The sequence below is a fragment of the Xyrauchen texanus genome, chromosome 23, assembly GCF_025860055.1.
Source record: "Xyrauchen texanus isolate HMW12.3.18 chromosome 23, RBS_HiC_50CHRs, whole genome shotgun sequence".
Classification (NCBI taxonomy): domain Eukaryota; kingdom Metazoa; phylum Chordata; class Actinopteri; order Cypriniformes; family Catostomidae; genus Xyrauchen; species Xyrauchen texanus.
Genome location: NC_068298.1, coordinates 14,788,190 through 14,932,368, shown reverse-complemented (window position 1 = coordinate 14,932,368; position 144,179 = coordinate 14,788,190). Strand labels below are relative to the sequence as shown.

Below are 144,179 nucleotides of genomic sequence, written 5' to 3'. Positions count from 1 at the left end.
TAAAAACTTAGTTTAAAACAATGCATGCTTTTCATTCCATTTTCACTAAATGAATAGACATACTGTATAATAGGAAAGACATTTAATAAACTTTATTTAAATTGATCAATATAACAAAAGTTATTAACAGTAATATTTTTCTATATATATTTTTACTTAAGCATTTTATGAAAAATCTCACAAGGTGACTTCTGTAAACTTTGAGTGATTATACAAACAAATCCTTGAATATAAGTTTTAAATTGATTCACTAAAAAGGACAGTTTCAGCTAAATTAAACTTGCCAACTCTAACACTGTTTCATGTAACGATGCACCGCTGTATGGGCCAATCATCTGTATTGTCCAATAAAAGCAATTTTCTGCGCAATCGGACATCAGCATACTGATTAAAAACAGCCAATAATCAGGGCAAATAATGTCCTATGAATCAAAAGGGGCGAAAAACACGTCAGATATTTAGCCTACAACTCTACAGCAGCTGTACTGTATGTAAAACAATGTCTACTGTTTGGAATTACTTTGAATTGGGTCACAATGAAGGCAGAGTTGCGATTTGTATGCTTTGCACTGCATTAATCACCTTAAAGCTCGACATGCAAGGAATATGATGAGTCTGTTAAAGCTAAAGCATAGTAAAGAACATACAAAAAATAAAGAAATCTTAACAGTTAAATGTGAGCCAGAAAGGAGGCTATTTAGAATTCAGTTAATGTGTTGAAAATGTTAATGCAAGTTATATATAATGTGCTTTTTGTTATAGTGTTTTTTTTTATAAATGAGACTCGTTACATGGAAAACATGTAGCAACAGAGAAAAGCAAGTTTTTACATTTCTTTTGAAGTTTTTTACCATTGATTTGAAATAAGGTATAGCATAAAAAAGCAGAACCACGAAACTATTGATATCGGCAGATGTTGTTCTAGATATCAGTATTGGCACACAAATTATGTATCAATGCATTCCTAGTTTGTGAAGTTTACAGGAATATTCCAGGTTCAATACAAGCAAAGCTCAATCAACAGCATTTGAGGCACAATACAGATTAACACAAACATTTATTTTTTGATTAAAATCGCTTACTAACCTTTTCTGTGTGAAGTTATAGCCAATTTTACAACTTCATTGCCATGACAAAGTAAAATCTGCAAACCCTAAAACCTTAATTTTTTTATAAAAAATATATATATTATTGTCATGTATTACCCTGTCGGTTTTTAGGATCGTCTGGGATCCGATCCTTTGAGGGGGGGCTATGTCATGTATTACCCTGTCGTGTTTCACCTTGCTCCTTAGTTTTCACTTTTGTCCATTATTTAACTCCATAGTCTCCTTGTTAGCGTTCGCGTTCACTGTCATTGTTCTCACCTGTGTCTTGTTTGTAATCATCCTGCCTTGTGTGTATATAACCCTGCCCGTTCCTCCATTACCTTGTCGTTTGTTGAATGTTGTTGATGTTCGCTTTCATGCCCGTGTTCCTAGTTCCAGTGTTCCAGCATTCTTGTGTTTTGCTTTCATTTTACCCATCGTGGTTGTTTTGTTTGCTCCTGTTTTGCCTGTTTATCAATAAACCTGCTTTTGGATCCTCAACCTTTGTCTGCCTCCGTCCGCATTCGTAACAGAACAAACGAACAAACATGGATCCAGCGGTTTTACAGGCCAACTGTAGTCTTCTCAGCCTGATGCAGGGAGATCGTCCGGTCGAGGAGCACATCCGCGATTTTCTCGCAATTGCGAGTGCCTCCGACTTCCCTGATTCCTCCCTGGTCGATTTTTCTGGGCTAACCTGAACAGTGCGCTCGCTGCTGGACGCTCCGCGCGTTCGTGGAGGAGACCCCACTGGCCTGCGGTTCCTCGTTCACCGTGGACATCGTCGAGGAGAACCCCGTAGCTCCTCCCAAAGTGGTAACCCTCCATTCGCCTGTGGTTCGTCCCTTCACATCTGCCAGCGAACCAACCTTCATGCCTGCCGTGATCAAGGAGCCAATGCTGCCAGCTTCGTCCGCCCGGAGGAGGAGGAGAAGAAAGGCTTCCGCTCCCCAGTTCACGCCTTCTACGGTCTGCGAGCCAGAGCCCACGCATGTCACTGTGAGTGAGCCAGAGCCCACGCATACCACGGTGAGCGAGCCTGAGCCCTTGACCATCCCCGAGCCAGCGCCTGTAGCCTCCGACAGCAGTGAACCTACGCCTGTAGCCTCCGATGTCCCTGAGCCAGCGCCAGCAGCCATGACCATCCAAGAGCCAACGCCTCCCGAGCCTCCCAGGGCTCCGCCCCTCAAGTCTCCCGAGCCACCCAGGGCTCCTCCTCCCAAGCCTCCTAGGGCTCCGCCTCCCAGGGCTCCGCCTCCCGAGCTTCCCAGGGCTCCGCCTCTCGAGCCTCCCAGGGCTCCGCCTCTCGAGCCTCCCAGGGCTCCGCCCCTCGAGCCTCCCAAGACTCCGCCCCTCAAGTCTCCCGAGCCTCCCAGGGCTCCTCCTCCCAAGATTCCCAGGGCTCCGCCTCTCGAGCCTCCCTCTGCTCTGCCTCCTGAGCCTCCCACGGCTCCGCCCCTGAGCCTCCCACGCTTTCCATGGTTCCTCCTCCCTCGGCTCTGCCTCCTGAGCCTCCCACGGCTTCGCCCCCTGAGGCCTCTGAGCTTCCAGAGCCTCCTACGGCTCCGCCTCCAGAGCCTTCCAGGTCTCCGCCTCTAGAGCCTCCTATGGCGCCACCTCCATCGGCTCCGCCTCTAGAGCCTCCTACGGTGCCACCTCCATCGGCTCCGCCTCCAGAGCCTTCCAGGTCTCCGCCTCTAGAGCCTCCTACGGTACCACCTCCATCGGCTCCGCCTCCAGAGCCTTCCAGGTCTCCGCCTCTAGAGCCTCCTACGGTACCACCTCCATCGGCTCCGCCTCCAGAGCCTTCCAGGTCTCCGCCTCTAGAGCCTCCTACGGTACCACCTCCATCGGCTCCGCCTCCAGAGCCTTCCAGGTCTCCGCCTCTAGAGCCTCCTACGGTACCACCTCCATCGGCTCCGCCTCCAGAGCCTTCCAGGTCTCTGCCTCCAGAGCCTTCCAGGTCTCCGCCTCCAGAGCCTTCCAGGTCTCCGCCTCCAGAGCCTTCCAGGTCTCCGCCTCCAGAGCCTCCTACGGTACCACCTCCATCGGCTCCGCCTCCAGAGCCTTCCAGGTCTCTGCCTCCAGAGCCTCCTACAGTACCACCTCCATCGGCTCCGCCTCCAGAGCCTTCCAGGTCTCTGCCTCCAGAGCCTTCCAGGTCTCTGCCTCCAGAGCCTCCTACGGTACCACCTCCATCGGCTCCGCCTCCAGAGCCTTCCAGGTCTCCGCCTCTAGAGCCTCCTACGGTACCACCTCCATCGGCTCCGCCTCCAGAGCCTTCCAGGTCTCTGCCTCCAGAGCCTTCCAGGTCTCTGCCTCCAGAGCCTTCCAGGTCTCTGCCTCCAGAGCCTTCCAGGTCTCCGCCTCCAGAGCCTTCCAGGTCTCCGCCTCCTGAGCCTCCCACGGCTCCGCCCCTGAGCCTCCCACACTTTCCATGGTTCCTCCTCCCTCGGCTCTGCCTCCTGAGCCTCCCACGGCTTCGCCCCCTGAGGCCTCTGAGCTTCCAGAGCCTCCTACGGCTCCGCCTCCAGAGCCTTCCAGGTCTCCGCCTCTAGAGCCTCCTATGGCGCCACCTCCATCGGCTCCGCCTCTAGAGCCTCCTACGGTGCCACCTCCATCGGCTCCGCCTCCAGAGCCTTCCAGGTCTCCGCCTCTAGAGCCTCCTACGGTACCACCTCCATCGGCTCCGCCTCCAGAGCCTTCCAGGTCTCCGCCTCTAGAGCCTCCTACGGTACCACCTCCATCGGCTCCGCCTCCAGAGCCTTCCAGGTCTCTGCCTCTAGAGCCTCCTACGGTACCACCTCCATCGGCTCCGCCTCCAGAGCCTTCCAGGTCTCCGCCTCTAGAGCCTCCTACGGTACCACCTCCATCGGCTCCGCCTCCAGAGCCTTCCAGGTCTCTGCCTCCAGAGCCTTCCAGGTCTCTGCCTCCAGAGCCTTCCAGGTCTCTGCCTCCAGAGCCTTCCAGGTCTCCGCCTCCAGAGCCTTCCAGGTCTCCGCCTCCAGAGCCTTCCAGGTCTCCGCCTCCAGAGCCTTCCAGGTCTCTGCCTCCAGAGCCTCCCAGGCCTCCGCCGCTAGAGCCTCCTATGGCGCCTCCTCCCCGGTCCCCCAGACCTGTCCTTGCCCTGTGGCCAGCTCCCAGGCCTCCTGAACCTGTCCCTGTCCTTTGGCCGCCTCCCAGACCCCCTGAACCTGTCCCTGTCCTGTGGCCAGCTCCCAGGCCACTTGACCCAGTCCCCGTCTTGTACTCCCCTTGGACTGTCTGTCTGCCCCTTGTGCCCCCGTGGACTGCTCGCCTGCCCTCTGTGCCCCCTTGGACTGCCTATCTGCCCCTTGTCCCCCCCTGGATTGTCTGGTGTCCCCTTGTGCTCTCCGTGGTCTGCCAGTCCCCCCCCCTCATTCCTTGGACGATTCTGTTTTGTTTGTTTTTAGGATCGTCTGGGATCCGATCCTTTGAGGGGGGGCTATGTCATGTATTACCCTGTCGTGTTTCACCTTGCTCCTTAGTTTTCACTTTTGTCCATTATTTAACTCCATAGTCTCCTTGTTAGCGTTCGTGTTCACTGTCATTGTTCTCACCTGTGTCTTGTTTGTAATCATCCTGCCTTGTGTGTATATAACCCTGCCCGTTCCTCCATTACCTTGTCGTTTGTTGAATGTTGTTGATGTTCGCTTCCATGCCCGTGTTCCTAGTTCCAGTGTTCCAGCGTTTTTGTGTTTTGCTTTCATTTTACCCATCGTGGTTGTTTTGTTTGCTCCTGTTTATCAATAAACCTGCTTTTGGATCCTCAACCTTTGTCTGCCTCCGTCCGCATTCGTAACTATAATATATATATTTTTATTAAAAATGTAGCCATATTCACTTCCATTGTACGTGCTTCACTGTAACTCGATTTTTGTCTAAATACATTTGTGCTAATCAATATTATGCCACAAAAGATGTCAATTAAGCTTATCTTGTATTGAACCAGGGATATTCCTTTAAATCAGAAACTCTTAAGGCAATAACATCTTAAGTCTTAAGAGTTGCTAGACAAGGAAGGATTTGCCAAAGTAGTACACACAAAGAAACTTCTAAAACACAGCAAGATGCTGGCTGAGGGTGCTGTACTTTTGAGTGATTAGTATCCCCCTGCAGGGGGACACAAGTTCAAACAGAAATTTGTCAGAGTAAATGAAGGAGAATTATGGATCCACAGGTGGTGGCCATGGACTCCCGACTGAGTGATGTAAGAGTGTGGCCACAGGCGACATATCACAGTCTTGCAGAGACATCCATTACATCTAACACACTTGCATCTCATTTAACTTCCGTGTTAAAATATGAAGACAAATAATCTACAGCCAGATGCTAATAAACCTACTCAAAAACACTTCTCAGTGTAACACAAAACAAAGTTAAAGCAGAAGTTGAAAAGCATCACAACTGCACATAATGAGCCAGCACACAGCTGCTATGCGTTAGTAATGTTTGGAAAAGATGATCCCAGTGCTCATAAATGCATCCTAGTGGCATGACTCAGGAATTGCAATCTCTCAGTATCCTACCAGATTGTATAGAAGTCATCTCAGAGACATTTGGCAGAGTGAAGCTTATTTACCTGTGTGTGTGTGTATGTCTCTCTCTCTCCAATTGTGCAGTGAGAGGCAGTCTAGCCCAGCCCACTGCAAGAAGAGACTTCTGTTTTGCTTAGTTCAGTGTGGGATTGTTCAGATCAGAGCAGTGGGAGAGTTTGGCCCTGTCCCATTTCTCCCCCCTTAAAACTTCCACTTGGTTTTGAGTGCCCTCGAAAGTAAAGTCCCCTCAACGAGGGAAGTGGAGTTGAAGATCTTTCCCTATGAAATGGGACACCACTATATGCAAATTAGCGCGCAAACCTCACTACGTCACGCGCAACGTCGACGTGTCTACTACTACTATTTTCATTCAGAAAATGCCGGTTCCAGCTGTTGTGTGGGCTGTGTTCGTGTATCTACGTCTGATGAATCAACAGAGAAGGCATGTGGAATATAGAAGACGCATTCGCCGTCTTCTTTGCCTTGAGGATTTATTTCAGGTATGACCGATTTGTTTAAATATTTTGACGTTATATGTTTAATCATTAGCAGGTTTATTAGATGCTGCCACTTTAAGACCGAATGCAGATCTAATAATACACATATTTTCTCCCAAATGTTAACTCCCATTTAAGACATCAACTGTGTTTAAGTGAATCTCTAAACCGGTTATTTTGCCATATATTTGTGTGTATTTGGTCGTTTAGAAGCGCACACAAAACCCAAAGTATAGTTTGCTTGTCTAGTTGCAATCTGTTTCCGAGCACGGCCTCCATGGGAACCGGGCAACGTCTCTTGCGCTGGATCATTGTGCTTTTAGTAGCTGTTTTTACCACCAACAACGTCCCGCAATTTAGAAACAGCAGACACTGCACTTTACAACAATCACCGATTGTGCTCAGTGCTGATTCTGACGTCAAGTTTGGGTTTAGAGAGAAATGACAGCGCTGTGAAGGGACAGATGATGCGCGGCTAGTTTTTAATAATTTTACCTCACATATCTTCTTTTTATAATCCTTAGAAGCCAAAATCGAAAATAAAATTAGATTAACTACCCAGATCAGATGCATATTTGATTGGCAGACTCTTTTGAAGCACTCGGCAGATTTCATATGAACATCGTCAGATAGCTTCGTGAAATATTTTCTAACATTAGTGTTCAAAACTCAACAGTCCATTGGATGTTCATCAAACTAACATATTCCAACATATTTCGAATTTTTAACATGCTTATTTTGCGAAAATATACTTACGATTCAGTTGCTCCTTTCCAGCGGTGTCCGCCATCTTAGTTGAAAAATTTGGCCGGCTCGCTGAGTTCGCAAGGTATCCTGGGTAATTTCATCTTCCACTTCGTTTTAAGCCTGCATCGGACCGCACTATGTTTTGAGGGTTGATTTTAAGGGGAGAATATCACTCCCCCTTGCTCTTTAGAGTATTGGGACACCCTACCCCTACACGAGAACGCGCAAAAACAAGGGTTAGGGCAGAAATCTAGGGTAAGGGGAGGTATTGGGACGGGGCCAGTTTGACCAGTTCCATCCACACCTCACCTGTGGGCAGGTTTAAGTGGTTTATGAGGACCTTTTTTTAGGTTACAAACTGGTAATTACAAGGGTATTATGCTATAAATGTGGTTTATGAGGACATTTCTAGTGTCCCCATTAATAAAATTGCTTAAAAAACATACTAAACAATGTTTTATTGAAAATTTAAAAATGCAGAAAGTTTTTGTGAAGGTTACATTTAGGCGTAGAGTTAGGGGATAAAATCTATAGTTTGTACAGTATAAAAACCATTATGTCTATGAAGAGTCCTCATAATGATAGATGCACCAACGTGTGTGTGTGTGTGTGTGTGTGTGTGTGTGTGTGTGTGTGTCAGAATGCTAACTAAAAGACAATTGTCATGAAAGGACACTTAATTTTCACCTAAAAATGAAAACTGTCATAATTTACTCACCCTCACGTTGCTCCTATTGTTTTGGCTTTCTTCTGTGCAGCACAAAAGGAGATATTCTGAACTCCTCTCCATAATATAAGTGAATGCAGATGTATGCTGACGAGCTAAAAAAATAAAAAGGACCATAAATGTAATCCATACAACTTGTGTGCTATATTCCAAGTCTTTGTTGCATTTCCACATATTCAAAATTGGAGCATTGTGATGGGAAACGTAAATAAATCCACATCTCTGAGTATATAATCCAAAAGTCATTTTGGAAGTGCTCTGGTGGCAATGGAGAGTTGTGAAAATTGGAGGATTGTGTAACATTCATTTTTTTTATAATTCACAATAATAAAATGACACGCTGCTCCACCACAGTGAGTGGGAACTCTTAAGTAGAAGGGAAAGAAAAACGAGAGGCAGATCATGTAAACTTCTGAAATTATCCATTATTATGGCTGCAATGTAATAAAATTGTAATGATGAATTGGATTGATGAATTCTCCATTTAACAAGCACAACTGTGTGATAGACAAATAGTCTCGTTCATCCCCCGTGATTTAATAGTCATCTAAACGCATGAGTTTTATCTCAGAGGAGCCAAGAAAATGTACTTTTACAGACATCACCCTGAGAAACAACTGTCATCTGAATAGGGCTTTAGACGCAAAACATGGCGGAACATGTCTTGATGCGCCACATTTGAATATATGTGATCGTTAATGAGATTTGAGAGCTGCAATGGTGAGGAACATTTTGATCTGTTGATCACACAAACATATCATATGACTTTAGACGACTTGGAATATAGCACACACGTTGTATAGACCAGTGTTTATTGTCAAAAGATTGTCAGGTGTGCCGTGGAAAATTATCAAATTCTACAAAATAAATAAATACATTACATTTTTTTTTTTTATAATTTCAGGGATCCAAACTCCTCACCTTTCGCTGTTTTTAAACCATAATCGGTCACTTTTGTGAATGTGAAGAGCAATGATTAATGTGCAAAAGTGACACGTTAAGGGTTTGTCACATGACTCGCGTAAGCACTGCAGAATACATTGAAGTCTTTGAAGTGACGTCACACAACAAGAAATATTTAAAAACTGTCCAACTCTGTGAAGAGATATTGAATGTCTCATCGTTTCATATAATTAAATATTACCTTATCGTATACGAATATCAGAGACCCCAGTTATTGAACTAATTTAAATTTACCAAGAAAATGCTTAAACCTAAACATAAACGAGTCCTTTTATTACTTTTTGCTATCAAAGCAACTGCAAGCTTTTTTTTTTATCTCTTCCAAATACATGATTTCAATGTTGATTGTGCACACCTCCTGCCTTTTTACGTGGCAAAATCGTAAAATCACCCCTCTGTGATTCTTTCTGCAACTCTTGTCATGTGGAGGGCAGTGCAGCACTTGACACTGGGTTTAGTCACCAGAACCAAATTAAAACTGCCACGAGAAGTCGTCTGTCCGAGGCAAAGATGCAAAATCGAATGACAAATGCCTCAGCATCAGCATCAGTCTCCCTTGATGCGTTTGATTATGCACAGGCGAGAACATAGTTTAAGTCAACGTGGACCAGGAGGAAGATTTGAGTTGTCGATTGAGTTGTGTTCAGTTAATTTGTGACGTGTTTTTTTCATATTTTAATCGTATTTGTTTATTTTAGATTTGCATTGTTCATATTTTAGTGGCCTCCGCTGTCACTGTGGGGGAAAAAACATTCATCTGCTTCGTATGGTGTGTCTGTTGTTCATTTTTTGTCTTCATAAAATGGATAATCTGCTATATGCTCGTCCTGTAAATTCATGATTAAAATGTGAACGAATATAAAAGCTAGTAAATGTCTTATTATCATTCAATTATGAAAATTGAAATGACAGGTAATAATAGATTATGACAGAATTTTTACAACCCTGTCCGTCAAAATGACGGATGATGATAAAGTCTAACGCAAGCACTGTATGTGATTTATTTTTTTTTCACAGCCGAATTTCAAACATTACAAGTAAACACGCTACTAAGACGCACAGAAAACATGGACAAGTTATTGAAAAGGAAAAATATTGATGACGGTAGGCCTATGTGGGATAGTGGTGTGCTTTTTGGTCCTTTTAGGAGCTATACTGGATCCCGATTCATAAGCATTGTACAAAGAGTACAATTTTAACGGCCTCTTTACCATCTAAAAGTTCTCAATCTAATAATTCCACATATTCCTCTGAAGGCCTCTTTTCACTGTAATAACCATCCAAAAGTAAAGACTTTTTTGTGATCCACTGAGGAAAGTCATATGAATTTAGAATGATTGAGGTTGAGTAAATGACATAATTAATTTTTTTTGCAGAATTAACTCTTACATAAGAGGCATCTGTATTTAGAGTTGCATCTGAATCTGAACAGAAAATTAGAAGGGTAGATTTTAAAACACAGAATGAGAGAGAGAGAGAGAGAGAGAGAGAGAGAGAGGAGGGAGGAGAGACATCATTATAGTGATAGGTGCAATGCCTTCCCAACTCCCCCATTGAGACTTATTGGCAGCCACATGTCGTCTCTTTCCTCTCTCAATATTTTTTCTCCTCATTCCCTGTGATTTCTCGCTCTGTCTCCCTCTCTCAAGGAGGGAAGTGATTCAGATTAAGTTGCTCTCATCCTCACAAGCAAAGCCCTCTCCACTCACATCTTCACTTACATGTACACCTACTGTGAGGATGAGCTTCCATTACCCCTCCATCTCATCTCTTAGGAATTTCCGATGTACCCAGGTGTTACTTCCACACAGGTATGCTAATCTTCAGCAATTTTCCTCTAATTCATTGCATTTCATATTACTCCAGAGACTTCCAAAGCTAAAAGAGGACACTTCTCTTGAAGCGATGAAAAAAATATTGTAAATGCAGTTTCTGTATCGAAATGGCCTTGTGTTGTAAAGAGGGTGATAGAGCCAATCATCCATACCCATTCTGCTGTAGAGGTCTAGGTCAGATTGGGACTGGACTCTTTTACAAGAAGCTGAATTTCAAGGGCTTGGTGAAATGTCAGCTGGGCCCTGGACCTTTAGTGGCTATGATATCTTTAGGGAGGCTCTGGTCTAAAGGTAACAGGGGTTGGAAAGTGTGATAAAAAATACTGGAGACATTTTTTTTCTCTTTTGTAAGCTCCCCTTTGTGGAGATCCACCTTGAACCACATCTTTAACATTAGAGTGAAAGAAAAGGTTAGACACAAGGGTTTCCTATAAGGAAACAAAAACAGGAGACCTTAAAACCTTCTCAAAATGTGAGTCTATCTGACAATGACTTTAGAGCTGTGGAAGACATGTAGGCTGTAGACTTAGGATAGCTACCTAGATTCTCTCTATCATGCAGCGACTAGATGATAGAGATTCCTTTTTTTATACAGAGAATGTAGAGAGGGGAGGTGAAGGTCAACTAGTCATAGAGACTAGTAAGTTTATCTTGTTTTTTAATTGCTTTTTACATTAAGATTTTTAGCAGTATTGCTTTCAAGAAGATAAATTAAGAACAAGTTGTAAGCACACTAAAACCCTCTCTGAGAAGTTGCATCTCTAAATTAATCCTCTTTACAGCAGAGTTTTTAACACATTCTCAGCTTTTGACATTACATTTCAAGAAAGTTTCGATGATATCTTAATTAACCTAATATAAGCAATTTTACCAGTATGTGTAATCCATAGGTCTTAAATGTTTTTTTTTGTTTTGTTTTTTTTTGAGGATGATGATAATTTGGTGCAATAAAAGTTTATATTTAGTTAGCTTGAGTATTTGTTAAATATATGTCAGTTACTCTTCTGAATAGCATACAAACTGATCTCTACGCACCAAACGTAACACTAATAATCTCCATCCCTGAATTGTCTGCATCACTCTACTCTCTTCTCCACCAATAGCTAGTGTGTGGTGGGCGTTCTGGCGCACTATGGCTGCCGTCGCATCATCCAGGTGGTTGCTGCACACTGGTGGTGGTTGAGGAGATTCCCCCTATACTATGTAAAGTGCTAAGAGTGCCTAGAAAAGTGTTATATAAATGTAAGGAATTATTATTATTATATACTTCTATTTATATGCATCTGAATGGGAGAGTCTGGAAATGCAAGCTCATGGGAGGAAATTTAGCATTAAGTACAAGCTTGGTGAACTCAGACCTGCAAATTTGTATGACGAATAACCAAAAAAAGATTAAAATGTCACACTGACCTTTTGGCTCTAAACAAAGAATAAGCTTTTCAAAGCTGTATCTTTCTGCATTATTTTTGGATAAACATGAGTAGATGGTATATGTTAACATTTTGAATATATTATTTGTTATTTATGATTTAATATTTGTTAAAACAAGAAACCCTTGAGTGTGGCACCATTTCATGCCTGTTGCAGTGTCCAAAAACACTGTGTATGCTCAAGTCATGACCACGGCTTAAGAGAGTGGCAATAGATCAGGACTCAACACAGGATGGATTCAGACTTGCATCTCCACTATTGAGTGGAAACATATCTGGAGCAAATGTGCTACCCTCTAGGTCACAGCTCCAATAAGACTACCACTGGACAGGAATGCAAGTATTTGGCCCATACCACAGAAATAGTCAGATGTACTTGACACTGTGGATTAAAGAGAACAATTGCAATTCTTGCCAGCCTGGAATGAGTTGGCAACATGTAGGTGCAGAATAATATAATATACAGAGAAAAGGAAGAAGAGAGATACATAAACATGTGCATCCAAACATCCAGAGAAATGGCCAGTGTCTGAAGTCGGGGACGAGCTGTCAGGCTGTGACCCTTTGTATTCGAGCTACAAGAAGTGCATATCTCAGAAGAAACCCCCCTGCCACCGGCTACACCATCTGCTGAGTCAGCACAACTTGCAGACCAGTATACTTAAAACTTCCAGCTCTATGTTTTAAAGCCTCTAAATCACTCCACCGTCTAAACAGATAATGTGAGACTGTGAAGAGAATTACAGAGTACTATTTGCTGTAATATATCCCAGCACCAAATGCCAAACAACAGTGCAAACTCACTCTTCTAATGCCAATGTAAATATGCAAATAAAGAAGAGTCACCCTGTACTTTTAATTAAGCCCTGAATAAAACTCTGTAGTACAACGCTCAAATGTTTTACTGCTTTTTCAGTCATCTGCCTACTCATGTATCCAGAGTCTATGTATTCACATTAACGGAAATGTACCTTGGTGCACAAAATACGCCAAGCTAGCAACTGTTCCAGTCCTAAATTAACATCTTGAAATAAGCAAGTCAGAAGCTATCCCAAAGGATTACAGGAATGGATGGGTAATTTAAGATGGTACCTCCAGAGGAGAGTTATCTAGCATTATCACATCTCTTGAAATGAAGAGGACCAAAGGGCTGATATCATACCCTGAGATCTCATTCGAAGTTCCATGAATATGCTGAGATAATGCTTTAAAAGCCATGTGGGATTGTTGAGCCACAGAATTAACTTGAGTTTATTTGGCCTCTTTGCCATCTAAAAGTTCTCAATCTAATAATTCCACATATTTCTCTGAAGGCCTCTTTCCACTGTAATAACCATCCAGAACCTCATCTTGCAGACCAGGAGACTGAGGCTTTTGTTTACTGGAACACGTCACGATGTCATGAAGTGGAAAATGTTAAATCATACACTGAACCTGCTCATTAAATAAATACCTGCAGGTACACTATAAAAGCAGTGTTGTGAAGCATAAATCGTTTAGGTATAATAATAGTTGTTTACAACAGAAACACCAGTCCCTTGCCGAGTCACTGGTTTGAGAGACAGGACATGCAAAGTGTGCAAATTTAGTTTTACCCTTCTCTTTGAACTGTATTTCTAGAAGTTGTGATGCATTTCTGTGGACACCACTTTGTAAGCTCAAGCAAAGTATAACACAAAAAACAATGGCAAAAACTTTAATTGTTTAAGTAGCAAAAGTCTATAGGGTCAATAGAGACACTAGGCATGTAAGAGTGTTGTTGTAAGTTTACCATCACAGGATATCTATTTCTTTGTTTATTACAAGATAAATGGGTACTATATTCATACTAATAAATACCTGTACTATATCACGTTGATTTTCTGTGCAACAATGAATTAACAATAATGGTGAATTATGGTGAAATCAGTATTTTCTATGGGTATAAACATTCATATTATACTATGTTGTAACGGGGTAAGGGATGGGCAAGGAGGAGGCGGGAAACAGCTAATCAGTCAATGTACAGTCAAATGATAAATCTCAACATAAACAAACACAGACACACATGCAACATGGCCGCGTGCGGCTCTCTCTCTCGAACTGGTGCCTCCGGCTCATCTTTGTCCCTCTCTCGGATGATTAGCCCGATCCAGGTCCGGCCCCACCCTCCTCCTCACCACATGTGTCTTACTCAAGGTATCGCTGATGTTTCAGTGACATTGCTATTTGATGAACAAACAACATAAATGTAAACTATAGCAAGTACAACACATGAACAGTATGATTATTTTGGTGTACTTTTGAAAATATGCAAGTTGTGCATCTATTTAGACTCACTAAGTGCCTGAGAAAATAAATATGTATTATGTGTAGCTCAATGTGTATTTGACAACCAGTTGTTTCATGTGAAATTTCAATGTGAAAGTAATGAATACTGTTTTAGATTTGTTCTGATCTGTTGCATTGTCTCTTTGATTTCTAAAAAAAATGATATATATATATATATATATATATATATATATATATATATATATATATATATATATATATATATATATATACACACACATATACATTTCAGTTTATTATTTTCTAATTACCTTGAAAATATTTTGAAAGTTTTACATTATCTGGGCATTTTGTAGATCCATTTGTTATAGATATAAGTGTATTAAAGGTGGAATGGTAAATGGGAACATGAGATTTATTGGGAATAAAGGGAATTAATTTATTTTCTAATATATCTCTATGACTTAGGTCTTGTACATTATAAAGCAGAGATAAAGACCCTCTGCTGGTTAATACAGCCGCATGACCATATATGTACATTTTAATGAGAGTTTCTAGTGACAGGGGGCTCTATTTATGAGTAAAGCAATTACAGCAATTATGGCGGCAAGATCATTAGCACATGACTGGCAAATGTCCATTCATACATTATAGCACACAGAAGGCTATAACAAAAGATATAATAGAAAAATGCATAATCTGAGCTTAAGTCCTGCCTGTGTCTCTCTCCATATATGTGTGGTAATACTATGAAAAGAAAAGACTGTGCTTCATCAAAGATATCATTGGTCAGCAGTTATTATTTTATTGCGTGTTATATTTCTGCCTCCAAATTTTCCTCAACAGATGCGCTTGACTAATCGTAGAAAGATAAGGCAGTCAGACAGCTTTATGTTTGAGCCCGTCTGCCCTTGTTTTTGGTGAAAGGATGACATCATTAGCTTTATTTAGATACATTTCACACAGTCAGTCTGATTAATAGTGATAGCAAGGTCTAATCCAACTAAATCCAACGACACATTTCCAAAGGATAGCTGGAGTAGAGAGGGTTTAACTCAAAGTAACACACATCATACTTGCTACTAGAGTTGCTTTAGTCCACAGGAACCCAAATAAATTTAAATGAAGCATGTGTAAAATGTAAACGTAACATTTTTATAAAAACATGCTTCAATGTCCTTGAGCAATACAATGGACAGAATCAAAATGCATGATAAGAGTTCTCATAATCTACTTCAATTCCAAAATCTTAAAACTTAAGCAATACAAGACTCAGTGTGTCATAACAACATTTGTTAAATGGAATTACAGCTCTGTTGAGGCATTTAGACCACATAATAAACTGCCCTGGTACTTTAAACTGTCTTGCTAATTACATGATGATTGCTGCAGTGCCAAGTGAATAATGCATTAGAAATTATATTGCTCTCTAAAAAGCCAATTTTGGCAAGTTAGAAATGTACAAACTTTGACTGAGAATAAGGATTCATTCACATGCTTTAAGTCGGGCACAGAATAGCCAACAACACTGACATAGATGCTGCTTTAATCTTTTAATTGCTTCATCCTCAGTTCTTTAGTGTCATTTTGTGTTAACCCTCTATTTTTGTACCAAGCGATAAGTGAATAATTATGTACACAAGAAAAAATATAAACATAAAATGTAGCTAACATTCTTTAGTCTATGTACAGTTTACAATGGATTTGCGAAGTAGTTAATTGCCTTCAAATACATCAGATATTATAATACATTATAATACTTAACTTTTTTATTTACATTGCATGCCCAATTATTAGGCAAGTGAATTTCAATTCTGAGTCATTATTTTCATGCACATTTTCCAACTCCAAACCATATAAACTTCAATCATTTTAATGTGATATGTATTTGTGTAATGAGTGCGGGTGTATATCTCAGTTATATCAAGGTGTGCATAATTATTAGGCAGCTTCATTACCTCAGGTGAAATGGGCCAAAAAGAGAATTAGCTGATATTGAAAAGTCAAATATTGTAAAATGCCTTTCAGACGGTTGCAACACTCTTGAAATAGCTAAATTATTGAGGCGTGACCACCGGACAATCAAACGTTTTGTTGCAAATGGTCAACTGGGGTGCAAAAAACGCATGAAGAAGAAAAGGTGCAAATTAACTACAAAAGACTTGAGAATAATTAAACATGAAGCTACCAGGAACCCGGAACCATATTCCAGAACGGCAATCTATCTGGAGGGTTCAGAAGTACAAGGTGCCCTGTGCTCAAATGGCCATGGTCAAGAAGGCTGAAACACGACCACCACTGAATCACAAGTTGAAGCGTAAAGATTGGGCAAAGAAATACATGAAGACAGATTTTTCAAAGGTTTTATGGACAGATGAAATGAGAGTGACTCTTGATGGACCAGATGGATGGGCCCGTGGCTGGATCACTAATGGACACAGGGCACCACTTTGAGTCAGGTGCCAGAAAGGTGGAGGAGGGGTACTGGTATGGGCTGCTATCATTAAGGATGAGGTAGTTGGACCATTTCGAGTTGAAGATGATCTGAAACTCAACTTTCAAACCCACTGCCTACTTTGTGTGAAGTACTTTCTTCAAGCAGTGGTACAGGAAAAGTCCTCAGCATTCAAGAAGGCCATGATCTTTATGCAGAACAATGCTCCATCACATGCATCCAAGTACTCCACTGCTTGGCTATCCAGCAAGGGCCTCAAAGATACCCAAATAATGACATGGCACCTTCTTCACCTGACAGAAATCCTACTGAGAACTTGTGGGCCCTTCTCAATTGTGAGATTTACAGTAAGGAAAGACAATACACCACTTTGAACAGCATTTGGGAGGCTGTGGTTGCTGCTTCAGCGAAAGTTGATCGTGAACTTGATCCATGGATGGAAGGCTCAAGGCAGTTATTGAAAAAAAGGGTGGCTATATTGGTCACTGAATTCCCAACAATTGAGTTGGGAGAAATTAGTTGGGAGAAATTATTTTTGTAATTTAGTTGCCTAACAATTGTGCACACTTACATATTCCCCTGAGAAAGACAAAACTCACTTTTTCTTTGTTAATCATTCAGGTTTGAGGTTCAATAACATTTTGGATTGACTGAGAGCATTGTGTTTGTTCAACAATAAAATTAATCCTGAGGAATACAATTTGCCTAATAATTGGGCACGATTATTCATAAAAATATTAAATGGATTACAATCACAAAATTATAAGGCATTACAAATACCTTTAGAATACACTAAGAAGAATGTGTGTATGCTTCACAGACAACATTTTTATTCAGTTAATGGCAAACAGGTTTATACAATGGATACTATGTTAATGGATACATAAGATATATGATCATTGTGTTTGTTCCCTTTTAACCACAGTCTCAGGAGAGAGTTTTATATGTACACACAAGTCCCACTGTTCTGTTACAGAATCAAAGATCACAGAGAGCATTTGTTCAACCCAGGAATACAGTAATCTCTCAATTGTTCTACCTGCCTTCCTGTCCTTTCTCACATTTGATCAGCTCCTCATGGAGTGCTTTACCTCACAAATGAAGCTGTCTGCAATGCTCAGCCACAGTCATCTTGCACAAAAATTACCCACATCTACCCATCTTTCCACAAATCACACCCTATGCAACAGTTTCTCTTTTTTCCAGACATCCCTTCATTTCAATGCACTTTTGGCAATTTATTTTCACTAAACTGGCAGGTCTGAATGGCTCAAGGAGCAGCATGAGGTGGACAGATCTGTGGGAGGGGGTCTTCCACACAAACATTATTGTCATCCTTTTTCATTTTTCTTTCAGCGTGCCATTGTGAGGAAGCAAAAAAGATATCATTCTCCCCCGCCTCCTGACGTGTGACCGCAGAAAGGCAGGGAATGAAGCTAAAAACAAATAAAAGACCAACATGTGAGCTAAGTGCAGTCTAATCCTAACACATGGTATTGTTCCTTGTTCCTTCGAGTCATATATCGTTGAGTCAACCAATCAGTACACCGGCCCCATGTATTCAGACCACCTCAGCAGTGTATGGCAGTGAATGCAGCCCAACAAAGCATGTTGTCAGAAGATAACTACATTACCCAAACTTTCATTTCCCTCACACCAGGAGCTCCATCATACCCAGATGTCTTGCTCTACCTTACATACTTCACATTGGCCATTTCGAATTCTATATCCATCCGACCTCCAACGTTGCCATCAGAAATCATAAATAAAAAGAAATTCAAAAAAAAAATCTTCAGGGTGTAATCTAGATTGCCACCAGAGGAACGATCTGTTCATCTCTAATATACAGTTCTTTCAAGGTAAATTCGGTCCACATGAATGGCACAAACTGTGCTCTGTTATGTGCATAGTTTTACTCCCAATATAAACTCCCAGCATCATGGGTTAAATGCGAGAAGAGGTTGTCTCCCTGCTATGGAATTCATAAAGTCGTGCCAAGTTTTAATAAGCCTACCAATTGTAAATTCGTTTGTGGTGAACAATAGCAGCAATTACAAAGAAAGCAATCCAATCTGGTGCCCAATTATAAAGAGATTGTAAAGAATTAGGGTTGTCACATTCACAGAATTTCAGTAGTCAACATCAATACAGTGAATTGTCAAGATTTTTGAAAAAAGAAATATACCAAATAATAATTATACCACAGCAAAAATTGAAGTATTAAATAAATAAATAAAAGCACTGCAAGTCATGAACACGTGTATTTATTAGATATTTATCATAATTTACCTCAGTCTACAGTTTTGGCCTATGAAAAGCTCAACAACATAATTAATCAGAGAATGTCATTGTTCAGTCTCTATTGGTTGCATTCTGTTAATATACTTCTTTATAGTTTATAGTCTACAAGACTGAAGTACGTTTCTATTTAATGCAGTGGCGTAGCCAAGGGTGGGCAAATTAAACCCTGGCCCACCTAGAATATAAGAGATAATTCTTTGACTTAAATATATATATTTATAAAATAGCTTTAAAAAAAAAATCTGATTTCTAAAAGTGTGAAAGAAATTTTGATTGCACCTCTTATGCTGTTAAGGAAAATGTGGTTAAAAAACTTGGCCCACCCAAAAGTAATTTCCTTGCTATGCCCTTGGTTTAATGGCTTCAGTTAAGTATATTTAATACAAGGACTGATACAGACACTCTCTTTCACTCTCTTTATCTTTTGGTCTGACATGAATACAACCTCTACACAATAGGCTGACAATGAAACTGTGTTCTGATGTGAGATGAACTGAGTAATGTAGATGACCTTTCAGAATATGTAAGAAAGCATCTAGTTAAATACAAGGCCAGCATGCCAAGTTGCTCAGCTGAACAATTAGCGATTTGTTAAATTTACAGCAGTACAGGACCTTCAACAAAAGTCAACAAGGGCAGACAGAAAATCCCTCTCAGTTTAAATGACAGAGAGGAAGTCTGATTGAAATCAGATTGAACCTTTATGCTCTCCTTTTCACTTAAAAAATCTGTAGGCCGAAACTGAAAAGCAAGCGAGAAATGTCATAATACATTTCAGCTTTTGAACCAACTCTCTTTCGCCTTTTTCTACGAACCAGCACTGGTATTTGAATTAGGAACATCATGTATCATTCAGTCTGAAGCTCTTTGTCCTATTAGAGCCTCTTTTCACAGACTAATCTTTTTCTGATATAATCTAGGCATGGTCCCACTGTAGTTAGGCCAGCTTGTGAGAAAACAAAGCCTTGCACACCATGGAGTGCACCCCATTTAAACAGAAATCTGTCTGAGCTCTGTTGGACTAGTGAATAGGTAATTTCCAAATGATTGTGGGAGAGTCACAAAGGAGCCATGCTGAAGAGTCCATCTGTTCTGTGCATGTTCAGCCACCAGGAGCCCAACTGAGCTGGGTGGCAATTACCAACAAGGAGTTGAAAGTGTGTGTGAAGTGTCCAATTTGGCTATGTATTTTGGAGAATGACAGATGATGGCATCGAGGCATCACTGGAAGTTTAGAACCAAGTACTAAAATGGGGAGCCAACACACTCTACTGTCCCATCAATAGATAAAAAGCTAGAGTGGTTTAACAGCTCAAACATATCAAGCTTATTTTAGAAAATACACACAAATGCATTGACTCAGACAGTTATAACAGGCTTCCTGAAACAGGCTGGTTTTAACTCTGAAATCAAAAAATCTACACAATTTTTGTAAAGAGGATAAACAGATGCCATTTAATATTTTTCTTACATGTGAGATCTAATCCAGATGGTACAAATGATGTGTCTGTGTGCAGCAAATGCACTTCAGACAGATAATACAGCTTCCCGGTATTTCCATTCTCCAGATCTGTCAGTGTGTGTCTCACAAGGCAGACACATACACACTCTGAGACAGACACGTACTTGCACAACCAAGCTGCATTCATCTCTCTAACTTACCCGCAGGGGTTACATCAGAGCTAACCCTGCTCATTACTTTGGAACAAGCATTGTTAACGAAAGCATGTTCGTCTGCATTCATCAGAGAGCCTCACCTCAGCTTGTTAAGAATATTAAATGTCCAGCAGCAAGGGCTCATTTAGTCCACTCTGGGGTAAATCACCAATCAGAGGGATACTTCCATAACTCCACACACATACACTCTCATGCCGCAGATCTATGGTCCCTTTAAAAAGGCCAGGTGAGAGCGATGGACTGCTGGGGTCACTGACGGGATGTTCTCGGCACTGTGCTCCTTCATGTTGATGAGCTGCCCTGCAGAAAGCACATCTGTCTTTCCAGCAGTAATGCATTGACTCTGGGCCAAAGAGGAAAGTGGCGCCATCCTTCTGTCCAGCCAAGGAGCTCATTTACTACAGCCTCCCTCATTCACATGTTTACTCTTTCAGCTTAAAGTCGGCCCTGGCTCCAATAGAACAGGGGTTTTCAAACACCTTTATAGGGCTTTTATGAGGGCCACCAATGATCACAAATGTCTTTGAAAGGTAGCTATATTTTCTGTAAAAGAACAGGAACATGATATTATAAAAAAAAAACATTCAAAACTGGCTTTTATTTGACAGTGACTTAAAGACAAACCAAAAAAGCTTTCCCCAAAACTATTTGTGGAGAAAGGATTCTATTACTTACCATTTTAAAAGCCTATATTTTGTAAAAAAAAAAAAAAAAATCAAATAAAAAAAATACAATAAATAAATAAAACACTTAAAAATATTTCTGCAGACACCAAGGGGCCCCCTGCTATCCCTGTGTCTTCCCAGGACCCCTGTTTAAAAGCTTACTAGGATCTAACCAAATAAGACATCCTCATTGGTTCAATCCTATCAATTAATCAGATTTTAGAGTTAGGTTTAGGGTTTTTGTTGAAGTTTAAACAACATTATCAACCTATCATTTCCCTCTGATTTTAGAAGTGGTTAAATGTTAGGGTTAGGGTTTTCCCAAAACATGTTGATCCAGGAACACATCCTAACTGGCAAAAATCATGATCATCTAGTTTGAAAACTTCTGCAATACAACAAAAAGGCTACAAGACAAGGCACAAGTTAAAGTATAAAGTATTCGTGCCTAAAACGTTAAAACATAAATGTAGCTAAAAGTAAACTAGCCTAAACCAGCAACAATGTCCTACAGTTTTAAATGTTAACTTCATATAACAAGGCAGAGACAGGAAACCTGTCTGCCACCAATTCATAAAATAGGGCTCACTGATTGAGGTGGAAGCTTCATTCAATTATATTTTCTTATCTGGTATTTTCCAGAGCTTGCTCAGAGCCTGAAGTCTAATGTTGTCCTTGCCAAGCATATGCTGGCTGGAGGGGAGAGTCTACACTGAAAAAACTTGGTGGTGTGGCAGACATCCGTGCTGCTTCTGAAAACTGAGCATGGAAATCTGCCAAAGGTAAACACGCCTCAGGCGTTGTTTGATTTAAATCCAAGCACTTGGACCCACAATCCAATTATTTAAGTGACAGTTCAGATGAATAATTCTGCTTTAAAAAGTGGAAAATATTTTTAGGCTTAGAGGCAAGAAACAATGTTACAAAAGCAACAAAAATACAAAAGCCCTATTAGTCATCACAGGCCTTTCTGTCCCACTTCTGTCAGGGAAATGTATGCTGAACTAATTTAAGAACGGCATGGGCTCTGTGACAGAGAGAGTGTACTGCAAATGAAAGCTAATCAAATCAATGGTTAACCAGAAATGTGCATAAGAAGTTGAGAAGTCGAAAATACAGAGATCAAAGGATTCAGATAAGCAACGATCATTTGGATTATTATTCTACAGTGTGATGGCCATTGCAGATACAGAATCCAGATTATTCAGTACAATAAGAATTTGAGATCATAATTCATCACATTCCCTTCTGATCTAACTGAACTGCATGTTATACCTAATTGGCTTAAACCTTTTGTTACATTTTGAATTGAAGAGTACAGCAAGCATGTATAACATTTCAAGTGCAGTGATTCAAACTAAAATCTGTAGAATGAAGTGAGAGCATCAGCACTTTGCCTGAATATAACAAATTATGAGTCAGATCTGGTGTGTTCATGTAATGTGCTGCATGATAGAGGGGAAGAGTTTTATTGTCTTCACCAGGAGATTAAACCAAAGTGGGCAGTTTCTCTGCTCTCTCCCTCTCATCAAGCAAGCCGTTATTTCAGGGAACATGATCAATTGTACAGTCATATATGATTTAAGGTAGCAATCATCTCTGTGTTCTCCATTACCTGCTTTGTTCTTGTTTTATTCCCAGTTCACTGAGATCAGATGAACAGTGCTTTATTCTTGTATACTCTAAAACAGAGTTGGAGCCATGGTATAGTTTTAAGCACAAGAGATGCAACATGTTGTGCCGTGGAACTCAAATGGCTAACATAAGTTCATATTTGCCCAAACTTATGGTTCTTGCCCAATCATCTTCTGCCTGCCATATAAACCATCAACCACATCAACCATAACTATGAATAAACATGACAAATGTCATCATTCTAACATTATGACTATCAAAAAATTTAAAGGCCATGATTTAAAGGCAAATATCACATCACGTGTATCAGAGAATGCATCAGTGATACAACATATAGGTGGAGATGGGTTACTTGTAGAAAAATTAAGCTGAGAAATTTCAATACTCAATATGGCAGGTATATGAAAGGAATTCTCACCTTTCCAAAAGCAAATAGTCTTATTGGCAAAGGCATTACCAGGTCTGTTAGCTCTAGAACACACGCATATGCTTTAGGTGGATCAACCTGAAAAATAATTGTTTAGCCTGATTTAAACTAAAAAGGGAAATCAATGTTACCTTTGTTGTCAGATTTTATTCGTCATTTAAAATATCAACACGTTCTCACTCCCAAGGCGTCAAATACTGCCACTCGTGCAAGAGGCTCACACGTCAATACATATACACCAAAAGCAGCCTTATGTGTCAGTTTCTGAATCATCCAGGAAGCACATTGCTTTTAATGAGAAACCTTTGCCGTTGGACTGATGCGAACGTTTTAAGAAAACAAAACTGCAACACTCCCGTTAGCTTAGCATGGGTTTGACTCTCATTAGAGATGTCTCTTGGCAACCAAACTGATAAACAATGCTGCAGCACTAGCATTTGTGCTTCAGATGTACAATTATCAAAAGAGAGGCGTTTCCTTTGAGGCGTTTGTTAAACAAGCTTTAATATCATGTAATGTGGAAACTAACTAATTTGTCAATATTACTTAATAAAGTGAATGTTTATCACTTTGTATATCTTGAGTGAGTGTCAACATGTTTGTGTAACATCATGCACCTGCAACTCGTTTAAATCAGAGTTGAGAATTTCTGCATTAGCCTACAAGTTGTAATTCTGACTTCAAGATGCATTCCATTGCACTTTTCCAAGTAGGAAGTTGTCAAATCTTACTTTCCGAGTTGAATGGAAAGCAGCACTACTTTTCAAAACTTGATCCGACACTGAATGCTCAAGCAACCTAATTTACACTTAGAATTTTTAACAATGCAAAAAGCACTTTCTAATTGCTTGAAGTGAAAATCAGTCCTCCTTTCCTGATTAATAAATCAAGCAATCACACAGTCATGCAGAACATCTAGTGTTTTTAAGTCCATAAGGATCTCTTTCTCAACAGCAATACCAGCAGTGATGACAGCTGATTCATCAGTCAGTTTGATCTTACGCTTTCACTCTTGAATTACGTACATCACTTAAAGCTTGATTGCATCACTCAAGGCCAGCTAGAAGGCCTCGACTGGGACCAAGAATAAATCAATCAATCTGATTGGCTGATGAATCTGTCATCTGACCCATTCATTTGCACTGTTGAGGGGTTCTAAAAAAAATTCTGTAGGCCTGATGGGGTGGAGCTCAAACTCACGCGCTACTTCGGATTCGGGCTTGGGGCATGTGATTTGTGATATCTGTCGGTTGTGATTTTGCTTGATAAATTCTGCTTGATAAACTTTTTATTTTTCTCTATTTGTTTGTAGATTCATTAAGTGTGGAAAGTGGTTAAAAATACATAGGCAAAAAGGTGATTGAGAATGAAATGATGACAAATATTTATTTATTTGGCATGTTAGGCCAGGCCAGAGAATTCGCCACTGCTCGGAAGTGAAAACGGGTTGAAAATATGTAATTCACATGCACTATTGCCAAGATTTCACTCGCTTTCTCCATAGATACTAGTTGTACTTGAATGACCAGCCCTCTCCATGGGGTGTTACAATGATGGCCATCACTTGAACCCACTTTCTCCAATAAGGACACCAGGGAAAGAGTAAACAGGAAATTGCATTGTAATGCTGACCACACCTCTGTGTTACATGCCAATTCCACCAGGTTCAGCTGTGGCATCTTGAGGTCAAGGGGGCAAGTTGTGTGGGGTTGTGTAATCATCTATGGATATCTGCCAAACAGAAATGAGCCAACAGTGGCCCTCCATTTCTCTATATTAGCTGTATTGTACAGAATGCCCCATATTGCTCTGTCATAATACCGACAGACGGCTCATAATTTACAGCCCATTTAGTTTCACGCTACACGCCGCAGTGTTTGCCACAGAGAGGGAAAGGAACTAGGCTGGGCTAGGATGTCGATGCTCTGAGAAGCAAGAGGCAGTTTACACATGTCATTAACACAAATAACCCTGCATGGTGTGAATGCCGGATTCCTGATTAGCCAGCCTTGTCCTATACTGTAGCATACGCATTAGCAAGCAGTGACAGAATACCAAAGCCCAGTTTGCTGTCAGTGGGCCTGCTTTAGATCAATGAGACATATACTTAGTCATCACAATTGGAGTGAGAACCTTGTCTGAGTCAGCATGGATAACAAGTGGAGATTTGAATGTTATATTTAAGGTGAGTTTTCGAGAAGGACGCAAGGTCAAATATTACTATTAAGGTAAAAAGGGAACTGGATTTGAGCAAATGCGATGGCTGTGGTCTGATATTCATAAGTCTCTTTAATTAAGAGCAAATGGTCACTTTTTTCAGCATTATGCATATTTATTCTATTAAAGATGGGCAGTTTGTTGATGAGAAATACTTTTGGGGAATTGTCCTGCGGTGTGACATGCTAAACCCCATCTAAAACTATTTTAAACACCATTTTACTAATTATTTTATAATTATCCATGCAGATTTTATTACCTCATATAAATTGAGAGACTAAATTAAGTACTTGTACTTTTAAAAATGTATTTGTCACACTGCAGGACCATTTCAAATTAACTAGTGGAGGCAAAATGTGACTAAAATGGATGAAAAAAAATTACAGTTAAATAATAAATCGGTTACCAGTCTCTATGGCTGCACAATTAATCGAAATAAAATTGAAATGGCGATATGACCTTGTGCAATTATTAAACTGCAAAGGGCTGAGATTTAATTCAATTATAAATAGTCTGCTCACTTCAAAATTTATGCGAGCTGCAATGCCCTGTCTGTATTGTGTTTGCAATGTTTTCAGAGTGGTTCTGTACATCTTGAGTAACAGATGTGCTTGAGTTTGGTCCGTCTGCGCGGAGCGCGTCATATTTGAAGCGCTTCAGATTCACTTTCATGTCAATTTTACGCTATTCGATATAGGATTGGGTGCTACAAGTTAATATACAAATAGTCTACAAATATTACACCCCAAGACACCGGGTATTTGTGCGCAGAGGAGTAGAAGATGTTAAAATGAGGAGCACATTATTCAGCTGTTTTGAATTAATCTCCACACAAACTCTATTGTTTCATTGTATCATCTGCGTGAAGTTATATTTTTGTCTGTTCTCACTCAAAATTTATTAGATCGCTTCAGAAGACATGGATTAAAATAAAAGTTGAACTGGACCGCATAGCAATGCCTCATGCAAGTTAAGAATTTATTACAGAAATATAGTACTATTGTATATTAATTATAAAAACATTGGGGCCAGGGTAGCTCATCGAGTATTGACACTGACTAGCACCCCTGGAGTTGCAAGTTCGAATCCAGGGCATGCTGAGTGACTCCAGCCAGGTCTCCTAAGCAACCAAATTGGCATAGTTGCTAGGGAGGGTAGAGTCACATGGGGTAACCTCCTCGTGGTCATGATTATGGGTTCTCGCTTTCGATGTGGCGCGTGGTAAGTTGGGTGTGGATTGCGGAGAGTAGCATGAGCCTCCACATTCTGTGAGTCTCCGTGGTGTCATGCACAGTGAGCCTCTTGGTAAGATGTGCGGATTGAATGTCTCAGAAGTGGAGGCAACTGAGACTTGTCCTCCACCACCCAGATTGAGGTGAGTAACCGCCCCACCACGAGGACCTACTAAGTAGTGGGATTTGGGCATTCCAAATTGGGAGAAAAAGAGGATAAAATAAAAAAAACAATAATAATCTATATTTTTTTTTTTTTACCAACTTTTATTTGACAGGGACAGCGCACAATTTAAACAATTGCACCAGAGTTAGCTAACAGCTAATTTGCATCTGTTGTCCCTGGACAGGTAGACAAAACCATAACAAAAGACACAAAGCAACCACTAAACAACAAATACACTACATACATTTACAAAATACATATTATCCATCAGTTCAAATTTGGTAAAAAAACAGTTTGATGTATACACCAAATACATTATACAGAAAATACAATACAATCATTAATGGTGACACTCTTGCGCTGATTTTAGCCAAATTTTAAGGCTGGCTTTAAATACTGCGAAACCTGAGTTTCTAATGTTTGTGGGTATTGAATTCCACTTCCCCACTACTTTAACAGAGAATGCGGATTGACCAAAGGATGTCTTTCTAAAATGCGGTACCAAATCACCCTAGTTGATGCTCTAGTTCTACTGGCACTGCCACTGCCAGAGAATACTATGCATCCTCTAAGAGGAGGAGGTGCAAGATCATGAATAACTTTAAACATTAGACATGCGTCCGAATAAAATAAGAAATTATCAAAATTTAGAAGATTATATTTTTTCAGGATGTTACAATGATGATAATCCTTAGGTTTTTTGTCTAGTACTTTTAAAATTTGTTTGTAAAGTGAATACATAGGCTTGAGCGTAGTCACTCCTGCCTGTGACCAGGTTGTTATACAGTAAGAGAAATGGGGAAAAATCATTGTGTGTACAAAAGTTTTGCTGCAGATAGTGTTAAATTATGTCTAATACGCTTAAAAATTTTTAGATTAAATTTAACAGTCTTGATGACCTTACTAACTTGTTTTTTGAAGGTTAAATGTGTGTCAATTATGATGCCTAAATATTTAACATGTGTCACAGATGTAATTACTTCACCGTTAATTAAAATATCAGGATTAACTGAATTATTAGTCCTCGCTGTAAAATACCTGCAAACTGTTTTACTTAGATTAAGGGTCAAACATGAATTTGCCAGCCAATCCGACACCTTACTCATCGAAGCTGTCAGTTTGGCTGCAGCGTGTTCTTTAGATCTTGCGTGGGTAAAAATCACAGTGTCATCAGCATACATTTGGATGTTAACATCTGGACATGCTTGAGGGAGATTATTTATATATATACAGAATAAAAGAGGTCCTAAAGTAGACCCTTGAGGGACCCCTGAAATACAGTTTGCAAATGAGGAACACTTATCACCCACTCTTGTACACTGTTTTCTGTTTTTCAAATAGGATTCCATCCAGGTCATGGTATTAATGGATAAATTAAATTTAGAAAGTTTCGATAGTAAAACGTTGTGATTAACGGTATCAAATGCCTTCTTAAAATCTAAAAACACAGCTCGGACGACACCGCCTTTATCAATTTGACTTTTGATTTGTTCCACAAAAAAACAATTAGCTGTTTCTGTCGAGTGATGCTTTCGGAAGCCAAACTGCATTGGGTGCAAAGTAAATTCACCTTCATTTAGATAAGAGACTAGCTGATCACAAACAACCTTTTCTGTAATTTTAGAAATTATTGGAAGTATACTAATGGGTCTATAATTTTATTTGATTGTTCTATCACCTGTTTTTAAAATTGGGGTCACTACTGCAGCCTTCGAGGATGAGGGAAAATCGGAGTTTGTTATTGACAAGTTTATCAAATGAGTTAAAGGCTTACATAGTATTAATTTGTAATTTTTTAAGAATTTTGCATCAAAATCAAAAACATCCTTAGACTTGGACCCTTTCAAACAATCAAGTGTTTTCATTACTGTATATTCTGAGACATTTTTGATTGTGAAAACAGGGAAGTCATCATTTGCCGATTCAAGTACTTTTGGTCTTAGACCAAAATTATTGGCCATACACTGTACTGAATCTACAAAGAATGAATTAAAGATCGTAGCTATTTTTCCTTTATCTTCTATCACTTTTGATTGTTCGTTTATTACCCAATTTTGAACTAATTTACGCTCCTTCTTTACAATGTTATTAATATTTTCCCAAATTAATTTACTATTTCCCTTAGAGTCATTGATTAATTTAATAAAGTAATCAGCTTTAGCCTGCCTTAGTTCTTTTACTACTTTATTTTGCAATTCTTGGAATTTTCTCCGGTCATGTGATAGTCCGGATTTAAGAGTTGCCTTCAGTGCTAAGTCTCTTTGCTTCATTAACTTCCAAAGATTCTCATTTAACCATGGCAGATTCTATTTTTTACGTGAATGTAAGATTTTTTTGAAAAACGAATTTTTAGTCTCACTAACGCTGGCCATCATAATATTAGATGCCTTTTCTATATCATCAGACTGCAGAACATCATTCCAGTCCATGTGCTTTAATTTATCCTCAAATGGACCGACTAAGGTTTTGGGTATAACATTAAAATAACTTTTTCCCTCTTGTCTGTATAAGAATCTTTGTTTTGTCAATTCTAACGATTAAGGTCAGATTATGATCTGACATGCCAGTTATCAAATTGAAATATTTTGTAATTCTCTCAGGCTTATTACTAAAAATAAGATCTATGTGTGTTTGTGATGATTGAGTAACCCTAGTTGGGCCTTGAATCATTTGGGCGAGATTAAACTGATCTGATATACTTTTGAGTTTTTTCCTGCTTACTTTCTCAGCCCAGTTTATGTTAAAATCACCTAATACTAGTAGTTCAGTCTTAGTACCAATTTCCTTTAATAAGGATTTTAATTTGTCATAAAAAATATTATTAGAATTTGGGGGTCGGTATATACCTGTAACAGTAAAAGACATATGTGGGGACAATACAATAGAGACAGTAATGCTTTCAAGTTCTTGTGAGGAATTAAGATGCACTTCTACAAATTTTAAGTGATTTCGAACATACAAAAGAACTCCTCCTCCTCTAATTTTCTGTCTTTCCTAAAAACTTGATTCCCAGGTATAGCAAAAATAGTGCTTGGTGATGATTCAGTTAACCACGACTCTGAAATAAAAAGAAAGACTAAATTGGAGTCTATCAGCAAACCTTCAAGTTGCTCAGTTTTTGACACAATGCTTCTGATATTCAAATGTCCGCCAAGCAGTCCTTTAGGTTTGAGTCGTTTGTCCCACATGGCTTTAGTCTGATTTACTGGTTGAAAGAGTTCAAACTTCCTTTTAACCGCCATTCTATTTAAATGTTCTTTATGTGTACAGTCACTCGGATTAAATATTGCATTTTGCAGGGATGCGTTTAAACTTACAGATAGATTGTTGCTTCCTTGATGTAATTCAGCAACGTTTGCAAACTCAGGTATATCCGACAACAGCGGCTTTCCTTCGATGTTGCAAACAGGTCCCGGATTAGAATGAACATCACCTGCCAGTAGAAGCGTAATCATCATGTAGCCGATCAGCCTGTGGTATGGACGGTAAGATCTCAATGTTGAACGCGCCCGAGCAGGAGTTGGTATATTGGCCTCTCCGTTGTTCAGTATTTTGAAATATACTGCTTGATGACTCCATTGAGTGAACGTAAGACAGTCAACTTGCCGCCGGGCACCGTCAGTTTGGCAGGACCAGCAGCAACGCAACGAGATCAGCAAGAGAGCAAATGCGTTTATGAACAAACATCATATTAAAGTGGACAAAAACAGGTACGCAGTAGACAGGTACAGTGTGAATACTGACTCTCTTTGTTTTATGTTTTTATTTATTTGTTTGTTTGTTTGTTTGTGGCAGAAGTGAAAAAGGTCAGGTTTGGTTATTCACGTGTGAACCATCAAAGAGTGGCCTATGTCAAAAACATGGGCAAAACATTACCACATTTTAGTCAAAAGAAAACCCTTAAAATTGTTTTGTTGTTGTTTTCAACAACAACTGTGTTTAAAAGTAACTGTGTTACTTTTTCAAAATAATTGCAATTTGACTTTTTGTCCAACAAGTCACATAAAATAAACATTTTGACCTAAAATCTTGTTGTTCAACTTCAAATAAAGATACCATAGCACACAAACATAAAGCCCCACTGAATATCATCCAATTTTATACAGACCCGTTGAGTCACCTTAACGATGGATCGAAAACACCACATTTTGCCTCAATCACTGTCAGACCGGACATGATCATTTGTCTCGTTTTGGCGAAGTTGTTGCAAAACAAATCCTTTGTAATGGTGGGAGTGTTTTCAATAAAGCTGATTTACGCCTAGCCTGTTAATTTATCACCTCTCATTAACCCGGGCCGCTGCTGGCTGTGCTTTCTGCACTAATCAGATGCTACTCCCACAGGCTGTGTCCACAAAATCCCCAACATCCAGCATTGCAGAGCCCAGCTCAAAAGAGCCCTTACAATGCATCATTCCATAGGCTGACTGTGATCCTCACACTCTAATTAACCAGATGAAATATTCTGCAATTACAGCAGCAGAGCAAACAAAAACATTGAAGATTATATCATAACCTCAGCAAAACTAAGGAATTGCTCCATTGTTGTTTTGTTGAGTAGCAGTGTATTCTTCTGTGCCGGTATAATTCAACCTATTATCTCATGTAAATGTAATTGCATGAATTTATGTGATAATGTGTACAGAATGTGGGTAGATGACAAAAAATATGTTTGGCAAATTGACATATCTTGTGGCGTAACAATATTTCATCTAAAACTATTTTATCATCATTTTGCTAATTGTTTTAGAATTATGATGCAGTTTTTAATGACATCATTAACTGAAAGGCAACATTGAACATTTGTAGTTTTAAAAATGCATCTGTCACACCACAGGACCATTAAAATAGAATGATTAAAATGGTGAAAAGCTTAAAAGAAATTGTGACCAGTTACAGCATTTTAACTATACTATTACCCATTACTAACATTTTTATGTTGAGAAATAAAAAGCTCATGGACATGTTATGCATCAACTACCCATGTGCACTGATGATCCAAAACATTATGACCACTCATAGGTGAAGCAAATAACTTTGAACATCTCCTAAGAAGGCCACATGTCAAGGTCTGGGTAGATTAAATGGTAAGTGAAAATCAGTTTTCAATGTCAACTTGTTGAATGCAGTAGAAATGGGCAGGAGTAAAGACCTGAGTGACTTTGACAAGGGCCACCTTGTTATGGCCAGACGACTGGGTCAGAGCATCTCTGAAACAGCAAGGCTTGTGGGGTGCTCCTGGTCAGCAGTGGTGAGTACCTACCGAAAATGGTCAGAGGATGGACAAACAACAAACCGGTGACAGGGTGTTGGGCGGCCAAGGTTCATCGATGCATGAGGGCAATGAAGGCTATTCCATCTATTCCGAACCGACAGAAGATTTTAATATTGGTTACGGGAGGAAGGTGTCACAACACAACAGTGCACCGCACCCTGCTGCGTATCGGTCTGCGTAGCCGCAGATCAGTCAGAGTGCCCATGATGACCCCTGTCCACCGTCGAAAGCGACTACAATGGGCATGCAATCATCGTAACTGGACCTTGGAGCAGTGGGAAAAGGTTGCCTGGTCCGATGAGTCCCGTTTTTTTTTACATCATGAGGACAGCCATGTACATGTGCACCATTTACCCGGGGAAGTGACGGCACTAGAATGCACTGTGGGAAGACAAAAAGCCAGTGGAGGGAGTGTGATGCTCTGGGCAATGTTCTGCTGGGAAACCCTGGGTCCACCATTCATATGGACATCAATTTGACACGTGCCACCTACCTAAACATCGTGCAGACCAGGTACACACCTTCATGGCAATGGTGTACCCTGATAAAACTGGCCTCTTTCAGCAGGATAATGTGCCCTGACACACTGCACACATTGTACGGGAATGGTTGATGAAGAGTTTAAGGTGTTGCCCTGGCCTCCAAATTCCACAGATCCGATTGAGTATCTGGGATGTGCTAGACAAACAAGTTGATCCACACCTGCTCCACCTCGCAACATACAGGACTTGAAGGATCTGCTGCTAATGTCTTGGTGTCAGATACCACAGGACACCTTCAGGGGTCTTGTTGAGTCCATGCCTCGGCGGGTTGGCGCTGTATTGGCGGCACGTGGAGGACCAACAGCATATTAGGCAGGTGGTCATAATGTTTTGACTCATCAGTGTACGTTTGCAGTTCTATATGCAAGTGTGAAGGTTATCTTCCTTGTCTGTCCTATTGGGGAGATCTCTTGCAGCTTGTAGATTCTGATGCTAATTGGGCAGATAATGTCTCCATAAATATAATAATAGATAAATTCCTCAATCTAAACAGATTTCAATACTTCATGCTCTCCACACTTCAAGCACACTTTTCTGAGCAACCACGGTGAAATGGTCACTGGAGATTTTAACCCAAAATTATGGTCACATATGAGATTAAATGTAGCAATTCTGTGTGTGAAAGTTTGAGACACAAACGAAGAAAGCGATAAATGAAAGAAAGAGTTGTGAAGAGGACAGTCACATGTCGGCTGAGCTTAAAGCGGCAAATACTTCGTGCCACAGTGCCAAGCCATAAAGCAGCGTTCACCAATTAGTGAACCGGGGTCCACTCGGACCACAGCTTGGTTCCATCAGGACTGCAAGATAATACAACGGTTGTCCTATCTTAACATTTCTACAGTTTTAATACGGAGCTATACACACCACAAGCACTCAGGGGCGATCAGCGTGGGAGGACAAGCAAGGGAGACTGGCATGTTTCACTAAAACACAGTGCAGAAAATGAGAATAAAGCAAAATTCAACTATTTTCATCTGTCTGATAAATGAATCGGATGGTTCAGCTAAAGCAGGTTTGTGACAGGACAAGTTCATCTGTCACCTTTTTAGACTAATGTCTTTTTCCATCTAAATGTAGCTTTATTAATCAGCATGTTACGTGCCTTTCATGACATTTAAAATGATGCAACAATGAAAGAGCCTTTGATGTTCAGGCTTTCAAACTTCCAACACTGGTTCTTGTCAATTTTGTATTTTATTTACTAACCAAGTGCACCAATAGTGGTCTTTTTATATAGTTGGCATGCAATAATCTTAACCGTTTATGATTTGAGATCCACTAAGATAAGTTAAATGACATCCACAAATGTAGATAACATTTAAACAATGTCCATTGATAACATTAAATAATGCTTGTCAGTAGAAAACAATTCAAAAACCATTTAAATGTCTGCAACATGATGCATTTTCAAGAGAAATGAACAGTTGGCAAAACTATCCACATCAGTAGCCTAGAAAACTGCCTAAAGCTATTAGGCCATTGGTTTACATTATTTTCCTGCCTGCAGCCAACATGATCACACAGCAGAACAGCAAGTTGCTTCCGAACATTCAACCCCACAATCAACCCCATTCTGACGAATTACTGACAAGTGCCATCCTCCATCAGACATCAATTAATTTCAATTCATTGCGCACCAATTTAAATGTGTTCAATATTTCTTGTAGCACTACTAACAGCATTTTACACAAGCAACCTCAGAGACACTGGTTCCCCTTCTGTCACTCACTCGACATTGTGTCAATGTAGTGACACTAGGGGTCGCTCCTGGGAGCCCCAGACATCTCTGATCTTTGAGCAAAGGCCAATGAAAATTGGCGATTGAAATTTGCATGCCACTCCCCCGGATGTACGGGTATATAAGGAGCTGGAATGCAACCACTCATTCAGACTTCTTCGGAGCTGAGTGGTTGTATTTACTGAGCTGAATTACTCTGCCGATCCATTCATCTCTGAGTTCAGTGAAGCTGTTGGATTTACGGCGCATTACAGCGGCTTCTCCCCATCTTGCACCAGTTGAGTGCAGAGAACGCCCCTGGGCACTTCACCAGCCTAAAAGAGTATATTCATCCTCTTAAAGAGTATATTTCCCTTCTAAAAGTGTGGCACTCACAGAGAGCATCATTTTAAAAATGCCTTTTCCGTTTGTGCCTGGTTGCGATCGTTACCTATTCGCTCACCGGGAAACCCCCCGCGGACCTCCCATTCCCTAGCACGCTCGTTTGCCCCAGCGAATTCTGCGATGGGACCGGCGGCTCATCTCAGGGCAAGTCCGCGATATCGTTTGCGGCTCGCAAAGTGGATGAGCCACTCGGACGTCATTCGCAGCTGATGGCCATGCTTGCCCTGGCAGCTGTGAGCGTCAGGCTGGAGCGGAATCCTCTGCTCCCACCTGAACCCTCGCGGCTTAATGATTGTCTCAGGGCCCCGAGTGCCGCTCACCACCATGCCCCGCCCCTGTACATTTCTTCCCGGAAGTGCATGATGAGCTCACGTGATCGCATGCGACCAGGGGCCGGTTGCACCAGCTATACGTACGTTACAACTTAGCCTAGTGTTAGCCCAATGAGCTCATGTTTTGCGTGACAGGCATAAACTCTTTTGAAAAGCAGTGTGATGTTGAAATTTCCACTCGTTAACATTTACTGGAGAGAAAAATAAAACTTAAAAAAAATGTATCCTGACTTCAACAGTTTCCTTGGCGATCATGATTTCAGGTTCTATTACACTTCATAGCCTCATCTGCGCATGTGTCATTCACTAGGAATTGTAATCGAGCTTGAAATCATGATGGTGCCTAGAGACTTTAATGGTCAGATACAGTGAAAAAGGAGTAATATTTTGGTCTGTTCTCAACAAAAATCTAATAGATCGCTTCAGAGGACATGGAATTAACCACTGGAGACATATGTATTACTTTTATGCTGCCTTTATGTCCGTTTTGGAGCTATACATTTTTTGGTTACCACTCTCTTGTATTGACATACAGAAATGAAATATTCTTCTAAAAATCTTCATTTGTGTTCTACAAAAGAAAGGCAGTCATAGATATCTGGGATGGTATGAGGGTGAGTAAATTATAAGTTAACTTTTGGAAGAACTATTCCTTTAAGCACAGAGCGATTTCAGAAGCAGAAATTTTAACCAACTGTCGACGAATTCACAGTGCAATCAGTCTGGTGCGGCCTAGGTGATGTCAGCCAAAAAGAAAAGACATTTCAAAGGCAGAACAAGTTATAAATCATGTGCAATAAGACCAGAAGCATGTACTAAGAAAGTAAACAGTGAATTTTTATGTAATTTCAAATTGCTAGAAATGTTTAATACAATTTGATTTATATATAGTATTTTCATTTATATTCATATTTTAATTTACATGAGCTACTGATCTTTTAAGCATTACACTGCTTTATAATGATTTATTAATTAAATTTAATACTGAAAGGTAACAAAAAAAAAATAATAGCTAATTTCTCTCTTTATTTTATAAGGGTTGTTTCACAGAACGGGAGGTAACAGCGCTCAAAGATTTCACTTCCTTCAAAAACCTCCAGAATTGTGCCATCTGAGAGTTGACTAATGATTTAGAATGATTCGCAATGACAACCGGAGTGTAAACAGCTGCCACGGCTGCTGGGGTGATGACACAGAGAAAGAGAGTGCCCTTGGACACTATACACAGCTGTAAGTCAGTACACGCCCTTCTTACAAAATTATGCTGTCCACCCTTCCCTTCAGACTCCATCCACTTTACCTAAAAGATACTTACCTTGTCTGGGTTAAAGGGATTACGACCCTGTAAAGGGGTTTAATGGAAAGGAGGAGGCGAGAACTGGCTTAACAACATAAAAAATATTTAATAATAAACTGAACCAAAAAGCCACAAACACACACAGGTGTCGAACAGCTCTCTGTCACACTGTTGTCTTCGGTCTGCCTTTATCCCTCTCGAGGGCTAATTAGCCTGATTAGGGGCCGGGTGTGCGGAATCACGACCTGGCCCCACCCTCCACCCTGCCACATTCCTCCCTCGTTCTCTCAGGCCCTGTCACATTTAGCGGCTGGTAGGAGTCTCCCCCCACCCGTAGCAGCAGCCCTAACCGGCGGTCAGGGCCACTGCTGGGGGCGGGGGGAGACTCCAGGCGGTTAGCTAGAATCCCCTTCTCCCTTCGTAGTCGGCAGCCGTTCGTCCGCTCTCAGGCAGCCGGCAGATAGCTGCGGCTGCTCCGTTGGGGTGGACGGTAGTGGCGAGGACTCTACTACGGTTCATCCCTCCTCCTTCCCGGGTTTCGGCACTAGTGTAAAGGAGTTAATGGAAAGGTGGAGTTGAGAACCTGCTTAACAATATAAACAATATTTAATAATAAACTGAACCAAAAAGACACAAACAAACACAGGTGTCGAACAGCTGTCCTAAATCTCTCTCTCTGTCGCACTGCCATCTTCGGTCGGCCTTTATCCTTCTCGAGGTTTAATTAGCCTGATTAGTGGCCGGGTGTGCGGAATCACTACCAGGGGCGTGTCTAGGGGAGGCTGGGGGAGGCAGTGCCTCCCCTAGTATAAACTCTGCCTCCCCTGAGAATTTGAGAAATAATCTGTCCATCTGATGATAAATTACAATTTAAAAGTGGATTGTTTTGTGCATATTTTCCATCGCTAGCAGATGAGTGAGGTCTGACACAACAAAAATCCAGTTTAAGCCCTATAGTCTAATAGGGGCCCTGTGCCTATCTCTGGGTTCCTGGCTTAGAAAAAGATATGCACTAAAACAGATTGTGTTGATAGCTTAATTTTTTGTTTATGTTGCCCCCCCAAACAAGCCAAATGCCCCCCCAAACATGATATCCTGGTAACCCCTCTGATCACTACCCGGCCCTGCCCTCGCCCTGCCACAGACCCCTATAAATTTAAATTATGGCATATCTTACTCATACCCATGCTGTTCCAAACCTGTATGACTTTCTTTCTTCTGTAGAATGCAAAATGAGATGTTACATAACATGTTGGTCTCAGTCACCATTCACTTTTATTGCATCTTTTTCCCATACAATAAAAGTAAATGGTGACTGAGGCTAACATTCTGGCATATACTTTCGTGTTCCCCAGAAGAAAAAAGTCATACAGGTTTGGAACAAGATGAGGGTGTAAAGATGACAGAATTTTCATTTTTGGGTACACTAAGGAAGGGCAGATGGAGCAAGAGGGAGAAACAGAAAAATTTGAAGAGAGAAAGAGATATTCTATGTTGCCTGACCACTTCAAAAAGTGCAACCAATAAATGCACTGCTTTGAATTTGGGCTTTGTATGTTGCTGTGTGTCCATAGACATAATCCTTTACAGCTCCACACTCATGAACCAATGAACCGGCTCCAGATACACAAGTCAGCCATTCATTAGGAGAGCCTCTAAGAATGTGACTGCTTTCCTTCATCCTAGAGCTAAGACTGTCCTCTCCCCTCCGTAATGAGTTTGGTCCTGTTCCAGGGCCCAGCACAAGCTTTACTGTATAATGTGTCTTCAATGGTCTGCTAGTGACAAGCTCAGTAATTCATTCCACATGATTGCAGAACTATTCCCATTAAATGTTAGGGAAGAATTGCTGATGAGACAGTTAGTAGGAATGTCAGATGAAAAAGAGAAGAATTCCCCAATGTCTGCCCTCCATAGCTCAGCAAGCCATATCTCTTCTTTATTCATCCCTCCTCTCTTTTTTCATGACTGAAATAATGAAATAATTGATTAATTTCTTCACAAATCCAGTTTCGTCTGATTATTACAATCCAACCTACATCAAATGTAATGTGTGTACTCATGAACATAGTATGTGTTACTCTCTCAAGGATAATGTATTCTACCTACACATCACTCTGTGAATTCAGTGAAGCCAAAATGCATGTATTATATAAACATAATCATTTATGTATGACAGACTCTCACAATGGAACAGCACTCTACCGACATTTATCTGCACACCAAAACATTCCTTTGGTAAAGTTTTTACTCCTTTTCAGAGTATAAACATGTGTGACAAGACTCCAGCAAGGGAACATCACTGTTACTTATTTGTGCACCACCAAAATGTCACTCTGGTAACATGGACAGTGGATTCTGTGAAGCCTGTTATCCTTGTTCATTTTCTCTGAAAATGTAAAGCTTCGGTTATCTTCTGGCACTTTTCATGTTGTATGTGGTCATGTTTCTTGTCTTTTTCATGTTGGCTGTAATTTTCAAGAGGGATTAACAGTAAAGTTACTGTTGGTCATCATCCTGTTACAATTAACATATTACTTTTGTCATGTGCTATTTATTACCTGTGATACATTTCTGTATGAATGCATGCTATATATAACCTTGTGTTGTACAAAACAAATTACACAAACTTCTGTAATTCATACAGACATAATGAAAAATCCCATATTGTTATTGTGAATTCTGTCAATATTTAGCTGCTGAAAATGCAGTAAATACTTTTCCACAGCCAAATGTTTGAGTAAAATAAATAAAATTATTGAATAAATAGTATACTATAACTACCATCATAATCACAACCATAGTAAAATGATCAACATTTATGATTGTCTTAATGTTTATGTACAAAGGCAAAATTAGAATTATGGAATGTTCAGTAAAATGCTCTATTTAAGGGGAAAGTTCACCCAAAAATTCTAATTCTTGTATGGTTTACTCACTCTCATGCCATCCAGATGTGTATGACTTTATTTCTTCTGCAGAAAACAAATTAAAATATTTAGAAGAATATTTCAGCTCTGTAGGTCCTCACAATGCAAGTAAATGGGTGCCAAAATTTTGAAACTCCATAATCCATATAAAGGGAGCATAAACGTAATCCATGAGACACCGGTGGTTAAATCCATGTGTTTAGAGAGGACATGATCGGTGTGGATGAGAAACAGAACAATATTTAAGTAATTTTTTGTCATAAATTCTCCTCCCTGCCCATTAGAGTGCGATATACACGAAGGATGTGAATCACCAAAAACAGCAGGAGAATTTCAAGAAATTGAAAGTAAAGTGGAAATTGACTGAGCAGGGAGGAGAATTTATAGTAAAAACAAAAAGTTAAAAGACTTAAAAGTTGATCTGTTTTTCACCCATACCTATCATATATGGATTTAACCACCAGAGTTGTCTGGAGTACTTTTCGAGCTTCAACATTTTGGCACCCATTCAATTACATTGTATGGACCTACGGAGCTGAGAAATTCTTCTAAAAATCTTTGATTGTGTTCAGCAGAAGAAAGTAATGTACATCTGAGAAGGCATTAGGGTGAGTAAATGATGAGAGACATTTTGGGGTTAATTAACCTTGGTAAATTCTTGGCTGTACATCAAAGTTAAAACTATTTTATTACTGGTTTAAATTGTATTATTTAATTTCAAACCTGTGCTTGATTTCCATTGAAATTCTGTTTAGACAACTTATTGTCTTCACCTGACTGGGCATCTTCATATTTCTGCCAGCTGCAATATGCAATATTTAGGAGCATAATTTATTTATTTTCTCCAACACAATTGGTTCATTAAAATGGGACACTGCCTCTTATCTTTTCCTCAAAGATTCAATAATTTTCTGTTCTATTTCTGGCCTATAAACAGGGTCCTACTGAAAGGGACAATCAAGAGCTATTCAATTATCAAGTCGAAATGGCTCCCTAACATTTGGAGTTCACTAACCTTACACTATTTAATTGAGTGAAGAATAATTTTCTTTCAAATAACTGCTCTACCTAATGGACCACAATAATTGTACCTGGCTTCAATGTTTGAAAAAAAGGTAAGAATGGTACGAGACTCTTAGTATTTATTGACAGATCTATTCATCTGTCCAATAGTCTTTACATGTAGCATCCATATCATCATAGTCTATGTAAACCAGCAACTGAGCCAATTTAATCAGCCAGTAAAAAGGGTCACTTAAACCACCTAAATGGTTCTCTAAAGCTATCCTACACAGGCATCATTTCACATATTGAAAAAGAAATCCCAATCTCAATTCAGAGACTATTGCAGCACTATAAATATTGATCTTCTCACTATCTCTCATTGGAAACCTCATCACAGGTCCATATATCTATTTGTGTGGGACTGTTTGTAAGCCTAGGCATACTGCAGCCAATACACTAAAGTCCATTCAACATTCTATAAACAAATACATCAGGGCACTTTAAGCAAGCAGATCATCACAGAGGCACTACTGCAGTGCCATACTGCCACCTACTGCTAAAAAGGTTGACCATGCATCATTACAACTCGAGATCAAAGCTGAGGGCAGTGTTGCTTTGCCTCCCAAGTGATGATACATTATTTATTTAGGTATGAAATTAAATGGGGGACATGCTGATGAGGTTAAGCTATTCAATTAGATGTAATTGTATAATGATACTTCGGGGTGATCATCTTTTGGCTCCATTCAACAGGCTTTTAAAGGATCATTATGCATTATCTTCCCTTTCTTTCTCGCATATCAACAATTTACACAGGAAGCCAAAAGTTTGGAATAATGTACTTTGTTCTTATGGGAAGAAATTGATGAATTTATTAACCAAAGTGGCATTTAACTGATCACAATGTATAGTCAGGACATTACTGATGTAGAACTCAGTGCCATCACTATTTGAAAATAGTAATTCTTGATCAAATCTAGACAGGCCCCATTTCCAGCAGCCATCACTCCAACACCTTATATTTGAATAATCATGCAAAATTGCTAACTTGGTCCTACAAAATCACTTTCCATTATGTCAAACACAGTCGAAAGCTATTTGGTTTATTAAATGAAGCTTAATATTGTTTTTGTGTTGCCACAGTATGCAACAGACTGTTATGTCAAAAATGACAAAAAATAAACAGCTTTCTCTAGAAACGTGTCAGTCATTCATTGTTTTGAGGAATGAAGGCTATACGATGCTTGAAATTGCCAAAAAGATTATATACAAAGGTGTACACTACAGTCTTCAAAGACAAAGGACAACTGGCTCCAAAAATGACAGAAAGAGATGTGAAAGGCCAGATGCACAATTAAACAAGAGTATAATTATATCAGAGTCACTAGTTTGAGAAATAGATGCCTCACATGTCCTCAGCTGACAGCTTCATTGAATTCTACACGCTCAAAACCAGTTTCATGTACAACAGTATATAGAAGACTCAGGCGTGCAGGCCTTATGGGAAGAATTGCAAAGAAGAAGCCACTTTTGAAACAGAAAAACAAAAAGAAAAGGTTACAGTGGGCAAAGAAACACAGACATTGGACAACAGATAATTGGAAAAGAGTGTTATGGATCTTAACTGCATTGAGCTTTTGTGGGATCAGCTAGACTGTAAGGTGCGTGAGAAGTGCCTGACAAGACAGCCACATCTATGGCAAGTGCTACAGGAAGTGTGGGGTGAAATTTCACCTGAGTATCTGGACAAACTGACAGCAAGATTGCCTAGGATCTGCAAAGCTGTCATTACTGCACGTGGAGGATTTTTGGAAAACTCTTTGAAGTAGTTTAAGGGGGCGTTCACACTGGGTACGTTTGCTGCGGGGATGTGCACTTCATGGTGTAACTCATCAGATGTCTAGGGGAAGGCGGCTTACTGCTGCTCGCAAACTGTGTTTTTTGAGAAGACAGCTGATTGCAAGGAATGAATTTGCATCTTCGTTTACACTGTATACTTACGCTCGTGTCCAAGGTGAAGTTATCGCCACTGTCATCTCCTATTATACCCTATATTTATAACCTATAATAGTATTAATATATAGTATTTATATGATAGATAGACAGACATATTTATAGTGTTGATTGTACTTGTATGTCATTGTAGTGTCATTACTTTTTTGGGACTTTCAGGAATGAAAAACGAATGCGCAGGTTACTTTACTTCCTGAATGAGTGCGCACCCAAGTCCGAGTTGCTTTCACATTCATGCGAATCACACTATGGTTCTATTGCAACCGAAAAAAGACCACCTACTACAGGTAGTCGGGTTTGGTACCGCGGTGCGCACCCCAGTCCGCATGACAGCTTTCACATTACCAATTTTTCATGCGAACCATGCTCTGTTTCGAACTAAACTGCCAGTGTGAAAGCACCCTAAAAATTCAAATTGTCATTTTTCATGTTATTAATGTCCTGACTATACATTGTCATCAGTTCAATGTCACTTTGGTGAATAAAAGTACCAATTTCTTTTTCTGTACAAAAAGTCTGTACATTATTCCAAACTTTGGCTGCCAGTGTATGTAATGTATGTTGTTAATAGATTATAGCAATACTAATGCTACTCTTGTTTTATTCTCTTTCAAACACTGCTTATTATGCCAAATCTGGGCATAATAAAACAGATCACCCAAAAATAAAGATTCTGTCATCATGTATTCATCCATATGTCATTTCAAGCCTGTATGACTTTATTATTTGGAACAGAAAAGGAGCTAATGATTGCAACATCTCCAATGAAAGTGAATGGTGACTGCAGCTGTCAGGCAATTTTTTTCAGAGAATGAGTTTATATATTTTATTCTGTTCCTCACACAAAGCTATCATATGAATTCAGAAGAAATTGAATATATCTCATGGGTGATATGGACTACTTTTATGATGCTTATATGGCTTTTCTGACAGCCTCTGTTCTTTATCCACTTGTATTGAATGTAAGTGAACAGCTCAGAAATTCTGTTGAATTATTATTTGGTGTTCCACAGAAGAAAGACATGAAGTCATTGAAATGACATGAGGTGAATGACGACTGAATTATTATCTTTATGTGATCCATCCCATTAAGTAGAGGAGGTTAAAAATTGAATCATTAACCGGTGCAATACAAGAATTTTACTGGTATCTGTCATTGCATTTTTCAATGACAGATAACTGTAATTTTTTATCTTTGTGATTTCTACTCACATTTTCATTCAGATCATATTCATGCAATCTGGATATTCTACTTTTACCACTTTGGAAATAATAGGTAGGTGTACAATTTCCAATTTGAAATTCAGACACATCACATGCCATTCTCTGCATCTCTCCCATAGAACGCTGTCTGTGGAAGCTGTGATTAGGCTTTTCCCCGGTGGGTCAGGTGAAAGCGACGGTTTGGAGCCGAGATTGACATGGAGCAGCGAGACTTTCGGTTTTGCTCTTTGCTCTAAGATAATTAATCAGACAGTGTTTATTGGCATTCGGAGCAGCAAACTGGGACACAGGGAATTTATATTCACATATAACATCATTTTATTAAAATCATTTTATGTCAAGGCAATGGTGGTATATCTCCAGACCTGTCTACATTGCTGTCTTCTTCTTATAGATGTTTTGACACTTATAATGCCATGGTCAGATTGATGTCTCCCAGGATCTCCCTTGGTGGAGTTGTAACCTACAGACTAATAAATATCTGACCCCATGTGACAGGATGGAGAGTGGAGAGAACCAACAGAGCAAAGCACAATGTATCATGAAGAGGGGAAAGACAGAGGGTCCTAATTGTTTGATCCAGAAAAACAAAAAAACAAACAGGTTTTGATAATGTGGCCCTAAAAAAGTAGTTGGACACTTAAGCCACACTTAAATGCATGAATGCCACCATTCTCGCATTCCAGTGAGGGGCGGCGGGAGTATTTAAGGAGAGAAGACAGCAGCAGATGAGAGAAAGAGAAAGAGAGACGTGCTACGGTGTGTGTGTGTGTGTGTGTGTGTGTGTGTGTGTGTGTGTGTGTGTGTGTGTGTGTGTGTGTGTGTGTTAGGTAGGTAGGGTTAAAAGCTGAGTGTGTGTTGGGGACTACTGGAAAGCAAACCCTTTGTGTGTGACATGAAAAGTGTTTTATAGTTATTAAATGTCTACGTGTTGTCAAGCCGTTCCCAGTTTCCTATTTTCACATCCTTGAATTGTTACAATACTATATTAAACCAAGTATCATTTATAAAAAAAAATACAAATTTAAAAAGATAGCACAAGCACACTTTTAGCAAAGGAATTAATAAACAGATATAGTCTTAAAAATTAAGACTATATATTTGGTCCTTTTATCGGGAACTGACTACAGACATCCACAGAAAATGACCTTGAGACCAGTAGGTTAAAAGTAGAAAACTGGCTAAGAAAAGTACTTTTGAGAAAATGTCTAAAAATCATTTGATTGCGAATGCCACTTGGTTTGCTGGTTTGCATCTAATGCAATGTACTTTGAATGTGTGACTTAGGCTCAAAAACTGTCCAAATACTTAAGCAGATGGTCTTGGTTTTTAGGTTTAGGAACCAAATGGGTGTAAGATCAATTCACTTTTAATAGCATTTATGTCCCTAAGGCTCCAAACCCTTCAAATGATAACCAACAGGAAGTGTGCACGTCCTCTTTGAAGACCAAGATGCATTCTGTATATTGTGCAGTCTGTGTGAGAGTTAGCTGCTGTTGTTGAAGTCCATCCATCCATTCATCCATCCAGGAAAACAGACATACTGAATTGAGAATGCTGGATAAAGAGGTATGATCAGACTCTGATACATTACCTATAACTGAAATGACACCCAGTAATAAATGATCTTTCTCAGAGAGGCTGCAGAGCTCACCAAAAAGCTCTCATACACATGCACAACCTTAAAATACAATGACATGTTTTCACAGGCTGCTTCGACAAAGGACCTTACCAATAAACATTTTGCTTTGCAGTCAATCTTACAAAAACCTGCCAAGAATCCTGAATGTGCAGCATTACAGTCTTGGCAGGGTAGTAGGGTAATTATAGTAGGTAATAATATTGCCACAGATCTTTATGTCTCATGTTTAGTGTTTTCATATTGTAATTATATGCATCACTGTAGCAGTGTTTTAAAACAAAACAGATTTAAAATGATCACATACCCTAACTGCAGGGCTATTCACAGGACTGGTGATTAAACACTATATAGGAAGGTAATTCTAGCCATTTGCAAGGACCAAACATTATCATTAAAAGAAATACAATTGTAACTGGTTAGACAGCAATTGAAAACAAGACATTTAAACACACCTTACTAATTAGCTGTGTGTAAAGTACTTTTCACAATTTCACACAGTGCCTGAATTCTGCCTCCGGCGACCATTTCTGCAAAAGCTGTTTCTCAGATTATTAACACCAAAGTTTTTGCATGATATTTACGCTGAGGGGTAAAAAGGAAACTCCAAGACAATTTGTAGGGACACATTAATTGCACCACAATTATCACGCAAGATCTACTCTTCTGCTTTATATTTATGTGGTGTCCACTTTTCATTATGGTGTTCATTACTGGGTATAAATAATGTACGTAAATGTGCCTGCACCTTTCGACACACTCCATAATATTGCCAAGCAATATTCATCTTGTCCATGGTTATCAGACATTACCTTACTGAATTATGTCTATTAGTTGCTTCCCGGTTTGCCTTGCCATCAGCCTCTTCCTGCAGCTATGAAAGCATTAACTTTTAGCTTTATTGCATCTTCTTTACCCAACATAGACCATTAATCTGCTTAATGAATACCATGACCCCTTTCATCCAATTTCATAACATAAAACATATTAATAAAATGCATTAAAGCACCTATTGTACAGAATCTTCTAATAAATCAGAGAGCACTTTAAAAGGAAATAGCTGCAAGTAACTGGGGGGCTGCTGGTCATCTTGTTTATTTAATGGTAAGAGTATTTTCGCACACAGATTAAATCAGAGCATATTAGATATTTTTACATTGAAAGCAATTACTTCAAAGATCAACAGAAGTCTTTGCACCTTGAACATGTCTGCGCATATGGATAGTTTTGTTTTACTTTGAGTATAGGTTATAATAAAACACATTCATTTTCACCAATGTTATTTTAGAAAGGTAAAAGTGAGAATAACGTAAAAAACTTTGATTTGGGTAAGTACTATATTTTTAAACACAATCTCTGTAGTTCCTTGTGGACTTGGAGTGTGCATAATTAGGCAATTGTATTAATAAGAACATGAGAGCATGGAAGCCTGCCATATGCAAGCTCTAAACTATACTTCATGATCTGCAAACCTGGCAAGCTCTGAAATCTGGAGTTATGGTGCTCATTGCCCTGGCTCTCAGTCCTCTGAAATCAGTTATAGACTGGGAACACTAATCTCTTTGATCAGGGCCTGCCAGACATCTTGTCATAAATTGGTCTAGTGGTCCGAAGTGCTGGGCAAAGGCATAATTAGACTAACATCATACACCATGCATTCATAAACCCATAATTTCCAATGACAACAAAATATCTTACAAAGAAAAATCCAAACTACTGTATTAAATAAATATACTGCTATCTTAAGAAATATTGAAAAAAAAAACACAACAATATATAATTATGGCATATTTCATATTTAGTAGGCATAACATTATAAATATGCACTTTCGCTTTTTTAATCAGTGAAAAAATCTTCAGCTTGCCATATAGTTTGGGGGCAAAATAAAACACTTACCAAACTGCTCTGACGAGGGTCAATGTGAGAGAATTTTAACTGGGGTCAAGCCAAGGGTGCATGGCTTTGGGAATGGGGAGGTACAGTGTCAGCAATATCTCTTGCACAGGCAATGAATCTAAGTACTTAATTACCAACTATAAAACAGACACCTCTGGCCAAAAACACCATGACAAAACATCACTCATTTTTCAATATAAAGCTTACCAACAAAATATCAAATGAATATACAGTATATTGATAACGTTCTTAAAAGTATTGCAGTCAAACAAGAAAGTCTACTGGACAGAGCTCTTGTTGAACTATCCAAAAACTGACAGTTGCCCTTGTTGTTTTCTACTCTAAACTCTCCACTAAAAATACCCTGTATTTCAGGACAAGCTAAATCAACCCAAACACATCAACAACAACTCAATTGGCCTATCTAAAAATTAAACAGACTTTAATAACACCAATCAATTAAAATACCATTCAAATTCAAACAGTACTACCACCCACTCTATATTCAATATATCTATATTCAATGAGGTGCGAATCCATTTTAATATTTTACCAGGGATCAGAGGAATTAAATCGCTATGCATTGCATCCAGTTCCAGGCACGTTAGCTGGTGTTGATTTTAATATCAAAGCCTCTCCCTCATTACAAGCAGTCCTCGAGATCTCATTACCTTGGACGTGTACGAGGAGAGGCAGAGCACACCTGCCACATGCATCACTCATTCATTTAACCACACAAACCCGGTTAGCTGAACAGACAGGGAGTCAGAGGTGCTGACAGAACTGGACATACGTAGCTTTGATCTTACTCTCCAGGTTGGAATAAGGTTCCTTTAATGAGAGTAACAAGTTTTTCTTAGAATCATGCATCCATCCATCCATCCATCCATCCATCCATCCATCCATCGTCAACCGCTTATCCTGTGTACAGGGTCGCGGGGGGCTGGAGCCTATCCCAGCTAACATTGGGCGAAAGGCGGGGGACACCCTGGACAGGTCGCCAGTCCATCAGAATCATGCATATGCTTTTATATTACATCTCACAATTTTGCATAGACCAACGATGTCTATGGCACATGTGGTCACTGCTAATGATGCTTGAAAAACAAGAGAGATAAGAGGGAGATAGAAATCAAGATAAAAAAAATAAATTTACAATCATAAAGTAAAAGCATTCCAGCCCTCCTTTAACCTTGACATTGCCTCAGTCAGATGCAAGATGAGTTGCAAACGGATTTAATTTGAGAAATTTCAAAACAGCAGGGCTCTGGATCCCCATAGGTAGCACAGACGATTTCTCTCCCATGCCAATTTTAAACATAGATGTTATACACAGAGGGTGTGAAGCTTGGAGGGATAATACAGTCTTGCACTATGCCTGCAATGGGATTTGGTTCACGGTTCTATTTGGCCTCCTGTGGAGGGGTTTCGAATAGAAGGGCACCTCCATATGCCTTTGCAAAATCAGAGTCTTATTTCACACATAGTGGCCCTCATCAGCACATCAAAGACTCCTTACCACATTAGCATTCGACAGAAGTTTCCTTGGACTTCTGCCGCACTATATGGACGCAAACAAATGATCACTAGTTAATGGCCCCAGCTAGACAGCCAAAGACATGAGACTGTGCCAAAAGCCTCAAGCCAATAGTTCATAAAACGATTTAGTTTATTGGCCATTCTGATATAAATCTGTGTCACGAACCCCGCTCCTCTGCCCCATCCCCGCTTCGTCGCACACACACTCACTCCTCAAGCTCGCACGCTCGTTCCGCCCCCTCGAGCTCGCACGCTCGTTCCGCCCCCCTCGAGCTCACGCTCGTTTTGCTCCCTCGAGCTCTCACGCTCGTTTTGCTCCCTCGAGATCTCCTGCTCGTTAGCAGGTCTCTCTCCTCGGGCTCACATGCCCGCTCCCAATGGCCAGAACATTATGACCACCTGCACTCGTCTCAATCACCCCTTTAATCGTTTCACCTGCACTCGTCTCATCACCTTTCATTGTTTACACCTGCACCTTCCCCTATAAATACCACAGCACATCCGTTTCACGGGTGTTGGTTATTATATTTAGTTTCCCGTGTCTTTGCCCCCGCTAGTCTCGTCTAGTTTTGATCTCCTCTTGAACTCCTCTTGATTACCCCCTTAGCTTGCCAGCTCCTCATTCCCCTAGTACCCCTGTCTACTCCCTTTGTTAGTTTACCCGCCTCTCGATCCTGTTTACCCCGGCTTTGACCCTCGCTCCCCTCGACTACTCTCCCGGATTTGCCCCCTTTACTCTCTTTGATTCCCCGGCTTTTGACCCTACGCTTCCCTCGACAACTCTTCACTGGATTTGCCCGTTTGTACTTTTGCCTGCTTTTATTGTTAACAATAAAAGCAGTTTTTGACTTACATTGTGACTGTTTCATCTTGTGTGTGTGTGTGTCCGGGTTACAGAATAACCAACCTCACCGAAGACAGTCACAATGCATCACGCGGAGAATTCGCGCGGCTCACTAGAGCGGATGTTTTCAGCGCACTCTGCCCCAGGATCTACCGGTGGGAGTCATGATCGCGCGCTCACAGCCCAGGGCCAGCAGGTACGTGCGATTTTTGATTTTTGTCACCCTGCTTCACCTGTGTCTGCCCCTGAGCCCGTTTATGCTTCCCATGCATATTTGAGCGCCGTGAACTCTCCACCCCCGGAGAGGTTTTTTGGCTCTTCGGACGCTGACCAAGGGGTTTTGATGCGAGGCAGCGGTTGTGTAACTCATAACCCCCCCTCGACATTAAGGAGCCAGCGGCCCGACTCTTGGGGTTGCATCAGGGGAGTCAACCCTTGGAGGTTTTTGTTATGGATTTTTGTGCCCTGGCGTACCAGGTGAATTTTGATGAGGTGGCTCTGAAAGACATTTTTCAATGTGGACTGAATGAGCCAACCTCATCATTCATGCCAGGTGGTCGCTGCTCTCTCAACCTGGCTCAGTTTATTGACCTCGCCCTACTGTACGCTGATTCCTCGTTTACTGTGGGGGAGGCAGAAACTGAACCAGCGTTCCATACCACGGCCCCCGTCGTGAAGCCTACCACGGCCCCCGTCGTGAAGCCTACCACGGCCCCCGTCTTGAAGTCTACCACGGCCCCAGTCCCGAAGCCTGACACGGCCCCAGTCCCGAAGCCTGTCATGGCCCCAGTCCCGAAGCCTGTCATGGCCCCAGTCCCGAAGCCTGTCACGGCCCCAGCCCCGAAGCCTGTCACGGCCCTAGCCCCGAAGCCTGACACGGCCCCAGTCCGAGGCCTGACGGCCCCAGTCCCGAAGCCTGTCACGGCCCCAGTCCCGAGGCCTGTCACGGCCCTGTTCAGCCTGACCGCCCCAGCCCTGAAGCCTGACACGGCCCCAGCCCGAGCCTGACACGGCCCCAGCCCGAGCCTGTCACGGCCCCAGTCCGAAGCCTGTCACGCCCCAGTCTCGGCCTGCACGGCCAGCGAGTCAACGCCCATGCCTGCCACGGCCAGAGAGTCAGCGCCCATGCTCGCCACGGCCAACGAGCCAGCGCCATGCGCGCCACGGCCAATGAGCCAGCGCCCCTGCCCGCCACGGCCAACGAGCCAGCGCCCATGCCCGCCACGGCCAACGAGCCTGTGCCCATGCCCGCCACGGTCGGCGAGCCAGCGCCTGTAGCCTCGACTGTCCCCATGGCCACGTCCCCTGTTGGCCGAGGACGCAAGAGAAGGAAGAGGGCCCCTTCTCCCCAGTCTCGTCTTGTGCTCAAGACCGCAGAGGTTCCCTCAGAGTCTTCCACAGCTCTACCGACTTCTGCTCCGCCCCCAGAGTCTTCCACGGCTCTGCCGGGTTCTGCTCCACCCCCAGAGTCTTCCACGGCTCTGCCGGGTTCTGCTCCGCCCCCAGGGTCTTCCACGGCTCTGCCGGGTTCTGCTCCGCCCCCAGGGTCTTCCACGGCTCTGCCGGGTTCTGCTCCACCCCCAGGGTCTTCCACGGCTCTGCCAGGTTCTGCTCCGCCCCCAGAGTCTTCCACGGCTCTGCCGGGTTCTGCTCCGCCCCCAGAGTCTTCCACGGCTCTGCCGGGTTCTGCTCCGCCCCCAGAGTCTTCCACGGCTCTGCCAGCCTCTGCTTGCCCCTCAGAGCCCTCGCGGCCTCCGCCTCTCGAGTCTCCCAAGGCTCCTCCTCCCAAGCCTCCCAGGGCTCCTCTCAAGCCTCCCAGGGCTCTTCCTCTCGAGCCTCCCAAGGCTCCTCCTCTCGAGCCTCCCAGAGCTCTACCTCCCAAGCCCCCCAGGGTTCTGCCTTTCAAGTCTCTCGAGCCTCCCAGAGCGCCGCCTCTCAGGGCTTCTCCTCCCGAGTCTTTCAAGGCTCCTCCTCCCAAGCCTCCCAGGGCTCCTCTTTTCGAGCCTCCCAGGGCTCCTCCTCCCAAGCCTCCCAGGGCTCCTCCTCTCGAGCCTCTCAGGGCTTCTCCTCTCGAGTCTTTCAGGGCTCCCCCTCCCAAGCCTCTCAGGGCTTCTCCTCTCGAGTCTTTCATGGCTCCACCCCTCAAGCCTCTCACAGCTTCGCCTCTCGAGTCTCTCAGGGCTCCTCCCCCTCTCAAGCCTCTCAGGGCTTCCCCTCTCGAGTCTCTCAGGGCTCCTCCTCCCCTCAAGCCTCTCAGGGCTTCCCCTCTCGAGACTTTCAGGGCTCCTCCTCCCCTCGAGCCTCTCAGGGCTCCGTCCCTCGAGTCTTTCATGGCTCCACCCCTCAAGCCTCTCACGGCTTCACCTCTCGAGTCTCTCAGGGCTCCTCCTCCCCTCGAGCCTCTCAGGGCTCTGTCCCTCGAGTCTTTCATGGCTCCACCCCTCAAGCCTCTCACGGCTTCGCCTCTCGAGTCTCTCAGGGCTCCTCCCCCTCTCAAGCCTCTCAGGGCTTCCCCTCTCGAGTCTCTCAGGGCTCCTCCTCCCCTCAAGCCTCTCAGGGCTTCTCCTCTCGAGTCTTTCAGGGCTCCACCCCCTTCCAAGCCTCTCAGGGCTTCGTCTCTCGAGTCTTCCAGGGCTCCTCCTCCTCCCGAGCCTCTCGGGGCTCCGTCTCTCAAGTCTTTCATGGCTCCCCCCCTTGAGCCTCTCGAGCCTTCCAGGGCCCCACCTCTAGAGCCTCTCGAGTCTTCCACGACCTTTTTCCCCGAGCCTCTCACGGCTCTACTCCCAGAGACTCCAGAGCTTCCTAGGGCTCTGCCTCCCGAGCCTCCTACGGCTCCGCCTCCCGAGCCTCCTACGGCTTTGACCCTCGCTCCCCTCGACTACTCTCCCGGATTTGCCCCCTTTACTCTCTTTGATTCCCCGGCTTTTGACCCTACGCTTCCCTCGACAACTCTTCACTGGATTTGCCCGTTTTTACTTTTGCCTGCTTTTATTGTTAACAATAAAAGCAGTTTTTGACTTACATTGTGACTGTCTCATCTTGTGTGTGTGTTACAATCTGATAATCCATCAGCTGCTTAGACCATCTTGTTTATGAATTCAAAGGAATATATCTATTGTAATCTATACACCTCAAAGAAAAGCATTTCCATCATATAAAGAGTGACATTAAAGCACGAGAATATTTTTTTTAACTGTTAAAAACTTTATCGTATCCTAGTTTAAAGAGGGAGTTCACCAAAAAAATTTAATAGTCTCATAATTTACTCACCCTCATGCCATCTCAGATGTTTATGACTTATTTTTTCTGCTGAATGAAAACAAAAAATGTATAGAAGAATATACATGATGTATAGAAGAATATATAAGCTCTGTAGGTTCTCACAATGCAAGTAAATGGTGACAGAAAAAAGAAAGTGCAACAAGGACATAAAGAGAGCATACAAGTAATCCATATGACTCCAGAGGTTAAATCTATATCTTCAAAAGCATTATGATAGGCATCCAAAAAATCTCCACCTTCGACCAGTAGATAGCTGAATGTGAAAGTGAAAGTCACTTCCACACCAATACCTGGAAGAGAAAGTGTAGATGTATAGTAAAAAGGACTTAAATATTGATCTTTTCCCGACCACATCTGACATATCGCTTCAGAGGATATGGATTTAACTAGAGTCGTATGGGTTACTTTAATGCTGCCTTTGTGCTTTTTTGATCTTTTGAGTTCTGGTCACCATTCACTTGTATTGTATGGACCTATAGAGCTGAAGTATTCTAAAAATCTTCATTTGTGTTCTGCAGAAGAACGAGAGTCATACACATCTGGTGTGGCATGAGGGTGAGTAAATGATGAGAGAATTTCATTTTTGGGTGAACTATCCCTTATTGTGCAGAAGCAACTGTAAATAAGCCATATATAAGACACCCCGAAATGTAAACACTGTGGTCCAAAGTGTCAACTCCTGGAATCCTAATAATGTTAGGAGCTTTAAAAAAGAGTGTCTCAGACGGTCCCATGATGATCTGGCTTGATGTTAAGGTATGTGTGGCGTCTTGGCCTGGTGATTTTAGATACAGTGTACAAATACGTTAATTTTGCTTTCTCAATGGGGACGCCATCAGTACCGCCGTTCCCTATACGCATACTACGCAGTCTGCGTAGGGCACCAACTCCATAAGGGGGCACCATCTTACCATAGGAAAGCACCAGAAATCCACCACTGGCTGCCCTTACTCGCACGTTAAACGTTATTCAAGAAATTATTAAATTATTTCATTATAAAACGAAAATTTTATTTGAGAAAAAAAAAAAATAATACTAATATGATGATGACTTGGACCAAATAATAAAGAAAAGCAGCCAATAAGTGCCCAAAATAGATGGGATTTCCTTCATCCATCCATCCATCCATCGTCAACCGCTTATCCTGTGTACAGGGTCGCGGGGGCTGGAGCCTATCCCAGCTAACATTGGGCGAAAGGCGGGGGACACCCTGGACAGGTCGCCAGTCCATCGCAGGGATTTCCTTCAATACTGTTTAAAATACTGTTTAAAGCATCCCAGGGTGATATACCTCAAGAAGTTGTTTGAGAAAATGTCGAAAGTCTGCAAATTCTAGGCAAAGGGTGAATAATTTGAAGATTCTAAAATATAACACAGTTTTGATTTATTTTGGATTTTGTTTAGTCACAACATAATTCCCATAGTTCCATTTATGTTATTCCATAGTTTTGATGACTTTACTATTATTCTAAAATGTGAAGAACATTTTTTTATAATAAAGAATGTGTTTCAAAACTTTTGACCGGTAGTGAATTTAATAGACCAAATCGCGTTGACAAAATAAAATGATGAGATTAATTGCGTTCATTATTTGCCTATTAGATATAAATAAATATTAGTCATTTAAAAAAAAATACAATAGGCTATAATTTAATATCAATGTAATAATATTGCGTTTAAGTTATTATTATTATTATTATTAGGGTATTACATTGTTGTTGACTTTGACTGTGAATTTACACTCAATGCACTCTGATTGTAATGCGCGTATAAACTTGTTGGCCTGTTAAACTGTTAATGGACAGCTCCGAGCACGACAGACCCCTGGAGGCCGATCCTCGCGCATCGATTAACCCGTGCGCGAGCAGTGGATGCGGAGGAGACCACTCACGCACGAGATAAACATTCGCGGTCACATTACAGTCTGCTTTCTGCATTGATAATACCAAAATCCTGCTCTCTGCCCCATTCCACAACGCCGAGCCAAGAAATGTATCCCATATTTTCCAGCAAAGGCTAATCGATACACTGCATATCTCACAGCGCAGACTCCAGCAAGTTCTCATTCTGCAGAGGCCTGGCAAAACATTTCAGTTCTGCCCAGCATACTGCAAACACATCTCCCAGTAAGGGTGGTTCATAGAGGGCCAATGGTGAAGAGACTGCAAATAGGTTATCATGTTCTGAATAAATCTCACTGCTGGGTATGTTTGGCACGGAATGCTCCTGAAAATATTCCTTGATGGCAAAAAAGAATGATCGTGAATAGCTCAGAGGAGGAATGTTGAAAGCAATCTCCAGGGAGAAAATATGCCCACTAACATCAGCATCGATCACATTGAAGATGACACAGCAGTAAGAAAATGAGACAAAACTCAATTCCAGCAGTTCATATTCCATTTTCTCTCTTGCAGCTTAGGAGTAAAAGGGCAATTACCTACCATGCCTCTTTTCTTACACAGAGATAAAAGAGAGACTTAGCCCGGGCTCGTTGTTATATTCTGTAGGGATTTGTCATATCTGAGGCATTTAGCCATTTTCTCAACTGTCAACTCATCCACTCACTCAGCTCCATCATTTTGTGGCAACATTCAACATATCCCTACATAGCAGTAGGACAAATAACTGGTCTGGTGTGTTTAAAAGTGGGAGTGGAATGGCAGGGTGAGGGGTAGGTCACAACAGAGGTTCATTCGGAATTACAGACTGTCATTGCTTGGACAGGGTGAGCGGACACCAGGGGACCCTGTCATTGCTTAGAGGCCATCAGACCTAGTGCTCAGATAAAGCACAAGCCTGAATTATATTGGACACTCTTTCTATAAAATACTATTTAGCTTAAGCTTTCCTCCTGTCACTGCATAAGGCACAAGTTGCTCTAAATAAAACTTGCTTGTCACAGAGTTTAGTGCAACAATATTTAAACAGAGAGATTTTTAATTCCTTCTCTCCACTTTGAGACAGGGACAGGATTTTCAATTTGAATTCAAATACTGCAGAGTTGGAATGCACAATATATCAGTGACCATATCAGTCAATATCATTGGCCAATTTCTTTTAATAATCTCATGGGTCTTACTCTGATTAGTGAATATTGGAAGCTAATAATAGCAGAGCTTATTTTAATTTATGCTCTTTTTCTCTGCCATGCCAGGTTTCAAAAGTGCAGAACATTCTTTCAGTTTTTCTGCCATGCATTGTAAAGTTTTTAAGAGAATAAGTCATGTAAAATTCTAGATAAGGATATTATCCACCCCAACAGCCAGTTACTTAAAAGTGCACTCAGTAAGTTTTTGTTAGAGTTGATCAATCATGATTATTTTAATCCAAGAGTGAAAGTGTCCAATAAAAAAGAAGATTAAGCGAGTAGTATTCAGCTGTTCATGTGATTCTAAAATGGCAGCCCCCATGAGGGTGCCCCTGCCCCATGTAGAATAAAGCAGCTTTTATAAGGTTACTGAAATGACCAGTCCTGATCTCATGTGAGTGGTCATTACAACATTTTAATTACAAAATGCATTTCTGTTGCAGTACAATTATGTTAATGGGGAAAATTGTTGAGTGCACCTTTAAATAAAAATGGAAATCAGATTATTTACTGATTACTTTACATTTAAGTTATTTATTTATTTATTTTGCTCAACAAATTAAAAATAATGTCTGTTGGGTCAAAATTTTGGGATTCCCCAAATGCATCACCTGCTCTGTTCTATTTTTGGGAGTAGCATACACCCCCCTATAGTGGCAGATACTCTGGGAGTGGTGATTATTGCTTTTGGAAATGGTCATGAGGCATCCGTGTATTACTCCCTGTCTGGGGGATGGAGTTTTGTCTTCTCTCAAGAGATTATGCGAGAAAGATTTAAACTTGGTATTGGAGGAGGGAGTGTGGGCTGGGATTCTAAAAAATATCAAGTCTGCATCTAGAGATGCATGGGTGTGCCTTATGCAATTTAAGATTTTACATAGATTCTATTGGACCCCCTCTAGATTGTAAAGGCTTGGTCTTAAAGACACACCCACCTGCTGGTGATGCCAATCAGAAGACGGGGACACAACCCATGTTTTTTGGTGGTGTGTTAAGATCCAAGAAATTTGGTTGAGGGTTCAGAGTTTTATGTGTGACGTATTGGGCACTCAAATTTCATTTTGCCCCAGACTCTGTATTTAGGCAATGGGGCGGTCATTAATATAGGGGATAAGTACATAAAGAATTGGGTCCTGGCCAGTGTCATGATCGGAAGAAAGGTTATTCTCAGGGGATGGAAGTCGGCTAGAGCACCCTCATTTCGAGAGTGATGCAAGGAGATGGGAAGGGTAGCGGCACTTAAGGAGATGTGGTATAGAAGGCTGAGCCATCTGGGGTTATTTGATAGGAAATGGGGCAGATATTTGGCCTTTTTGAAATGCTCTCGGGGAGGGATCTCTCATTTTAAATGTGTGTGTGCAGATTTTTTGCTTTTTGAAAGTACACTTTCTGTTTTTTTTATGTGTTATGTTTTTATTTGTATATTTATAAATATTTATGACCACTGGGGTGTGTGTTTGTGTCAGATGGGGGGGGTGTTTGGGGAAAGGGTTTAATTTGATGAAATTTGATTCCGCATTTTCTGTTATGTCTGTCTAATTTGTTGAATGGAATCAATAAAAAGTATTCATAATAAAAAAAATATTTTTTTAATTGTTCATAAATTATACTATTTTTAAAATGTGTAAAAAGTAATGCACTTAAAAGTACTTAATGAAAGGCATTAACTGTAATCTAATTACTGATAGTAATGAGTAATTTGATTACTTTTTCAATGAAGCAGTCAGTAAAGTAATTTGATTACAATTTTACAGAAGTAATAAGTGATTTGTTGTGTAGGCCATTCCTTTTTAGAGTAACTTACTCAACATTGCTGACCAATAAGAATAAAGCTACCATACACTACTTATTTAAATGTAATTAGAATATAGTAACTAATTACTTTGCAATCCTAATACACCAAACATTGTTGGTAAACATTCTGCGGTCAGATGTGTTTTTATTATAATTTGTATTCTTGACTGTCGGGATTGGTGCCATATGACATATTGTTGCATCCCTACTGGATGTCCATGTAAATTCAGATTTGTGGGTGCTTTCCTTTATGGTAAATTCCTCTCATTTTAAGAACCACTGTAGGGCTATTAGAATATTCCTTGAACTTATATATTCATTTTAATGGCATCTGCGTTGCTGGTGTAAAATGGCAATTCATTTAAGGTCTGATTAAAGCTCTATTCATAGTCCCCTGATAACAGCCCAGTGACGTACAGACACCACTCTGAAAAAGGCAAAACTGAAGGAAAGCATCACATTACCTCAGGGGTTCACTTAGAACAGTCCTCTGTGTGTGCTTTGGTGATAACATATGAAGAAACTTAAAAAGTGAAGATGATGTTGTTCCTCCACTGCAAATTCACTTTCCCCTCAGGAGTCTCTTTTTCAGAAGCCCCTGTGCTGTTTTAGACACCTCCAGACCACTCGCCTGTCTCTCTCCTTTCACAAATCCCACTCTCATCATAGTTCCTCATAAATCTAACACTTCTGAAAACTACTCCCTGCTCTCATTGGTCTACAAGGATCAGTATCCTGTTGGCTGATTTAGTTAGTAACCACTTTTTATCAAAACACTCATGAATAAATAATTCAGCAAGATAAATTATACTTTTGAACTGAGATACACTCCTGACCTGTACTTTTAATCTGAACCGTATAAAACCCATTACAATTATCTAATGGCCTAATACTTCTTAGCAAGATGACATACATAAGGAGTCATATTACATGGGAACTTTTGTTATTCCGCTGATGCCATCAAGAGCAAGGGCCCTGGCAAACAGGAGGATATATAAGGGGTCGAATTCTGTCCCAATCCAGACCACTCCTAATTAATTGTGCTCTATCAGGGAAATTAAGTGCGAAACCAAACATACCTTAGTTCCTCTTCAGGCTTGCCAAAATGGTCCAAACAACCAAATCTTTACATGTTTTACAACTTGACATTAATCTAACTTAACTAAAATGCATTTATGTACAGAGCAGGCTATAATTAAACAGATTATCAAATATTCACTCTTCTCATACATATAATTTATTTGCCTCTACACTTCTGCAGTATTTCGGGTAGTTTGTACAAGCCTGTGTCCAGAGCTTCTGCACATCATGATCCTGTAACTACAGGCAGCAGCAATGATCCTGCTGCTGGCCTCCCTGCCTGGATCACTCACAACCCCATCATGGCAACTGTGTGGCTCCAACCTGATGCATACAGTTTACCTAATCTGCAGGCCTAGAGGCTTCTTTTACTCCAACAGAAGCTAGAGAGACCTGGAGGCATTGCTGGGTGAGGATTATCTGTTCATACTGTATGTACACACACACATATCAGTCAAAACTTTAGACACTTGTTCTTTATTATTACCGTTTTCCATACCTTAGAATGAATGATAACTCAAAACTATGAAAACAAATCGGAGTACGGGAATTATGTAATGCCCAATATGTTCAGTCAAATAAAAAAACGAACATATATTTAGCTTGATCATGTTGGGAGTTATCCAGCTGGGATGGTTATAAACAGAATTGAAAGAGTTCCCATGATTTGCCTTTACAATCCAGTCTAACATATTTTCTGCCAAAACTGATTTGAAGCATTAAAGCTTAAGCCTTTAGATTAAAATGTAAGAAAATTTCATGGTGGTCCAACATTTATCTGGTAGTGTAATAAGAGCATCAAATCTGATCATGATTTATTATACATCCCCTCCCAGTTTTGCTCTCAAATCTAGCGTAATATGATGTTGTGGAGGCTGAGCCATTAATAGAGAAGGTGATGAAGATGGAGAGGGATTGTGGAACGGTGTTGTCACAGGCTCTGCACAATCTACCACCTGGAGGACTACTGTAGCTGAAGCTCGCTTTATGAACAAGCATCATCGCTACGTGGATGGTAAAGATTTGACTAATAAAGAATTATTAAGTGCAAGAAAATAGTGTTCTTTCTTGCTTGTATTTTATAAGATCTTACAAAAGGAGGATTCAATTGAAAAAAAAAACACTCGGGTTTCTTGTGTGGTGTTCTAGCACCCTCTGCTGGAAAAGTCTTGGTTTATACCTCTCACACTAAAAAGAAATGGATAACAATAATGCTAAAATGAAATGCCTTAAGTGTTAAATGGTGGCATGAAATCAAAATGACAAAAAATGAGAACCAAACTGGTTTTAAAGTTGCAATCAAATATTCAAGTTTATTTTTTTGTTTTTGAAAAATGTATAAAATGCAAGCGGTTTAATTTTTTTTTCTGTTGTGGTCCCTAATGACAGAAAAAAAAAGGAAAATTAATCAAATTTACAACAACAACAACAACAACATGCTGTCATTACACCCACAAATAGATTTTCAGACCAAGATTAATAAATTCAACTGAACAGTTCTTTAAACATGGACTAAGGTTTGTTGGACCACAGATATTTTATTTCTTAATTAAGAGTGTAATAACTTCAAGTCACATAATATCAATGGCAAGAAAGCACGTGTGCACTGGTTTAGCCTTACGGTCACTGTATTATATCCACAAACGCATAAATAAAACATACATAAATAAGAGCCACATTCTAAGACACAGTCAAGACATGTGTGTGCTGGACTTTACCGTCAGTGTTCATGATAAGCTTAAAATAAAAACCCTTGAACAGTCTTCCATAGACCAGCGTCACTCCCCAAACGAAGTTTAATGCAATTTCTTGTTGCCTTTGAACAAAAAAAAAAAGAAGGGTAAATTAGATGTCAATTAAATGCAATTTAAAGAGAGCATTCAAGAAAAATGATGCAGTATGTTCTAAAGTGATTTGAAACAAGCAACAGGACATTGGTCGCACCGGTTATTTCTGCTCGCCATTAAATCTCATTGGTCCAAAATCCCACTTCTACATTAAACAAAGCATGTTATGATTAGCTGCGAGTGTGTCGTGACGCACAGCGTTTTCGTGTTCAGTGTGGACAGACAAAGCTTGTTGCTGGAATCCTATTACATTGTGTCTGGTAAGGACATGGTGTTATAGTGTTTGAGTAACTCACTCTGTGTAAGAGCTGAGGTGGGCTGCTGGTTTTCTTTGTGTTCATGTTTAAAAGCCTTGCTGGGGTCGAATCTACGTGGCACCTGGCTGGGCTTGAGCCGATCCAGCTCTTGCTTTTGTTTCCCAACCTGAGCTCTGAGCTTGGACATCTCCTGCAGAAACAAACATTTACAAACATGGACATGGTGGTCAGCTATGCAGCAACAACAACAAACTGAAAACTGGGAATGTGAATTTGGGTTATTTGGAGGATGGGGAGCCATGAGGCATGTTCCGACAAATATTTTTAATTTTAATTACTTTCACGTGCATCAGATGGTCATTTTTGGGTATTGCATCAAGTCTACGTTTTTTTTCAGTGTTTTGCACCATGAGCAGCGGACATCATCTGAAATTAATAATAGTTACAATAAATATGACTCAAGATAACCGCATTCTAGGGTTCTCAGGAAGGGACGGGTTTGGTTAAATTAGTTTTGTTATGGCCACATCATATTAACTTGTGGTGATATGACATATCTAGATATTATGTTGAGGAAAAAATATCCTTATCTCATGGTCACGACTTTGTGACTTGTATGTTCTTTTCATACCGTTTTCTAAACATTTTGAGTATCCAGCGTTATCCGTGGAGGCGTCCGGGACCGTTTAACTGATCAATGATCAATCTGACAGTTTCAATCAAACTTGCAAATTTTCTTCTGCAAAGCCCATTAACTTTCAGTAAGTGTTTTTGATGCCTTTCACTTATAATGCAACCATGTCTTAATGCCAGCCACCACACTGTCTTTGTATGTCATTCCTAATTCAAAATAAAATGTTATTTTATTAGTCACTGCCATTTTTGCTGTTTGTTCCTGACGCAGTCATATATGTCTTTTTTAAAAACCTTTACATCAGCATAAAGTCATGAAAAGGATGTCATTCCCATAACATACAAAGTCGTGGCCATGAGTAAAGGATGCCGTTACCCCTTAATTAAAAGTCATGGCTATGAGAGCAGGATGTCAATTGCTCAACATAATATCTAGTGGCCACAACATATCAAGTTCCCATGAGTTAATATGACGTGGCCATGAAAAAAGAAATTAACCAAACCTGTACTTTGCCGGGCACTGTGGCATTCTGTTCCATTCCATCAGTTGCATGTGTCGAAGATCACACAGTTATTGTTTTTCCTTGATCAAACATTGTGGTCATGTCTATGCACTTGGGTACTTCTGTCTAACACTACTGAATATTCTAAAGGATGAATAAAGACAACATTGAGTTACAGTACACTACAATGCGGACTTGCACAGATATACAAGCCTTACTTGTTTGAGCTCCAAGTTCTCCTCTTTGAGTTTGACCAGATGTCTTATCTTCTGTCGCTGGTTTTGATGGCCCATCAGATTGGCATATGCATCGGCTAACTTGTTCAACTCAGCCTGCGTGGCACCCTTCTCATTCAGCAAGGCGTTCCTCTCTGCTGCAAAGCTGTTTAGCTGTTCCTGAGTTCCAAAGTAAACAGATAAATTAGAGAAACACCTGTACTTCTAGCACTTTTCAACCTCCAAAATATCTGCCAAGACTCCACTCTTGTAAAAATATAGAAAGGTTGGCAGCAGTAACAAAAAGAACTGTTAAATAAGGTTGGATGATAAGAAATCTAATTTTCCTTGATATTTTAAACAGTTATTTAAGCAGTTTATTTAGAAGTTTCTGGAGCACTTCAGTCTGGCATTAACAGTCTGTGTGGCTCATCTCAGTGTGGACGGTTTTGTGAACATGTCACAAATGTAATGCAGGCTTTGCAAAGAGAATGCTATTGAAGGATTGCCAAACACAAAATATACCTGCAGAGCGCTTACCCTTTTCACACGCAAAGAGTGCATTTACATAGATTTATACACTGTTTTTGCTACTGAACCTTTATGATTTTTAAGTGACAGTTTTTGGTGCAAAAATAGAAATGGACCGCGGGGGGAGCATGGAAACAAAACTTATAACTCTATAAATGAAAGCTTTGCATACCTGAAATGGTTTAACTTTAGCATAGAGCTCTTCATACAAGTTTCTCCAGTGCTCCAGTGTCTCAGTGTTACATGTGCTGTGAGTGAAAACATAGATGACAAGGCTTATTAAATACAACAAAAAACACATATGCTGATATGAACGTGCTTAATGCATTTCAGACTTAATGAGGGCACACCAGGACACCATCTCAGACTAGAGACAGTCTAGTTGACTTTCTCACCTCTGCAGCTGTGCCTCTAAAAGTTGTTTCTGTAAGTCCTGTCTCTCTTTCTCCATCTGTCTGCATAGCTGTTGTCTCTCCTGCTTCCAATCTGCAGCGTGACATTGAGCAGTAGCTCTTTCCTCGCCCACCTGCTTGTGCAGCTCCGAAACCTCCGCCTGCAGATCATCAACGAGGCCCCGCAGCCTGCTGGCTTCCACAGAATGGCCTTCCACTGACTCACTCCTCTTCTGTTCTCTCTGCAGTTGGGTTTGAGCACACTCCCTCTCTCTCCTCTCCTGCTCCACCTCGGCCTGCAGGCGACTCAGCTCCTCACTTTGAGTCTCTGCTGATTGCTTCAACTCTTCCTCTCTCTGAGCCAGTTTAGTCTGAACTTCTAAAAGCATCCTTTAACACAATACAATGTGATACATACTTCTTCAAACTGACTAGTGCCATAGGCAAAATGATGTGGCGACCCTGCCTATATGCTTACACAGTGATCAATGAATAAGGATTTTTTTTTAATTATTCCATTTTAAAAAGACATCTCAAACCAGGAATTCTTTTTCTTGTTTCAGGCACCAGCATTTCCTTCAGGATATATAAATCTGTTTATTAACAGAACACAACTGCACAAGGCTCTCTTAAATACTTGATTCTGCTTAGACAGTAGCAGCATTCTGCAGTCAAATATTGTCACATAAGAAGCACTACACTAACTGTGCTGGTCTCTCGCATCACGTGAAGTATTGATTGATTTGAATTTTTTAATGTCTATTTATTTGTACAGTAGCCATATAAGTGGGAAATTGTCCAGTTAGTACAGGATGATACACTGGCTGGGTTTATTTCAAGATAACGACTGGCTGACTGTAAATTATCCCTTTAATTATCTTTAACTCAATTGTCATCGAAGTGAAAGTCATTTGTGAAGGATAGCTGAATAGTCTTTTTTGCAAAAAGAAAGACGAGATATACTTTTGGTATTTGGAAGTATAGAGCTGTGAAGAAGGATACTTACCTAGTATACTCCTCTCGCGGTTTCTCCTGGATTTGCTGGTAGTTTATGAGCTTCTGCTGATCCTCTTGCAACTGTAGGTTGAGTTTGTTTACTTTTTCCTCCAGCTGAAGAGTTTGAGCCTCGGCCTGATCTTTCTGCTTTCCCAAAGCCTGTCTGGTGCTGTTGGAATTTAAAAGTAAAAGATTCAATGAGAAATCTGAAGGCCACATTAATGGTTTGTTGTAGTTATAGAAACATTCAGGGTTACTCAACACTTTGTCTATGGACAGTAGGGCTAGGTATCAGCACTGATATTTCTTAATTAGATTTTAATTAGATTCAATTTAGATTAATTTGATATTATTTCAGTAAGCTGTATGGCAGTGCACTTGATATGAGACTTGGATGACTCGTGCTCTTTTATTGACTATTTTAAGGTTAGTTGTTCCTCTAACGAACGAATTGTTTGCATTTTCGGACGACGCATAGGTTCGACAGTAAGTACAGTGCATGGACTGTTCGACGGGAAGGTAGGCTAACCATTCCCTCGTTTTCCCTTCGTCATCAATGCGCCACTTGTTCGAAAAGTACCTTCACTTCGCCCTCAACAGTTTGTACAGCTACTGCTGACTCCGCGGCGGGCCTCTTAACACCGGGTATATGTCGCCACATTTTTTTAATTTTCCTTTCGTCTGTACTGTATTTAGGCCTACCTCAGCTCAGCTATATGTGTCACGGTCCGTTCAGCGCCGTGTCCGTGCGCTATGTCCGTGACGCACAGCGCTGAAAACCAATCAAATTAGTTACTCGACAAAAGTGCATTATTGTTACTTAGCAACAGCATTCTTTGACAAAAGCTGTCCAATCCATTACAAGGAATGTTTTAAGTAGTAACCAATAAAAATATGTTTTACAATCTACCCGCCACTGTGGCTGGTATACAAGGCAAAGTCACGCACCACTTTGAAAAAGTACCCGCCATTGGCTGGTGGCGGGTGCTAATTTCCCACCCTGGCCGCGAGGATAGGAGCCGATAGCCTACCGTGGGTGCCCCGGAGCTCGATTGCGTGTCAGTTAAACTTTTCATCTCCAACCCTATCTGTATTTGCTTTATTATCGAGCTTTATTATCGAGTTAACCCTCGTCGGCAAACGCGCTGGCGCGTTTTGCTGGATTTTTTTCAAATAGCAGCAAAATACACTTAAATACTCCATTTATGGTCATACAGACTTAACTAATATTAAAAAATAAACTGTAAAATAACCATGCATAAAATTCTCTCAAAAATACAAACATGTACAATTAATCGGTTATCTGCCTTTTCCACCACCTTAGTTATCGGTAGCTGCAAAAAACACTATTGATCAACCTCTAATCTAAAATGCCTTAATATCAGCAAAAGGATATTGATGGTCTCATCCAAGTCCTCCAAGTGGCTAGTAAAAAATATAAGTGGCTGGTAAAATTGGGTATCCACCAGCCACTGTGGCTGGTGGGCAAAAATGTTAATTTCCCACCCTGTTTCAGTTATTATAACTCAACAGAACTATATCAATTACATACTCGCCTAGGGGTGTATTACAGAAAACATCCTTGATTTAGGATTATTATCTTATAAACTTGTATCTTATCTCTAGTTAAGAGCTTTCTGTAATATGCCCCATAGTGCATAACATGGACTTTCACTGCAACAAGCTCCAGGTTCTGTTTTTCCCACAACTTTTGCATATTATCAAATTATTATGGCCATGACAGGTTAACATAATACAACGTGAGAGATGACAGCATTTCTGCATATTTAGAATGAGCACACACACACACACACACAAAAAATAGAATCATTAATTTCATTAGCGGTGCTGTGGTGCACATGTACAGTATACAAGCCTGCAAATTCAGACCCGTATTTACGCATGTTGGTGTAGAATCATTATAAATGGGTTGTTCATGTTTGCCTTTCATGTCTGTTTATTTACTAGGAGCTTTGGCACTTGAAGGGCTCTAGAAAATTTAAGACTTTCGATGCGTCAACAGCGCTTTACACTAGAAATCTCACTAGAATTCAAATGGGTCACATCAGTTTTGTGGTCTGCACCACAATATTGAGGGAAGACTGCATGAATTTTGGTGCAATCCAGAGATACAGAGCAGGTAATTAAAGCAAGTGGATCAATGATTGCAAACTTGCGTGAAAACCTTAAGTCGCACAATGATAAATCAGGTTTCAGATAGCTGCTGCTGAATGTAAAAAGGTGAAAGGTTGTTACCTCTCAAGGTCTGTGGACAAGTCTCCCAGCCTGGCAAGACAGCGGTTATGATCCTCTTCTAGTTTATTCATTGCAGTCACATGAGTTTCTTCCAAGGCTTGCATCTCAACACACTTCCTGTTGAAGGAGACACTGATAATGGTCAGTTTCCAACAAAGCCATGATACCGCTCCGCTCAGTTAGGGGATTGTGTGGTTCTCACCCCTCCAGCTCAGCACAGGTCTTCTTTAGTTCTTGCTCCAGTGTGTAGTTCTCCTGCGTGAGCTTCACGATGGCCTCCTCGCTGTACTGCTCCTGCTTCTCCAGCTCCGACAGCTCCTCAAGTGCACCCTCCAGTTCCTCACCCAGCTGTCTCCTTTCTGCCTCAGTCTCATCTTTCAGGCGCTCAAGCATGCTGGCCAGGGAGCTGCTATGAGCCTACAGCAATACACATTAGAGGAGCTTAAGAGACATTAGGCTAATCCATATAAAGTCGATCAGGGTGACTATGACTTACTGATTGAGAGACTACAGAGTTCTGACAGACACCTTAAGTGTCCCACTCTTGCAGTTATAAATCAAGAGATGCGGATTGTGTTTTATGGATATTCATTAATCATTCTTTTTCTGAAGATAAAAGGCATCAATTCAAAAGTGGCATGCTTAAAGTCTATGTAAAGGCACCTTTTCATGGTACACATTTGCATAGTATAGGAAAATAAAACCGCATAATTATATAAACTAAATGACAAATGATTCACAAGTGATTTTTGTGTTGGGATCTGTACTATAGTCAGTGAAAAACTTTTTTTTTTTTCCCTTTTACTTTGGCCCAGTTAATATTTGGCTCTATTAACATTAAGTATTGCAATCTGATCAGAAGTCATAAGTGACTGCATTTGAGATGAATATTTATACCAGGTATACATGGCACCTTTATCTGACATTCTTCTCTACATACCATCTCTTCCTCCAGTTGTTTGGTCAGCGCAGAATGTTCCTCCTTCAGTTTTTCATGTGCCTCCTCCTCAGTCTTCCTGCTCTCCTCCAACAAGTTGATCTCTGCCTTGAGCTCTTGTACCCTTTGCAGACCCTCCTCCTGTGTCCTGGCTGCACAATCAAAAAGGTTGTGCCCAAATAAGTAATATACACAAAATATAATAATTAATTATGTGCGACGCCATGCGAGTATCGGACATGGACATCGCTTGCTGTACACTTCATAAAGTCAATGGATTGAGTAACTAATCTTGTTGAACTCACATTGCAGCCGAGTGGAGTTTTGTGGAGAACTTCTTGCAAAGACATTGGAGTGATTAAGTCATTTGTTTGCACTCATGTTGCAGCCGAGTGGACCAGCTCACTGAACATTCGTTTGACTGTTTGAGAAATCTGCGCAATTCTTTTGTGCTGTTTCCACCTAGCGGCTGGAATTTGTTTTGTGGAGTATTTTTTGCTATGTCAATGAAGTCATCTTGTTATACACACGTTGCAGCAAAGTGGACCTGCTCACTGAACATTTGTTTCACACCTTCAGGTCAGGTTTATGGATGAGGCTACACACTCTTTGTGCTTATTCTATCTATTGGCAGGTGATTGTTTTAGAATTACACGGCAAAATATAATCTATATCTCGCAAAATTTGTATAGAAACACCAGACTTCAGCAATCCGACTGCAAAGTAGTCACGGGTTCACGTAGGCGTGAATGGACCGTTTGAGTCTGGAGGGACGGACGCCAGTTGACATTGTTGTGCGCAGGGTTAATGCACACAATTTTCTTTGTTTGGTTCTGGGGGATGTTCGGGTTTTGATTGTCACACTAATGTTGGAATGAGGTCTTTATAATCTTGTTTTTTATACTCAATCTATTTTTTCTTATATGTCAAAAGTTAATGAGTGGAATGTCTGGGTTGGGGCACCTCATAAAAAGAAGGCTATTTCTCTTAAGCATAAGAAATATGATAGCGTTTCTTAAAAAATAAAAATAAAATGCATCTTTCTCCGCAGAAAGCTGAAAAATTTGGGATGATATGGGGTGGGCATGTTTTCTTTAGTGCTGGCTCTAGTAAGAGCAGGGGAGTCATTACATTGATAAATAAACATCTACAATTCAAATGTCTCAAACAGATTAAAGATAAATTAGGAACAGTCATTATAGTTTTAGCTGAAATTCAGGGGCAGTCTTATTTTGGCTAATATTTATGAACTTAACATTGATGATCAGGGCTTTTTAAGATCTTATATTTGCAAGCCGCTTGCACCCCTCATGATATAATATTGGGAGGAGACTTCAATCTTTTGATGCATAAAAATCTTGGGTCTTACAGATATTTGGAGACTTTTGAAACCATCTGGTAGGGACTATACATTTTTCATAATTTATTCTGTTGTTGATTGCTCTATTGGAAACATTTTAGTCTCAGATCACCACCTTTGTGTTTAGAGATGTTGCCATATATGAAAAGGAAATCATATAGTTGGGGCTTTAAATGTATCCCTTTTGAAAAATCCTGAATTCCAACAAATGTTAAAGGCTGAAATCAATGTCTATATGGAAACCAACTGGCTCTCAGTATCCTCTGTGGGCGTGGCTTGGGAGGCACTTAAGGCAGTTCAGCAGCATACAGTATGCCGCATTCACCAAAAGATTCAAAGCACAAGAATTTGTGGAATTGGAGGGAATATTAAAAGTGCCAAAGCAGAGCTGAAACACAGAATGTTTCTAATTCCTCTAGAATTGACATGACTGAAATACAGATATAATACTATTTTGTCGTACAAGGTGGAGTTTTGGCTATTTGGGACAAAACAGTCATACTTTGAGTCAGGGGACAAAGCAGGGAAGCTTTTGGCTATATATAAAACTAAATTTTCTAAAATTCCCTCAGTGAAATATGCTGGTGGAGAAATATTTACTTTGGCCACTGATATTAATAATGCTTTTAAAGAATTCGATCTTGATCTTTATAGTTCAACATCTTAGTCTACAGAAGAGGATATTAGAAACTTTGTGGAACCATTAGAACTTCCTAAACTGTCATCGGAGTAAAATAAATTATCTTGATTCTAAGATGGTGAGGTAATTAAGGCCTTCCCTACAGACAAGGCTACGGGGCCAGATGGCTTTGCCACTGAATTATTTAGATTGTATGCTACAGAACTGGCTCCACTTTTGCTAGAAGTTTATACAGAATCAATAAAAGCAAAGATTCCGCCAACCATGACACAAGCCTGGATCAGTTTGATTCTTAAAAAGTGAGTGAGAGTTAGTTAAATTTCCCTGACCCAGATAAACGTTAAAATATTTTCAAACATTTTGGCAACCCGATTGAGTAAAGTTATGATATCTCTTACGACATCTAGATCAGGTTGGTTTTATTCGGGGCTGTAACTCTTCTGATAACATTTGGCATTTCATTAATGTCATGTGGGCAGTGGCAAACGATCAGACTCTGGTCACTGCCATCTCGCTTGACGCCGAAAAAGCATTTGATATGGTCGAATGGGATTATCTTTTTAAGATTTTGGAAATGTACAGGTTCTGAAATACTTTTATTGGGTGGATTAAGATACTTTATAGACAACCGGTAGAGGCAGTTAAAAAAATTTATTAATTTCAGATCATTTTACTCTGGAAAGGAGCACCTGGCAGGGTTGCCCTCTTTCCCCCTTATTGTTCTGTCTTGCCCTGGAACCATTAGCAGCCACAATAAGAAAGGAGAATGATTTTCCAGGGGTGGTAGCGGGTGGTGTGGTGCATAAGCTTTTATATTATGCAGACAATGTATTATTATTTGTCTCCGACCCTACTAGATTTATGCCTTGCCTCCACAGATTTATTCATTCCTTTTCTAAATTCTCAGGTTAGAGTGAATTGGTCAAAATCCAAAGCTTTGGCTCTGACAGCATCTGTCCAGTAACAGCTTATCAGCTGGGCGCCTTCCAGTGGCCCAAACATATTTGGGTATTTTATTCCCAGCAAATTTGTGTGATTTAGAGTTAATTTTGTTAAAAAAAGGTTTGAGCAATGTGGGCAGGTGGGCTTATTACATTTATCTATGACTGGGAAAGTTAATGATATTAAAATGATTTGTATTCCAAAATTCAACTACCTACAATCACTCCCTATAGATGTCCCCCTCTCTTATTTCAAGCAATTTAATAGCATAGCTAAGTCCTTCATTTGGAATGGTAAACATCCAAGATTACACTTCAGTAAGTTACATAGGCTGATTGACAAAGGTGGGCTAGGCCTACCCAAGATTTTATGCATTCCGTCTCAGACATTTGCCTCATTGGTCGCTTCCACCCGAGAGAGCCCCTCCCTGGTTTTGTATTGAACAGGAAGTTCTTACCCAATCACACCATTGCAAAGCCTTTCTATCAAACTAACCGGAGAAGTTACACCCTGTTATCTCGCATTTGAATACGGTATGGACAAAAGTGTCCAGAATGTTTAATTCTGACATTTATTTAAACGTTGCTTCAAGCATATGGCTAAACCCAAAATTATGTATCGATAAGGCCCCTTTCAGCTGGACAGAGTGAATTATGAGGAAGATTAATAAGATCGGTAACCTATATGAGTGGAGTGTTGAGATCCTTTGAAAATATGGTTCAACATTTTGGGATTCCCAGGTCTCAGTTCTTTAGGTATTTACAACTGTGCCACATGCTCTGTACTAGGGTTGCAACGGTATTTGATTTTCACGGTATGATAACAGTCTCAGAAAATATCACGGTATTACCCAATTACTAGTATTAGAGAAAACAGAAAGGTTATTTTATTTATTTTTTACCAAACACTATTATAATTGAAACTTGAAACCATTTATTTTATTGACGTATGTGTTACACTTAAGAATGATGCGGCATCCACTCTTGTACATGTGTAAAAAGTCTCTCTTTTGCAAAAATAAATAAAAAATAAGAAAAAGCAAACCGAATTATAATAAACATAATTATAACATGATAAAAAAAATATCATGCAACTATAACATGTTATACAAATTAAGCATGTTAGTTTACATGTCATCATAGCATGTTAAATTAACTAAATGAAAAATAACATCAGCTGCGTGAGCTTTTGAAGTAATATCCTATGATTATAAACAGTTAACATGTACTGCTCCTCTGTAACTTTAACTCTGTGGTTCTCAACTGGTTTTGCTTCAGGAAAGATTTTACATTGGACATCAAGTGTCGACCTGCCATAGATTAAACATAACCTGTATTTAATGTATCCTGGGTTGCATTTCATTTTATGTTGCATAGTTTTGTTCATGGTTTTCCAGTACAAGTACATGCATCAAGTGACATTATTTTTGTTGATGTCAAAATCTACAGGAGTTTTCTCTCCCCCTTTTAAAAATCGAAGAGCATATTTACTTATAGGAGCCCATTATTATACTGTTTGTTACCTAATATTACATATTTATACACATATTACACAGAAGGAAAGGCTCCTCATTACCATGGTTAGGTCAGTGTGCTAGTCTTAAATAATAGTAATAATAAGTTAATCAAGCTGAAACACATCTTGAAACTTTACTCGTTTACATGCTAAGAGTCATGATGCGGGTATCCTCGATGGATGAATTTTCAGCACACAACTGAATAACACAACTGCATGACTATGATAAATGATTACTGCAAAAGAGTTATATTAACATACAGGCGCGAAGGGACTTCAATGTTTCTAAATTGCACAAATAACAAAATACATTTACATGTTCGTCTCTGGCTTGCTTTTGCTTGCATGTCAATGATGCTGAGATCTACTTTTATATTTAATTTAATCACTGAGAAGGTTTACCTGCAAATTAGTAGCATCAAACATCACAAGCAGCCTCAAGAATGGACACAGAGTAGCCGTATAACACTTTTCCTTGAGCAGAATATTGCACTACAGATCGCTAAGTTTGTTCAAAAGGGGAAAATCGAGACGTGCATGGTTGCCAGATTGCACAAAATAAGTAAAACATTAGGCGGAATATTTCCAATTTATGCAAGTATAAATCTCAAACTGGATGCGTTTCATCTCTTATCTGGCAACCTTGAGCATGTTATACGCTTGTGGAGACGCGTTACGTCCCAATGCAAGTTAACTGAAATATTCAATGAAAAATAAAAACACTTTTACGATAAATGAGCCTATTCCAGCCCGCGGGCCGTATGTTGCCCATGTCTGCTTTAGCTCTTTGCGAGATTATCATTAAATCTACGTCGGCAGTCCTAAATTGTCTATACCATGGGCGGCCGTAGACATATCTTCAATGGGAGAACCATGCCATTGCTCTTTCCCTGCTGTCCGTGACCCAGTCCAAATAGACCAGTTGAGAAACACTGCTTTAACACACACTCATGTCAGACCCCCTCTCAGACATTTTCTCAGATGCGCTCGCGTGCAGATTTGTCGCAAGTTGACAGGCAGACAAGGAATAAAGTAGAAGCGCACACGCATAGGATATTCTCCGTCTGGTTGCATTTTTTTCTCAATACCGTAGATAAGCAAATGTACATGGTATGATGTCAATTTTCAAACCGTGGTATACCGTGAAACCGGTATACCACTGCAACCCTACTCTCTACTATTATTTGGGAGTAGCATACACCCCACTAAAGCGGCAGACACTCTGGGAGTGGTGATTACTGACTTTGGAAAGGTCATAAGGCATCAGTGTATTACTCCCTGCTAATTCAGAGTCTGGGGGAAAATTGAGCTTTAACTTCTCTTAAGAGATTATGGGAGAAAGATTTAAACTTGGTTTTGGAGGAAGGAGTGTGGGCTAGGATTCTAAAAAACATAAAGTCTGCATCTAGAGGTGCAAGGGTGCACCTTATGCAATTCAAGAATTTACATCAATTCTATTGGACACAACTGGACAAAAGACACACCCACCTGCTGGCAATGCCAATCAGAAGATGGGGAAACAATCCATGTTTTTTGGTGGTGTGTAAAGATCCAAGAATTTTGGTTGAGGGTTCAGTTTTATTGGGCACTCAAATTTAATTTTACCCCAGACTCTATTTTAGGGGATACATACCTAAGAAATTTGGTTCTAGTCAGTGTTAAGATCAGCAGACAGATCATTCTTTTTTGGATGGAGGTAGGCTGGAGCGCCCTAATTTCAGGAGATGGTCAGGGTGGCGGCATTTGAAGAAATGTCAGATAAAAGGCTAGGCATCCAGGGGGTAAAAAAAAAACAGGAAATGGGGCAGCTATTTGACATTTTTGGAAGGCTCTCGGGAGGGGCAATAGAGGGATTTATATTTTGAAATGCGTTTATTTCTAACATATACAGGTGCAGCTCAAAAAATGTGAATATCGTAGAAAAAGTTGATTCAGGAAGAAAAGGAGCCCCGACCAAGTATTGAGTGCATAAATGAACATACTTTTCAGAAGGTCGGAATTTCTGTATTATAAATTCTTTATTCTAATATTTTGAGATACTGGATTTTGATTATTACAGCTGTAAGCCATAATAATCAAGATTAAAACAAAAAAAGGCTCAAAATATTTTCAATTGATGTGTAATGAATGTAGAATATATGAAAGTTCCACTTTTTGAACTTTTCCACGATATTCAAATTTTTTGAGATGCACCTGTGTGTGTGTGTGTTTGTGTGTATATATAGGATCTTTGTGTGTGTACTTTAGCTTTAACCACAGGGAGTTAAAGGGAATAATGGGGTAAAAAGTTATATATATTTTGTTTTTCTGTTACATTTGCTGGAATCAATAGTGTTAATCGAAAGTAGACAAAAAAAATGTTAATTATGTGCATCTCATCTGCCTTCATTTTAATCAAATTCTAAAGTAAAACCTGAAGTCATGCAGCTTTTTTTTTTACCAAATCTTCTTCACCTCTTTCATCCTCCAGCACCAAGCAGCGTTCGCCCAGCAGTGCCACACGCTGATCCAGCTCCTCCTCGGTTCTCCTCAGGATCTCCTTCACACGTGCCAGCTCTTGCTCTTGCTGCCGTACTAAGCTCTGTGAATCCTTGAGATCCTGAGCTCCCTGCTGTAGCTGCTCTTCCAGCTCTTTCAATGTGGACTGAGAGGAATGCAACTCATTCACATGGCACTCCATCTCTCTCTCCTTCTCCTCAAGAGCCTTCTGGGAGTCCTGCAGTTCTTGCTGACACTTCTGGAGCTCCTCTTCCTTTACCTTCAGCACCTCCTGACAGTCGTTCAGTTCCCCAGTACATTTCTCTAACTTCTGCTCAACATCACTAAACAGATCAGGTACAAACATAAGAACAAGAACACTGATGCTGCTACAGTGACATTGATATGAAAATGCACAGTTCTAACCTGAGGTTCTCTTGAGCATCAGAGACACGACGCTCCATAGTGGATTTGTCCTGTAGCTTAATCCGCAAATCCTATGACATTGGAGAGTGAAACAGACAGCTTATCTCCAACCAAGCAGCACTTCAAAAACTGATGATTCCGCCCAAGCGGTGAGTAAATGTCAAATGGCTTAAGAAAGTTAAATCCTGTTAATCAAAACCCATACCTGAAGCTCTTCATTTGCAGAGTCCAGGTAACTCTGCAGTGCCTTGATCTCCTCTCTCAACTCCTGGATTATGGCTTAATACATAGAAGACAGATAAAAGTGAGATGTAGCCAATCAAAATGGCATCATATAACAAACACAGATGTTACCATACAAACAAACCATGCAATTTATCCATTTCATTTTCAAGTTGTTCGTTCTGGGTTTTTGTCTCTTGATGAAGCTCCTCTGAAAAACAATGTTAAAAAAAACAAATCAGCAAAACTGTTGGGCGGTGGGACAATATATTGCAACTGAAAATGTATCAATGGGTAGAGATTTTGCTATAGCTTAGTAGATATATCAGTGTGGATTTTAGTGAACAAGACTGCTTTAGGTCATTCACATGAGAACATCAAAACAAGGAGTAATTCAAAAATACAGGGTGGAACATGTACCACACTGGTCAAGACAAGAAAGGACTCTAAGGTGTATTGTTAGGCACAACAAGCAGAGTTTAGCCGTTTATGGCTGTCGGTTCTTCTTAATAATTCAGTCAAACCAATTAAAATGTCTGTAAACCACAAGGGAGAATCTCTCCTATATAACAATCAAAAACATTTATTACACCACAAAAATAGAACACTAAAATGCCATACATTGTCTTTTGAGTGACCCAATGAATTCCTGAATAGTTTTTTTTCTGCTTCATTGAAACAAACCTCCTGAACACCTCTACACTAGGTTTGCAACGGTATGAGATTTTCATGGTATGATAACAGACTCAAAAAAATATCACAGTTTCATGGTAATACACGATTATTATTAGCAGTTACACTAACCCTTAAAGGAGTGAAAACAGAAGGGATTTTTTATTTTTTTTGGTTGAACAACACTATTATACTTGAAACGGAATTTAAATGGAAGTATGTGTAAAAAAAAAAAAAAAAAAAGTCTCCCTTTTGAAAATAAAGTAAAATAATTATAATAAACCAAATTATAAAAATAGCATATAACTAATAACACGTTATATAACTAACTTATGTTAGTTTACATATTAAAGTAACTACTAAATGAAAAATAAAATCCACTGTGTGAGCTTTAAAGTAATGTCCTATGATTATTAACAGTTAACATATATTGTAGGTGCGCGACAGCGCAGCCAGACTGCTCCTGTCTGTATCTTGAACTCAGTGGTTCTCAACTGGTTTTGCTTCAGGACCAGATTTAACATTGAAACTCAAGTGGCGACCCACCATAGTAAAGACTTAAAAAAAATATTTAAATGTATCTTGGGTCACATTACCATAGTTTTGTTCATGGTTTAAGTACAAGGATATGCATCGTGACATTTTTGTTGTTGACGTCAACAATAAAAGCGACAGGAAGTTCTCTCCAGCTTTTAAAAATTGAAGAGCATATTTACATATATGAGCCAATTATTATCCCGTTTGTTTCCTAATTTCAAACAGAACACACATATTACACAGGAGGAAAGGCTCATCATTACTATTGTTAGGTCAGTGTCGCTATCTTGAATAATAGTAATAACAAATTATAGTATTTATGAAAAAATACAAGCTGAAACTGCCACTGTTGATATAAAATGAGGTCTAATAGATTCTACCTTTAAATGATTTCATATGAAACTATAACACTTACTTTTACTCATGTAAAATCGTGAAACAATTTTGTAAAGGTGATGTATAATGAAATTAAATTAAATTAAAACCGCATAGAAGTGTTTCTCTGGCATGTCAGGGCGGTTTCAACTTGATTTCCTCCGTAACACTTTAAACTAGAAAAGTCTCACTAGAATTGAAATTGGTAACATCAGTTTTGAGGTCTGTGCACCGCAATATCGAGGGAAGCCCGGTCGTTGCACGCGCAAAAAGCGCAGATCATGATCGTGAGCTGGTTCCATTACAGTTTATCTGCAAAAGTGCAGATGAGAAGCCTTTAGCTGATTGCAACTGTCATTAAATCTGCCTCGTCAATCCTAAATAGGCGATCACTTGGGCAGTCCATGGCATTGTTCTTTCCCTGCTCTCCGTGACAGTCCGAATAGACCTGCGACCCACCAGTTGAGAAACACTGCTCACACACACACTTATGTCAGACCCCCCTTGCATTGCTTCTCTCTGACATTTTCTCCGCTGCATGTGTGTGGCGCAAGTTGACGAGTCAGACAGGCAGTCGAGGAAAGGAGATGCAAACACGCAGGTGAGATTCTCCGTCCTGTTGCATTTTTTTTCTCAATACCATAGATAAGCAAATTACATGGTATGATAACAGTCCATTTTCATACCGTGAAATCGGCATACCACTGCAACCCTACTCTACACCTTATGCGATTATCTATTCAGCCAAATGTGTGGCAGCAGTTCAGTGCATAAAATCATGCAGATACGTTAACCCAGATAACCCCTCTGTACAACTGTAGTAACAATAGTATCGTCGAACCCTGAGGCGGATGGACTTTTTACAGCAGAAGGCCACATCGGGCAGGTTATTAGGACCATAGTGTTCCTAATAAAAGAGCTTTTTGAGTGTATATTTATGGTTCATCAAGGGACACTTACCAAGATCCTTGTTCCTCTCCTGGAGAACCTTAAAAGTGGTTCTGGCAGTCTCCAGATCAGTTTCCAAGACCTTCACTTTACCATCTGAGCTGATCTGTAGGAAGCTCAGCTCCTTGAAAAAGACACAAAAGGTGATTACATTTACAAACACAAAGAGATCCACAAATTCACCTCATGCAAGTCTAAGGTAATTGAGATGACTTGCCTTGTCTTTGGTATCCAATTTATTTTTAGCCTCAATGAGCTCCATGGTAATAGCATTGATTTTCTTCTTGGTGGTATCAGCAGAGACCTATCAAAAAAAGAAAAAACGGCAGCAAATATGACAAGACGTTCTTCTGTAAACCACTCAATGTGCCATAAAACAGTAGCCTACACTAAACACATCACTGATGAAACACAGTGTAAAAATCACCACGATACAAAATGTCCGCTCACCTTGGTCTTAAAGAACTCATTAGCCTTCTTTAACTCTGCCAGCTGCCTCTCAAGAGAAGCCACATTGGCAGCAATGCCAGTCTTCTCTCTGACAGCTGCTAGTAATTTAGACTCCAGCTTCTTCAGCTCTTCCTCCAGGGTCTGCAGCATACGGTCCTGTTCTCCTCTCTGCTGCACCAAAGAACAGATCTATGGCCGAGCATTAGCTGTTACAGTCTAAGTTAAAGAAATTGATCAAGCCAAAAATGACCAGAGGATGTGTTACATTCTACCTTAACACTTTTACCCACAGAGACAAGAGTCAACTAAAGTAAAACTGTAGGTAATATACTTGAAGATATACCTTCAGAACTTGCATGAAATCAAAAAATACCTCTTTCTCTAGTAGTCTCTGATGTTTCATCTCAAGTTTGAGTGCACTTTTATCCTTTTTGGAACTAAATCCATCAGCCTGTGAAAGGAAAGGATAAATCAGGTTCTGCACCAAGTGGCCATCTATAAACCAATACACTAACAGTCAAAAGTTTAAATTTAATTAATTTGTGTTTCTCATGATCTCCAAATCCTTTTGATCTAAAGAGCTTTGAAATTAATTTTGTAGGCACAAATAAAAGTAATTAATCCAATGCATAAGTATGTATCTTTTTGAGCAAATTTTTTTTTTTTATAATCAATTTCACTTTTCACTGAAATGTATGCATTGGATTGGATAGTGAACAAAAGGCAGCCAACAAGAGCCCATTACACATGGTAACTCCAATACAGTTTAAAAAGCATCCCTGGAAGTGGACACTTCGTGAAGTTGGTTGAGAGAATACCCAAAGTGTGCAGAGTTATAATCTAGGGAAATGGTGGCTACTTTGAAAAAGTTGGAAGGTATCTCTGATTTTATGGTCACTACATAATACCAATTCTTCCATGCATGTTATTTCATAGCTTTAATATGTAGCTTTAGGGGTGTTCACAACTCTTACCAAACCATCAACAGACATAGTCCTGCGTACTGGAGACATTGGTACTTCTTTTGATGGGGATTGTGCAGGTAACCCTGCTGATGAGCATTCAAAAGAAAAACAACTTAAGACAGCAGTCAGTTAAGACTATTCTTAGATGCAAAGCATCTACCCAATCATTTACCCAAAGATTTAAAAAAAAAATAAAAAATTTTATATATATATATATATATAATTCTTTCTTTTTAAATATATATAATCTCACCTTTGGTAGCTGCTCTGAAGCGCTCAGCTTTGTGAAATGAAACAGCTCCCTTCAGTTCTCCAGACTTCACATCATAAGTACCAGGCGGAGGGGCACAACCTGAAGATAAAATCAATGATCAATCAGTATTCTCAATATGATCAGAGACAGATGAACAGTGATAGATGATCTGAAATGTAGTTGATGCGGACATGCAAATTCCTTCAGATCAAGTCTAAATTGAAACATATGTCTTATTTCCATTAATTGTTATGACTATATGGAGAAAAAAAGGTGTTTTTGAGAGTCAGATATAACAAAAAGCCTGACATTAAGATGACTTTAATCGTTAGTTTTACCCATTAATCTGTGCATAAAGAACATAACATTTGTATTCATACACGCTACAGCTTTTAAAAGCGTGAAACTTACCAACTTGCTCGTTGAACCTCTTTAATGGTGCTCTTGAGAAAGACATTACTGGTAAGATGTCGTAAGTCCTAGCGTGAAAAAAGTTATACAAAAATTTTAAAAACTACACTGCACTCGAGCGTCGACAACTCCTTCACAGCCGCTGAAATTTTAAAAATAGTAGCCCCGCCCAATCACAGCAATGAAATTGTTTTGGCCAATAAAATTGCAAGAAATGCGTCAAACAGAAATTTCAACCAACCAGAATCGATATGTCATTGTACGTCATGACTGTTAACGAATTCTTTCCCTGATTTTGTTTGTGCTCAAAATATTACAAAAGTACATAGTCGGGGTATACACACACACACACACACACACACACACACACACACACACATATATATATATATATATATATATACACACAGAGAAAACAGGCTTCTGGTTAAACCTGAACTAATATAACGATAAGGTTAAAATGTATTCCATATTTTCAATACTCTTATCATTATAAAATAATATATTTTCATAACACAAATTACAGCCATATTATTAAATATTTTTTCTTATATATAAAAATGTGATAATTTGTGTCATCACTTTTGTAAAAAACTAATTTCTATAGGTTTTTGTGCAATAACAGGATTTTTCCCGACAATTTGTTCATACAAGAGGTTTGACACTATTCAACTTAACCTTATGTGCCCTGACAAAATATATAATGGCAACCAATATTCCACTACAATATTAGTTATTCTAACTATTGCCAATACTGTAAACATATAATATGTAAATCTGAAATACCCTTCAGAGCAATATCTTTGGCTCTTTTTTTTTTCTTCCATTTCTTGTATTTTTATTTTTGATGTCAGCCGTGGCTAATACAGTTATCAGCTTAATTGTGGTAACAATAGTAACTATACTATTACACCAAGTTTTTATAAAAGTGGTAATGATTCTACAGTCAAATTTGGGTAAATGTATTTTTAAATATGATTCTGGAAAGCAGTCATACATTTTGTAACATGTTATCAGCATAACAAAATTTAAATAAAAAGGAAACACTAATTTCAAATTACACCCTGCAGATCAAATCACACAAACACCAAAAAGATTTGTTTACTTTTATTCAAAAACGTACTGTCTCCAGACAGATACAAACCAGAAACATTACAGTGGATAACAGAGGACAAGGAAACGGTTATGTATGGGTTTATACCTCTGAACAGGGTAAAGTGATAAGTTTTAAATGTTAACAGAAAAAAGCACTAGAAAATTACGCTTTACGTTTAAATGCATGTATATTTACACAATCTATTCAGCAGTTTTATTAAATGTAGTGGTGAGGAACAGAAGACAGTTTTAGCTCAACAGAATTTACTTAAAATTCAAAATCTGTCTGCACACCATCTTTTAAATAATCACACTCATGCCACTTCAGAAATATATCATCCCTTTTCTGATGAAAAGGAAATCCACATGTAACACATACATAAAAAAAAGGAAGATTTGTGTTTTGACAACCACCTTTTTTAAAACAAGGATGTCTTAAGGCCAAGGCATGGAATGATTAAAAAGTATAACCCAGACAAAATGTACGTCTTTAATATAAGTTAACGTAATAATGTATTAGTCAAGCTTCATAGAGCTGCCGAAAGCAATGCCGTAACATTTATGAACTCATAGGATGTTATGTTACATTTCAAATATTTCATACGGGGGGAGGGGGAAAAGAGCTGAATGTATAGCTGAAACTCATTTACAATAAAGAAAAAAGGTGAAAATCTAAAAACTCTTTAAGACTGACAAAGAAACAATAAAAATCAAAACACACACGCAAAAAAAAAAAAAAAAAAAAATATCTCAAAACATTGCTTGCTGCATGGCTACACACATTCATGTTTAGACATGTTCTTATACATTTCCATAACCTTTGAACTCTAAATTGAGGTTTTAAAAATAAGGGGGAAACAAAACTAAAAGCACAGTTATAAAATCAGCACCAATTTATATATTTATATATAACTTTATTTAAATGTAGATGTCTACATAGCTCTAATTAAGGAGAAGAAAATCTCCAGACAAACTACACTAATTCTGTTTCAGTTAGAGACAACACAATGGCACTACTGGAGAGATTTCCTCTTCTTTGCTTGATCTTAGATTTTAGAGGGACAAGTGAGCACATCTAATCTTTGGATACGCCTTGTGACTCAGCGGAAAAATAATTATCCATTACTTCTTTCAGTGCATCTCCAGAGAGAGACTGGGAGTCTAAACGCCTAATTTAATAGGGCAGTTGGCACATCAAAACTGTTGTTTTACTGGCGCAAAAAGAGTAACAGGGCCATTGAGTGGTTGAGGTATTTAGCATTAACCAATCACAGAGCATGCCACTGAAATTGCTCCAAAATTTACACATGCACCAAAGGCAGTAATAAATCGGACTCAGAGTGTTTCAATTTAAGCTTTGTATTGTATTTTATGATCTTTACAGTAGGAGGAAAAGAAAATGAAAAATACTAGATATAAAGACCTGGAGATTTTCATCCAATTTACATCTCATGAGATAACAATAAAATATATCAATACTCATTATGATGAGCAAAAAAACTGCTTATAAATTACTACTTTACACCAGATTACTCACTATTACAAAAGGGCTATACATAAAGTTGTCTTTAAGTTAAAAAAAGATGCATTCACCCCCGGTTTCAAGAAATAACACAACTCTAAGAGATCTTACATATGTTTCAAACATGATGATGTTCAACATTGTATGGCTGAAAACAGTCTGAGATTCCACTTCGTTCAGTATCTACCTTCACTTTTTGCATGATCAGGGAAAGCCCACAAAATGCTTTTTAAGACAAGACTTTAAAATTGCTCCTTTTTCCTTTCCGTTTTAAGTGTCAATAGTACGAGCCGATTTGGATGCCAATCACTCCATTAAATTTAATTCTCTTTAGAGAATCAATCTGAATTCACACAAAAGGTCTCTTTTCTTCACACTCCTCCAATTATAATCTTAAAACATAGGCACTCCCAGGACCTACAAGAGAAAATGTTCAAATTCTGTTCAATGTTTAGTGTTACCAAACAAGCGTTTAATTTAATCATCAGTCCAGATGAGTCTGATTAGTATTTATTACAGTGAGATGCTCTCCCTCTCTCCTGCTTTTTTTTTTTTTTTTTTGCAGAAGGGCAATTCAACAACACTGAAATCACTCCTGATAGTGCCATCTAGTGGTGATCTCTCTTTCACGTCCTTAGAGGTGGAGTGAACCAGTCCCCATTACCGCTGAAAAGCATCATAACCCAGGAAATGAGTGCTTCTTACAGACTCATCCATGATGGAGGCAGGGTCGAAAAAGTCAGGCTTCAGTTCTGATCGCTCTCGTCGATTCTTTGATGGGGGCTACAATGTTCAAAAGAGCAGACAAAAATTAGATTTTCAATAAGGTGAATTTAATCTATGAAAACAGCCACTTTATAGTTTTTCTGAAGAGATTGGTCAGAAAATAGTAGTAGATATGGATCATGCCCAATTGAAAATAAAAATGGCATAATTGGAATTTTCATTTAAACAAAAGCAAAGCCCTGAAGACCAAAATATGAGTTATATGTTGCATACCTATACAGACAACAGACACTGAATAACTTTTTTTGTGAAAGTCAAATTATTTTAGCTTAAGCTTCTTACCAGATCAATATCCATGGTGTCAAAGTCCATGCCTTCATTGAGATCCTCAATCCGGCCTTCTGATGACATCATCACATCTTCCACAATAGGTTCCTCATCATCCTCCATTAGCCCTGTTCCACGACGGCTAAAATATGGAAAAATTTGGAAGGGAAAAATTAAACAAGTAAACAATCACACAATGCAATAAAAAATAATAATAATAATACAAATAAAAAAAAAAAGTATGTAAACGTCAGAAGTTTACATACACCTTAGCCAAATACATATAAACATTCCCTGTCTTTGGTCAGTTAGGATAACTAATTTATTTTAAGAATGTGAAATGTCAGAATAATAGTAGAGAGAATTATTTATTTCAGCTTTTATTATCTTTCATCACATTCCCAGAGGGTCAGAAGTTTACATACACTCGGTTAGTGTTTAGTAGCATTGCCTTTAAATTGTTTAACTTGGGTTAAACGTTTTGGGTAGCCTTCCAGAAGCTTTTCACAAGTTGCTGGAATTTTGGCCCATTCCTCCAGACAGAACTAGTGTCAGGTTTGTAGGCCTCCTCGCTCGCACATGCTTTTTCAGTTCTGCCCACACATTTTCTATCGGACTGAGGTCAGGGCTTTGTGATGGCCACTCCAATACCTTGCCACAAATTTGGAGGTTTGCTTGGGGTCATTGTCCATTTATGACAGAGCTTTAACTTCCTGGCTGATGTCTTAGATGTTGCTTCAATATATCCACATCATTTACCTTTCTCATGTTGCCATCTATTTTGTGAAGTGCACCAGTCCCTCCTGCTGCAAAGCACCCCCAAACATGTTGCTGCCACCCCCATGCTTCATGGTTGGTATGGTGTTCTTCAGCTTGCAAGCCTCACCCTTTTTCTTCCAAACATAATGGTAATTATGGCCAAACATCTCAATTGTTGTTTCATCAGACCAGAGGACATTTCTCCAAAAAGTAAGATCTTTGTCCCCATGTGCACTTGCAAACTGTAGTCTGTCTTTTTTATGGTGGTTTTGTAGGAGTGGCTTCTTCCTTGCTGTGCAGCCTTTCAGATTATGTCGATATAGGACTCGATTTACTGTGGATATAGATACTTGTCTACCAGTTTCCTCCAGCATCTTCACAATGTCCTTTGCTGTTGCTCTGGGATTGATTTGCACTTTTCGCACCAAATACATTAATCTCTAGGAGTCGGAATGTGTCTCCTTCCTGAGTGGTATGATGTCTGTATGGTCCCATGGTGTTTATACTTGCATACTATTGTTGTACAGATGAACGTGGTACCTTCAGTCTCCCAAGGATGATCCAGACTTATGGACATCCACAATTTTTTGGCTGATTGCTTTTGATTTTCCATGTTGTCAAGCAAAGAGGCACGGAGTTTGAAGGTAGGCCTTAAGATACATCCACAGGTACATCTCCAATTCAGTACACCTCCTGTCACTAATTAGCGAATTGTCTAAAAGCTTGACATCATTTTCTGGAATTTTACAAGCTGCTTAAAGGCACAGTTAACTTAAGTGTATTTAAACTTCTGACCCTGACTTTAAACTTCTGATTGCAATATAGTCAATTAAAATTGAAACAATCTATCTGTAAACAATTTTTTGGAAAGATTACATGTTTCATGCACAAAGTAGATGTCCTAAATTACTTGCCAAAACTATGTTTTGCTAATATTAAATCTGTGGAGTGGTTAAATTTGTATGTAAACTTCTGACCATAACTGTATTTTGAGTGGGATTTCTCTTACATGGCATGCTGAAGGTTGCTCCTTAATTTGGCGTAGTTCATAGCTCTCTCCTGCTGCTGTCTGGCCACCTCTTCTTGCTGCTGTCTCTGCGCAAGCATCCAGGTGACTTGTGTGCTGTACAACACAATAACACCAGACCTCACTAAAACCTTTAATAATTTCCAAACCACAAGCTAACTAGCACACAATATAGTTTCATTATGACAAATATCTGTTCAATTTTAATATTGGACAAATAAGCAATATGATTAGCACCTAAAAGTGCCCTGCCTCAAAAATTACCAAGGAAATGTTAATGGTACACAGAAACTTAAATTTGCTTAGTAACACTTTACAATAAGGTTCCATTAGTTAAAATTACTTAATGCATTAGGTATCATGAACAAACAACTATACAGCATTTATTGATCTTTGTTGAAGTTAGTTAATAAAAAATGCAATTGTTCATTGTTTGGTCATGCTAGTTCATAGTGCATTATGTTAACAAATACAAATTTGAATTTTTAATTATTTAAAGTATATGTTGAAATTAACATTAACCAAGATTATTAAATGGTGTAAAAGTGAATTGTTAGTTCATGTTAACTAATGATGGTAACAAATGTTAACAAATGGAACCTTAAATGTAAAGTGTTACCGTTTCCTTTGAGCATTGATGTGCTTACTTGTAGTCTATGGGTGAGTGGTGGTGTTGTGGCTGTGGAGTCTGAGGGTGTGTGTGCTGTTGTTGCTGGTCAGGGGTCATGGTGTACACTCCCATATAGCTCTCCTCAGGGCGCAGGCGTTTGGGCTCTCTCATGACGGTGGAGGTGAGGTGGGGTGATGTCATCATAATTGGTGTCTGCATACTCTGCTCACGGCTCATCCACACCTCACTACTGCTACTGCTCTCCTCTGCGCAAAGAGAGTAGGACAATCAGCCAAATATACAGACTACACCCACAACGTTAAAAGGTTGTGTATAGTCTAGTACAAATATTATTGACCAATCAGCGGCCTCAAACCACTGGCAGCAGAGCATTGGAAAAATATGACTAATTTGGAACGTGCTTGCTTTGGTTATGATTTATTATTGTTTGATATTTTATCATATGCTTGATGATGAATGTAGGCTATTGCTTGGTACATTTGAATCTCAAGTATTTGAATACTTTCAAATTAAGCCAAATAATATTGATCAAATTCAGGCAAAGTTACATAACATACTGTACAATATCTGATACTTCATGTGGCAACACAGGCAATTTACACGAACATCTAAAAAAGCATAGAGATCAATATGATAATAGCATGGCTGCAAAGACCCATTTAAATAACCACCCATGCTTTTTCAAGCATTGCACTTATTTGCAAGCATTATTTGTAATGGGATTTTGAATTTAAAATACAAAATATAAGTAACTGTAATCCACTACAATTTTATTATCATTGGTTTCATTTGATATTTAATCCTTTCAGATGGAAAACATATATACAAATAAATGATGCGATCCAAAGTGCATTTGAACAGCAGTGAAGCACTTTCTTAGGAAGTGTTACAATCATACGAGCAGACAGAGAAGTTTGAAGTAAGTTTGGAGCACAAGAATTAGAAATAAACCTTGTGTAAATTGTCAGCTTCATGCCAAGCTAAAATGCTATTTCTAGCCATTTTACATGCACATGTTACCAGGCATGATCATATTGTTTTATCAAGAAAATTCATGATCATAATTTCTTTTTTCTAGTAAGACCTTTGATATAAGGGCAAAAATTATATTCTTGATTATTGTTGTATCGTTTTCCTGTAAAATATCTAAAGAAAAATCTACCGGTACTGAAGTTATCCAAAGTATTTAGAATATGTTACTGACCTTAAGTAATCTAATGGAATATTTTACAAATTACATTTTACAGCATGTATTCTGTAGTGGAATACATTTCTAAATATACATATATATATATATACATATACACATACACATACACACACACACACACACAGTATCTCACAAAAGTTTGGTAATATTTGATTATATCTTTTCATGTGACAACACTGAAGAAATGACACTTTGCTACAATGTAAAGTAGTGAGTGTACAGCTTGTATAACAGTGTAAATAACTCCACAGACAGCTATTAATGTCTAAACCTCTGGCAACAAAGTGAGTACACCCCTAAGTGATATATTCACAGCGCTTCACTTTTTCCACATTTTGTAATGTTACAGCCTTAATCCAAAATTTATTAAATTAATTATTTTCCTCAAAATTCTAGCTCAGGTGCATCCTGTTTCCACTGATCATCCTTGAGATGTTTCTACAACTTATACAAAAGAAAATATCACATGTACATAAGTACTCACAGCCTTTGCTCAAATACTTTTTTACAATTACAGCCTCAAGTCTTTTTGAGTATGAAGCTACAAGCTTCATTTGAGAATCTTTGGAGGGAGCTCAAACTCCGTGTTTCTCAGCGACAGCCCAGAAACCTGACTGATCTAGAGAAGATCTGTGTGGAGGAGTGGGCCAAAATCCCTCCTGCAGTGTGTGCAAACCTGGTGAAAAACTACAGGAAACGTTTGACCTCTGTAATTGCAAACAAAGGCTACTGTACCAAATATTAACATTGATTTTCTCAGGTGTTCAAATACTTATTTGCAGCTGTATCATACAAATAAATAGTTAAAAAATCCTACATTGTGATTTCTGGATTTTTTTTTTTAGATTATGTCTCTCACAGTGGACATGCACATACGATGACAATTTCAGACCCCTCCATGATTTCTAAGTGGGAGAACTTGTAAAATAGCAGGGTGTTCAAATACTTATTTTCCTCACTGTATGTATATACACTACCTGTCAAAAGTTGTGAAACACTTTGACTGAAATGTTTCTTGTGATCTTAAAAATCTTTTGATCTGAAGATTTTTGTATGCTTAAATGTTTGAAATTAGTTTTGTAGACAAAAATATAATTGTGCCACCATATTCATTTTTTTCATTATAAAACTAAAATGTAATTAAAAAACCAAACAAAAGTTTCTGAAACGGACGACTTGGACCAAATAATAAAGAAAAGCAGCAAATAAGTGCCCAACATTGACGGAAATCCTTCAACTCTGTTTAAAATGCATCCCAAGGTGATACCACAAGAAGTTGGTTGAGAAAATGTCAAGAGTGCATGTCTGCAATTTCTAGGCAAATTCTGACTACATTGAAGATGCAAAAATATAACACAGTTTTGATTTATTTTGGATTTTGTTTAGTCACAACATAATTCCCATAGTTCCATTTATGTTATTCCATAGTTTTGATGACTTTACTATTATTCTAAAATGTGAAACAAAAAAATTATAATAAAGAAGGAACTTTTTACCAGTAGTGTGTGTGTGTATATATTTATATATATTAAATGTATTATTTTATTTTAAATAATATTTAGTAAAAAAAAAGCTGTCATAATTAGCAACAACAATACAAGATGTTAAATGTTGTATTGTCATGTAAATGTAATTTAAATCACTTTTAAAATTAGATTTTTCTTTTCATTTCCAATTAATCACAGATGAATGTTTGGTCTATGATTTCTTGAAACTCAAGCTCTATTACCTTCAGGTAATTTCCTCTTGCCAGTAACAGGTTTTGCTTTCTTGCTCCTGACAGAGGAGCCACGGCTGCTGATGCCACTGACCACAGACATGGTGTCATCATCACCCCCTGCCTGCAATGAGTTCCTGTAGGAGATGAGCGGCAGCCAGCAGTCCTCTCTCTGCAGGGCCATCTGAAATGTCATGAAGCGCTCCAAATACATGTGCCTTTACATACGGAAGGGGCAGAAAGGACAAATATTAGATACAACAGCTCACAAATCAGACATCACCATGGTTTGCAAATTTTACTCTACAAAAAAGCTATATAAAATGTTTTGGAACACAGCATGACTCTAGAAAAATGTGCATTCGGTATAGAAATTTCCAAGACTTTTATTTGTTACCATGACTTTTCCAGGCCTGGCAAACATAACTGATAGTTCCCCATTTCCTGATTTTCTATTACTGTGGAACCCTGACTTTATGTACCATGCATATTACATAGAAAATACTCTAACTCAATTAACCAGGCATCTTTAAGTGTCTCAAGTCTAACTAGAAATATACCAGCAGCACTGTGAAATGTTTGCTTACACAGTCCGCTTGTCCTGACGCATGAGTTTGGATGAGAACTCGCTGAGGATGTCCAGAAATGCCAGGTTGAGAGGCGGATGTCCCTCACCCTGAGGATTCAGCTCTTTGAATGCAAACTCAATACCATCCCTTTAGACAGAGCAACACGTGGGGTGAACACACAACATACCACTGACAATCAGTTTTTCCCCATGTGAAAGTGTATGGAAGCTTACTTGTGTAACATGGCGATTGCCTCTCTGGTCTTGAGCTGATCCAGGCCAAAAGTCAGAGAGAAACGGCGAGCAAGCTCTTTAATGCCACAGAAAGCAGAGGACGAGCGGTCAAAGCTTGGACCCAAATCTGACAGCATTTCATTGAATAGCTACAAACAGAAGAGGGGAAAAGACATGTCAAAAACCTGCTCGAGCGCAAACTAAAAACAGGAAATTTGTGAAAGGATTTTAATGCTGGACACCAGGGGGTGTTGAGGAGTAACTGTTTTAAAAGCTGTAGTTTCACTACTTTTAGTTAAAGTACTTGCTTACAGTATCAAGTTACTTTAAATATACTTGCAGGGCACCAGACAAACCTAAAAAAAAACGAATTGATTGCGACAATAATTTTAAATGTAGTCGCCATTGGTGACAGTCGGGCTGTGTGCGTTCACAGGGTATCTGCAGGTTCGAAGGAATTAAAATGGAAGAATTTTTAAAGCCAAAGAAAAGAAAAAATTAAGACCACTTTCACAATTAATTCATTAGCTAGTAAATACAAAACCACTGAGGCTACTTGTATGTCTCTGGACATGTTTTGTTTTTCTTATATATTTTATTGTGCATTTATGTATTAATAAGTTAATACAACATTAAAACTCTAAATTAAATCATTAAGAATGCATGTATCCTAAATTGCTTTGGCAACGTCACCGCAACTAGGAAGTGGTGGCAAAAACCAAGCGCAAAAAATAAATTACGTTTTTGAAAAATTATTCTGAGGGCTCTAATTGACTGCTGTGGCTTCAAGATCATCAACAGAGCTGACTGGACTGAGGAGATAATTTCAACTCACAACTTTGCAGCATAAATTTATAGTGAACATGTTTTTTATTTACTCATATCATAATAGTAATTGTATCACTAAGAATATGTTTGAACGTATGATGGTTTTGTGTCACTTTCGTATAATCCTCTAATCTGTAAAATCGAACACTACAGTCAGTGGGCTTTCTGCCACCAATTACTACGCATGCGCTGACATTTTTGTAAATGAGAGGATTGGTCTATAGACCTTATTCACAGTAGCGATTTTTAATGGGAATGGAAACGAGGCTATGAGGGATAGACTTACCATCTCTTCAAATGGCATGGCATTTTTTTTTAAATCTGTAAAAAGCTACTAGATCCCATTCCTGAGTTTTTTGTCTACGGAGTGTCCTTTGAAAAATATATTTTTCAATGTTTTGTACACAAAATGATCCAAAAACACTTTTTGGATAAAAAAAAAACTGCAATACATCTCATCTCATCGGCGTGAGAACAGTGTAATTTACGTTGGCAGCCCTAGATCTAGAGAGATTTAGATGAGAGATATAACAGGTGTAACTCTGGAGCTGAGTAGTTCTGTTAGCTTTACAATTATTGTCAAAGGTAGTGTAAAATAAGGAAAACATTGATTTAAAAAGGCTTCAAAAGACTGCTCCAACCTTGCGCGCTTGCAAATTGTAACGTTGACCGCTTTGTCAATTATAAGCAGGTGCGATAGTGTTAGAGATGCAAAATAACAGCATTTGCATTTCGGATTAACGGGTTTATGAAGGTTTATACATGTGTAACATCATAAATTCAGTAAAAATGCACTTCCCTGCACGTGCTCACACTGAACTTAAGCGTCAACTGCTAAATGATGGATGCACGAGAGAGATGATTTTGAATCGTGCAGATTCTGCTGTTTTAAGCGTCTCCTCTATTCTCGCCCCAAAATGTAATACCTCAGCAAATGAAATTTAAGACTTCTTGTAATTTAAGACTTTCAACTTTTTAAGGACTCGAAGATACACTGGTTCATATGCGGTTTTGTCAGATATCATCTTGCGAGTTATTGAATACATTTTTAGAGCGCACACCAGTGTGTCTCGCGCCACTTTTCACCCGTTCTGATGTGATGAGCCTGCTGAATCGCACGCAACAAACTCAGCACGAGAGAGTCGTGAACAAATGACTCTTTCGAATCTGGTCTTTTTCATGAATCACCAGAAAAAAACCAGATTCGAAAGAGTCATTTGTTCACGACTGTAGCAGTTTGAATCAGATTGACTTTCTCCGCAAATCAGCAGTGAGCTCACAACTGGGAGCGCAGATATTTTAAAATAAGAGTCCCATGTGTATTTCAGGCTTTATAATTAAAAGTCGTGTATTGTGTACCACTTTTTTTTTGTTCTGATAATTATTGATTGGGATTGGAGAAGCACAATAAACTGCATCTGGGATTTAATTCAATTTGCACTCTTATAGTCTCTGTATCATCAGGTAACAATAATGCAATATTTAAAACTAATATATATATATATATATATATATATATATAAGCTAATATTTCCAAGTAGCTTCCCTAACACTGTTGCAAGATGATTCACACATGCTGTACACACTGACCTGCTGTAAGCTCAAAATGAGTGTCTTAGCACACTGGATTTTGTCGATCTGTCTCGTCTTGCTCATGGTTTCCTTGATGATATCCCCATAATCATTGTAATACTGTATGAAGAAAACAACAGAAACATCTTTTCAGCAAGAGCTGTGAATGCAAATAAATTGAAAACCCAAAAAGTTCAAGAATGAAGAAACTCACCCTCATATATTGCTTAAATATATCTGCACCAGTGTTCATCTCAACTACATTGTAGATAATGAGTTTGCAATATGCTGCCAGCAGGTTTCGCCTCTTGTGCAAAGCTTCGATTTTTCCTGCTTCATCGTCTTGCTGCCCATCTGCTCAAATATAAAAACAAAGAAACCAGAAGTTAAAATACTGGTCAAAAATGTCTATACCTGTTGAAAATAAGTCAGTTCACTTGGGAGCAATCACAGCAAAGTTCCAAGACAGCCATTTTCTATGCAGGCAAAATACACACAAATTACAGAAATATACTTGAATGGAGAAAGACCAAAATCTCAAAAAATGTAGGTCAATATCACATCAATAAAATATATCTCAAATCAGCAATACAATTACATATTTTGCATCTTTAGCTCAAAATCTCTCATGCGCAAAATATTTTTTTCTACAACTGGTCCATATCATCTTCATTATGCTGTGTATGGAAAGTGACTTGTACTACAAGGGCACTTTCTGCCCTCTAGTGGTAACATTGTTATTTGATGGCACATGAAAAATTGGCAAGTTGATATCCATCCCAAAAATTCTCAATACAAACAAGTCAATTGATTTCAGTTAAAGCGCAGTGTGCAATGTTATTAAGAGCTGCTAGATGCTCTAATTTCTTTCAATCAACTGAACATTTCTAAAGCCCATTTCAGACAGACATCAAAACCACTGTCTTCCTGTTAACTAACAGCAAAGGGCACTAAAACCATTCAACAAAGCCTGTTAGCTCCAGATAAAATGGATGATTTCATTAGCAGTGATAGACCTGTGCTGTTGTTGTCTTCATCCTGGTCAATGAAGACGTGGTCCAGGATGAAATTAAGGAGGTCGGACTGCAGGGATGCTTCAGGATTATATACTAGGGGCTCCAGAGCTTCCCTCCCCCCTGAGATGATCTGATGACTGAAGATCAACAGCAGGTCACAGAGAATAGTGAAGGCCTGAGAGAGAACACACAGTTACGAACAGCCTGATTTAAGCATAACTGATAGTGAGGATGGCCATAATGACTGGCTGATTTATTATGCAAACCTGCTCTTTGACGGCGGTGCTGACGCTGGTTAGGTAACGCTGGCACATCAGACAAAATGCCCTCATTTGCTTCCTCAGAGTCACCATGTCCTCCTATAGAGACCAAATCCATTGTTATCATCTGACAAACTACAGCCAATAAAGAGGAAGAATTAATGCATATAAGTCATAGCAAGGTTAACAAAAAATGTGACTTACCCTTTTAGACATACCCTCTGAGACCTTGGCTAAATGCCAAAGAATGACGTAATGTGTGCACTGCAGAGCATGAATAACAATCTGAAAGAGTCCAGAGAGAAAGTTACCCTAGAATCATGAAAAACTTGCAAACAAGCAATCACAAGCAAACTTGAAGGTGAAGAATTTCTGTGCCACCAAACAGAATCACAAGATCAATGACCCCCAGGTAGTTTTGCCACAAACTTGCACCATTTGTTGAGCCAATGTTTATATGGCCAGCCCGCTCGGGCCACAAATAATGCAATTTCGTTTGGTGCCACTAGTTTAGCAGAAATTATGAACTTCTCCTTTAATAATTCTCCATAAATATTATGAATACCTGCTCAGGCATGTCGCCATTTTCAATACCAGTGTTCAATAACTTGTAGTTGCTGGTAAAGAGATCCCATCTGGAGAGGTCATGAGCACTATAGCATAAAAGGGGAGATGGGTGATAGCAAAGGAAATAAATGACATCAGCCTTTGCACAAAGTATTAACCTTTATGATGCGCAGGAAGGTGACACATGGAACCCTTACTTATGGAAAGCAGTGATCCTCTTCAGTGTGGACAGAACTTGATAAGCATCATCTTCATCTGGATCTTCACCCTGTGAAAACAGAGGCTGCGTATGAGATCACTGCAAAATTTCAAGCTTCTGATGCACTGTGGAAGCAGTTATCAGTGGAAACATGTTTGGATTATTTATCAGCGTACAGAGAACTAGGGATGTGCAAAACTACAGTTAAAATTGACAAGTCAGGGGTTCATTTGAATGACTAATCGATCTTAAGGAAGTCCTGTACAACTTCTATAATGTCAGGGGTCAGATCGGGATCTGGTGGATAAAAAAAATAAGTAAATAAAAAGGTTCAACCGTTTAACCACAAACATTATTTTAAAAACGATATCGATATATATCACGATAAAGAAAATCCACAATAAGCTTTTGAGTAATTTTCAATAGTTATTGCGTGTCACTAAAACACAAGCAGTTTGGCTTTCTCAGGCTGCGTTTCCACTGGGGCTGACAAAATCCGCTCAAAAGGCCCACACAGCGCTAGGAGAGAGCTTGCTCCGCAACGCTGCCAATCATACGATCCACCTTGCGGTCATGACACTCGGCTTTCATAGGAAAGAATTGAAAAGCTCTCAGCTACGCTCACAATGCGCCAGTGCTAACGTAGGGTCAGACTGGATGAACTTGCTAATGCTAGATGCCTTGTTAACAAATAGGTTACGTCGGACACCGGATTGATTCCATCCGCACCGCAAGACTTCATGACAACGGTTGCGCCCTCTCATCATCTCTAGTGAAGAGCGCGACAAATCAACAGTGATGTGGACAACAGCTCTGATCTTTCTGCGCTGTAATCTTGAAAACTGTTCTCTAGCAACAAACATGCATCATTTCTGCCCTGTCCCGCTCCGCACGCGTTGCCTCTTTTCACTGCATGTGTACAGACATGAAGCGCCGCATGAGTTAACGTGGTTTCAAAGTACCTTTTAGACCATAACGTTTTTCCCTTCTAAATGTATCTTTATTAATCAGCATGTTACGAGCCTTTAATAATAAACTAATCGATTTCTGTGAAAATTTATTCGATTTCTGGAATGGATCAGGAAAGACCAAAATTACTAGTTGGGAGACTAGTCTCTCACTTTAATGAAAATATACAAATGTTTTTTTACATTTAAAAAACAAAAGTTTTCTAAATTTTCTCTCGGAACACCCCTGAACCCACATTCAGCATCATTCCACAGTCACAAGGGCTTCTAAGCCCCATACTTGGGTATTTGAATCTAAAGAAATATAAAAAATATATTTCATTTTAATGTAAAAATATTCCAACAAATGACTGCTGTCACTATGCTTCAGAACAAACAGATGATCTTTTAACACTCATTTTAAATTGATAAACGGTAAAAGATGGTAAAATTGGTAAAAGATCCTGCAGACCCCACTGCTTTGGCCGTCTCTGGACCCCCTGTGCAGTTTTAGAGACTATTTTGACTGTTTAGAATTTATTTGAGTTTTTTTCTTCCGTCAACTTAGAAATCGAAAAAAAGAAAGTGCAATGTGTAAATGTATATCGTGATAACAATTTTGGCCATATCGCCCAGCCCTAGCTAGGCCTACCCATGATTTTGTTTTATTATTATGCATTAGCTCTCAGACATTTGGCTCATTGGTTGCTTCCACATGAGAGAGCCCCTACCTGGTTTTGTATTGAACAGGAAGTTATTGCCGCTATTTCGCCATTGCAAATCCTTTCTATCAAACTAATCTGAGAATTTAAGTTACACCTCTTTATTTCGCATTTGCACTCGGTATGGACAAGAGTTTTTAATTCAGACATTTATTTAAATGTTGCCTCAAGCATATGGCTCAACCCTAAAATATGTATTAATAAAGTCCCCTTTCTGCTGGACAGAGTGGATTGTGAGGGAGGTTAATTCAGTCAGTGACCTATATGAGAGAGGAGTGTTGAGATCTATTGGGATTCCCAAATCTCAGCTCTATTGGTATTTACAGTTGCGCTACCTGCTCAGTACTGTTTCTGGGAGTAGCACACACCCCCCTACAGTGGCAGTTACTCAGAGAGGTGATTACTGCTTTCGGACATGAGGCATCAGTGTATTACTCCCTGCTAATTCAGAGTCTGTGGGTCAAAGCTTTAACTTCTATCAAGAGATTATGGGATAAAGATTTAAACTTTGTATTGGTGGAGGGAGTGTGGGCTTGGATTCTAGATGCAAGGGTATGCCTTATGCAATTCAAGATTTTACTTTGATTCTATTAGACCACCCCCCAAGCCTAGATTGTATAGGCTTGGTCTTAAAGAGTATTTTGGGCAGTCCTCAATTTGGGGGATAAATACATACAGAATTGGGTTCTGACCAGTATTATGGTTGGCAGGCAGATTATTTTAAAGGGATGGAAGTCGGATGGAGTGCCCTCATTTCCGGAGTAGTGTGTGTAGATGGGGAGGGTGGCAGCTTTTGAGGAATCGTCAAGCAGAAAGCTGGGATTTTGGAATTTGTTTGATAGGAAATGGGGCAATTTTTGGCGGACTATCTGGGAAGTTTTAATTATATATGATTATTATATTTTCTTGTTTTCTGTTTTGTGTGTGTTTGTGTTTTCTTATTTGTGACCACAGGGGTGTTTGTTGGGGGTCAGGGTGGTGTTGGTGATTAGGGAGGGTTAATAGTGGTGGTTAAATGTTACATGTTGGTTCAATGTATATATGTTGTGTTTTTTCTTTGTTACATCTCTACAAATCAATACAAATGCTAATTGAAAAAAACAAAAAAAAAACAAATACTGATTATGCACATTATATATAATGAGAACATCTTTCACAGTGGGTTATATAATTCTTGATGTTTATGATTTAGTCAATCTCACTGGTTGTTTGTTGGCTGAACATCCCAACCTACTGTATCACTACAGAGAACTTCAAAACCAAACAATACAGTATGGCATAGTACAAGGAAGTGCACAAATCTACTCTCTCAAAACTTTTGTTCCAAAACAAACACAAAGCAACATTAAAGAATTCCAACAGCTCTGTTTGTCTTTCATGGAGCTCCAACCTGAGCCACTCCCACTGTTCTCACCTCCTGCAGGAAGTCCTCCAGAAGCTTGTTGAACTTGTCCACTAACTCATCCAAGAGTTGACTGCGGGCAATATCCACCCGGTTAAAGATGGTGAACTCCTCATTGCACAGGGAGTGGTAGGTTTTGGAGCAAGCCTCCAGTACATCTGTGTCTGTGTGCTTCTCCACAATTTCTCTGATTTGTCTTAACAATGAATCCAGGTGCTGCGAGAGAAAACAACTTGCATTCATATGCTACATAATCAGCCTATTGTGAATAATCAGTATTAATTCACCGATCCATACAGTGCATTTCTTCTCTTTAAATGATGTGTGGTTCAGACCTTTTCCAAACGTCCTGTGGTATAGATCTCCAGATCAAAGAACTGGGGCAGCTGCAAAAGGTTAGTCACTTTCTCTGCATCAATAGAGTACTGTAAAAGAAAAAAAAAGAAAAATGTATTTATATATATATATATATATATATATATATATATATATATATATATATATATATATATACATACATACATACATACATACATACACACACATATATATACATACACACACACGGATAAAATTGATACTACTGCAAAATTGCCAGTTTCTCTGGATTTACTATTTATAGGTATGTTTGATTAATATTCTAATTTTTGTTTTATTCTTGATTCATGCGTTCTTCACAAAGACAAATCTGCATGATTTCAGCCTTGCTGACGCACCCCAGATCATCACCAATCCTTCACCAATTTCACAATGGGTGAGAGGCACTGCGGTTTGAAGGCCTCTCTAGGTCTCCGGCTAACTATTAGACGACCAAATGGAGGATCGGTGATGATCTGGGGGAGCTTCAGCTAGGCTAGATTGGTCTTTGTGAAGGACGCATGAATCAAGCCACGTACAAGGTTATCCTGGAAGAAAACTTGCTTCCTTCGGCTCTGACAATGTTCCCCAACTCTGAGGATTGTTTTTTCCCATGCTCATCCATGAAAGCCACAAAGCCAGGTCAAGCAAGGTGTGGATGGAGGACCACCAGATCAAGACCCTGTCATGGCCAGCCCAATCTCCAGACCTGAATCCCATTGCAAACCTCTGGAATGTGATCAAGAGGAAGATGGATGGCCACGAGCATCAAACAAAGCTGACCTGCTTGAATTTATGTGCCAGGAATGGCATAAAGTCTGCCAACAGCAATGTGAAAGACTGGTAGAGAAAATGCCAAGAAGCAAGAAAGCTGTGATTGAAAATCATGGTTATTCCACAAATTACTGATTTCTGAACTCTTCCCAAGTTAAAACATTAGTATTGTGTTGTTTAAAAATGAATATATGAACTTGTCTTCTTTACATTATTTAAAGTCTGAAAACACAGCATCTTTTTTGTTATTTTGACCAGTTGTCATTTTCTGCAAATAAACACTCTAAATGACCACTTGATTTTTTCCCCCAGAGCTGTATATACACCGATCAGCCACAACATTAAAACCACCTGCCTAATATTGTGTAGGTCCCCCTCGTGCCGCCAACAGCGCCAACCCTCACCACAATTGTACAGAGCAGTTATCTGAGCTACCGTAGACTTTGCCAGTTCGAACCAGCCTAGCCATTCTCTGTTGAACTCTCTCATCAACAAAGCATTTCTGTCCACAGAACTGCCACTCACTGGATGTTTTTTGATTTTGGCTTTTGTGTGTGAAAATCCCAGGAGATCAGCAGTTACAGAAATACTCAACCAGCATGTCCAATTGACTAATAATAATAAAAAAAGCCTACTTTTTACATTCAAATCAAATCCTGATGGATAAAATCAAGCCCCGCTCTACATTTATATAATTGAATATTTTGATTCACCCCTTTTTTTACTATCAATCTCCATTTTCACATTCTTCTTCTTGTGTTTCTGGTGGTTCCCATTCTTTGTGCACATCGCCACCTACTCGCTTCTGAATATATATAAATGTAAATTCTGGAGTCTTATGGATTACTTTTATGCCTTTATATTATTTTCTGAGCTTCAAACATGTGGTCACCATTAACTTGCATTTTGAGGACCTACAGAACTGAGACATTCTTCTAAATATCTTCATTTGTGTTCAATAGAAGAAATAAAAAGTCATATACATCTGGGATGGCATGAGGCTGAGAATTTTCATTTTTGGGTGAACTACCCCTTTAAAAGGTACTGTAAGTGATTTATTAATATATTAAATGAAATGCAGAAAATGCTTCTATTACCTGAACGTTACATTTATATAGCGCTTTTCTGACACTACACTCAAAGCACTTTACACAGTGAACAGGGGACTCTCCTCAATAACACAAGTGTGCAGCATCCACCTGGATGATGCGATGGCAGTCATAGTGCGCTAGTACGCTAACCACACACCAGCTATTGGTGGAGAGGAGAGAGTGGAATGATAGAGCCAATTAATTGATGGGGATAATTTTGAAGCCATGATTGATTAGGGCAAATGATACCTGTCAGATATCGCAGAAATAAGTGCCATAAAATATCTTACCTCTCTCTATAACAGCCAGAATGGTCGACTAGTAAGCCAATGAACAACCAGCACCGTAAACTGCAGGGATCGCGGTCAGATTGTTTGTTTAGCAAATCAGAAGACTTTGTCAGTCAATCATTGTGTGCATTCACAGCTCAGCCCATATATAAACGACCAAGTGCTGGTACGGTGTCCTGCTCCTGAGAAAAGCTCAGGGAGACCCTCTCCCTCCATCTGCTCCTTCAAACCGGTCACCGGTGTGTTTGTGTGTGCGCATCTTTGGAGTGTAGTGTTTTGGGAAAAGGGGGCGTGGCTAAATCAAATCAATGGCTAGTCTGGCGGACGGTCCAGAATGTCTAAAATCTCTTACAGCACCTTGTCCATTGCCTTTATTAAAACACCATTTAAATCATAGAACTCTCTGCATGAGTGTTTAACCTTTGCAAGTAAAGGTGGCAGTGCTATGGCAAAGAGCTCCGTCATTCTGGTCCGGTCATCAAGCTGAGTCTTCTTCTCCTTCGCCGTCAGAACCTGAAATGAGATCAAGTGAGAATTGGGAACAGTACGTTATAGTTAACGTGTGAAAGCAGAAATTTGTCATCGAGGGCTGGCATATATGAGTGTGTGTGGTGTCAGGTCTTACCCTCTTGCCTGTGCCTCTACCCACAGGTGGATGGCACTCTGCAGCCTGACGGATGGTGCACAGCATGATCTCAATCAGAGCAGTCTCCTGTCTGTCCGTCAGAGCTGGAAAAAGCACAAAATAAATCACTTGCTCTGAAGTAGAAAACGCATTGACCTCTCCCTGTACGTCTGTGTGTTTTTAAGGAAAATATTCAGACATGCAGTGCTGTGCAAAAGTTTTAGGCACTTGTGAACAATTTTGCATAGTGAGAATGTCTTCAAAAATAATGCCATAAATAGTTTTCATTTATCAATTACCATCATACAAAGTCCAGTAAACAAAGCTAAATCAATATTTGGTGTGGCCACCCTTTGCATTTAAAGCTGGTCCACCAGGTATACCTGGAGACAGTTTTTTGGGTTGCTGGCAGATAGGATTTACCAAGCTTCTTGGAGAATTCACCACAGTTCCTCTATCTATTTAGGCTGTCTCAATTGCTTCTGTCTCTTCATGTAATACCAGACATTAACATTATCTGTGGAGGCTCTTACAAAGAGCCCTGTTCTTGTATTCTAATCTTTTCTATTTGCAAAAGTAATGTTTGGGAGTCTAAAATGTATTTTTCCTGTTGACACACTAAAGCTGAAGATATAAATAACCACCTTAAGACAAATGTTTTTGTGAAACATCTTAAGTGACTAAAACTTTTGCACAGTGCTGTATGCTGTAGTTTTGTACTAAATATGTACAGAACATTTTTAATGTTTTAGTGACATGTCACTGTGTCAGACCTTCTTCTCCAGGCAGTGGTTCATCAAGCAGTAGGCTTATCATACACTCCCAGTCCTTCAGTATCTCTGCTGCACAGTCCCACATGCTGTCCACAAGATAGGCAGCGTGCTCGTGAAGCTGGAGGACCAAAAAATATCTCATATCTCATATACAGCACTTAATTCTGTATGTGCAGACAAAGTATAAATTAACAATTGTACCGTTATTGAAGCCTCTATAAAATTTGAAAGGATAAGCATTTTGACATATGTGCTTTTACTAGTGCAAGCATAAGCTGTGCTAGTCTCAGCACAAGACAACACACCCACGGATGACCACATCCCATTCACTGACCGTCTGATGCATACAGCACACAAAACTGGAAAGCACTTTCTGGATCTGGCAACTTCTTAACTGACTGGCTGGCTTTACACAACTTTCAACTTTTCATTCCTATTTTAAAAGGTACTGGGTTGATCAAATGAGCACTTTTGGGTAAGAACTAATCACTAGAATAGCCAATGTTTAAAGGGACAGTTCACCCAAAAAAATTCTCTCATCATTTACTCACCCTCATGCAATCCCAGATGTGTATGACTTTGCAGAACACAAATATTTTTAGAGGAATATCTAAGCCCTGTAGGTCCATACAATTCAAGTGAATGGTGATGAGACCTTTGTTGCCCCAAAAATCACAATCCCCAAGGAAACACAAAAGTAATCCATAAGACTCCAGTGGTTAAATCGATGTCTTCAGAAGCAACATGATAGGTGTGGGTGAGAGTAAATTTTTACTCTAAATCTCTAAATTTGTGGAGCAACAAAGGTCTGATCATCATTCACTTGAATTGTTTGAACCTACTGAGCTGAAATATTCTTCTAAAATTCTTTGTGTTCTGCAGAAGAAAGAAAGTCATACACATCTGGGATGGCATGAGGGCGAGTAAATGATGAGAACTTTTGGGTGAACTAACCCTTTAACTTAAGAGTTATGTTTGCATAATAATCTGAATTTATGGTTAGAATTTGTCTTGGTCCAAAATAATAAGTCCACATTGATCTTTTAATGTGGTATAATCCATTTCGGTTCAACCCACCCCTAAACAACATGTACTGTAAAAGCAAAACAAATTGTGGTAGGTCACTTTGCATGCTAGCCAGACAGCCACTTTCTCCAATCATAGCTCACCTCACTCTCCAGGAAGAAAAAGACAGTGGTTTTGATGAGGTTGGCATTCACACTCTGCCTGCCTCGTCTCTTGGGCATACTGTCATCCTCAGGGTCTCGATGACTGAACAGTCTGTGAACAAAGTTGAAAATGTACAGCTCTTCAAAAAGGGTTACAGTTTACCTCAATCGAATGTTCACCAATTCTATTTGAATACATGCATGTCTCAACACTTTCCATCTCTAATTCTATCTGCCTCAATCTAGACTCCTAATATGGACTGTTTTGTTGTTTTATAACTTTCAGCATCTCACACTGGTTTAAGTAAAAATATACAAGGCCTGTCAAGCACCACACTGTCTGGATAGCAGGTGTGTCTACTTTGTGTCCATGTTTGACCTTATTTGGAGAACAATCTAACATACTCTTTGCCTCACCGTGTCTCACTCTCCAATTCAAGAGATCTTTTTTTTTTTTTTAAATCTACATATAGGTGTTACCAGGCTTCATTCATCAAAAACTTCAAGTCTTTTCCAACTGTAAGGGTAAAGTGTGAGACTCACTTCTTAAAGAGAAACTCTCCAGCTGCCACAGCGACAGGTCGATGGGCAGAGTACACCAGGTGGTACACGCTCTCACAGTCTTCTGCAGTCAGAACTTCATCACTGCTGCTGTAATACCAAACAACAGCAGCATATTATCATCCAGTCACACTGATATTCATAAAGAGATATTTCAAGTCAGTTGAACACATACTGTAAAACCAGCGTGAGCAGTTTTATTGCTTGCACTGCAACGTCATACTCCTTGTCCAGCGTCATAGACACGATTCGGTCCTGAAGAAGACAAACCAGACAATTCTGTCACATGGTACTGACTATAAAACAACTGAACTTAAAAACATCACATCATCAGCAAAAAAATTTAAAAATAAATCTAAAACTTTTCAGTTCATCTAAAACAATGTGTAAACAATAAAACATAAATATCCACTCAATATTTTCATTACACCAATTCATTTCACAAAAGGACTACTTCTGGATAGTGGTCTCACCTTGAAGCGGCTGGTGAAGAGCTCCAGCTTGGCATTGAGCTCACGGTTATAGTACAGACCCTGCAGGGCTGTGAGACACTTCAGACGCACCTCACCTTGCTGTGTGTGCCGGAGGATCACATAGAGAGAAGAAGAGAGTGTGTAGTTATGTTTCAACTCTAGAAAAACCCCATCTGACACAAAAATCTGGGAATACAGAAGAATGTGTACCTTGTCATGCATGGTCCAACCCACATACTTAAGGTAGCTGTCATTAAGAAATGCATCACTATACATTTTCATCCACACACCAATCTCCTCGATGCAGATTGCCCGGATCTCAGCTATTGCATCACTGAGGAAAAACAACAGAATGCCTAAGATGAATCTGCAAACACCCACAGGATCAGAGTATTATTGAATAATCACTTGAGTAGTAATTGATAAGAGCTTGTGCCGTAATGAGAGCGTTACCGATATCGGTGAACAAAGACCCCCTTGAAAATGGCATTCATCATGTTTTCAATTTCATCCTGATTTTCTTGCAACTGCAAAGAAAAAAATGTTCATTATAATCAATACTAAACAATTGTTTTTGAATGAATTAATAATAACTCAAAATGAGTGATATCACCAAACATATCACAGAAAATTGTGCACTAAACAACTGCAAAAAAGGACATATAGTTAGAAATGTATAGTTAAATGCTGCTGTTGTTTTTAACTTAATAATTTAAAATTAAATTATTGAGTCCAAACCATCAGCAGTGTATTTCATTATAAACAAAACCTAAAATATCACAAATGGACTGAAATCTGTGAATAGTTTTGAATCAGTTTACTTTTATGAACCACCTGAAAAACCAATTCATTAGGATGAATCGGACATTCCAGCACTACACTTAAAAGAGAAGAGCGTCATTTGTTCATTGCCATGGCTCACTCATCAATATAGCTGCGTGCAATATACAATGTGACATAAAAAGGAGCGATGTAGCATTTTGTCACACTACACTTGTACATGTTTGAAAAGGTGGCTTGTTACTAGACTAGCTAAACTATTTTGAAAACCAATGAGAGATTCTATGTTTCTCAATTTGAAAAGTCAACCATCCAAGCTGAACAGAAACTACTCTGAAAACTACATTACAACTCGAGTAATTCCTGTGTCCACATGGCATCAATAAAACCTCACTCTCACAAACAGATGGCATCACAGCAGGGTATATTTCACAGCAGGGTCCTATTACATAACCAAGTTATTTTACAGTGGCAGTTAAACACAGCTTTGTTACTCACAGCCATTCAAACAAGCTCTAACCCACAAGTGCTGACAGAGAGAAAGCACTGTGGCTAAGCTACAATAACACAATAACACTTTGACCCTTTTGAAATTACTTTGCTTACTCAGATTTTAAATAGTGGGAAAGAACAGATAAAATGTACTGAGTTACTGAACATACTGAACCAAGTGAGTGTTTGGTTGCTTGTGTGCTTTGTGGCTGCTGGTCATCGGAGGCGTAGGCATTTGGAAAGAAAGCAGCAAACACTGCAGTGACCTGGCAGCCACACACAACGGGAAGTAAAACTCCACAGTTAAGAGTGTTGCAAATCCCCTTTTTCTCTGAAAGTTTAATTTAACATAGCCCCTTTAACATAATTGCTCTGGAATTATAACCTCTGTAAAAATATGCTAAAATTACCTAGAATCTGTCTGGAGATTCAGGGTCCTAGACTGTAATTAAAAACAAATGTTGCAGCAATTTAAACATTTAATTGTGATTTTTGGCCATGTCCATTTAAATTTTATTTTTCACCATTACTCTTTTGTAAACTTTCATCAGTCAATTTACCAACTGGTTGTTGATTTGACATGGTAGTTAAAGTTACACATTCACAACAGCGTACTAAGACAGTTATAAGATATTGGTATTCAAAAAAATTAAAATAAAAACAGAAACATTATTCAATCGTCACAAAACAATTACTATTAGTAGTTCATAGCATTGTTAGACCTAATTGAAAGGTTAAATCTCATAATTAAGCCCTGTTCACACGACCAGTGGAATCGCACTATGAAGCAACACAATCCCATTCATTTTCAATGAAAGCACTGTGACATCCGGTCACAAGAGCGGTCGCGACCATTGGCCGTAGAGATCGCCAAAGGGAGCAACAACACAAGTTGAGAAAATGTTTGCTTTACGCAAATGACGAGCGACATTCACAAGGGTAACTGCAACAGATTGTGAGAAAACGTGAGCAGTGATAACTTCTGAACAACTATCGATTCAAGTGATTCTTACATTTGTTTTCAAAAGTCTTTTGGCTCCTAAAAGTTTTATTTTAGGAGTGAGTGGCTCCCTAGTATTTTATAGTCTGTAGCCTTGAGGTTTTGGAGGACACTCACCTCTTTGCGTTTCTGAAGCAGAAGTTCTAGTCTGTCATTGGCCCGCTTGCCGATCATCTTGTTCCTCTCTGCTTCATACTGACGTTGGGTGTTGTCCATGTTGATGCTGAGGTTCAATGCTACATTCACGAGGGCTGTCATAAGCTTCATGGCTATGGGAAATGAAAAAAATCAAAGCATGGAGATATTAATATATTGGCATCTATTTGTACCAATGGATAATAGATTAGTAGAACTCATACAAGAGGATGCTGGTCCTGACCTGCCAGTGTGCTGGTGTGTCTGAAGGCTCGGACTTGAGAATCAGAGAGGCCAGTGAGCAGTGAGATGACTGTGTCCATCATGTACTCATCATAGATAATGCTGTACTGACACTGCCGTACCAACACACCGATAAACTCGCAGAAACTGGACTTGAACTTCTTCCACTGTGGCCCGGCCATGGTGAGTGGGTAATCGCCGCTGTCCTGCAATAACATAAACACCACTTTTGCAGGTGAGTTTTTGTGTACAGATTGTAGAAAAAGGATTCATAAAACACAACATGTGGTTGCTGATGAAGCACTATACTAGAGAGTTATGTCAGGTTTCGAGAATGAAGTTTACCTCATCAAACTCTTCTGTCATCTTCCTGATTATTTCAGAGTTTTGCATGTTCCGGAACATCTCACCAGTGACAACACCTACAAAAACCATCCAAGAATTAATCTCAAAATGTCTTATAATAGCAAAAAGACATTTTTACTTTCATAATTTTTATTTAAATACATGGCACTATAGAATCCTTTATTCTGATTGATCAATCACTGCATTCTGGGTTTAAATATTCTTGAATAATGACTGCCAGCCATTCTAGCAAAATAAATCCGTCAGACTGATCCATGAGCCATCTGCCTCAAGTCAGGGTCCTGGTCTTGCTTTTAATGCAAGAAAAAGCATTGCATTCAGTTTTTTTTTTTTTACTGTCTATAATTTTCGGAACAATATCACATGAGAAATGACATTCAAACCTTTGCATCCAGAACACTGGATGAAGAAATTGATCAAGTCGAGGAGTGCAACGTCTCTGTCATTTTTATATGACTCAATCCAGTCATCAACGACAGACTGCAAAAGGAGAGCAGAAAATAAAATCACACAAAGGTCAAAATCTGCTCGGCTTTACAGCGGTTCATCAGTCAACATATTCTGTCAGAACTCAAATCCCTCCAGAAGAAAAAAACCCACATGAGGTAATTCAAGATGTTAATGCCAGAGCAAGACAGAGGGCACCGTGAGAGCAGGTAATATGCTCACTGACCTGCATGGCACTCTTCCCCAGCCTGACCACTTCAAAAAGCATAACACTTTCCATGCCATTCTCCTGGTGGTGACCGTTCATGCGTCCAGCTCCTTTTCCCACTCCTTTCCCCTTCTCTCCAGGGCCTTTCTTGCCTTTTTTCGCCTGAAGAAGAAAAACATCACAAGTTCAACAGTAAGGAGCTGTTTGCATGCAGGAATTGACACTGCACTAAGCCTGGTCTAAAAACGTTAATAATAAGTCCGCCATTAGCAACTGTTGCCTCATCTATATCCGAAAAGGTTTTGCTCTTTTCTAATGCTAGTGTTTGGATGGTTCTAAACTGAAATTTAGAGAAATTAACCCCCCCAAAAAATGCTAAAAAGCTGTTGCTGGGACACATAATACTGACACAACATACTCAAGGCAGTATACACAAAATACAGAAATGCTCTCCTAGACTCTGTTTTGCAGTCTTTGTAGTTTTTAAACATGATACAAAGTAATTTAGCAATGCAAGTACCGAAGGCAATTTAAAAGAACCTTGTGAAATGTTTTGATTTATAATGTCAAGAGTCCACTCGTACCTTCCCTTTCCCAGAGAAGACATTCCTTCCATCAAGATCATCAAAATCAGTGTCTGATGAGAAGTGGGTGTCAGTGTCCCTGTTAACACACACACACACACACACACACACACACACACACACACACACACACACACAGATCAATATCAATACAGTTTGCATTTCTAAAGAGAAGAATTTGCACTCAAAAATGCTATTAAGATTTAAGCATTTCAGTTTCCATTAAATTCATTTTATTTATCTCTAATAAAATGAACTAAATATTAAGTTGATTAAATTCATTTACTTTAACAATACAAAAATCCATTTGGAGGAATTTTGTTATGAAATAGAAATGTGTACATTTTAAAAATAGGATTAAATATTTTTTTGAGTGTGGGTAGTGCAAATGTGTCATAAGCCATCATGGCATTGCACTCACTGAGGGTAATGAAACTCTGCTTGTAATTCCCGTGCAGCTATCATTTCTTTAACATCTTCTGGTCCACATCAAATGATCAAGGTCTTTGTCTTCATATACATTAAACAAGAGTGGGTATTTCTGTCTCATAAACCTAAAACACAATGAGGAAAACAATTGGGGAAAAACATAGATGAGTCTTTTGCCCTCATGTGCTCAAACTGTGCTAAAATTGATCGATGTGTACTCCAAATTATATTAAACAGAAACTGTATAATTATCACAATTTCATTCAGTAGCTCATTTGATTCCTATTTTGTTCTCAAGTACCTGAAGAGTTCATAGTATTAGAATTGCTCAAAAACAGCAATTACACTATTTTCACTATATTATAGGCAAGTTGGATAATTTAACAGGAAACATTGGTACAATGCAGTCAGAGTGGCTGGCCAGGCCACTAGGGGGAACCATGGCTCTGTATCAGAATTCCTGAGCTAATGATTGCTGTGAGAAAAAGATTCTTCAGACTTCTGTGTGAGTGAAAGCTGCAAGCCCCTGCACCTCTTTCATTGAAAAAGACCACAGTCTGATTAAGCAAATAATTCTAGGAGCTAATAGTATTTCTTCAAAAATAAGTCAAATCAAATACATATTTTCCCCATTAAAGTCTTCAAAACTAATAATGATGCACATAAGCTTGAGCTAAGCTATACACCAGAACACATGCATGACCAATGGAAAAACAAAACAATTTTGATCTAGTATCTGCATTTCAAATGGAATCCGCAAAAGGCCAATTAAATGGCATTTTTAATTAATTTGAGTTGAGATAGGAAGGAAAGTGGGGGAAGCACAAAAACTCTTGAGCATGTGTGCAACCACTGGATAACATTAAAGTGATAGTTCATCCAAAAATGGAAATTCACTCATCATTTACCATCACCCTCATGCCATCAATGACTTCCTTTCCTCTGCTGAACACTCCGAAAAAATATCACGGCTCAGTAGTAGGTCCATATACTGCAACTAAATGGTGGCCAGGCCTTTTAAGCTCCAAAAAGGAAATAAAGTCAGCATAAATGTCATCCACACGACTCCAGTTGTTTTAATCAATGTTTTCTAAAGTGATCCAGTTTGTTTTGGGTGAGAACAGACAAATATTTAACTACTTTTTAACTATAAATCTTTCCATTGAAGTCTCTAGGCACAATCTGTATTTCAAGCTTGACTACACTACCTATAGCTTGACGCATGGGCAGAACCCTAGATGGCGCTATAGGAAGAGTAACAGAGATTGATATCACTATTGCAAAGAAGACTGCTGTCAAGATTTATTGTGGAAAAAAACAAAAAAACTTTATTAATTATTTTTGTGTGAAATATCCCTTTAAGTCCATTAATCACAACACTATAATTTGCTTAAGAAAGCAATGACAGTCATAGCATTATTTTGCATTCTATACACCAGCTTCTGCAACAGCTTTTTGTCTCCCTAAACTGCAGGAGAGGCATGAAAGAGCGTGCACAGCACGTGTTCACTCAGCAATGTAAAATTATCAGTCCACATCTCTACAGTGACACATGCTTGAAGTGACAACCACTCCAAGTTGCCACTGCAGATGATAGAAACACAGAAACACAATAAATCATAAGGCCCACATGGAATCTGCGCCCACAGAACTTAATCACAAACTTCTATACATCCCCCACCACATGCGAGTTTACTTCTTACATACTGTGTCAAATTTGATGATGATCATGCTATGCTCAAACACAGAATTCTGCAGATCTTATCCCAAAATCAGTACAAATAATGTGAGGAAAAAACATCTTCAATGTATTAGCATAAAATCATTATAAAGTAAACATTGTCATATGGGCTAATAAATACTGTATGAGCAGTAAACAATCAACAGTAGATCATCAGTGATCACTTATCACGTCTTAATTCTAATAAAATTAAGGTGACAGTGTCTTAAAATGCTCCACACATAAATATTCACAAAATCAATATTGTTTAGACTATATATATATTCACCAGGTGAAGGGTTTTAGCCACAGAGAAACACTGATGAATTAAAAAAAAATTTCAGCTAGCAGGGTTTTTCTTGGGTCAAATCATTACAGCACTGCAAGAATCAGTGAGAACGTGAGTCACAGAAACCATCTGAAAATTGGCAAAGAAGTCTGTGCTACAAACTTTCATGAAATCCCTCAGTGAGTAAATCAGTTTAAAACTACAATAAATGGCCTGTCATTCTAAACAGCATTAACCAGATAAACAGGAGAACACAAAGTTATGCACATAAATTAGAACACTTATCACACATCAACACCCTAAAAAAATTATGTATTTTCCAAAGCAGCACTAACTGCATTAACTAATACTTTAGGGAAAAAATATATTCATAATTCATTTTACATTACTAAAGCTTTATTACATTTATAATATTCTCCGTTAGGGCAATGAGGGAATATCATACATTTTTGTTACCACTATGGCAGTTTCTAAATGTTTATATTTTGTATTTATAGCAGGGTTGTTAATCGGTAAAAAAATTTTGCAGAGGGCTGCAACATGACAAAATGTGAAAAAATTAAAGGGTCTGAATACACTGTAAATACAGATATATAAAACACACTGAATGCTTAAGTTTAATTTGCTGAAGTTTAAAATCTCAAAACTATTATTTTCTCTGGCTGCTGATAAAGGATTAGTTCACCATAAATGAAAATCCTCTTATGATTTACTTACCTTTAAGCCATTCCAGATAGGGGTGGGTAAAATATTGTGAACAATCCCAAGATCAAACTTTCAATATACAACCCTCTACCACAATGAGGAAATCACTCGAATTTGCAACCAAATTTCACACTATGCGACTAAAGTGAAAATCTTTGGCAACTGGCTGATAATGTTTAGATTTAACTCAACAGAAATGGTGTCATTTATTAAGGAAATGTTCAGCAGCGACATCCTCTCACAGCATGTTGAGAAAAATTTGTTCGGTGTAATGCGTGTCCAAGACGAGATCCACGCAATCCATTTGTTATTGAATAATGTCTAATTTAATCCCCTTTCTTTTTTTTAACAGTCAGTTGTTGATCAAAAAATAAAAAGTTAACATGCACTCATTTAAAGGCGCTGTTTACAGAAATGCTGTTTTTTTGTTTTGTTAAAGAGACAGCACCGGTTTTTGCACATGTTCAACAAATCAATGTAAATAGTATAAATTATGCAATTTAACAATACATTTGTGACAAAAATAATATATTAAATATAATATCCTATTTATTGATTGAATAAATGTGTTTGTTTTAAAAAGATGAAAAAGTAATCAAATATAATTAGTAAAATTTATATTTTCCTAATTTACCTATTAAAAGTTTCCTTCTATAATTAACAACATTAGCTGGGAGATCATTTCTTTTATACTGTAAGCAAAAGGGACATTAAAACTGAAATAATGAAATAAACCCATATGAATCGATATTCAATCTAAATCGAACTGAGAGCTTGTGAATCGGAATTCAATTGAATCAGGACATCTGTATCAATACCCAGCCCTAATCCCAGATGTGTATGACTTTCCTTCTTCAAACTAAATTTTTCGTTTCAAGGTTTTTAAAAGCAGATTTCAGCTCAGTTTGTCCATACAATGCATATTAATGGGTGCCATCAGGCTGCTACAGGCATATTTAGGCAGCATATAAGTAATCCACACAAATCCAGTCAATCAGTTAATGTCTTAAGAAAATGTATAGGTTTGTGTAAAAAATAAAGATTATAAAAAATTATTAATAAAAAAAAAAGCTGCTTTCTGCCAGCAGTCGACCCATCAGTGATGAAAGTGCAAATCGCACGTCCACGTGAAAAGCCGGACGTGCATGTTTTGTACACAACAGAGGAACAAACATCACACAAGAGTTAGTTCATTTCAAACAGAAATACAGTGCTGGCGGAAGCAAATGTTTAAAGTTAAAACGTTTCAATTATCGATCCGTTTCTAATACCAACCTATCGGGTTGCTACAGAAGACATTATTTGATCGACTGGAGTCGTGTGGATTACTTTTATGCCTAAATATGTCTTTTGGATCGTCAAACAGCAAGCAGCCTGATGGCACCCATCAAACTGAGCTGAAATCTACTTATAAAAATCTTCACTTTCGAGTCTGCTGAAGAAGGAAAGTCCTACACATCTGGGATGGCTTAAAGGTTAATAAATTATGAGAGAATTGTAATTTTTAGGTGAACGAAACCTTTCAGTCACTTCAAGTATACCTGCTGCAGCTTACTGAATGGCCACATCATGTCAGTCTCTAGAGCGAACATGCAAGGTGTTCATCTAACGCTTGGTCAGATGAAAGTCAGTGAGCAATCCCACACGATGCAAAGAAATAAGGCAGTATTTTTCCCATCTCATTTGCCCGCTTGCAGATGAAGACTTCTACGTACAATAAATCTTCCACTGTTTATTATGCCCGGGACATGCCTCATAAGCATGCACTGCTTCATGAAATCAGTTTCTGTGCAAGTATGTGCTGTTGAGTCAAGCTAGTATCTCCTAAAAATGTATATATGCCAATGTTAGCCACAGAAAGTGAGGAAAAATATTGGTGAACAACCCTCTACGGAACCGTTGGAGAATGAATGACCATTGGTAGTACATTTTTGCTTTTACTCGACTTTTTGCTAGACTTTTGACAATATGCCAGTGTAATGCAACTGAAAAACAAAGGGGGCATTATATAAATATATTAGTGTTGTCACGGTACAAAAATTTCAGTAGTCAGTACTGATACTAGCCAAATTTTGCAGTTCTCGATACCAGTTTCGATACCACAGCAAAAATATGCTGATATGATAATGTGCTGTTGAACACATACAGTTTTAATACAATAATGATTATTTTAATAATTAGTTTGATTCCAGAACAGGTTTTAAAAATTTATTTTAACATTAAAAAGGTGTCTATTCAATAAATTCTTAACTTTTAATAAGTGAAAATAGAACTTATGTCATTGCATTTTTATTCAACAGCTGTTTTGCTTGTGATAAATTGATTCATTTTTTATAATTATTACTACAAAGAATATTATATTTTACTATAGTTTAAATATATATTTATTCAATTTCAAGCATCTATATTTTATGAATCTTGCTTTTCATATTACGTGTTGCATAAAGCTTCATTTTCCCAGATAAACAGATTACGACACTTTTAAAGAGCCCATATTATGCTCATTTACAGGTTCATAATTTTATTTTGGGGGTCTACAAGAATAGGTTTACATGCTTTAAAGTAAAAATAAATAAATTTTTCTCATATTGTACATTGCTGCAGCACCTCTTTTCACCCTCTGTTTTAGCTCCTGTCTCTTTAAAGCCCCCCTTTCTGAAAATCCCAGTATGCTCTGATAGGTCAGCTGGCCAAGTCTGTTGAGATTGGTCAGCCGCTTAGATTGTGTATTGGAAATGTAACACCCCTTACCATTACAGAGTTTCCACTTAAAGTAGCCCTTAGGCAGGCATTATGCAAATGTGTTAGATAGTGTCATAGCCAAGTCATGGAAGTAATGACTGGACTGCAAACCAGGTGTTTCAGGCAGTTCTAGAGCAGTGTTTTCTGTGGGAGAGAGTAAATCCCTTGCATGGACTTTGTGCTTTGTACCTTTCCAGACATTTACATGAACAGATATTTTGCACACTAAAGAAAAGGTAAAATCCCAAAAAGCATAATGGGGCCACTTTAGTTATGTCTGAAATCTCATCCAAAATGTCCTTCGAGTCTGACAAATGAAATGTAGGAGAGTTTTGGAGTGTTTGTATTTTAGATTACTGGCATTCACCTATGAGGTCATTTTGAAATGTTGTGTATTAAATTCATTTCCTGACTTTGAGCAGTCTAATTTATTTAGGAGGTGGATGGCCACAAGCCATCAAACAAATCTGAGCTGCTTGAATTTTTGCACAAGGAGTGGCATAAAGTCACCCAACAGCAACGTGAAAGATTGATAGAGAGCATGCAAAGACGCATGAAAGCTGTGATTGAAAGTCAGGGTTATTACACCAAATATTGATGTTTGAACTCTTTCAAGTTAAAACATTAGAATTATGTTGTTAAAAAATGAATATGAACTTGTTTTCTTAGCATTATTCGAAGTCTGAAAACACTGCATAATTTTTGGCATTTTGGCCAGTTGTCATTTTCTGGAAATAAATACTCTAAATGATAAAATTTTTGGGGTGGAATTTGGGAGCAATGTTGTCAGTAATTTATAGAATAAAACAAAAATGTTAATTTTACTCAAACACATACCTATAAAGAGTAAAAAAAAAAAAAAAAAAAAAAATATATATATATATATATAAAATGTTTTCATATAGGCCTATATGATTTCAAGCAATATAGTATGCAAAACTGCACTTTTTTTTCACATTTCACTTTTGATCCTTTTAGCTCCTGATCCTTTTAGATCACATTTTAGCTCGTGTACAAATTTGTTTGGTTGTAACCTAATGAAAATAGAAATAATTATATTTAAAACGTAATAATTGAAGTGCTTCTATATCAAAAATACTCTGCAACCAATCTTTTTTTTTTTTTTACCAAACCAATGCATAGATTTGTAATTGTGAAATTCTTTCATATTTAGTGTTTTCTGAATTTAAAATCTCATAATGTATGATTTTACCTTTAAATATTCATGTATTTACATGTATTACACATACTACAGCCATGGCCAAAAGTATTGGCAGTGACATAAATTGTGTTTTGCCATGTTTGCTGCTTCAGTATTTAACATGTTTCTATGGTATACTGGAAAACAATGATAAGTATTTCACAAGTTTTAAAGGCTTTTTTGGCAAAAACATTAAATATATGCAAAGAGTCAATATTTACAGTGTTGACCCTTGTTCTTCATAAACTCTGCAATTCGCTCTGACATGCTGGACATCAGCTTCTGGGACAAATCCTGACTGATGGCAATCCATTTATGCCTTATTAGTGAGTTGATCACAATTTGTGGGCTTCTGCTTGTCCACTCGCCTTTTGAGGATTAACCACAGGTTCTCTATGGGATTAAGATCCGGGGAGTTAACTGGCCACGGATCCAAAATTTCAATGTAATGATCTCCAAGCCACTTCATTATCACTCTTGCCTTGTGACATGGTGCTCCATCATGCTGGAAAATGCACGGATCATCACGAAATTGCTCCTTGGGAGAAGTTGCTCTTGCAGGACGTTTTGATACCATTCTTTATTCATGGCAGTGATTGTGGGCAGAATTGTGAGAGTCCAATCCCTTGGATGAGAAGCAATCCCACCCCTTGATGGTCTCAGGATGCTTCGCTGTTGGCACGACACAGGACTCATGGTAGCGTTCACCTTTTCTTCTCCGGATAATCGATTTTCCAGATGTCCCAAACAGTTGGAAGGGGGAAATAACAGTTCATCAGAGAAAATAACTTTGCACCAGTCTTCTGCTGTCCAATCCTTTGCACTTCCTGCAGAATTTCAGTCTGTCCTTGATGTTTTTCTTGGAAAGAAGTGGCTTCTTTGCTGCCCTTCTTGACACAGGACATTGTCCAAATGTCTTCACCTCACTGTGCATGCAGATGCACTCACACCAACCTGCTGCCAATATTGAGCAAGCTCTGCACTGGTGGTGACACGATTCTGTAGCCGACTCCTCAGGAGGAGACGGTCCGGATGCTTGCTGGACACTCTGGGATGTCCTGAAGCCTTCTTCACTGCAGTTGAACCTCTCATCTTGAAGTTCTTGATGATCCGCTAAATAATTATTTCAGGTGCATTATTCTTTGCAGCAATTTCCTTGCATGTGAATGAATGATGAAAAGCGATGACTGTTGCCCATCTTTCTTTGGAGGTAACCATTGCTAACAAGAACACATAATTGGAAGCACTTCTTCCCTCCTTTTATAGCAAACAGTCAGCTCTTATAATCCAATCAGAATGATAGTGATTTCACTAGTAGTTAATTGGCCAGTACTCATTCGCATTTCCCAGGTGCTGCTGATATGTATAGTAAAATGACGTTAGCTGGTAATTTTGTGCCAGGGCCAAAAAACTGTGAAATTTGGGTTTTTGTGATAAAGTTCATTTTTTTGGCCAATGAAGCTTTTTGCAATTATTTAAAATGCATCTGATCACTCTGCACAATATTCTAGAAACAATGTGAATCAAAACCACATCTGAAGCAGCAAAACACAAAACTTATGTCACTGCCAATACTTTTGGCCATGGCTGTACATTACTACATTTTGTTAAACGTTTTTATATGCACTTGTGCGATTTATATTGAGTTTACATTGATATGTATCCACTTTTTTCCAACATCCCATGATGCTCCACTGACATCCAAGTTTCTGTAAGGCAGATAATGCAGCAGTCCCTCGCTGGAAAGAGATCTGCGCTCTTAGATGTCCAGAGACTGAACATTTGCCAGTAGAATGCTGGGTAGCGGGGGTCAATTTGCACGACGTCTTAGTCTGACAAAAATGTCAGCTCTCCTTCCCCTTTTCCGGCTGCGTTTCCGCGGCCGGGCAGCCCAGACAAAAGGGCTCCGCTGTAGTGTTTAAAAACAGCAGGTCGGCATTTAGGTATTTACAGTCCAGTTTTCTGCAAAACATTTTACAACTATCTTTAGCGCTGAACATTTGCGATCGAATCATATGAAATGTGCCTTATTTCCAGCTGTAAACAGGGTCTAAAATGACTGCAGATTTAGGGGATGCTGCAGAATGACTTTGGCAGAAGTCCACCCACAATCGTTTCTCCAGTAAGACCCCCAGGAAAAACTTGGATAAGTGCTAAATTGGCACCGTCTCTTTAAGAGAAGTGTTGATGGTTGAATAAGTGCAGAACACATTAACAAGAGAGAAGTTGCACAGTTGTTTTTACTGTAAATAACAAAGGACGTGAAATTAAAATGGGGTGTCTGGGTCACATCTTTGGATACAAAATACATGGAACTAAGCAAAAGAAAACTTTGACTTTATAATGTGTATGACTTGCTTGTACAAATATTTATTGTACACATTCTCAAATTCAAATCTACAAGCTCTCGAGTTTTGTAACACTTTTACATTCTAACTGAAGTCCAACAGGCACGTAACTGGTCTGCAGGCTTGCTATAAAATGTAGAATGTTGAGAATGAGCAGTCCATGGAACAGTTTAACTAAAATCGAGTTGATGTTGTTAAATGCAATGTCTGTGACATTCCAAGGCTAAACTAAAGTGATGGTGACCGTGAGATCAAGACAGCTCGAACCCATTGCAGCCAAATGTCAATTTCCTTCAGGGCGCGCATGATATATCAGTCGGCCGATATTAGCCTTTCACCGATATATGTGTATCTGCGTATATGTTTACTGATATGCATAGATATGAAATTTCAGAACATATAATGCAGAAAAAAATGCTTTAGAATTGGTGTCATAAAGTAGTTTGTCCAGCAGAGCATGCTCCGACTCCATTGTTTACAGAGCCGAATCTGAACTGACGGTGGCACTGCAGACAGGGCGGAGTTGAGCGGTGTCTTCTTGGTAAGTTGCTAATTAGTTTGTGAAATACATACTCGAAAGTTAATAAACAATGACCCCATCGTTTTCCCTTTTCAATATAACTAAGGTAAGGTTCACACTTGGCAGGTTTGGTTCGATTAAAACAAACTCTGGTGCAATTGCTCTGTTACTGTGGTTCATTTGATAAAGTGTGAACAGTGCCACCCGAACCTTGGTATGCACCAAACAATCAGACTGAGACTGCCTGATTTGTAGGTCTGGGTCTGCTTCCAAATGAACTCTGGTGAGGTCCAATTGATATATGAATGCAACATGGACCAAAGATGTCTAAACGGAGCAAAAACGGGAAGCAATTTGCCTCAAGCATACCTGGTTCTTCTCATAATAGGAGCTATGTTGCCCATTACAGTTCAGTACAGGCATCAGAACCGCCGTCAGCAGTCCTTGCAGCAGAAATTCGTTTGTGCAACGGAGGAATTTCTGGCACTGTTTTGACTCCTTTAAACATTTTATTAACTCTTTGTTCATTCTCAGCTTGTATAAATACAACCATATATACATGTATAAATCCAACTAATGCATTTAGCCCAGCCTGCCTGCTGACATCCATTGTTTTGGATGTTCGGCAAGTTCCGTCACAAATATACAATACTGTCCAATCAGGTTGTGAATTTTTCCTGATGCCTTTTGTTTCGTATCTTTAGGTTTGGTGTTTAAAAATGCCAGTGAGCTTGCCAAGCGAACCAGGACTAAATGTATCATTTTCTTTTTTTGGTCCGGACCACGAGAACTGAACTACAAGTGTGAACACACCCTAATATAATGTTAACCCTGTCGCTGACAACCATGTCACTCATATTGATCACATTTGTTTGCTGTGTTAGCCAGCTCTAGTTTGTCAGTGCAGTAAGTAATGTAGCAGACTGAAAGGTAAACAGAGCATTTTTTTTCTTCTGCTCAGCAGACAATGGTGCTGTGGTGGATTGTGTATGTTGACTGTTGATTTCATGCTACATTGTTAACCAGTTAGTGAGACACAATGCTGGTTCATCTTTTACTCTCAGTGACAACGAGTGTATAGCTAACTAGCTAACCACGTAGCTACTTTCATTGCTTGTCAGCTGAGTGGAAACTAATGTGTAAACATGCATTCACCAAACTGTTTTGTTCAGGATTCGCAGTTTTTTACCCCTTCAACCGAACAATTCCAGTTGTTGCAAAATGTAATATTAAAAAGTTTGATTTTCCACAGTTGAAAATTTTCCCTGAACGTGTATAATAGAACATGGTGTAACACCGCTGCCACTGTTTTTCTCTTGTCTTGGCAGGTGTAAATGATTCATGTTTTACATCCTGCCCCTAATTGACTGGCAGTATTAAAAGTCAGCATTTTACATACTAAACAGTACAACTGAAGTTTATTTAGCTATTTATTTGTATTTATTCTTTATTTAAATGGTCATATATTGACTTATATTAAACAGAACGGATGTTTATTAAGCTATTTATTGTATTTTTATTTATTCTTTATTTTCTCAGTGTTCATTTCTAGAATTTGGCAATGTATAATAATAACAATGTCAAATATTTTTTGATAAAATGGACAAAATATTTGTTTATGAAAGCAGCCTTCGGAGTACCTTTGCTTAGTCATATCGGTGCAAAATCCACATAGAAATGGTCTGTTTTCATTCCAGCTCAAAAATGAACTATATCAGCCACCGTATTAAAATTGGTATTGGTCTCAAAAATCCTATATCGTTCGGGGTCTACATGAGACACAACACGCCGTAAAGATGAGGCTTAATCCAGCTTCCTAATAACCACCTTCTTGTTCAGTAAAAGGATCGTGGCGCTCAAGTTCTTTGCCACTCAACTTTGCCAACTCAAACTCTGATTTTTACTTGCCAGTGGCTAATAAAATGTATATTTATGTTGCATAGCATGAAATTTGGTCATATATGTGAATGATTTACATGCTATATAGAGGGCTGGAGAAGTTTTGCCCATTGTACAAAAGTGCCTGGGTTTGTTCCTGGCAGGCAGCAGAGACTCTGACCCAGCCCCCACCCTAATCCAAGCCTGTAATGCGGAGTAGCCAGACAGGAACAACTCGGGACACCTTTCTCATGTCGCATGAAGTTTCAGGAAGAAAAAAAAACTGATTCGGCATTAAATGAAAAAAAAAATAAATAAAATGTGTTAAAATATTAATTGAGAAATTCAACTTTAAATTTCCCAGCCCTTATTTATAGCTTTACGGTACTATTTCTAAATACAAAAAAGCCATAGTTTGTATTTATACATGCTTGTTTTACTTATGGTTGGTTACCATGGTGAATTTTCATAATAGGCAAATACAAATTGTAATAATTATAAAAATCAAGGGCTTTAAAGCCTGGACTTTTGTGAATTTTCCTTCTGTGTAAGGTCTTTGGATCTTCTAATGCTGTCAAATTGTAGGAAAATATAACTGGTTTTGTTTGCCTGTAAATTTCAAAGCGAAGACTGAACTTTTTTACCTATATTTTAAGAGCCTGATGTCACGGTCCTGTCACTCTATCAGTCTGGGTTTTTGTCAGACAGAACCATGGCATCACCGTCCTATGTCTGTCTTGTGTTTCGTTGTCTGTCTTTGTATGAGCACATGGTTTCAGTTGTATTCCCTGCCGTGCGCTCTTTGGTCTGTCTCGTTTGATGTCTGGAGCATGGTGTCTAGGTCCTGACTTCCTGTCTGGTTCCGTTTCGGTCTGTGTTGTGATCCGGACACTCATGCTCCTTGTCTGTCTGTTATTGACGTGGGTGCATCACGCTTATGTCATCTTGGCAGCATGAACTCACGTCAATGGTTTATGACTGTCTCTCACGAACTAGGGGGTGCCTTGCATCGCCCTCGCGTTGCGCTCCTGGGTCACGAGCTATCTTCACGTTCTACTGAGGTTCGTCACTTCGGTCAGATTTTAGGTTTGTGTGTGGTCGAACTCTTGCACAGGAGTCCTGTCTTATTTTTGTCACCTGCTGCATGCATCGCGTGGCGTTTGCCTCGATGTATGCTCAGGTTTCTTTTAGTGTGAGAGTGCATGCCATCGCTTTGTTTGGAGTTGCTACGCATTCACTCATCTTGTTTGTCAGTTGGCATGGGCGTATATTGCCTTGGCGATGTGCGCTCATGCCATTCTGGTGTTCTGTTGTCTTGTGAGAGCATGTGGATTTTTGTTTCTGTATCACCGTGTGTCTCTGTCTTATGTCATACCCCACCACCATGTTTGCCCATTATTAGTCACACCTGCCCTGTCTTGTTAACCTGTTGATTTCTCTCCCTATTTTAGTCACCTTGTTTGTGCTGTCCAGTGCCAGTTCGTCTTGTTTTCTTTTTCGTCTTGGTGTTATTTACCTTTCCTCATTCTGTCGGTCAGGCCGTTTTTTCCCATTACCCTCTGCCCCAGCCTGGATACCTTTTTCCCCTATGGGGTAGTTTGTCTGTTTCCCCCCTTGTGGGAGTTTATTTTGGTTTTTGTTCTTTTTAAATACATCCCCTTTTTAACTGCGTTTGGGTGCCTTCAATCTCTGATAAATAGTGACACCTGCGAAAAGGAGTCCAAACTGAGTCGCACTGTTAGAATAATTGAACCACAAATATATTAGGTGTTAACTTTTCACTTTTTATAGATGTTAGATAACCTTACTGTTGTTAATACCAGTGGAGTTACATCTGCATCCCAACACAAAATAAATGCCTTTCTGTCAAATGAGCAAGTCACCAAGACAAATCATACAATATTATTGCAAATTGCCCTTATTTTGGTAATATAATAATATTGCTTTATTTTAATCTCTGTCTTTACATTTTTAATTTGATATAACCAATTACACCAGTGCTACCAAATGAGGTGCTGGTGCCACCAAGATCTAGGCAGAACTTGGTGGCACTCTCAAATGTTATTCTGGAGCCCTAAAAGACGCATGTGTGAAGAAGCACACTTAATTATATTTTGAAGAATAGATGAAAAAGAAAAGCCGTTGATGTATGCATCTGGTTTGTCGTGTGTTCAGAGGTTTAATTCTGCTTACACGCATTAAATTAAGAGCTACTGTAACATGGTATAAAATAACAAATATACAATATTTATTTTATTATTTCATACAGACCTATATTAACGTTCAAAATTAACATAGCTATATTATCGGGATTTGAGGTTAACTAACGAGCCGTTACTTGTTTGAAAGTGACACTTTCAATTGCATGTGAAGTTAGAATATTGTGTGTGTGGCAAAGTGACTGAACCATGAACTATTTTACAGTAGTTATAGTTAAAGCTTATGAAGGTTATAATAAAAAATTAAATCTAAATTATTATATGAAACCAACATCTTGGAACATTTGACAACAAGAGGCAATGAGAGACTAGAAATAAATATGTATACTGCTTGGGAGACAATTCATTAACAATACTGAACTAGGAAATCAAGATTTTAATTATTATTCCATTGACATATGAGGGAAAATAGCACAAATGTGTTATTACATAAAGTATGAGGTAAAGCAAATAAATATTTGTTGGATTTATCAAACAATCTTTGAAATTATCTTAGAGATAATTTTAGGTCTTCAGGTAGATCCCACTCACAAAAAGAGGCCCCTGCTTTAAAGCAGATGGTGTCTATTCTCACAAGTGCTTACATAAAAGTAGGCTGCTTTGCTTTCATTAAAGCGACATTAATTCATTTATGTCAGACAAGAGTGTGTAATAATTTTGAACGCCATGTATTTATGAAAATCAGATAATGCGAATCAGAAAAAGACTACTCTGAACTGTATGACTGTAGAAGGCCCTATGGCTGTAGATATGCACGCGGTCAAGAATGAAAACAAGGGGGCGTGTCTCGCCTAGTCCATCGTCTAACCCCCGACACGCTGATTGGTTATCCAGATTCCACAGTTTCCAGGAAACATCTCCTAGAGCAGGAGCTACGCGTATACCTCTCTGCCCAAATAAGGAAGCAACAATTCCGCACTCCATTTTTACAGCATCCAATCAGAGGGAGGCAGGCAGTAACAGTAGCGGACGTAAACATGAACAAGAGAGAGAAGGAACCAGGGCGCCGCTGTAAAAATGACGCATTTAGTCACAGACCGAATGTTCTCCTTATGTACATTATGCCAAAATCCCGAATACATTATTTGTTTCGTTCGAAACGTTCAAAAGCAATCAACTATTTTAAGCTCATTACATAGCCTAATATTATCAGCAACAACTTTGATTTCTGTGAGATATGAGCTTGCTTAAAGAGGTGGGGCTTTAAATACTTCGACGTGTCCGAATAAAATAATCATTAGCTCTATATCATGAGCGCAAATATTACTGAGGACAGTAAGAAGTTTGTTATCATTTGTCATCTCAAAACTAAGAAGCAATATAACTAATATTAAAATTCGACAAGCTAAAAATAACTTGTGCTTTTAGATGCGTATATAACTGTTAATCCCATAACAAGCCTTAAAAAGCAGCAACATCGGTTATATTTTTGAAAGCAAAATACATTGGACACAAAAAAAATGCATTTGTTTTATTTCTCGGTGGCAAATACAGGGCAAAGCTTGTGCTGAGAACGCGAGACAACAGTTATGTAATATTAAATAACCAGCATTTATAATGCGAGGTGCACTGACGTTGAAAAGCTCCCGTTTGTTACAGAATAATTGTTGATAAGGCGGGAATTCAAACGCGATGGCATCATAATCGACAATGCGTTCGAAAGAAAAGTGGCGCCAAATGAGGCTTCCATCCATAGCTAGTGACAGAAGCAGCCAGAGCTAATATAGTGACAGCTTATCCGAAATTCGTAATTTAATACTGTGCTTTTCTGTTTATTCGCTCATAAAATGTGTGGACGCAGGCGTCTGTCAAATATCCATTTGTACACATGGCATGGTCTCTCGCCAACTAATTTCGTGACTTTGTTTATATATTAAACAAGGTTGGATTTAGAATATATATATATCGGAACTGCAGCGGCTTCCCCCATCTACATTATAAACAGAGCATATAAGCCGAGAAACAATGGAATCTGCTAATGTTTGGAGCTAGTACGTTAAGTTGAATGCTGAGATCAGGCGGACGATCGCAAACAACAACTCGTCGCACTAACCAGAGTAATACTTCAATTACTCGACGTGTTTTGCGCACAACGACCATGTATTAACGTTAAAGAACGAGCTTTAAAGTGCACAAGCACTGGCGATGCGTTAACCGAACGACTAAAAACACGATCAGGAGGAGGAAAAAATCTCCATCTTGAAGTCAAGATGAAGTCCAGCACAGCTGTTTTCGGGATTCTCCATTTTGGCTCTTCATTTCCACACATAATGAACGGAAACCGCGCGCATACCGCAAGTTTACACATAAAACGTAGAGTTGGGCGGCTCGTGCGTTTAATATCGAAAATGTGCGATTAAATGTTCATAATAGGAGCGACATCAGCTTTTCCATCTCGGAAAGAGGGGGGTAACATCGCGTCCTCGTCCTCCATCTTGACTCACAATTTGTGTTCCTGACTGTGTTGGGTAAGGTTAGCGCGCTAGCTCACTATTTACCAGTAAAACACATTTCAGTGCACAAACTGTATTAATTCAATCCCATAATAATAAGCGTGTTTACATTCTCAAGGAGAGTTGTTTTTTATTATAAAAATACGGCTACGGAAGCACAGCGGCTCTTCTCTCAGATCCGGTCCCTCGCTTATCAAGCTAGCTAGGCTAACACATCCAAATAACCCTAAAGCCACTATTTTCTATAAATCTCTCCGCCATTTTACCACTTACCCAGCCGTCGGGGTCGGCTCCGGATAATTTATTAAGCCTTCTTGAAGAGCTAGATGGACTCCAGTGGCTTAAAAGTGCGCATTCGGCGCTATTTCATGGATGTAGTTTGAAAGTGGCGGTCAGAGGCGGTTTTGGACACTCTTACCCCGCTTGCTCCGTTCGGTTTGTTGTTCCGATTACTGAGAGAGAAACTAGTGGTGTGGAGCTGCCATCTGGTGGTCAGTGGCGGTATTGCAGTTGACTATAGCCCGACATCTAGTGGTGGAAGGCCTGAAGTGCAAGTACTCAGTAAATACAGTTAGGACTTAAAGGGGTCATGACATGAGAAACCAAATTTGCCTTGATCTTTTGGTATATAAGAGGTCTTTGTATCATTAAAACGTCCTGCAAGTTTAATATTTTAAGACGGCCTCCCCATTCTAAACGAATCATTTATTTAATCAAGCTCAAAATACATCTCGTTCTGGATTCATGGTTAGAAGTGACGTGTCGGTTAGAAGTGACGTAACAGCGTTTGCATATGACCGCCTCCAGCACAAGATAACTACGCTTTAAGCGCAAGACTACGCTCATTTCGTATCGCCGTGCGCCTCACAAGTGTTCAGTCGATGGACAGCGAGCTCTGACAGAGACTACTTATGTACAGGAAAATTACGATGCCACACAGATGTGCTGTTCCTGGCTGTGGTCAAACAAAACCTCTGAATAAGCTGCCGAAAGATCCAGACGTCAGGGAAAAATGGATGCAGTTTATTTTTTGCGGACGTCCCAGTCACGGCAGTGTTAACTTAAGCGTTTGTTCTGTACATTTTAAGGATGACTGTTTTGAGAACAAATCTCAATATGATGCTGGCTTTGCCAGAAAACTGTTGCTCAAAGATAAGTCCGTGCCGACTATTCTGGGAACAACGACGACGCAAACTGTAAGTAATCTACTTTAAACTACTTTTTAAAGCGCAATTTCATTCATTATGAATAATCACAGTGTTTTTACTTAGTTTACTTGCATATTGTTCTGTCTGGGGGCGTCAATAATTGATACATAGGCACTGACGTTAGCCAATCATAACAGTGGGCGTTAACACTGAAGTCTTAAATGGAAAACGCCCCCAAAACAGACTGTTTGAATCAGAGGATGAGAAACAGGGTGGGAAAAGGTCATAAATCACTAGATTTTAAAAGTTTTTCTTAAAAAAAAAATATATTAATACTATAATTGCACCTAAGGGAACATAATAATACAATAAAAAAACCATGTCATGACCCCTTTAAGTACTCTCAATCAGGTTTTCAAGATTGGTTGGATTAAACGCTGCCTGGATGCCAATCTGTTATGGTTTTCTATTCCTAAATTGATTTTTGAAAAATGTGGGGGGTTAAATTTTTTACTGGCCTGTGATTTCAAATGCAACATGGCTTCAAACTTGCCTTCTGCCACATTTTTGCCCCTCATAGGAGTATCATATGGAACAATCAGAATGTGCTGCATGGAAATTGGTTTGACAAAGGTGTAATTTTTAGTTTGGAATTGTTGAAAATGGATGGCAGCTTTTGTTTACAGTATCAAATGTAACAATTCTTGGATTAGAAGAACTGTTATTAGGAAAATCAGCTGTCACTCCAAAGCTCTTTTCAAGTGGAAATTAAATTATCCTTCTCTTGCTACTATTAATATATGGCATTAATACGTTTCTGTTACCTAACAAGATGAAATAACTTAATTATAAAATTCTTTATATACTATCCCTGTAACTCTCTTCTTTCTCAGTTTAAATTGGACATTTCTTCACAATGTTGGTCTACATTCTGCAACTTTAATGTTGAAACAATACCACACTTGTTTTTGAATGTGATAATGGAAAGAAGTAGCCTGGCTTATTTTCTCTCTTTCTAAAAAACTTTTTATTTTTGAAATAATGAATGTTGTTTATGTTTTGGAACTCGGTCAAATGAGATGGATGACAGGTTAACACTTTTAACTCTCTTTGGACAGTTTCATCTCCATAAATGTAAAATCACTGATTCTAAGCCCAATTTTAGGCTGTTCTGTATAGATATAAAATTATTCTATGACTCTCTTTATCATTTAACAAGAAAGCCGCTAAAACTGTTGATTAAAAAAATTATGGCTTCATTATAGGCCTAAGCTTCATTTATTTTTATTATATTATTTAGTTTTATTTTATGATTATTTTATTTGTTTAGTGTTCATTTATTGTGTTTAATTTCTGTGGCTTTTTATGTTTGTGAATTAGTTTTTTTTTTTTTTATTTGTTTTGTAGACTATCTCCGTTTACTGTATCTTGTTTAAAAATGTATTTTATTGCCTTGCTCTACCTTGAGTTTTCAGTTTTTGTGAAAGAAATTTTTTTGTGTGTGTGTGATGTATGTATCCCCTGTAAGTCTTTTGTTCAATAAAAATAAAAATGCCTTATGACAATATACCTTTTTCCACAGACTGTGACGCGTTTCCGCCGTAAATATCTCTCTTTTTTTTTTTATATTATATATTTTTTTAAATATTGAAATGTAAACATTATGATGTGTTATATTACCCTGGCATTACTTTTAAAAACGAATTACCACACCTGCGAGGGGGTTTTATTGCACCTGTTAAGACAGTGACAGTAAATTTGGCATCTTCTCCTTTCTGACTGTCTACCGCTCTCTATTTCCCGAAAATAAACAAACATTCACAGTGAGAGCAAAAATGCCTCATGAGCATTTTCAAGTGAAACCGGGCTGGTCAATTTACTGAGTCTGTCTCTTGCTCACAAAACGTTAGTTACACATGTAACTGTGGTTCTGTGAATTCCGGATGACCGCCAGAGGCAGTATTAAACACTACTGGATTATCGCAGCGCCAGCCCTATGCTGAGCCCTGGGGGTTATAAACCACAGCCGCTCAGCACTCTGCCTCTTTCGCTTTCTCGCCTGGTTGAGATAGGTTGTTTTTACATAAGTGATTGCGCTGTCAAGTGCAGCGAGAAACTGTCTCGTTTTGAAGGCTGCAGTGTACTCATTTAAACAAGCCTCTTTAAACAAGACTGCCTTTGTAGGTCAATTGGAAACGGAACATATCACGGTTGCTATGACAGCATGCCACTCTTTAACAAGCGCGAGCGCTTTGAGTGAGAATGGAACAAAGTCCCTTTGGAATGGAAAGTAGCCTATGAGGTGCATATTAGGAGAATTTCAATGATGTAATGAGAAAAGAAAATAGATTTTACAGGTGTACTTTGAGTCTATAATACTTTATTTTAATTATATATTATATACTCGGTACCATCTACTGAGGTACTTCAACTTGGGAATTAACATTACTAGCATTTGAACATCATATTTACAATTGGTGTCATTTCTGTTGAAGCAAAGAATTGTTGGTTGCGTGCCCACAAAGGATACACCTCATGCATCCTCCACTAAAAATCCGATTTTTTGCATATCCAGATGAGTTTTTGATAGTCTAGACAGTAAAAATTGCGGTCCACATTTTTTCCAAATCTGATTCAAACCACATTGGGTGGTGGTTTCAAATTGGATTGAAATCTGATTTTTCCAGATGTATCTCAGTCTGCTCAATTCGTTTTTCAAATGGTCTTTTGCATCAATCTTAACGCAACACACAACGATGACGTCAAAAATCGGTGACTACAGCGCGGAACATCATATTTACCATTCTCCTCCGTCACACAAGCACAACTCAGTGACAGAGGAGTTCTGCACCGAGACTGAACATGGTGCTTATTTGGAAAGCGAGATGATGCACATCCAATTTTCCCGCATCTGTTTTGAAAGCATCGTCACGTGGGTACATCTACATCATTACCAAAGCAACCCACGCAGATAGGTTGGTTATGTCTGAACGCGCAAAACTGATTTGATCACTTGCAATTAATAGTGCGGACAGTCTGCCTGGAATGATACGATTTTCCTGCAGTCTGAACATAGCCGAAGTGTCCTACTCGCGTTTCTGAAACGAGACAGCCTTGATGACTATGCAGCTGACAAATCCGACCTCCAGAGTACACAGCCTTCCAGACGAGACACCGTTGTCAGATTTTACTGCTTATTTTTGACCAACGGTTTGAGATTTTAGTCTTTCCCCATTCAAGTAGATAGGAGCTAAACTTTCATGACACTTGTTCACATAGAAAAACAGCCAACAAGTGGACTGACTGACTTTGAAAAAGAGACTGTTGAAAGGATCTGGAAATACATTTGGACCTATGTTTTTGTTTACATTCTTGAAATGGTCTATAATCTATAGAATAAAAAAATAGAAATCAAAGTTTAATGTTCTATTGCTGTGAAAAGCATTACAATTCTTGAGCTTCTCGTAGCCAATAGGTCAATTTAAACTTCACAATTTGAGATCAACCAAAATGTTAAAAGATTTGTGAGGAATTCTACATTTACTGCCACTGCCATGTTAACACAACTTAAATCATACTACAGGAGTCATGATAAAAAAATAATTGGAATCACGAGAAAACCAGTTTTGACTGGTAACATTTAATCAACCCTAAAACAAAGTGTCAAGAAATTATCCTGTTATAATAAATGAATAAAAGATAATATTTTAAATATTAATTTAAAAAATATAATAGCCTAGATAAAATATAATACATGATAATGTTAATTCATTAAACTAAATGAAAATATTCATAAAATTTAGTCAAAAAGGTACTATGGTTGTTAAAATTATATTCCAGGGTCAAGACCAGTTAAGCACAATCAACAACATTTGTGGCATATTTTGATTACCACAAAACTTAATTTCGACTCGTTCCTCCTTTTCTTTAAAAAAGCAATAATTGTCAGTAAACATGATTTTCTGTATAATGTTATAGCCAATTTTACAACTTCATGATGTAGTCAACAAATCGTAAAAACCTAAAATGATTAAAGACAATTTAGACAACTTCACAGCTCAAACAAATGAGTTTTAACAGAAGAATTAATGAGTGCATTTATAAAATTATAAGCTTCACATTTCTGCCTTTTAAACCCTCCAAAAATTGGCCACATTCACTTCCATTGTGTGTCTTACTGTAACCTTGATTTATTATTATTTGTTTTTTTAAGAAAAGGAGGGATGAGTCAAAATATTTTTTTTAGGTAATCAATAGTATGCCAAACATGTCAATTGAGTTTAACTTGTATTGAACCCGGATATTCCTTTAACATCAATCTGAGTATTTCTGGGTATTTGAGCGAAGCAGCTATATAAAGAAAATGATATTGTCCCCAGAGTAACGTTTTGGAAGTGGGGAGGAGGTAAAGATTTCTTTCACTGCAATACAATATAAGTTCAATTATGTAGTCTGCCCCTGCCTTGATCAAAATCAAACACATGGAAATGTAAAAATACAACAAGATTATAAATTTGAGTATATCTATGGATATTTTCATATATATACACATGATCATCTTAAATCAAATACACATCTATGTGCAGTATTAAGGAATGATTAAATTCCCACACAGTCAGTGAACATCAGGGTTTCATTTGGAGTTGGTTACTTTGTTTTGTTTTAGGCATTGTAGGTCTTTATCTTCTGTGTGATGGTGGCACAGCAGATGGGACATTTGTCTAGGGGATCTGAGCACTTTTGACAAGTGACCAAGTGTCCACATGGAATAAAGACAACGCTAATGTCACCGTCCATGCAGACTTTACAGAGCTTCTCACGCTGGAGTTTCTCAAGTTTCTTCATAGGGTCCTCTGCTGAAAAAATATATATGAAACAAACACAATGTTAAACAATAGTAATGGAGGAGATGGATGAACCCTAATATAAAAAGGAAAACATGACGGTTTTCTGCTGATTTCCACTGATTACAATTACCAAAGACCTTCACCCCACTGTTGCACTTGTGTAAAAGGTTGAGTGACAATAAATGGATTTGATTTTGGTATGCTTTTGTTATGTGTTGAAAAGTTGCCCATCTGTCCTGGAATCTTATTTTAAAACAAGGATTACATTTCATTTTAAGTGTGCTTAATTGAATTACATTAGCATGTTAAAACAGATATGTTTTGGAAGTATATTGGAAAGAAAAACAAGCACTTGCCTGGCTTTTCAGGTACAACAACATCACTCTCCTGTGTGCGGAGGTCTTGAATAAGAGCCTCTACTGAGGTATAACCCTCACTGTTCTGACGTAACTTCTGCAGAATGGTTCTCTTCACTTTGATGGGGTCAAAACCCATTTCAACAGCCTTTTGCTCAACCTCTGACTGCTTGACTTTGGAAGGCAAAATGACAACCAGGCAATGACAATGTTTCCAAATATATTGCAAAGAGCAGCTATACAACTAAACATAATGGTGGTTATGGGTGTGTTGGATTAGTAAGTAAAATAAAGTCAGAAATCCTTACCTCTCTCATGATTTGAAAAGCCATTTTGATTTGACCTCTGTAAGGACAAATAACAAGTAGACTACATATAAAATTATACTCAACAAAATGATTTATTGTTACTGGAATAAAAGGCGTTTTCAAATGGCTTTCATTATAAATACCAACTATGCATTTCATCACTACATTACGAGTGCTTTAAAGGATAGATAATGACTCACTGAATGTTGTCCTTTAGGATAATTCAGTTGCACATTGCTGACATATTCTTTTCCTTTTTCTGCCAGAAGAAAACTGCAGCTGTAGGGCAATTATACAAATTTCACAATTATGAATCCAAATATTTTCCATAGTTCATACTTACATGTGTAACACACATGGTCTATATCCAAAAAATATATTTATATGAAGATGATATAATTTGTGTGTGTTCAAATCTAAATATAAGGAAACAATAACAGTTCACCCCAAAATTTAAAGGCAAGCTTTTCAAAGCATTATTTTCAGTCAGTAACTTACATTTCAGCACATTCTTCACATAAAGCTAATGTATGGCTTTACAAGACTAGTGCATTAGTGATGTGCACTATTTTAAGGTACATTTGTCCTTTTTGGAACTTGATATCCCCAGTTATTATCCACTTTCATTGTATTGAAAAGATCATGTAGACATTATGCTAAATAATTCTTTGTGTTCCACTAAATAAATATATAATCTAACAGCAAATAAGGCAGAGTAGATGATGACAGAAATGGCATTTTTTTTATTAACTATTTCTTCAAAAAGAAAACAGTACCTCAATGTATGTACAACATTTTTATTTACCCAGGATAGTGCCTGGCGTGCTCCTCCCAAGGATCTTCATCAGGTAGCCAGTTCTTGACTCCTCCTCCACACTTAAAGCAGATAACTTTGTCTTGGACACCTGTATGACAAAACACAAACACATTTTGTACAATTTGTTAAATTTCTCAATCTATCTAAAAATCATTTAATATACTAGTCTACCTGTGCTGTAGAAGCCAGCTCTAGCCAGTCTTTCGTGGTCTATGGGGTGTTGTCTGCTATTGAAGCTATTAAGACGCCCCTCAAAAGTCTCGAGAGAGGTCCTGTCACCATTCATTCCGGATCTGGGTGTCACCAGTGGCACATTGCCCACATCATGGCCCAAGATAAAGAAGCAGTTTTGGTAGTACTTTGTATGTTCATCCCAGGCATCATCGCCTTGCTGCCATCCTGAAAGCATCCCCCCACAACAAAAACACTGTACAATGTCATCCCTGTTAAGGTAATACAGGCCTGCTTCTGCCAGATCGGTGGGCTGGACCGGAGAGTTTGCTGGCCAGTTACTGAAAGTATTAAGCCGAGCTTCCTCGCTCTTCATGTGTGGCACCTTGGGATATATTGTCTCATCCACCACCCCTCCCGTGAGGAGGAGAAACTTCCTGGATTCTGCCTCTTCGTTATAAGCAGAGACACTGGGCAAGTGACTCTGGGTATTCAAGCTGTGAACACACCCGAGGAATGAGCAGGCAGGAGATGCTTGCTTATGCCTCTGCAATGGGTCATCTCCTCTTTTCCAGTCCTCCACTGTTACATTGCAACTAAAACACTGCACCCTGTCTGCCTCTCCTGTGAAATAAAAACCTGCCCGGTTCAGTCGCTCCACAGAAACTTCTTGAGAACGAGGGAAGTGCTGGAAGGAATTCAGCCGCTCTTTCATTAATGACCAGTTGACAGCATAATCACCTTCAATTTCACTGTCATAAGTAGAGTGTGCCATAATTGCTGCAACAAAATGTCTGTCCAAAAAAAAAAAAAAAACATAATGAGAAAAAACCCCATCAAAATTCACCTGTGGCCCATAAATACCCACAATACACTGATTAATAGATTTTTGTTTGTTTTGTCATGCTGCTCAGAACACCCGAGTATGGAGGCCAAAACCTGCATAGATAATAAATGAATAAATGTAATAATAAAAAAAAAAATAAAAGGATTGAATGTCTTGATTAAACAAATATAATTAGTTTTTAATTACATTTATTCCTGAAGTTATTATTGTATGACTTTATTCCTTTATTATTTTCTATATTTATTTGTAACTTTATTTTTATTCTTTTTAGCTTTTAATTATTTATTCTTTTATTTAGCATTTTTTTTATTTTTGTGTTAATTAATTTTTTATATTTATTTATTCCCATATATATTTATTTCCATATTTATATATTCCCATATATACTTATTTATTTATACATGTATTTATTTTTACTTTTCTGTGTGCAACATGGATGAGGGAGGCGGTCCTTGCGTAGCTCCAGTGCATCATTGGATGAGAGCTCAATAGTACTTATCGGAAGCAGATGGACGTCCCACCTTAGCACCTTTTGACTCGCACAGATTTTGAATATGCAGGGAAACGTTTTGCAGAGAGTTTAACAATCCAGGATGTGCTACGACATTCATACCAGCATAGAGCTCTCCTAAAACATCAATAAGCACCTCTACTTTAAACGAAACATAGTTATTTGATGTGTGGTTATCGACTTCATTCGCATGTCGCGCAACTCTCTAGATATGTGAAGAGTCAGCGATAGATTTTTGTATTGCAGATGTATACTTCTATGATGTAGGCTATACATACATAAACGATCAGGGAAATGAAGCATGGTTGTATCTTTTACAATGAACAATCATAACAGAAAACAATATTATGGATTTGCAGACATCAAAATATGAAGTTATATACACAGAAAAAAAAGGACAAGATTAAATCATATCATTTATGAAACTTGCTCATTTTGTGGTTTTGTTGAAGAAACAGCTCCCCATTTATTTTGTGATTGTAGTATAACCAATACATCGTGGATTGACTTAAACTCTTATGTTTTTAGCCCCACAAATAGCTAGTTTACACGATATGGCTATGACCTAACGTCACATCAAAACAAGTCAAGAGTAATCGAGCACACGCTTCAATCTACAATAAGCCAATGGTAAACAGGACCCGCCCACATAATTATCATACAAGAGACAGAAATGTAAGAATAAATACAAAAATAAATAAATCTATTTAAATATAGAACTATATACATGTGGGAATAAATAAATGAATGCATAAATAAATAATACAAAAACAAATGAAAGAATAAAAAAAATGTTTTAAAGAATAAAAATAAAAAGAGAAAATAATAAATAAAGGAAAAAAGGTCATACAAAGATAAATTCAGGAATAACTTTCATTAAAAACAAATTATATTTGTTTTATCAAGACATTTATTCCTTTATTTATTTTCTTATTATTACATTTATTTATGTATTTATTTATTATTTTTGCATGTTTTTTCCTCCATATCTGAGCAGCATGTTGATTGATATGCATGTTTCTATATGATTACTATGGTATGGTGTCTTTTCGCATTTACTGGTTTGGAAACCCAGATGTAAATTATAGCAGGGTAAACTTTTATAGCATTGAATGGAGGACAGTGGCAAATATTATTTTTGCATTTCCATTCACGCCAACAGCAAAAGAAACATTTTATTTTTAGTCCAACAAATCTGCAGTGTGCTAGATAAAGTTAGCCAACATTAGCATGCCAAGTTACATGATGATCCATGTCAAATGCTAACAGGAAATTTTACATGACTTGGGTATGTTGACGAAGAAAGTTACGGCAAACGTTACTCAAAACATTTACATATTGTATATTAAAATGTTAGTTATGATGAACTATATGCCTTTCTTCAGAGACTTTCTATGGTGTTTATCTTCATGTATTGCTGAATTAGTCCAATATTACCACTTGCCATTGTGTAGCAGTTAGTACTTTTACAGTGAACAGAGATGAAGGTGTGAAGGTAGCCCAAGCTGCAGGCAAGCAGTGCAGGGGTGAGTGGAGATGGAGGCGGGAACTAATTTGCATAGTTATGAGTCATCCATGCATACTAAATTAGTTTTTAGGGGTTAAACCAGTGACTAGAGGGACTTTAAGTCCGATTTCACCAAAATGTAATACCACCAACTAGCTTATTATTATTATTGTGCAACTTAATATAAGTCGCACAATTTGAGATACAATCAATAATTAATTTCCACTGCACAAATGGTGTAGTACAATATACATGCTTAAGTTTATTACTTAAGGTTAGGAGTTTAGAAAAACACCCCTAATTACTGTTGCCACTTTCAGAATGATCTCAATCTGCAGCACTCCCCCTCTGAAGATTACACATGGTCTCTGGCTAAAGCTGAATGACTCCCTTCTGTGGCATGAGGGCATGTGTCATTTCCATGACAACTGCACAATATCAAATTGAGTCATTGGGAACAGTCTGTGAACACAAGGAACAATGTCTGCGTCCAAAACCAAAGGTAGCTGTCTTGTTGCCTCGCTGTCCTATCAGTCAACGACTCAACAGATGCATTTGTGTACAAAGGTACCTCCAGAAATTGGTTTCGGACAGGCTACTGAGGCAGCATAACATCACATAGTTGCTAGGATACCAGCAATTATAGCCATCCACTAAAGGTAATGTGTCTGCTTTAGAGGTTAATTAGAGATTAATCGGCCGATTTTTTGCAATTTTTAACATAATCGGCATCGGCCAATATCCAAGTATATCAAGCAGATTATTAAGGCAGGCGCACGTGTTCGATGAACGCTGCCCCTAGAGTCATTTTCCAGCAGAGTGAGCAGACCTCATCCAGTGCCTAAGGTTGGAGCTAAGTTCCTTGGAAAAAACGGTAAGGATTACATTTGTATAACTCCTTTATATTTAATTAAAAACTTTTGATATGTTACTGCCAACTTCGAGAAAAAACGCAACATGACGTTCGGCTACTTTGGATATTGATAGCGTAGTTGAAGTTGCATTATCACAGCAGAAGGGTTGCTATCATGTCATAATAAGTAAGCAAGAATTTTGCAATTACAGACAGTGAATCTGAGACTTTTATTTGTTCTGTTTGTGTGTCTTATATTTGAGAGGGTTGTCACTCAATGCAGAGAAATAAGTAATACAAATATACCAACGCAGTATAGGCTATTGAAGGACTGGCTTTGGTAAGCTCGGACGTTATCGGTTCTGCTGTCGGTACTGGAGAAATTAAGAAAATACATTTATTATTGCTATAAAGAGAAAGTTATTTTATCTCGCCAGCCATTTCTATGTATAATAATATGAAAACATTTGTCTGTGATGCAATTTAGCTATTCGCAGTCAGAGAGACAGAGAGAGAGAGAGAGATCTCTCACGCGGTGCTACAGCGAGCACAACACGAGCCCTGCTAAATGAGTGACAGAACGAAACGTAGCCTGGTTTAGATCTGTGATATTAGTCTGTGTGTGAAAAAAAATATTTATACATAAGCCACATTCTGTCTAGCACAAATTCCTTCCCTTCACAGCGGTGCACTGACATTTTTATACTGACATTTCTCCCTAAAACTCAAACTTAACGTCAGAATCAGCACGATCGGTGATTGTTGTAAAATGCTACTGTTGCGTTTAATAATAAAAAGAGCGCAAGAGATACCGTTCCCAAGGCGGCGCGTGCTCCGAAACAGACCACAACGAGACAAGCAAAGTATAGGCTACTTTGGGTTTCATGTGCACGTCTAAACGATCAACTATACACAAAAATATGTCAAAACGACCGGCTTGGAGATTCACTTAAACACAGTTTTAAATGGACGTAGTTATGGAAATAGTTGGGAGAAAATATGGTGTATCAGGAGCCTATTAGACTCTGTCTTAAAGGGGAAGCAGTCTAATAAACATGCTGACGATTGAGTCATTACTGCGAATCAAACAACAAAAGACAAAGAGAAAATCACTTACAGCTCTAGAATGAATAACTTCTGCATTAATAAGCATTAATCTATGATAAACTATGCAGTGTTATTTTACAATTGATTACTTTATTAGATTTCTTTTTAGACCACACCTGAACAGTAATGTTAGTAGACCTTCCTGAAATTAAATCACTGTGCCCATATAACGTTTATCTTTGTTTAATATAAATAAATAAATATATATATATATATATATTATAACAAAAAGAACCGTTACGAATACAGTTGAAGTACCTGATCGATAAGCTGTATCGGTAAGATAGTAATACCATTAAAACTTAACGATACCCATCCCTAGTTATGCCTGTGCTTCTCTTGGATGCTCTGAATATTGGATTACGTGTCTGGATTGCCCCTTAATTAAAGCTGCATTTGGATCTCAACCTTCGTGTCTCGGAGCAGTTCGTAACACCTGCTTTGTTTATTTAATATATTTTTAATACATTATTTATACAATATGTTTTTACATTATACATTTTTAATTTAAGTGTACAAGTGCAGATTGGTCAAGTGTTCAATAAATGTATTTGTTGAGAAATCTTAAGTAATTATTTGTGTTACATTTTATCTTTCAAATAAAAGGTTCAAATAAGAGGTTAAAACAAGCACATATCAGCCAAATATCGGCCAAAATAAATCGGCAGCATTAATCGGCCATCGGCCGACCCGGATTTCAAAAGATCGGCATCGGCCTGAAAAAAACAATATTGGTCGACCTCTAGTCTGCTTCATTGTGGTTCGGTTGGACGGAATGGTCTAATAATCTAGAACAATCTCAGGAGAGTTTTAACAATAAACAAGTGTATATTTAATAACTACAATACTACTCTCTCACTAGAAATGGAAAAAGTGAATAAAAATGTAAATTTATGCACAAATTGGCTATCAAATGACTCTTCGGCTGCAATGTTTTTCTTCAGCTCAACCGCCGTGGAGCCACACGCACAGGATTGTGGTATTTCATAGGCAGCGAAGGAAACACCTATGCTGCCTTCAAAAATCGAACAGATGAAGGTATCACGATGTGACATGAACATTGGATTCAGACATGCCTTGGTCCCTTCCTACCTCTGTATACAGCCTCCAGAGGAAACAACTGAAGCATTCCATAGTTGGGCTTCAGTGAAAAATTATCATGAAGTGTGTTTACATTGTTGCAGCATGATTCATATCTCTTATCCTCATTGACAAGTATCGATACCCACTAGAATTCTATGAGTGTAGTTTGACCATATTAGCTAAAGGATAGCCTTTAAGACATTTTTGAAAAATCTTACAGTATCTAAGAAAGCTATGCCATTCAGAGTCACGTGTGCACAGTGCTTCCAACTATGGATGGATCTAAGGATTAGATCGATCCTAATGTATTGATACTTCTGATACTGATGTTGTATCAAAAATATCAATCCTCACAAAAACATTGATTCTAAAAAATTCTATATTTTTTTAAACTAGGGATATTATTATTTGGTTAGCATGAACAATAATCATAAGCTTCAACATGAAATAAAAAGCAATATTAGCAAATACTTGTGCAGGATGGGAACCATTTCTTCTTCCGCACATCTTAACATACGCATGCTGAATGACACAAGCAGACAAGCGCTTGTGCAGTCACAAGACTTGTTCAAACAAGAGGGATCAGTGCCTGGAGGTAATGATAGAAACAACATATCTAAAAGGTGACATTTCTTAAAATGAGTTTGTGTGTAATTGTTGTTAAGTAATTAAAAAATTAGTTAACCATGGTTTTAATAAAGTAATATTGTAGAAGTAACCATGATTAATTGTGTGGTAACTATGGTTTAACTAAATTCCATGGTTAATCTAAAGTTACTGACGTGAAACCATGGTTAATTTTTGTAACGGTAAAGAAAACAGACGTCTAATAATCTTCTGTATATTCAATGACTTGAATTATGACTTAAAATTATATTTTAAAAATGACCCATTTTATCCCAAGAAATAGCAAAAAAATCAATTTATTAGAAGTATTGGTATATTGGCAATATTGGACTTTAAATTATTGGTATCGGATCAAAAAGAAAATAAGTAATAAGCCCATCCCTACTTCCAGCTTGTGCAGGATATATAACAACCTACATGCTGCTCATGTACAGCCATGGCCAAAAGTATTGGCAGTGACATACATTTTGTGTTTCACAAATTGTTCTGCTTCAGTTGTTGTGGTGTTGATTCACATTGTTTCTAGATTATTGTGCAGAGTGATCAGATGCATTTTAAATATTTGCAAAAAGCTTCATTGGCCAAAATAATTAACTAAAATCACAAAATCACAAATTTCACTGTTTTTTGGTCCTGGCACAAAATGTTTTGGTATGACCAAAGTGTAAACAAGTACTAGTCTGGTGACATCACTATCATTCTGATTGGATTATAAGAGCAGACTGTTTGCTATAAAAGGAGGGAAGTAGTGCTTCAATCATAGTGTTCTTGTTAGCAATGTTATCTCTAAAGAAAGACGTGCAGCCATCATCACTTTGCATCAAAATGGCCTCACATGCCATTTTGCTCACAGGAAATTGTTGCAAAGAATATTACACCTGAAATAACAATTTACCGGATCATCAAGAACTTCAAGGTGCGAGGTTCAACTGCAGTGAAGAAGGCTTCAGGACATCCCAGAGTGTCCAGCAAGTGTCAGGACTGTCTCCTCCTGAGGAGTCAGCTACAGAATCGTGTCACCACCAGTGCAGAGCTTGCTCAATATTGGCAGCAGGTTGGTGTGAGTGCATCTGCACGCACAGTGAGGCGAAGACATTTGGACAATGGCCTGGTGTCAAGAAGGGCAGCAAAGAAGCCACTTCTCTCCAAGAAGAACATCAAGGACAGACTGAAATTATGCAGGAAGTACAAGGATTGGACAGCAGAAGACTGGTGCAAAGATATTTTCTCTGAAGCCCCCTTCCGACTGTTTGGGACATTTGGAAAATCGATAGTCCAGAGAAGAAAAGGTGAACACTACCATGAGTCCTGTGTCGTGCCAACAGTGAAGCATCCCGAAACCATCAAGGGGTGGGGTTGCTTTTCATCCAAGGGAGTGGGCTCTCCCACAATTCTGCCCAAAAACACTGCCATGAATAAAGAATGGTATCAAAACGTCCTGCAAGAGCAACTTCTCCCAACGATCCAGGAGCAATTTGGTGATTATCCGTGCATTTTCCAGCATGATGGAGCACCATGTCACAAGGCAACAGTGATAATAAAGTGGCTCGGAGATCATTACATTGAAATTTTGGATCCGTGGCCAGGCAACTCCCTGGATCTTAATCCCATAGAGAACCTGTGGTCAATCCTCGAAAGGCGAGTGGACAAGCAGGAGCCCACAAATTGTGATCAACTTCGAGCACTAAGAAGGCAAGAATGGATCGCCATCAGTCAGGATTTGGCCCAGAAGCTGATATCCAGCATGCCAGTGCAAATTGCAGAGGTTATGAAGAACAAGGGTAAACACAGTAAAAATTGACTCCTTGCATAAATTGAATGTTTTTGCCAATAAAAGCCTTTCAAACTTATGAAATGTGTATCATTGTTTTCCATAGAAACATGTGAACAAATCCACAAATACTGAAGCAGCAAACTTTTCAGCAACAAAATGTCACTGCCAATACTTTTGGCCACAGCTGTAGTGTATCCACAGCAAAAAAAAATTGGAACTTGCACTTTTAAGATATTAAGTAGAAGGAAGTATCTAGGATATACGGTGTCACCAATAAGATGCAAGAGGTTTAATTTAAAATGATTATTTGTATTTATCCTGTGAACCAGGTAATAAGGAGTTAAAAAAAACACATTCATGATTTGACGTGTGTTTTGCAGCTTGAACAATTATATAATACATATAGCACATCTTACTTTGATTGTATTTGTACAAAATTGTTTTGGTATGACCAAAGTTTCTTTAAGGAGATTACTTGGTAACACCAAGCCCCCCAAAAAGCAAACCTCTGGACTACAGTAGAGCCTTGAACTTTCATTCATCTAGACTTTTGCAATCACATGCCCTAGATGTCATAATGCACATTAATACATCACATGTTTTTAAATTATGGACTGTGAAAATAATTAAAATGCCTTATGTAACTCTTAAAACTAAATGGAATGACTGTGTCTCATTTCATCATGAGCAAGCATGTGCAATGTGCATATTAGTAATAACAACACTATGTTCCCATTTAAAGATCACGCCTTAACACGCATGACATACCACTCCTAGAGTTAGAAGATGTCCTACCCAAAAACGACTTTTAACAATTCTTAAAAACTTGCAGAAGCTTTTCTTTCTCTGTTCTTAAACTGCACAAAATTACTACAATAATACGATTCCTTTCCATTCTGCCGTTAGACATATACTGTAAATCAAAGGTAAGGACCTTTAGTACTTTAAATTATGTTAATTATGTCTATGTTATGTGTGATAATTGTATACTTAATGTATCAATGTACTTAGAGGGCTTGTATGTGAGGAGATAGTTATGGAGAGCTAAATGTTGGTATGAATGTGAAGTATTATGTGATATATAATGTAACCCGTTGTCTGTATTCATGTTTGTTCCTAGGACCCCCTCAAAAACGAGATGGTACATCTCAAGGGGCTATCCTTCAAATAAATTTCAAATTATAAAGATCAGAAAATATGCATTGTTATGTAAAGTATATCATTAATTAATGCGTGTAATTTTATACAGTACTATATCTATAATGCAATTTCTACAATATTAACAGCGCTCACATAAAAATTAAGCTCAACTTAAAACGAACATTAATATTAGTTAGCCAGTAAATATTTTACACAACAGCAACATCCTGTACACAGCTGATGGGAATCCTGTAAAAATGGCAAAAACATAAATGCCTTTGAAAATAAATCAGTAATACTATTCTATATATGTCTTAAATTAAAAACACAAACATCCCATTAAAATAAACTTGCTAACAGCAAAGACATGCTTATAAACCTCATGGCAAGACAAGGTAACATGCTTTTCTTTTATCCCCATTGCACCTTAACAGCAGCACGATGAAAAGAAGTAGAAGAAAGAAAAAAAAAAACAATAGGCTAGATCACGTTTAATCAGACTGTAAAGTACTTTCACTAGCGCTAGCATTAGCTCCCCTTCCGTGTTTTTTAAAGTGCCCTGGGACTGTAAACGCAAACACGACATCTAGTCTGCTTACCTTAGGTCAGGAAATCGTGTTATTCACTGGACACGTCAATAATTCAGAAACTGTACAATGTCCTCCACTTGAACGGCGCAAACACAGTAGTGAAGCCTTCTGAAGGTGACAGCCAAATTGATAAAGGAATGTCTTCGTCTTCTTCTTCTTCTTCTTCAATTTTTTTAAATGGCGGTTGACAACTATTTGTTGCATTACCGCCACCGCTGGACTGGAGTGTATAACAGGAGTTCTTTTCAAAAGGCCTGTATTCTTTAAAAACAAAAACAAAAAATGCAAAATCTTCCCATCCTTTCTTTGTAAAATATTCCTGTATTCAAATACACTTTCATTGGCTTCTACTTGAGCAATAAACCTCTGCCTATCATGATAATATTTTTGACAATGAATTAATACATGCTCTACTGTTTCAGGGCTACACCTGATACAATACCCACAGTTTCCATCAACATGCTTTTTCGTTAGAAATAAGGTACTATTAAGTCTGGTATGCCCAATTCTCAAACTGGACAATACCACTTCCTCATGTCTAGTTCTGCTCGAAACTGCAAACTTTTTAACTTTAGGCTGTATACTAAAAAGATGTCTCCCACCGGGTTCATTATCCCAATAGACTTGCCATTTTTCATAAGATTTTGTTTTAATAATACTCTTAACCTCTGCTTTGCTGTATTTTATGTTGACTTTTCCTGCTGCTTTCTTGGCATATATATTAGCCAGCTCATTCCCCTCCACCCCTATATGGGCTGGAACCCATAAGAAGGAAAATTTTAATCCCGCCTTTTGCAATCCACTCGCTAACTGTAAAATATCCAGAAGAATGTCTTTCCTAGACCCTGAGTGGGAATTCTGGAGTATGGAATGATATTCCGGACATTATTCAAAAGGAATTGCAAATTGTATTTGCAATTGCGTTTTCGATTTGTGGACGCATAAAATGTGACATAATCCAAACGCAATTGCAAATCGCGCATTACGGTTTGCATTTTCGTTTAAGCGAACGCACAGTGACTGCCAAATTTCAAATGGAAAAGCAAAGTCCGTTTGCAACTGTGTTTCCCATATCTTACGAGTTTTGGCCCTGTCATATTTAAATAGCAATTTCAATTACCACGTCTGCTTTTTCACTTTCTCAGCGTCGCGTATGTAGCCAGCCAAAACTCAAATGGAATACTAATTCCCTTAGTATTTCCATTGATGCCTTACAGGGAAACCTGTCAATCAGGGTCAAGGGTGGGATTATGCTATGGGGCGTGTTTGTCTTGGGAAGTGACATCACTCACAGTCTATCAGGATCAATAATTAGCACTGCACTTTATTCATCTATAATCTCACACTGGACTGTCAACATATTCTCCTCAATATACTACTTCATATATATATATATATATATATATATATATATATATATATATATATTTCATATAATCCTACTTATTGTATTGTATATTGTGTGTATTGTTTACTGTACATTGTATCTAATTATTGTGTTGTGTAAGTATGTGTACATTTGATTTGTAAATTGTTTTGTGTAAGTATGTTGTTTACTGTAATTGGTATATGTCTCGTCACTGTCATGACTGCTATGTTGCTCGGAACTGCACACAAGAATTTCACCTACTGTTGCACTTGTGTACATGGTAGTGTGACAATAAAGTGATTTGATTTGATTTGATAAACTGGCGTCTGTTCAGGGCATCACCTCTTGACCGTCGACTGTGAGTGACGTCACTTCCCAAGACAAACACGCCCCATAGCATAATCCCACCCTTGACCCTGATTGACAGGTTTCTGTGTAAGGCATCGGAAATGGAAATACTAAGGGAATTAGTATTCCATTTGAGTATTAGAAAATCAGTTATTTTGAATTCTTATAATAAAGGTGGCTTAAATTTCATTGATTTTGATTCTCTTAACAATACCTTGAAAATTAATTGGCTTAAACGTTTCCTTCACAATCAATCTTCTATTTGGAGTATAATCCCAAGATATATTTTTTTCTCAATTAGGAGGTATACATTTTCTTTTAATGTGCAATTATTCAATTAGTAAACTTCCTGTCAAACTTTCCAATTATCATCAGCAGATGCTTATGGCTTGGAAACTTATTTACAAGCATAATTTCTCGCCACACAATTTTTTAATTTGGAACAACTGTAATATTCTTCATAAGAGGAAATCTTTATTTCTTGAAAACTGGTTCAATAATGGGGTGATATTAGCAAACCAGCTATTTGATAGTGAAGGTAATTTATTTAATTATTCCGATTTTGTTTCAGGATACCAATTCCCAGTATCTAGTAAAGAATTTAATATAGTTTTCAAGGCCATCTCTTTGGAAATCTGTATGCTGTTTAGAAACAATAATAGTGCTACAGTGACTTCTGTTTCTCCCCTAGCCCTGAATCTACTGTGGTTGGTTCTATTTGTTTTTCAATACATAAATCCAATTATAAAATTAGGTCATTATTTTTGGACCCTGTTACTTCAATTCCTTCCTCCATTTCTTATTGGAATAGCCTTTTTGATGATATTAAATGGTCATATGTTTGGTCACTTCCTCAGAAATTCTTTCTAACTAATAAAGTTAAAGAAATATCCTATAAAATTATTCATAGATTTTATCCAGTTAAATACTTTTTAAAGAAATTTAGAAATGATATTGATACTTCCTGCTCTTTTTGTGAAGCCTCCTCTGAAACTGTTGATCATTTGTTTTGGGAAT

General features: G+C 38.7%; 3 protein-coding genes across 6 annotated transcripts; all 3 read right to left on the bottom strand.

Annotated features, from left to right (window-relative positions):
* Positions 1 to 60,037: 60,037 nt before the first annotated feature.
* LOC127617120 (hyaluronan mediated motility receptor-like) lies at positions 60,038 to 79,690 on the bottom strand. Of its 3 annotated transcripts, none has more exons than XM_052089021.1 (20): positions 79,559 to 79,690; positions 79,148 to 79,246; positions 78,904 to 78,980; positions 78,303 to 78,380; positions 77,930 to 78,118; positions 77,697 to 77,783; positions 77,492 to 77,603; positions 75,093 to 75,158; positions 74,931 to 75,004; positions 74,726 to 74,796; positions 74,276 to 74,643; positions 67,368 to 67,516; positions 66,630 to 66,844; positions 66,428 to 66,544; positions 64,182 to 64,340; positions 63,179 to 63,565; positions 62,956 to 63,031; positions 62,256 to 62,432; positions 60,941 to 61,091; positions 60,038 to 60,613 (listed from the first exon to the last, which is right to left on the bottom strand). In XM_052089021.1, exons 1-20 carry the CDS (start codon positions 79,602 to 79,604, stop codon positions 60,594 to 60,596), a joined length of 2,718 nt encoding a protein of 905 aa, XP_051944981.1. In that variant the 5' UTR covers positions 79,605 to 79,690; the 3' UTR covers positions 60,038 to 60,593. The 3 variants fall into 3 exon arrangements, with proteins under 3 accessions (XP_051944981.1, XP_051944982.1, XP_051944983.1); XM_052089022.1 differs by having other exon boundaries at positions 78,904 to 78,977; XM_052089023.1 differs by lacking the exons at positions 78,904 to 78,980; positions 79,148 to 79,246; positions 79,559 to 79,690 and having other exon boundaries at positions 77,930 to 78,145; positions 78,303 to 78,354.
* Positions 79,691 to 80,650: 960 nt separating this feature from the next.
* Positions 80,651 to 124,197, bottom strand: LOC127663439 (cohesin subunit SA-2). The gene is made up of 33 exons (XM_052155040.1): positions 124,033 to 124,197; positions 107,677 to 107,809; positions 107,256 to 107,334; positions 106,690 to 106,833; positions 106,400 to 106,496; positions 105,996 to 106,072; positions 105,652 to 105,856; positions 105,390 to 105,541; positions 103,454 to 103,527; positions 103,211 to 103,334; positions 103,001 to 103,099; positions 102,703 to 102,782; positions 102,510 to 102,617; positions 101,967 to 102,078; positions 100,798 to 100,915; positions 100,025 to 100,128; positions 99,820 to 99,912; positions 97,223 to 97,312; positions 96,900 to 97,103; positions 93,815 to 93,885; positions 93,616 to 93,703; positions 93,255 to 93,335; positions 93,057 to 93,149; positions 92,791 to 92,965; positions 91,989 to 92,128; positions 91,793 to 91,894; positions 89,375 to 89,523; positions 89,160 to 89,288; positions 88,585 to 88,790; positions 85,662 to 85,890; positions 84,997 to 85,110; positions 83,244 to 83,370; positions 80,651 to 82,958 (listed from the first exon to the last, which is right to left on the bottom strand). The coding sequence occupies exons 2-33, from the start codon at positions 107,718 to 107,720 to the stop codon at positions 82,836 to 82,838; spliced, it is 3,831 nt and encodes a 1,276-aa protein (XP_052011000.1). The 5' UTR covers positions 107,721 to 107,809; positions 124,033 to 124,197; the 3' UTR covers positions 80,651 to 82,835.
* Positions 124,198 to 128,528: 4,331 nt separating this feature from the next.
* Positions 128,529 to 141,621, bottom strand: LOC127617342 (E3 ubiquitin-protein ligase XIAP-like). 2 transcript variants are annotated; one of them, XM_052089340.1, is made up of 7 exons: positions 141,455 to 141,621; positions 131,407 to 132,200; positions 131,224 to 131,323; positions 130,619 to 130,697; positions 130,419 to 130,455; positions 130,111 to 130,284; positions 128,529 to 129,763 (listed from the first exon to the last, which is right to left on the bottom strand). In XM_052089340.1, exons 2-7 carry the CDS (start codon positions 132,179 to 132,181, stop codon positions 129,570 to 129,572), a joined length of 1,359 nt encoding a protein of 452 aa, XP_051945300.1. In that variant the 5' UTR covers positions 132,182 to 132,200; positions 141,455 to 141,621; the 3' UTR covers positions 128,529 to 129,569. The 2 variants fall into 2 exon arrangements, with proteins under 2 accessions (XP_051945300.1, XP_051945301.1); XM_052089341.1 differs by having other exon boundaries at positions 128,529 to 129,760.
* Positions 141,622 to 144,179: the final 2,558 nt, after the last annotated feature.

Excerpts from the sequence above, each read along its gene's own strand:
- LOC127617342 (XM_052089340.1), bottom strand. The coding sequence starts at position 132,181 with ATGGCACACTCTACTTATGACAGTGAAATTGAAGGTGATTATGCTGTC. Across the intron at positions 130,456-130,618 it reads ATCCTAAAGGACAACATTCA|AGGTCAAATCAAAATGGCTT; the intron begins GTGAGTCATTAT and ends TTGTCCTTACAG. Across the intron at positions 129,764-130,110 it reads TGTTGTACCTGAAAAGCCAG|CAGAGGACCCTATGAAGAAA; the intron begins GCAAGTGCTTGT and ends ATATTTTTTCAG.
- LOC127617120 (XM_052089021.1), bottom strand. The coding sequence starts at position 79,604 with ATGTCTTTCTCAAGAGCACCATTAAAGAGGTTCAACGAGCAAGTTG. Across the intron at positions 78,381-78,903 it reads CTATGTCTGTTGATGGTTTG|GCTGATGGATTTAGTTCCAA; the intron begins GTAAGAGTTGTG and ends TTCCTTTCACAG. Across the intron at positions 60,614-60,940 it reads CACCTCAGCTCTTACACAGA|GCAACAAGAAATTGCATTAA; the intron begins GTGAGTTACTCA and ends TTTTGTTCAAAG.
- LOC127663439 (XM_052155040.1), bottom strand. The coding sequence starts at position 107,720 with ATGATAGCTGCACGGGAATTACAAGCAGAGTTTCATTACCCTCA. Across the intron at positions 103,100-103,210 it reads GTTGGACCATGCATGACAAG|CAAGGTGAGGTGCGTCTGAA; the intron begins GTACACATTCTT and ends CGGCACACACAG. Across the intron at positions 88,791-89,159 it reads CGTCAGGACAAGCGGACTGT|GCACATGTATTTGGAGCGCT; the intron begins GTAAGCAAACAT and ends CCGTATGTAAAG.